The 121,896-nt window shown below is 43.4% G+C and overlaps 3 protein-coding genes across 6 annotated transcripts; all 3 read right to left on the bottom strand.

Moving 5' to 3' along the window:
• Positions 1-17,240: 17,240 nt before the first annotated feature.
• On the bottom strand, positions 17,241-22,793 carry YWHAH (tyrosine 3-monooxygenase/tryptophan 5-monooxygenase activation protein eta). The gene is made up of 2 exons (XM_060248952.1): positions 22,235-22,793; positions 17,241-18,625 (listed from the first exon to the last, which is right to left on the bottom strand). The coding sequence occupies exons 1-2, from the start codon at positions 22,319-22,321 to the stop codon at positions 17,969-17,971; spliced, it is 744 nt and encodes a 247-aa protein (XP_060104935.1). The 5' UTR covers positions 22,322-22,793; the 3' UTR covers positions 17,241-17,968.
• A 14,914-nt stretch (positions 22,794-37,707) lies between these two features.
• Positions 37,708-42,919, bottom strand: ANHX (anomalous homeobox). The gene is made up of 5 exons (XM_060249141.1): positions 42,640-42,919; positions 40,792-40,916; positions 39,487-39,610; positions 38,131-38,350; positions 37,708-37,715 (listed from the first exon to the last, which is right to left on the bottom strand). The coding sequence occupies exons 1-5, from the start codon at positions 42,895-42,897 to the stop codon at positions 37,708-37,710; spliced, it is 735 nt and encodes a 244-aa protein (XP_060105124.1). The 5' UTR covers positions 42,898-42,919.
• Positions 42,920-50,191: 7,272 nt separating this feature from the next.
• DEPDC5 (DEP domain containing 5, GATOR1 subcomplex subunit) lies at positions 50,192-119,470 on the bottom strand. Of its 4 annotated transcripts, none has more exons than XM_060250105.1 (42): positions 119,366-119,470; positions 117,179-117,266; positions 116,279-116,325; positions 115,578-115,663; positions 114,785-114,868; positions 114,265-114,314; positions 113,000-113,069; positions 111,016-111,094; positions 110,247-110,308; positions 109,166-109,235; positions 108,457-108,529; positions 107,341-107,444; positions 106,623-106,697; positions 105,400-105,534; positions 104,737-104,798; positions 103,385-103,458; positions 102,159-102,228; positions 101,715-101,751; positions 100,946-101,066; positions 99,994-100,214; positions 98,874-99,077; positions 98,156-98,291; positions 97,352-97,443; positions 96,064-96,129; positions 88,982-89,138; positions 87,051-87,211; positions 85,575-85,692; positions 85,125-85,292; positions 80,560-80,779; positions 79,746-79,879; positions 77,807-77,909; positions 74,506-74,568; positions 64,488-64,639; positions 63,874-63,951; positions 63,425-63,557; positions 62,797-62,905; positions 62,082-62,306; positions 60,581-60,750; positions 56,563-56,734; positions 54,121-54,181; positions 51,878-51,960; positions 50,192-50,824 (listed from the first exon to the last, which is right to left on the bottom strand). In XM_060250105.1, the coding sequence occupies exons 1-42, from the start codon at positions 119,421-119,423 to the stop codon at positions 50,532-50,534; spliced, it is 4,764 nt and encodes a 1,587-aa protein (XP_060106088.1). In that variant the 5' UTR covers positions 119,424-119,470; the 3' UTR covers positions 50,192-50,531. The 4 variants fall into 4 exon arrangements, with proteins under 4 accessions (XP_060106088.1, XP_060106087.1, XP_060106091.1 ...); XM_060250104.1 differs by having other exon boundaries at positions 88,982-89,165; XM_060250108.1 differs by lacking the exon at positions 74,506-74,568.
• Between the last annotated feature and the right edge of the window lie 2,426 nt (positions 119,471-121,896).

Consider the following 121,896-nt stretch of genomic DNA (forward strand, 5'->3'; position numbering starts at 1 on the left):
GCTGGGCCTGGCGTGGTTCGGCCCCTTGGGAATCCAAGTAGAGGGGGTGGGGCAAATCCTAACACCCAGAGGGTTCGGGGAGATATGTCGTGAGTTCCCCGACGTGTTCGACGGGTCCCTGGGGAGCTACAAAGGGCCGGCCATCTCCCTACCGCTCGACCCGACGGTCAGACCGATCCGGCTCAAGGCCAGGAGGGTCCCGTTCGCCTTAAAGCCCAAGATCGAGGCGGAACTGAACCGCCTCACAGCCCAAGGGGTTCTGGAGCCGGTAGACTATGCCACCTGGGAAACCCCCATAGTAACCCCGGTCAAGGCCAACGGGGAGGTGCGGATATGTGCAGACTACAAGTGCACAATTAATAAGGCCCTACAAGACAACCCCTACCCCGTCCCGGTGGTCAGCCACGTTTTGGCAGCATTGGCCGGGTCTAAGATATTCGGGAAGCTGGATCTGGCACAAGCCTACCAACAGCTGCCTGTAGACACCAAAACGGCCGAAGCCCAGACAATAGTGACCCAGAGGGGGGCCTTCAGGGTGCGGAGGCTTCAGTTTGGGGTCAGCGTAGCTCCGGGGATTTTCCAGAGTATAATGGACTCTCTTCTTAAAGGGATCCCCGGAGTCCAACCCTTTTTCAACGACGTTTTAATCACCGCCCCGGACCCTGAGGAGTTCGGTAACCGCCTGAGAGAGGTGCTCCGCTGGTTCCAAGAGGCGGGGCTTAAGGTCAAGAGGGAGAAATGCTTGCTAGGGGTGCCGCGGGTGGAGTTCCTGGGGTTCGCCGTGGATGCCGCGGGAATCCACCCGACGGAGGACAAGACCCAGGCCATCGTGCAAGCCCCGGCCCCCACATGCAAGGCGGAGCTACAAAGCTTCTTAGGACTGCTGAACTTTTATCATTCGTTCCTCCCCCACAAGGCAGCCATCGCGGAACCACTCCACCGGCTGCTGGACAAACAAGCCCCGTGGGTGTGGGGAAAGTGACAGGCTGCCGCGTTCCAGGCGGTAAAAGACGTCCTAGTCTCGAATGCGGTGCTCCTGGCTTTGATGAGAGCCTCCCGGTAATCCTGGCTTGCGATGCGTCGCCCTATGGGGTGGGCGCAGTCCTGGGGCACCAACTCCCGGACGGGAGGGAAGTACCGGTGGCGTATTACTCCCGCACACTAACCCCGGCTGAGCGCAATTACGCTCAAATAGATAAGGAGGCTCTGGCCATCGTAGCGGGGGTCCACAAGTTCAACGATTATTTGTATGGGCAGAGGTTCACAATAGCCGCAGACCACAAGCCACTCTTGGGTCTGTTAGCCCCAGACCGCCAAACTCCACAAATCCTATCGCAGCGGGTGTTGAGGTGGAACCAATTCCTCAACTCGTACATGTATACCCTGGTCCACCGGCCAGGCAAGGCTATGGGCCACGTGGACGCGCTCAGCCGGTTGCCGCTACCCGCCATGGACCCTGACCCAGCCCCAGCGCACCATGTCATGCTAGTAGATACACTCCCGGAGCAGCCCCTTCACGCGGCTGAGGTTGCCAGAGCCACCGGGAAGAACAAAACACTGGCGAGGGTCCTGGACTGGGTGGTGAGGGGATGGCCCGAGGGGAAGTTGGGGGAAGAGTTTAGGCCATACAATGTAAGGAGAGAGGAGCTAGCAGCCCACAAAGGGTGCCTCTTATGGGGAAGTAGGGTGGTGGTTCCCCCCCCCACTACAGAAGCGAGTCCTTGAGTCACTCCACGAAACACACCCGGGTATGGTAAGAATGAAAGCCTTGGCGCGGAGTTATGTCTGGTGGCCGGGGATGGACGAGGAGATAGAGAACTGGGTTCGGAGGTGCAGTGTGTGCCAGGAGTCGCGGCCCGAACCGCCCAGCGCCCCCGCCACACGATGGGAAACCAACCGGAAACCATGGTCGAGGCTCCATATGGACTTCGCGGGGCCCTTCCAGGGGCAGATCTTCTTGATTATAGTGGACGCCTACACCAAATGGCTGGAGGTTATTCCAGTGGCGTCTACGTCTTCTGCCGCCGCCATCCGAGCGCTGCGCAGGGCCCTCTGCACACACGGCATCCCAGACACAATAGTATCGGACAACGGGGCAGCGTTCACCTCTGGGGAATTCCAGGCATTCCTTCAGAGGTACCTGATCAAACACATACGGTCCGCCCCATTCCACCCAGCCACCAATGGCCAGGCTGAGCGCATGGTGCGCACCACTAAGGAAGCCCTGGGTCGGATCGTGCAGGGCGACTGGGACCACCGGCTGGCCGCCTTCCTGTTTGATAACAGGGTCATCCCCAATCCGGTAACGGGGGTCAGCCCGGCGGAACTCCTCATGGGGTGCAAGCTCACTACTAGATTAGACAGGATGCACCCCGACAGAGCCTCGGACATCCGCGGGTCCCCCGAGGTCAGGAACGCGACCAGGGGATTCTTTGCAGGGGATCCCGTGTTCGCCCGAAACTACGGGAAGGGCCCGGAATGGCTGGCGGGCCGGGTGCTGCGGGTACTCGGGTCCCGCCACTACGAAGTGTCAACCGAGGGGGGCCAGATCCTGAGGCGGCACATCGACCAAATGCGCCGCCGCACCTTGCCGGAAGTACCCACAGAAGCGGGGGAAGCAAGGTCCGGGGAGGAGCCAACGTGGGGTCTGCCCAGGGCGGTCACGCCAGAGCCGGCCTCACCTACACACGAGGCCCCAAGGCCGGCGGAACCAGAGTGACCAGCGGAGATGGAAGCAGCACCTGCACCTACACCACAACCCGCCCCCAGGCGATCGACCCGGGAGCGCCGGGCTCCCGCCTACCTACAGGACTATGTGCACCAACTAGGGGGGGATGTAGTGTATTGCGTTAGCATTCAACAATACACCATTTCGCTGTTACGTTATTACGCAACAGCGTTAGTCTTAACCCTGCGTGGCCAGGAGCGGAGGCGACTGGGGAAGCCCCAGGCGACTCCGCACAGCGCGCAAAGCAACCGCCTATCACCATCTGTGGCGGGAAGCTTAACTGGCCAGGATTGGACTGGCCAGTCTGGGGGGTTGTTCCAGGTAATGTTTATAAGCGGGACCCGGCCCGCGTGCTCCCTCTCTTGTGTGTGATGTACCCACAATAAAGCATGTTGCCCGATCTGCGTCTCCAGTACTGGTACATTACAGGGGAGAAAGCTGTTCAGCTGACAATCTCCACACAGCTCTTCCCCCATTCCTCTGCACCCCTATATCCTTCTTTCTGAACAGCTGCTGCCACCACAGTACATATCAAAGCAATTCCCTCCTGAGTGGTCTGATCTCAGACTCCTTTCTTCTGCTGCCTTCAGAGGCTTCACTTGGGCACTTCCCTGCTCTTTTCTCTAAAGCAATCTTGGAACCTAGTACCTTCACCTGAGTACTAGAGGACTGAGGGATTTAAGTCCTGCCCTCCCCTTTTGGATTTCTCTCCTTTAGTAAATGTGATTGACTTAGGTAAATTGTGAATCAGAGAGTTCAATCTACAGCCTTCAAAATGAAACTAAATTTATTAAACCAAAAGAATGCACACAGTTGCTCAAGTATCAGTCTGAGCAAAGATACAAAGAAAAGGTGAAAATACACAGTCCCCTTACCCTACAACATTTAATCAGGATAGGCTAATAATTCTTGAAGTTGCAGGCTAAGAGCAACTACCTCTTCTTTCTTGTGGTTAGGAAATGTATAATCTCTTTCACCACACCCCCTTGTGGGTCATTAAAATTCCATGTTCCTAAGTGAGACACACTAGCTGCTGTGTGAACTTCTATCTTCCAGGTTGTTTCATTTGCCTGTTTAAGGCACCAAATTGCTTTGTGCCTGTAAGAGGAGTCAAGCTTAAGCTGCTTTTCCCTGGTGTGTCAATTACCTGTGACAGATGTTCACTGCTTTCTCACAACAACCTTGAAGGCTAGTCCAAATTACAGTGAACTCTGAATGGAAATTCTGGGGCGCATGTTATTTCTTCAGAGAGCCAGTTTGGTGTAGTGGTTAAGTGTGCGGACTCTTATCTGGGAGAACCAGGTTTGATTCCCACTCCTCCACTTGCAGCTGCTGGAATGGCCTTGAATCAGCCATAGCTCTGGCAGAGGTTGTCCTTGAAAGGGCAGCTGCTGTGAGAGCACTCTCAGCCCCACTCACCTCACAGAATGTCTGTTGTGGGGGAGGAAGATAAAGGAGATTGTGAGCTGCTCTGAGACTCTGAAATTCGGAGTGGAGGGCGGGATATAAATCCAATATCATCTTCTTCACACTGCTTTTACAACTGTGCACACAAGATTCAGCCAGCAACCTCTACAAGGTGGAGAAATGCTTCACCTGCTGATTTTTGTATATTATGCCTAGTCAAAAAAAGTTAGCACTTCTATTTAAGACTGCAGCATGGAATTTGAATTATTGTTATATGAATTTGTGTTGATTTGGTTACATTAATAGACATAGCATGATATATCATATTTGGCTGGTTTATTCACACATGCACCATCACACTGAGCAAGTTATGGGTTTGGATTCACTGCAGCATTTCTACAATCTGAAGAATATTTGCCAGCAGAACACATCTTCCCCCTTCCTCAGTGATAGCTGGGACTGCAGCAGAAGGGGGGAGAAGAAGAAATGATTATGCACAGGTACAAACACTGTCCATTGAAACATTCCAGTGGATCCAAATTATGGAAAGGTCCATTGTCTCCTCAACCCAGGGAAATGGCTAGATAAATAGCATTTTTCCAGCAAATGACAGCCTCAGGGTGAGGAATACAGAACAATTAATGATGCTATATAACCAGGCTGATGTTGACCCAGAATGTATATGCAGACATGAAAAGAAAATAAGATAATATAATTTTGCCAGGGAAACATAAATTGAATTGCAAACAACTTTCCCACTGTTTTTTAAAAATGCCACAGGGAATGGCAGCATTTACGTGTGTATTGTTTTTTAGGATTTACTGCCTCCAGCAGATTTCTAGGGGAACTGCAACGTGCTTCCCTCTCAGGTGAAAACTTCCTCACACAAATGGCTTTTAAAAATGCAAACTGATATTCACCAGCTCTATATTCAGCAAAACCCCACATTGGCCTGTGCAGAAAGTAGCTGCAACAGAATTAATCCAAGAGCATTGATATGGAGAATACATAGCAGAATCATAACTGTGAGGGGCAGCGCCCCCTCCCAAATCTGCTAGAAATACCCTCTCCCCATCGTTTATGTTTTGCTAATTAAATTAGCATCCTCAGCATCCCCTCCAGAAAAAAAATCCTAGATATGGGCTTGATGCACAGGAACCCAAAGGGGTCAACCAATAAATATAAGTGAGTTACAGCAGACAACACTCACTGCAATACTGTGTCAAACTAAGGCTGGTCTCCACTTTTCTTCCCATCACCACTTCATGCATTTAATTCAGCACCTTTATGCTCATTGCAGGTGTATCAAATGTATGATGTCTGGAGGGATCAGAGCAGGGATCAAAGTCAGCAGAAAAGCCCAGCACCTCATAGGGCAAAGAAAATGATAGAAACTCAAGTCAAGCAGAAAATAACTTTTCTCCTTTGAGTCTTACACCACATCCTCTAATTTTATGATCTTGAAAAAAAAGACTTTGAAACATCAGGTCAAACCCTAAGGCCTGGCAATTACATGGAAGTTGATAGACAGAGTGCCTGAAGAACTATGGACAGAGGTTCGTGACATTGTACAGAAGGCAGCAATCGGCACCATCCCAAAGAAAAGGAAATGCAAGAAAGCAAAGTGGCTGTCTGATGAGGCTTTACAAATAGCTGAGCAAAGAAGGAAAGCGAAAGGCAAAGGTGAAAAGGAAAGATTCACCCAACTGAATGCAGATTTCCAGAGAACAGCAAGGAGAGATAAGGAGGCCTTCCTGAAGGAACAATGCAAAGCAATAGAGGAAAATTATAGAATGGGAAGGACAAGAGATCTCTTCAAGAAAATTGGAGAAATCAGGGGAACGTTTCGGGCAAAGATGGCCATGATAAAGGACAAAAATGGTAGGGACCTAACAGAAGCAGAAGAGATCAGGAAGAGATGGCAAGAATACACAGAAGAATTATACAAGAAGGATCTCAATGTCCTAAACAATCATGACAGTGAAATCGATGACCCTAAGCCAGACATCCTGGAGAGTGAAGTCAAATGGGCTTTAGAAAGCATTACTAACAACAAAGTGAGTGGTGATGATGGTATCCCAGTTGAGCTATTCAAAGTCCTAAAAGATGATGCTGTTAAAGTGATGCACACATTATGTCAACAAATTTGGAAAACACAACAGTGGCCACAGGATTGGAAAAGATCGGTTTATATTCCAATCCCAAAGAAAGGTAATGCCAAGAATTGTTCAAACTATCGCACCATTGCACTCATTTCACATGCCAGCAAGGTCATGTTAAAGATCCTACAAGCTAGGCTTCAGCAGTATGTAGATTGGGAACTACCAGAAGTTCAAGCTGGGTTTCGGAGAGGTAGAGGAACTAGAGATCAAATTGCCAACATTTGATGGATTATGGAGAAAGCACCGGAGTATCAGAAAAATGTCTATTTCTGCTTCATTGACTATGCTAAAGCCTTTGATTGTGTGGATCACAACAAACAGTGGCAAGTCCTTAAAGAGATGGGAGTACAAGACCACCTCACATGTATATTGTCACCCTGCTTATTTAATTTATATGCAGAGTACATCATGCGGAATGCTGGCCTGGAAGAAGCACAAGCCAGAATTAAGATTGCCGGGAAAAACATCAACAACCTCAGATATGCAGATGACACTACTCTAATGGCAGAAAATGAGGAGGACCTAAAGAACCTCTTGTTGAGGGTGAAAGAGGAGAGCACAAAAGTAGGCTTGAAATGCAACATCAAAAAAACTAAGATCATGGCATCCGGTCCCATCAAACCTTGGCAAATAGAAGGGGAAGATATGGAAGTACTGACAGACTTCACATTTCTGGGATCCAATATCACTGCAGATGGTGACTGTAGCCATGAAATTAAAAGATATTTGCTCCTTGGGAGGATAGCTATGGTGAACCTGGGCAGTATAATAACAACTAGAGACATCACCCTGAAAACAAAAGTCCGTATAGTTAAAGCGATGGTATTCCCAGTAGTAATGTATGGCTGTGAGAGCTGGACCATAAGGAAGGCCGACCACAGAAGAATAGATGCTTTTGAGATGTGGTGCTGGAGAAGACTCTTGAGAGTCTCTTGGACTGCAAGAAGATCAAATCAGTCAGTCCTAAGGGAAATCAGCCCAGACTGTTCACTGGGAGGTCAGATGCTGAAGCTAAAGCTCAAATACTTTGTCCACCAAATGAGAAGGGAGCACTCCCTGGAGAAGATCCTGATGCTAGGAAAGACAGAAGGCAAAAGAAGAAGGGGACGGCAAAAGATGAGATGACTGGACAGTGTTACTGATGTAACAAACACGAAACTGAGCAGACTTCGGAGGATGGTGGAAGACAGGAGGGACTGGCGTGACTTTGTCCATGGGGTCACAAAGAGTCAGACTCGACTGTGCGACTGAACAACAACAAAAAAATTATTTGCTTAATTTATACTCTACCTTCTTCCCTGATGGGACACCCAAAACAGTTTACATTGTTCTGTCATAAGAACATAAGAGAAGCCATGTTGGATCAGGCCAACGGCCCATCAAGTCCAACCCTCTGTGTCACACAGTGGCAAAAAATGTTATATACACACATACACTGTGGCTAATAGCCACTGATGGACCTGTGCTCCATATTTTTATCTAAACCCCTCTTGAAGGTGGCTATACTTGTGGCCGCCACCACCTCCTGTGGCAGTGAATTCCACATGTTAATCACCCTTTGGGTGAAGAAGTACTTCCTTTTATCCGTTTTAACCTGTCTGCTCAGCAATTTCATCGAATGCCCACGAGTTCTTGTATTGTGAGAAAGGGAGAAAAGTACTTCTTTCTCTACTTTCTCCATTCCATGCATTATCTTGTAAACCTCTATCATGTCACCCCGCAGTCGACGTTTCTCCAAGCTAAAGAGTCCCAAGCGTTTCAACCTTTCTTCATAGGGAAAGTGCTCCAGCCCTTTAATCATTCTAGTTGCCCTTCTCTGCACCTTCTCTAATGCTATAATATCCTTTTTGAGGTGCGGCGACCAGAACTGCACACAGTTCTCCAAATGAGACCGCACCATCGATTTATACAGGGGCATTATGATACTGGCTGATTTGTTTTCAATTCCCTTCCTAATAATTCCCAGCATGGCGTTGGCCTTTTTTATTGCAAACGCACACTGTCTTGACACTTTCAGTGAGTTATCTATCATGACCCCAAGATCTCTCTCTTGGTCAGTCTCTGCCAGTTCACACCCCATCAACTTGTATTTGTAGCTGGGATTCTTAGCCCCAATGTGCATTACTTTGCACTTGGCCACATTGAACCGCATCTGCCACGTTGACGCCCACTCACCTAGCCTCAACAGATCCCTTTGGAGTTCCTCACAATCCTCTCTGGTTCTCACCACCCTGAACAATTTAGTGTCATCCGCAAACTTGGCCACTTCACTGCTCACTCCCAACTCTAAATCATTTATGAACACGTTAAAGAGCATGGGACCCAGTACCGAGCCCTGCGGCACCCCACTGCTTACCGTCCTCCACTGCGAAGACTGCCCATTTATACTCACTCTCTGCTTCCTATAACTCAGCCAGTTTTTGATCCACAAGAGGACCTGTCCTTTTACTCCATGATTCTCAAGCTTTCTAAGGAGCCTTTGATGAGGAACTTTATCAAAAGCTTTCTGGAAGTCAAGGTAAACAACATCTATTGGGTCTCCTTTGTCCACATGTTTGTTCACCCCCTCAAAGAAATGCAACAAGTTAGTGAGGCAAGATCTTCCCTTGCAGAACCCATGCTGAGTCTTCCTCAATAACCCGTGTTCATCAATGTGCCTACTCATTCTGTCCTTGATAATGGTTTCTACCAACTTTCCCGGTATTGAAGTCAGACTGACTGGCCTGTAATTTCCCGGATCTCCTCTGGAACCTTTTTTAAAGATGGGGGTGACATTTGCTACCTTCCAGTCCTCAGGAACGGAGGCAGATTTCAATGAAAGATTACAGATTTTTGTTAGAAGATCCACAAGTTCAACTTTGAGTTCTTTCAGAACTCTCGGATGTATGCCATCCGGACCCGGTGACTTATTAGTTTTTAATTTGTCTATCAGTTGTAGGACCTCCTCATTTGTCACCTCAATCTGACTCAGGTCTTTCAACACCCCTTCCTTCACTTTATCTTCACAACATGTCTGTGACAGGGCCATAGCCAGGATTTCATGTTTGATGGGCCTCACTGCAGCATTTTTGTTTGGGGGGCCACATGGTTTGGCCCTAAACACTTTCTCCGCTTCTCAAGTAAAGTGACAGCCCCCCATCCCCAAATTTGTCTAACTCAGTAAATCTTCCAGGGAGATCTGGCTGCAAGTAGGCTTCTTCACCCACCCTGCTGACCTGAAGTCCCTCCCTGCTGGTCTCTCTGACCAAGCAAAAATGAAGCCTCCTTCCTGCTCTCCCAGAAGAAACTGCCCCGCCTCAGATTCCAAGGCCTCCACTGCCCCTGGCTGCCAAGGATCCAGCAAGAATTGTTTCTGTTCCAAAGGCTTCCTCCCTCGGCCCCCCAGTAGCAATACTGCACTTGTTCAGAGTGGCAGCAAATGGTGGTGAGCAAAGGGGGCAGATTGGAGACCCTCCAATGAAGCAGCCATACAGATGGAGGGGGGGGGGGTTGAATGGAGAACCAGTGCAGTGATGAGGTTCAGAATGAGATTACTCAGGTTTCTGCTCAGCAATGTAGGACATTTTTATAAAGAGACTAGAGTTCAGGCACAGCAGACCACTTTTTATATTGATAATAAGGTTGTAGTTTCAATTGTCTATTAACATTTCAGGCAGCTGCCCACCCACACCTTTTTTCTGCATTTTTACTGGCTTTATTACACCATCTTCATTGTTCTCTCATTGTGAAATCTAGTTTTTGTTTGAATTATATTGGTCTTTACTGCATTGTTAGAATAATCCTGTAATCCCCCTTGAGTCTCAGAGATGCGTGGATGATACAGGAAGGAAATAAGTTCACTGGATGATGATGAGTCACTCTTTCAGCCAAACCTACCTCACAGGAGTTGTGAGGACAACACATATAGCACTGTACGTGACACTAGTAAAACCATTTATGTCTCCTTACAAGTTTTGTTTAATGCAAATTAATAGCTTTACTTGTATTGGATCACTTGGAACATCTCCCCTTTGCACTTGTCAGCATCATAGAGGGCCCTGTTCTAATAATCTCAAAAGATGAAGCCTAGGGCCATGGCCTCAAGAAGTAGGGCTCCTCCGTGGAATCTTACCATGCACAGCTGCTTCTCCAAGGAGGAACAACAGAAGGCCTTGCTTGAAGAGTCCTCAAGTTAATTCAGTTACTGACCTTATATTTACATTGTATGGTAAGGGCACCTTTAAAGACCTGTTTTCAATTAAGAAGTTTAAATCCACAATAAGGTTATGAAAAAAAATGAGTCCATTTCTTTGAAGTATGTAAATCTCTAAAATACATATTCTTACAGACATGCAGTTGAAAGGAAAAATATTCAATAGGTGTCTTGTGCATTTGAAATTTGGATATAATTAATGAGCATGTGACACAGCTAGAACGTATGTGCTGATGGATTCATAAATAGATATAGCAAGAAAAAAGAAACCCCAGTTCAAGAAGTCACATCTAGCATTCAAAAAACCATTGTATTCTAGTCTCTGCAACTGGAACATAACACCTACACTGGCTAGAATATGTACTAGGTTGAAAAATATTTTGCCTGCTTTCTGTCCTGTCAAAAACATTCATTATAACAAATTACACAGAACTGGTGCAGAGTAGCTCAAAGCTCTTCAAGTCTTTGAGGAGTACATAGTCCCTGGTTCAATCATCACCTCTATCATACATTTGGTGGCTTTTTGAAAACCCCTGTCCTTGCTTCCCATTGGTTAAAAGGATACAAATACTGGGCAACCTTAGAAGGATAATGTGAGAATTATTGACACACGTGAAGCATTTTAGACCTTTGGTAACATGCTTTTTATTGGCCAGCCCATGGCATTTGGATGCCTAAAGCAGAAAATGGCAAATAGCTCCCTCTCCAGACACCAATTAAAATAGGGCCATAATGTACAAGAAAGCCTTCTTGAATAAACCTAATTGAAATGAATGGGAGCTGTGGAATACAGATCATGCTTTATGAGTCATCTGTCTGCCCTCCCCCACACACTATACCCCATGTGAATAGTCATACCTCCCTCTGCAAAGATGGGTGGGCTGTTCACTGCCTCCCCTCTACTGACAAATAACCTATCTCTACTGCAGTTTATTTTGACCCATGCCTTATGCGGAGGCAACCTTTTGACTTTAACCTCCACCAGAATATCTGGCAAGTTTATCTGGTGCCTTTTAAAAAATAAGCACTTTTTACAAAAACTCCTAACCAATGAGCACTGAAACAAGATGACTTGGTTGCTGAGGTTAACTGAGTTTGGATGCTTGTACATAGAAGACAGCAGGCTCACTTCTCAAGTCCATCTACACTCATCTGCCACTTTTACTACCAAACCCAAAAACTTATTGCTTGAGGCATACAATGCTATTATTACTGAGTGGCAAAATGTCTTTAAATATAACGAGTGAAGACACAAAGTTATGCAAAGCTCACCACCATAGGAATGAATATTGAAGACCTTTTTGTTCTGTTTGTCATAATTCTAATAACTGCTACTAGCCTCCTGTCTTGTGCTTGCTTTGGCAGCACATATACTAAAATTGGAATGATACTACTAGCCTCCTCCCTCGTTTTTGGTGCTATGTCCACTCTTTGGGTGGAAAGGTGGCATAGAAATGTTTTAAATATATAAAAACAGTACACTTCAAGTCATTCTTTATAAAGGGGAAAAAGAAAATAGAACCAGACTGCAAAGCTCTCTCCTTTGGAACAGAAGCTGAACTTTGCAGTTTATCCTACCCTTGGGATGGCTGGTGTCTTGGAAACAGACAGTCTGATGGATAGGTACACTGAAACCCAAGCTAATGGAGCCTTGACTGGGAAATCAAAATTTCAGCAGCTCTTTTATTGAATGATTTATTTCTTCTCTTTCCCTGTTGATTAGAAAAATTTCCAGACATCTGTTTGATATCACCGCTTCCTCTCCTACCTCCCAACAAGCCTCATCCAGTCACTTTAGTATCCCTAGCAACACTCTCCAATGCAAAGACGTCACACCATTTCCAAGACAACAGTTCCTACTGCAATTATGTCATAGCATTACCATAGTGATGCTCCATGAAAGGCAAGGGGAGAATACTCTAAAGGAAACAGGGAAGCGAAGAGGTGGAATTGGGAAATGTTACCTTTGAGAGAAAAGCAAAATGTATTAACTGCGCAAGGTCTGTAATGAGGCAGGCAATTATCATGCAAAACTTTCAAACAGAACATGTTTCCATAAGGATGCATAATTTGCTTTGACATAAGTATCCTAATTCTATTTCTACACTTAGCAATTGTATTTTGGAACAGAGTGGTAAAGCAGCAGTACTGTGATCTGAACTCTCTGTTCACGACCTGAGTTCTATCCCAGCGAAAGCTGGTTCAGGTAGCCAGCCCAAGGATAACTCAGCCTTCCATCCTTCCGAGGTCGGTAAAATGAGTACCCAGCTTGCTGGGGGGAAGTGTAAAAGACTGGGGAAGGTAATGGCAAACCACCCCGTAAAAAGTCTGCCGTGAAAACATTGTGAAAGCAATGTCACCCGAGTCAGAAACAACAGGTGCTTGCACAGGGGACCTTTCCTTTCCTTTGCAACACATCCACACTTTTGCCAAGGCTCATAATTAAATGCTGGCTCCTCTCTACAGTGCAGGCTTTGATCATCATTGCAAAAATATGTAATTCTGAATATTGCTAAATCTGTGAATACTTAAGCCAAGAGATGATCCATAGACAGACAAGGCAGATCTTTCTACAAACCTGAAAAAAGCCTCGGTTTGCAGAGAAATCTGAAAAGTCTTTTAAAAAACACAAAATAGAAGCAGAAGCACTTGTACCTTTAAGAAATGAATGCCCTCTAAAGTGGCCATTGCAAGGCTTGTTATGTAACCACAGCATTGCCAACCTTCAAGCCTTGGTCTCTGTCAGTAAAAGGCAAGGGGAGAGGGGCAGAGCCCTTTCCAGGGCTGTTTGTCCTTTGAGGGATGACTCATTGGGCCAGACCTGGCAGTAACCACAGACAACTTGATACCATGCAACTGGGATGACTCACTCAGGCCTGGCTGTTTGCTATTACTCAACAGCAGCCACCCCATGAAAGGCAGTGTGGTGTAAGGTTAGTTTCTTATTACGATCTGGAAGACCCATGTTTAAATCTCCACTCTCATTGAAGGTCATTGGATGACTTTGGACCAGTCACACACACTCAGCCTAACCTAACTCATGGTTGAAAAATGATGTAAGCTGCTTTGGTTCCCCACTGGAAAGGTAAGTATAAATGAAGTAAATAAAAAATAAATTTGATTGAAGGTATTAAAAGGTATGTTTGGTTAATGGGTAGAAAGAAGGAAATGGAGGTAGTTAAGGATATGGAGGAGAGAAATAGTGTGGGAATGGGAATACAGAGGAAAGTAAGCTGTTCCACTCAAGTACTTGCTGCTTCCCCATTGTATAACCACACAACTTGTCCAAACATTTCCCAGGAAGAGACTGCTGAGTCAGGGAAGGAGTAAAATCTGGACAGGTAGGTTGGAATGAAAGAAGGAAGCAGGAAAAGGGGAAGGGCTATGAGTGCTTTCAAGGAGGGGAAAGAGTAAATCATAAAGAGGAAAATGTCATGCCTCCTACTGCAAGTCATTGTGGGTCCCTCATTTGTAACATCTCATGGGAAAGTAACCAACCCTTTTGTAAATGAGGAAAGAAGCAATAAGACATTCTACAATTCTGATACCAAATAACTTCTCTGAACAAATGGTCAAAATTCCCAAGCAAACCAATTTGATGCTTCACTGAAAGAAAAGTTGTCTTATTTAGCAATAGGGGCAAGAACATCAAAGAGATAGTTGACATTCTAGGGCAACCTAACAATACAATATTAGCAATGTTGAAAGAGGCAGTAGCCTGAGATTTTTTTTTAACACTAGTTACCAACCCAAATATCTTAGCCAATCAGAGTAGACACAATCCAATTTAGTAGGCAGAATACAGGCTGTCTAGACTGGGAGTGTCAAACATGCAGCTCTTCTGCCTCTTTCCTTCCTCTCTTGCTTCCTTCTGCATCTCAGCTTGCTTTGCAAGGCTTGCTCAAATGCACAGGAACTATAAAGCAAAACCTCAATTTTCTCCATTGGCTGAGCCTCCTCCCCTCCTGGGTCTCCTGGGGAGGGAGGGAAAGAGCCAAAGCTTCCTTTGCCCAGTTCCCTGGATCCCATGGGAGAAATACAAAGAAAGACCAACAAATACTAATGCTTTAAGCATGTTTTATTTTACGGGTTTTAAAAAAAAATCTTCAGTCATGTTTGTGTGTCCTTTAAAATTTTATCTCTCTGCTACCTAATGTTAAGTACACATGGCCCAGCCAGCCTGATACGGCCTGACAAGGTCCCATTTATGTCAGATCCAGCCCTCGTAACAAATGAGTTCAACACCCGACAGCAAGATTCAGATCTTACCAGCCTCTTCTCTGAACTGTCCTGGCTCAACCCCTGTCCCCCTCTGACTTCCATTTTGCCTAACCAAAGACAACTAGTCTGCAAAAAGGTACCTTGAAGAATATCTCATACAGACAGCCCTGACATGCATTGGTTGACCCAGACAATAACAAAATTCCAGCACACTGCTCCAAGATACCTTTTATAAAAAAACCCCTCTATATTGTGAAAGTGCATATCTCCATGGAATAATCTTGACCACTTGCATGGGTTTTTGTTATTTTCACTCCAGCTTATGTAGTATATGCTCATCATAGGATTGAAACACAGTGGGAGCAAGCCTTCTCAACAATGGCTCCCCAATGGTGGAATCAACTACCAGAGGAGGTGCGAGACCTGCAAGATCTAAATCAGTTTCGCCGGGCTTGCAAAACCGTCCTCTTTCAACTTGCTTTTAAGATGGAACCTGGAAAATGACATCTAGCCATCCTATACATATATTGAACTGTAGCATCTTAATTGATAATCTATAGTGGTTTTAACTGTTTTATTTAACTTAATTTATGAATGCAATTTAACTATATTTTAACTGTCTTTTATAGTAATGATCGTATTTTATTGTAATCATGGTATATACCATGTCCTGTGAGCCGCCCTGAGCCTGCCTTGGCGGGGGAGGGCGGGATATAAAAATAAATGTATTATTATTTGAGCATGCATACTACGATGAGAACATGAATCTCTTCATGTTAATCATGGATGTCATTCACAACTAATAAAGTGAACAGGGAGTTTTGCTCTTGAATATGGACTGATGCTATGAATCCTGATCAAAAGCCTTGCCTATGCACAGCGGTTTCCACTGTCACTTATGGAATCTACAAAGGTATTATTGGTAGCTATGTGCTGGAGAAGACTCTTGCGAGTCCCTGGGACTGCAAGATCAAATCAGTCAGTCCTAAGGGAAATAAACCCAGACTGTTCACTGGGAGGTCAGATGCTGAAGCTGAAGCTCAAATACTTTGTCCACCAAATGAGAAGGGAGCACTCCCTGGAGAAGATCCTGATGCTAGGAAAGACAGAAGGCAAAAGAAGAAGAGGATGGCAAAAGATGAGATGGCTGGACAGTGTTACTGACGTAACAAACACGAATTTGAGCAGACTTCGGAGGACGGTGGAAGACAGGAGGGCCTGGCATGACTTTGTCCATGGGGTTGCAAAGAGTCAGACTCGACTGTGCGACTGAACAACGACGTGCTAAACCAGCAGCACTGGATTTTAGACATATGAAAGGATCTTCTTTGCTGGATATGACAAGGAATTTTCCAAATAAGCTGTCAGTACTTACCACTGTCCTCTTCTGTAATTACTCTCAAACTTGAGTTCATATTGAAAATGCTCTATTTTAAGTAGGTAATTAAACAATTCTTTAATGGCCTGTCAAACCTTGGTAAACACAATGCTTTCTGTTTGAAAAGGTGTTTTCCCCCAGGGAGTTCATCAAGAAGAGAATGGAAAACAGAGTAAATTTAATCAGCTACATCTTGTCCTAATCTGACCATAGATCCATCAGCCTAAAAATAATGAGTTATAGCAATTCATCTGCAGAACAAGGAGGTCTTAAATAAAAAATCATATGTTTGGGCTTTATAAAAAGGCTGCAGAACTACTACAATAAACAAGCTTTATTCTTGACAAATCACTTCTAGATGTAATTATGCATGGTTTGATTTTAAAATTTTAAAGTAGGGGTGGATCATCCTAACCACTTCCCACACACAATCTATCAGTGCATGCCTATTAACCCAGAAATACAGGCTGGTCCTCAACAGATGCCTGCCTTCTTGATCTGATGTGGAAATAAAAGCAAGAATAGTTTAGAGCTACAGCCAGCAAGGCCTCAACTGTATCCTCAAAAAGACCACTTAAAGACCCCTGGCTGAAAAGAACAGAAATTGGTTCTGCCAGATGTGCAGTCCTTGCAACTATACTGAATGTACTTGACCGCATTTTGCCAGATTTTTGGGCAATCTGGCAATACTTCCCTTAGGATCAAAGAGGAGGGGCAGGCACATGACAAAGTAGTCAGGAAATGTCTTCATATCACTGACTCTCTCAGGACAAAGAAAGCAACAGGAATCCACCTCCTTAACTGTTATGCTATCACAAGAAAATAAAAATGTGTCTGGGCAAAACATCCAGGATAGCAGGAAAAGAGAGTGGTTCTACCCACTCAACAAATGATAAGTGAATATGTTTAGAATTGGCTGATCAGTGATCGGTCTTTGGGCTCACAGGACTGGAGATAAATTTGTGTCTTCCACATGTCAGGGATCCATTGCAACTAAAGAACAAATTCACTCTGTCTCACATTGTCATGAGAACCCAACCAACAATAAGGTGCGGTCCCTAGTTCCTTAAAAGTTTATTTAAATCCCTTGATTAGACACCTCGCCACCATCATTTTGTTTAGTAAATAATACAGGACATCTTACAGCCAATATCCCCAAAGCAGCAGTTTATTTTTTTTTTAAATCCAACACACTTAATTTAGAATTCTGGTCTCTCCTCATCATCCATCTTAATATGGGCTAACATTGACACAGAGCTGTCAGAATACACAGGCAACTGAACAGCCAAAGAATTTACCAAAACAAAATGTCATGATTTTTCAAACTTGCAAAAAAAGGTTACAAATATCAAAACCGCTCAAGATGCATTGCCTGAAACCAAAGTCCGTGAACATTATGAGGCAAACACAGATTACAGAACACCACCACTTTAAAACTGATGAAGACAAAATCAGTTCACACCTTCTTATGGTAGTTTCCACTGGCCAACAGGATCAGCATATTCTTCATTTGTTTTGAATGTACAAGTCATACTGCTGAATACACATATAATCCACTTCTTCCAAACAGAAAACTGATCATTTAGATTTCTGATAAATTTTCCTCACTTTTCATTATGTTAACCAATATATTATGAATCAAATGAAACTAAAATGCCTCATTTTCCTTCTACACAATCAATATGCCACTATAGTAAAATGGGGCTGATACACTTTTCAGTCCAGCAATGCACATGAAGAGCTGTCTGATGAGGCATCTGGCAGACCTCGTAGCTGTGCCAACAATACAGATATGCTTAGCACTAGATACATAGTGTGATTGTGGCAAGGAAGTATTGGTGATGGGGGTTCGACGGTAAGCTGTGATGGGGAAAAGCTCTTTAATTGTTGCCCTCCCCTGCTTCCTCATCCTGCTGGTCGCTTGTCCAGAGAGTGAGGTTGTCTCGAAGTAGCTGCATGATAAGAGTGGAGTCCTTGTAGGAATCCTCATTGAGTGTATCCAGCTCTGCTATGGCATCATCAAAGGCTTGTTTGGCTAGAAGGCAGGCTTGCTCAGGGGCATTCTGAATTTCATAATAGAACACTGAGAAGTTGAGTGCCAGCCCCAGCCGGATTGGGTGCGTGGGCTGCATGTGCTCTTTGCTGATCTCAAAGGCTTCTTTGTAGGCAGCTTCTGATGCTTCCACAACACTGTTCTTCTTTTCACCTGTAGCAACTTCTGCTAAATAGCGGTAGTAATCACCTTTCATTTTCAGGTAAAAGACCTTGCTCTCATATTGAATGTCACTGCAGTTCTTGATCAAGAACTTATCAAGGAGGGCCAAAACATCATTGCACACGGTCTCCAGCTCCTTCTCAATCTTCTCCCTGTATGCTTTAACCTTTTCCAGCTTCTTTTCATTCCCATCAGTCATGGTTTTCTGTTCTATGCTGCTGATAACTCGCCAGGAAGATCTCCTAGCACCAACAACATTCTTATAGGCTACAGAAAGCAGGTTTCTGTCTTCATTTGAAAGAGGTTCATTCAACTCAGTCACCTGCAAATGCACAAAGACTTTAAGACAATCTGGTTTCAGAGACAATAACATCTTCTCAACCTCCCCCCCCCCACATAAACCTAATACACACAAGTTTCATCTATTTCTTCTTAATATGCAAGAAGGAAAACCAGCTATTGTCAGTCAGCCAAACCAAAGAGGAAACCAGTTTTAAAGAACCACTTGGGAAAGACTTGAAGGCATCAGCACTAACCACATTTCCTAAATTCTTAATGTGTGAAACTGGTACAGTAACTTAGTTATACAATAATGCAGCAGCATTCAATATAATGTTCACTGATGTCTTACCCAGAGTCCATGAAAACAAATGGGCTACTTTGCACACCTCTACATATCGGGAGACACTGTCTGGCTTGCATGCTTCATTCTCGATTCTTCCTTAGCTCTCTCATAGAATGCCTTTTTACTCTGAATACTGATCCCATTTTCTCTGTAGATAAACATACAGATTCTTGTCTGGTAACATTTGGTTTCTAAAATCTGACTATTAGTTGTGTGTCTGCCCACATCACACCCCCAGGAAAGCCCAGATTAACAAAAAAATTGCAGCAACATTGTAAAGGCTGCAGCCCCATGTTCTACATAAAGACGTTACAAGAGGATAAAGCAGAATTCTGTGAGCTGCTCACAGAATTTGAACAAAAAAGGGAAGAGAAAGTCCTTGCTAGTGCCAAGTCTCTGCAGCTGAAACTATGAAGAAAACAAGTTACCTACTATAGCACAAAGAGATGCTACAGTATCCTCCTTTTGGTTGCATTGTATATACAAATACACCTTTAAAAAAATTCTTTGCTACTCTGAGAGTTGCCTTTCAACATAGCCTACTGGCAAAGATGCTTCTGCTAGGGAAAGACAAATTAGCAACAACCCACTATGGGCACCACTGAAGAAAATCTTTAATAACAAAATAACCTTATCTACTCTGCATTAAGAAAATTAAGGGACATCAGCGAAAGATGGCTGAGACAGCAATGCAAAACAGTCACTGCCCTATTAGCCAGTGAATAAGGTATACTTTTACAGAGCATCAAAATATCACTGTCAAAGCAAGCAAGCAAATATATACGGTTGGGGGAAAAATCCCACGCATTCAATTGCGGAGAATCTGTAAAAGAACTAACTTCTTATCCTTACTCAAGTTTGGCAATTAAAAATATAACCCTGACACCCTGAACTTAGAAGCAGTTCAGTTCCTGCTGTTTTATGTTCCACACTGTATAGAACAGCAACTGCACCATTTAAATGGGCCTCAACTGGATTAAAATGGACATATGAAGCTGCCTTATACTGAATCAGACCCTTGGTCCATTAAAGTCAGTATTGTCTACTCAGACTGGCAGCGGCTCTCCAGGGTCTCAAGCTGAGGTTTTTCACACCTATTTGCCTGGACCCTTTTTTGGAGATGCCAGGGATTGAACCTGGGACCTTCTGCTTACCAAGCAGATGCTCTACCACTGAGCCACTGCCCCTCCCCAAAATGAAACTGCATTATACAGATTCAGGGTCAAGTAGAACATAACTATCAACAACTGCTGGCTTCATAGTGTTGTGCAATCCTATTACAGATATATTTATCATTGCATCACACAAATTAAATAGACAGAATGAGTAAGAGAATCAGTAGTGACAGCTCTCACTTCTGGTCCTCAACTACTACTTCTACTATTTAGAACTGATGCTCAAGGCTGCCATGCACAGTGACTTGCTTTTAGCTCATCTGAAGAGAGCAGTGTTAGGCACACACAAAGCACAAATTATTTGTAGCTTTAAAAGCCTGTGTAAACTATTAAAAGGAATGCAGTTGTAGAATGTGATCTTTAAGTCACAAGATGAAATCTTTTCTTTTTTCAAATATAATCTCTGAGGCAGGACTTCTTAAAAACTTGTAGGCTATGCTCCTACAAGTCATGCCTGCGGCTATGTAAAGGTGGCAAGTAAAGGGCATATACTGAAATCTGTGGTCAGTTAGCATTTGAGAAAAATGTTGATTACCATCCCATTGAATATGTTGCTAATGCAATTAAGTTCTTTTCAAATTATCCTTTTCCACTTTCCTATTTGTGCTTTATGAGCACTTTTGGAGCTTATCTTGAGGACTACTGTGAACATCTCTGAAAGATACATCTCAATATAGTTTGGAAAGCAACACTGGACAAATATTAGCATAATGAGCTTATTTAAAAATAATAATATGGTAGGGGCAGTCTTATTTTATAACACTGGCATATGAATTAAATATGAATTTGAAGTAGCACAGGCAGGTCATGTCAGTTTATGGATTATGGGATGCAGTAGGTATTTGACTGGCCTGAGATGCCATTTTTTTACTGGCTCTGGCTGAAAAAAATCCTGGATTACATTTTTAAGAAATCAGATCTTGCAATCCTGAAATTTGCCTTCAGGCATCGAAATGTGCACTCACCAGCTTGCCAAGAGAAAGTGCCCCAGGCCTTCTGGTGAGGAAGGCAACCAGCAGGGACACATATTCCCTCCTTGAAAGCTTTTATTTGAGCAGCAGTAATGAAGACAGGAGTCTGTCACCATTTCCTACCTCTTCCAAATCTCAGTGCGAGTTTGACACAGGCAAGGCCTACTCCAGTTTGCACTACAGTATGGAAAAAAACGGGAAGACACCAGATGTTTCACTTTAAATACAAGATAAATTGGTCATAGATGCCTCAACAAGGTTCAAGTATTAACGCTATGATTGTTCTAAGAATGCATGTAATAGCCTCCCAATCTGAAATTGTAAATTACAAATCCAAAGTGTAACGACTCCTTCCAATAACACTGACCTGAGTTTAAGAAGAAATATAAATGAGACATGTGTATTTTATTCCTATGTTGCTGCTAAAGTTTTTCGTACAGAGTTTAAAACTCTTACTCATCCTATAATAGTGAAGTGAAGAGAAACATGGCACACCCATTCCTCAATGAGAAACAGTTATTGATTTGGACCCCACCCTGATAGAAACAGCTGGCTGCATCACCAAGCATATTCAGGTCTACTGGAATGCCTTGGTGCAAATCACCTCCCCCACCCTCCGAAAAACCCCAAACCCAGAAGCCACACTGGAATAAGCCAGTTTACATTACTGGAGGGATGAATGTCCCATGTACTGAATGTTCCTGTCCTCTATATCAACATTCACAGGTCTAGCACGACTCTGATTCAGCACTTGAGTACTCCCATTCATTTAAAACCATTTGCTGTGAGCGAGTCTGCCTCAAATCCCCACGAAATAGATGCCACCCAAGTCCACCGCCTCGCTGTGCTCATTCTCTACCACACAGGCGGCCATCACCTGACTGCTGCCGGCGACACAGTTTGGAGGCGGCCAACATCAGCGACAGGACCGTAGACAGGAAAAGAAAATCGAGGCCCACGTTCACCTTCCGGGCTGAAAGACCACCCAGAAGCTTCCACGAAAACAGCCCTTACCTGAAAAGCCTCAGCAGCCCCCTCAGAGACTGGGAGGGGGCGCAGACGAGCCAGGGCGTTGGCTCCCTCGCAGCCAAGCGGAGGAGGCTGCAGCGACGGGCCCCGTGTAGCACGCCCCCCACCCCCCACCCCACCCCGCCACTCACCGATTTCATGGCCGCGGCCATGTCGTCGTATCTCTCCGCCTGCTCGGCGAGGCGGGCTCGCTGCAGCAGCTGCTCCCGGTCGCTCATGGCTGCTCCCTCCGTCGTGGCACTGGCAGGTCGGACCGACGAACAGACCGAGCCTCTCGGCACCCTCCCTCGAGTCCTTGCAGGGCCAAGGGGAGCTGCGCCTCAACGGCGGCTCCCTCCTACCTCAGGCCGGCCACAGAGCGCGCGAGCGAAATCAGCGGGAGCGCGCCGCTGTTCTTCCTCGCATGCGCAAATGCGCCCCTTACAGCACTGACCAGGACCGGGCAGTGGTAGAGGCGCTTCGAAGAGTATGAGCATGCGCGCGGGCTCCTTGCGACCGTTGGCGGCCGCTCCCGCCAAGGCTCTCGAGGACCGAAGGGGGGGGGGGCGCCTATAGTAGGATCACAGCAACTCGCGTTTAGCTGTCCACTAGTGTCCTTTTTTCTCCTCAATGCGCATGCGCACTGTGAGGATAACGAGCGAGTAGATGGGGGTACAGTAACTGACGCGAGAGCCGCCGGTCTTTCGTTCTATTTCTAGGTGACGTCAGCTACTATAAATAGATCCTGCGTTGTAGCGAAGAATTGGGCGGTGCCAGTTCAGCGCACGCGTAATAGAAGTGCTGCATTGCAAAGGGCGGTGGTGCGCGCGTGCGCAGGACGGCATTGCAGAGAGGGGGAGCGAAGGGGTGGTGCATAGGAGGGGGAGATATGCGGGAGGAGCTTTCTTAGTTTTAGTGGGTCTCTTACACATTGGAAAATGGGTTGGGATGTGTTGGTTTTCCTCAGCTTTCGCCGTGACCCCAAGACTACGATCCGTGCACCTTAGTTGAAAATATGCTTAGGACTGCGATGCAACACTAGTAATTGCTGGAAGTTGGCACAGTGAAAGGCAGACAGGCTCTCATAGGGCACGATGTACTGTGATCCTGACTCCTAGAATAAATGTCCCGTTCTTTGAATAGACACTTAATGTGTGGAAATGTGCTGCTGTAGCTTTTCACGGCTTGACATGTGAAATTTCTGGAAATTATGGAGCTGTGGAAACCAACCTTTTAAAAAGTGAAATGCTGGGAGAAGCTGAAATCCACCCCCCACCCCCCACCCCCCAAGCATGAACTCATTTCAAACTCATTGGGGAGGGAGGGTATTTCACAGGAAGTTTTTTTCAGTGCTGATCAAAATAATTGTCTTTCTGAGGGAAAAACGGGGTGAAGAGATCCTCAGACTTTTTGTTTTAAATAAAGTGAATAAAACCTTGTTTTAAAAACGTTTCTATTTCAAAAGCATATGTTGTTTCCAGTGCTCACACAAGTTTGCCAATGTTTTAAAAAGTCCTGGGGGTGGGAAATCACCCCCAATGTGCCTCCCCTCCTTCACATCACTTATTATATAGCATGGAGATAAATTACATCAACTGGTAAATAACATCCTACTAAACCTTCTGAAGGAGCGGACAGTTTTATCTTGCCAACACTACATTTAAAGTGTTACATTTAAATCAGTTTTACTCTTGGGGGGGGGGACTAATCTGAGGTGTGGATATTGTTTGGTGGCAGGAAGTTTTCAAATATGTACTGCATATTTAATGTGGTTGCATATCTGCAACGAACAGAGTTCTGTGGGCACTCTTGGGCACATGCTGGCTCTGCTTCATCTTCCCAGCTAAGTGCCAGGATTTGTTTGAGCACTGGGTAATTCTGGAACCTTCTTCCTCAGTCAGCCTGCTTTCATCCATTTGGTATTTTTCATCAGGTTTTTTGCATATTTTTGCACAATGTGTTACTATCGGAGGTCAAGAACCACAGGTGTAAACTGTATGCCTGCATTTCTGGTGAGGGAGCTACTCCTCTAGCCAGGCAGTCTGGCTTTAACAAAATTTGGAAGAGTCAATCACATATGTTGGCGTGGGAGGGGGGGGGATCCTCTGAAGCCCAATTCATCCTCCCTTTATGTCTCAGAGTGAAAGGAAGCAGGTAGCATTTCTCTTGCTTCTTGTTAGCCTCACCAGCTGAGACTCGCTGTTGTGTGCTGCTCTATGCAGAGCAAGGACAACACAGATGCCCTTGGTCTCAAGATGTTTCAGGGCAGGCAGGAACTTGTTTCGACCAAGTGAGGTTTTCTTGCAGGTCTTAAGGGGGTATTCATTACCCATCACTTAGAGGCCCAATTCTACCTTCTGTTTTAGCCATCCACCCTTGGAGAACTAGCTTTATTAAGATCAGGGATAAGGAGTGATTTATGCCTTTGCCAAATATTAGAGAGATTTGTTGTGGAGGTGGGAGGGAAGCAACTGTACATGAATCTGTGTGTGCGTAGGTTAAAGCCAGGGAACGGCTGGGTTGCCATCTGTTTAAAAATATTGGATTGGCACATAATTAAAGTCTTCAGTGCTGGAGTTGTAAAGCTGGGCATCAATGTGTAGTGAGCCAAGACAGGAAAAGAGAAGCTACTAAAAAGATTAGAAAGACATGGCTGTAACAAATGAGTGTTGATACTGCATAGTAACATGACCTGTTGTGTCTTCTTCCAAAAAAATCCTGAGCACTGAAGGTGCTGAGTGTTCACCCAGTCCATTGGTGTAATGCTTAAGTGAATGGTTTGGTGGAGAGCCAGTTCGGTGTAGTGGTTAAGTGTGTGGACTCTAATCTGGGAGAACTGGGTTTTGATTCCCCACTTCTTCACATGCACCTGCTGAATGACCTTGGGTCAGTCACTGTTCTTGAAAGAGCTCTCTCAGCCTCACCTACATCACAGGGTATCTGTTGTGGGGAGAGGAAGGAAAAAGATTGTAAGCTGCTCTGAGGCTCCAAATGAAGGGCAGGATATAAATCCAATCACCTTTTCTTCTTCATTGCCATCTTCCTAGAATTCCAAGTTCCCAGGGTAGAGTGGTGTAAGCCACATTTAGTATAACTCTAGAGGGAGAAGCCGGGAGAAAGGTCACTGCATTCCATCTGGGTATTCTCTTATCTCCTTGTTCATCATTCTTTCCTGTGTTCTGCCCACCCTAATTTTTTCCTCACTCCCTGCTTCTCCTCTAAAAGTGCATGTTGGCCCAAAGGAATTAAGTCTTCTTGCTTTTGTTTTCCTTGGGAGTCTCCACCCCCTTCTAAGGATGGTCACATAAGAATTTAATATGCTAGACAAAGAAATTGATGGCTTTGTATCTTGTTCCATTAAAATAATAGATGTTAGAATCATGTCATTTTAAGTTTTATGATCAGGACATTCAGTTTTTGTTGCATGGCAATTGAGGAAATGGGTCAGTCTTACACAATTTTAAGAGTAGGAAGAAATGTGTTTCTTAAAGGATGTCCTTGGTGATGCTTGTGGAATTGTTCCAGGTACAGAACAAAGGGCTGGCTAACAATCGCTATGGAATCAGGCATGCAGACACACATATACATTAAGAATGCCCATTTCTAGGATCAAGCTGCTGGGAAAATCTGCATCCACTGATAAGGTTGCCCAAGACACCTCCCCTCCCCCGACCCTGTTCTTTGTGCCAAGTACACAGAAATTAAAAGGGTCATGAAAAAGATGTTTGTTTTTATTAATACAGGTGTAACAGGCCCTTTCCTGAAACTGAGGGGATCAACAGTGCTTCTCTGATGCATTTGGGAAACTCATCTGGTATTGTGATATAAACCATTCTGTTTGTTGCAAGGATGTTTTTAGAGCAGCAAACGGAACGTCTTCAGGTCAGTGTTGTTTTGTATTGAGCCTGAAGAATACAGAGATCATTGAAGCAGGATTAATAAAGTAACAAAGATTTATTATGTAATGATTATACAGAGAATTCTCTTTAAAGCTTGTAATTACCAGGTCTCACAACTCTGTCCTCTTCCGGACCTACTATGGACAGGTATTTTGCCCTGATTTTGCCATTCATGTCCATTGAGTTTTCTTTTTTTGCTCTGCATTGATTTGCCTCTCTTCAGCATTCAGTTTGTTTTCCAGTTACTGTTTTCCTAGGTTTTCTGAGTGTGCTTTTGTGCTGGTTTTTCCCTCGCTTTGTTTTCAAGCTAAGGATAATTCAAAAGCATACAGATTTCCTCAGGTTTCCCACCCCCTGCATTTTCCCCACTCTCAAAGGCCACTCACTGCCCACATTGAGATTGTTCTGTCCCTCTCTGCACCTTCCACCATTCTCCCCCCTTCATTGATGTACAAGCTCCATTTTCCCCTTATTTTAAAATTTTTACTTTTTTAACAAATGGCATGAGACTATCACTAGTCTCAGACTGCTGAATAAAAACATTAAAATGAGGGGGGGGAGTTTAAATGGAGCTGCTCAAGGTTTAGTTCCCTGCTGGTCTTGACTTGAGAGGGGGATTAGAGAGGAGGCAAATGGCAGCATCCCCATGCAAAAAAACAAAACAAAACCACCCCAATTTCAGTGCTGCATGCAAGCAAAAAAAATTTTTGGGGAGGGGGAACCATTTTGGCAATCTCTGGAAGCCTAACATTGAAGTGGTGGCTGAGCCAACATGGACCTTCTGTGAACTGCTGAACTTAATAATCACTTGGGATTGATCCATTTTGAGGAAGAGGGCAATCCGCACAGGACAGGCTTTTAAAAACTGCCAAGATTCCAACCAGTGTGCAGGATCAAATCAGAGAATCACAAAGAGAAATCCATGCAAATTTGCAAGGCACGAAATTAGCATTACTATGCAGCTGTGCTAATGCATTGGTGAAAATACCCTTTTTTAAGAGTATTGAACCAGCTTGCCCTCCACCCTTCCACCATCCCTTGCAAGGCTGTAGTTCTTCCAGGGATATCTGCTTCTCTTCCCTCCCTCCCTCTCTGTGCTTCTGTGTTTTGCATCCCAATATGCCAAGCATTTTCCCCCTGCACTTTCCTGAGCTGAGAAGCCAAAGATATAGGGAAGGAAAAGACTAAAAAAGCTCTCAAGAGCTTCTGCCAGCACTCTCCCATACAAACTGCGGCCCCATGCAAAGTGTGGTGGAGTTCCAGATGACTTTGCATGGGCACATCCACGCACACACATACACATTGGCAATGATCACAGCTTGTAATGCCAGTGTCAGTGGGTTTTTCCATGAATTCTAAACCCCCATATTATGAGATTGTGTGACTTTCCCATTTTTCACAGTGACTGATAACACAGCAGATTATTCCTGTAGTGTTGGATAATATAGAAAATGGGGCTTTGCAGCAGCTTGTCGGTTTCAGAAAAAATCTGGTCAGTTTCGTGGTCCCCCCCCCCCTTGTCTGCCTGTTCCTTTCTGTTCCCTTTCATTCAGGAAACTAAAGCTAAAATGCATGTGCAAAACCTGAACCCCGAGAATTTAAATGCAAGGTGCTTGCTGAATGCTACTGTGCAGCTGTAATAGGACAATCATGTAAATTGAAAAAAAAAATCCTTTGGACCACCCTTCCCTCATGACATTCCACCCTGATTTAGAAAAGTGTGGTTTTTAAATTGTAACTGCAGAATAAATACACTGGAGGAAAAATGATGGTGCATAAGGTGGGCACAGAATCAAAAGTCAAGATTAAAGTCTCTGAAAATCTGCTGTAAGATGTGTGTGCATAATAGTCCTCAGAGTTAAAACAATTTGCCATGCTACCAGACAGAGCTACATGTGATATCATCTGCTCCCTGGCTGATACAGTTCCCTTCTGTCTCCACTCTCTCTCAGGCAGCCTTAAAGACTGGATGCTGGTGCAGCACTCCGATAGGCTCAGCTCTCAGAACAATTGAGTGGCTGAACAAAATAGGAGTCAATTGCACCTTTAAGACCAACTTAGTTTTATTCAGAATGTAAGCTTTTGTGTGCATGTACACTTCTTCAGAGGAGGAATGAAGTTAACTTTCAGGATAGGACAGCCTCCTGTCATAAGAGGTTGCTTTAATCAAAGCTTCTTTTGTATCTGGTAAAACATCTTTGTAGATGTTAGATGAATGCACTCAAACTTCATTTTAATAATCTGTCGTAGAATATTGATCAGCCTTATACACAATTCCTCAAGATATGGATACCACCACCACATGTGGTAAAAGTCAACATGTCCAACATGCAAGGAAATTGACTTTGAATATCTGATTTGCAGGTCATTCCAGTTCAAGCTTTTTGATTACACCATCAGGAAGGCTCACATGCTACCATCATGTCCCAGATTGTGTAAAACAGAACTGTTTAAGAGGGACTGTTTATAAAGGGAATAGGTTTTATTATCTGTGAAAATTCTAGGCATTATGAAATTCAGTTTATGGTATGTATTATACTGTTTTCATTTCATTGTTCTCTAGTTGTATAATTCAGTTTTATTGCATTGTTTACTGTATATATTATAGAATACTGTAATTTGCCTTGAGTCTCAATGAGAAGAACGGATAATAAAAGAATGAATGAATAAATAAATAAATAAATAAATGGACTGCAGGAACTCAGCATAGGATTGCCCTTGCACTTTTGTGGATGTTCCATACTACCTGGTTATCAGCTTATATTGAACGTCTCTAGTAGAATAGAAATTCAAATAGGCACTACGTTAGCCAAGCAGTGAATCTTTTCCTGCCTTTTCTCTGAAGTACCAGAATCTGATAGATATTGCTTCTGGAGCACAAGCTATGAGGGGGTTCTTTCAGTGCACACCCCAGTTATATTACTTCTAAATTCTGTTTTGTTCACCTGCTTCATTTTTATGACTTTTAAAGATTTCAGTCTTCTTGTGGGAATAGTTTTTCTTCCTGTTCAATTCTTAGATGAAGTGCCTCTTAGTTCTTCTATGTCGAGATTTTAGCTCTAGAAAGAATCTTATTTCTCTGTTGCTATGGTTCAACCCAAGATCTAGCCAGTAAGGGAAGAGGTGGGTATATTTGTCTTTCTGTTGCTAAAGGCAGAGGAGGGTTAGTAGCCAATTGTAATGAGGCAGGACTGGGGCTTGCTTTGAAACATCACCTCCCTCAAGGGATCAGACTTTCTCTTTCTGTGCTTGTAATATCTCATGCGTGTATGCAAGGGCCATCTAGTTAAGCTAGATGGGTTAAGATGAGGGACAGATGGGTAAAGTAGGTGGAATGCTAATTCGTTCTTTTTTTTTTTTTTTGCTTGCCAGAAATTGACTTGCTCGAAGTATATGCCTTCATTACCTGAAAATGTCAACACACCTTTTTTGTCTCATTCGTGAATAAGTGTTATCATGCACACATGAACCCTTAGGAAACTGCTTTATACTGAATCAGACCCTGGGTCCATCAAGATCAGTATCATCTAGTCAGAATGGAAGTGGCTCTCCAGGATCTCAGGTGAAGGTCTTTCATATCACCTGCTTCCTGCTCTGTAACTGGAGATACCAGGGATTGAACCCACTAAGCTACAGCCCCTTGCCAAGGTTCCCTCTTTTTGTCTTATAGCCGATTGCACAAAGAAATGCTTCCAACAGGTACTTTGCCATTCTAAGGAAGGGCAATCTATTGTGGTTTTCTTTTGTTTTTTGCTCTACAGAAAAACTGAAGAGAGAGAGAGAGGGATGATAGGAGCAACTTTTATTGGAAACTTTTCAAAAATGGAAAGTCAACTGTAGGAACAAGAGTTTTGCTTTGAAACAGTGAAACAGAAATTTTGCACTGAACTCTTGCTTTAAAAAAGTCAAATCAAATATTTCAGGCTGCCTAACACATGATTCCCCCCCAATTCAAAAGTTGATTTAACTGTGACACTGGGTAAGGCAAAAGCAACATAGGAGTTTTGCCCATGAACAGTATCTCATTTAAACTGGGCACTGTGCACAGGTAGCAACCTAGCTGAAAAGGATACTCTGAGAGAATACAAAGTCTCATGTTCTTTTTCCTCAGCTAGGGTCATATTTAATTAAGACCTAATCCATGGGGCAAGAAGTCACACATTGGAAAGGGAAGCAGACCTGGGGCAGCTGGACTGAGGAAGGACTTCTGGAGTAGCACTGGTATTCTCTCCTCTTGCATGTGTACAGAACACACAATTCCCACTAGCAAGTTTTGCAACAAAACCAGAAGTAACAGTCTTGCTTTTGAACAACATTAGAATGCCACTCTTGTGGTCTTCTGGCAAACACTAAGATATTAGGAACGTGCATGGTTCCAAAATACTGTTGGGAAACAGAAGGGAGTAGGCTTCAGCCAACTCCCATTGACTTTAGAAATAGATAGTCCTTTAATTAAAACAGTACAACCAGGGGCTGCTTCCCAGGGAACTCGGAGTCTCCTTTAGGGCCAAGCCACATGATGTGCTGCCAGCAGCAGCAACCCAGCATCTCTCAGAGGTAGCCACAAGTCCCTTGTAGTATTTTCTTTGGCCCTTAGCCACAAAGGATTCAAGAGTAAATATAAGGGGAGTCACAAACGGCTGCTACAAGCAAATTCACAGAGCAACCAGGCTGCCTGGAGCGTGTCGATATTTGATGGATCCCACCACATCTAGAATTAAAACAGAATGTATTAGTTCAATGGCTACATCTTGTTCTTGGATCAAGAATGTGGGTTTTCCCTCTGAAGAGGAGATTCTGCTTTTTTGTAGCTATGGTTTTTAATTCAGCATAATAGGAGGGAAGAAGTGACAGGTACATGCAGCAAAGCAGGATCCGTAAACAAGAGAAGTAACTACTAGAAAAATGGCAAAATGTTTAAAAGCAATGTTCCCTCTAATTTTTTCCCCTACTGAGTGGAGCAATTCACATCCTACGCAGAATATTATGTGCTGCAATCTTAAAATGGGCAATGAGCTGCCACAGTCTCATTTCTTTCCAAGGTGATGCACCAGTCGGTGGTGAGACAGGAGAGGGAAAACACCCACAAATGCTTTACAGACAATTCTGAGCTGCCCTCCTATGATGCAGACATGAGCAAAGCTGCTGCTGATTCTATCATCCATCTTCAAGATGCAGCATTTGTTCAGTGACAGGCATGCTGGAGCTGCTCATGTTGAAACAAGGGGTTGGTAGCAACAACACAATCCACTGTTCTCTGACTGCACTTTGCAAATGCAAGTAATAAATATTGACTCTTTTAGTCTCTAAAGAATCAGAAAATGAAAACGAGGGAAGTAAATTTTCCTCTCTCTTGTTCTGCTTGGGTATTTCAGCCACAGAACTATTTCGGACTATCCTTCAAAAGGGGATAAATAGATTAGGATTTTTTTTCTAAAGGAGCTGAAGCTCAAACTCCTGCCTCGGGATGTTCGTGTACATTTGTTTCTTTCCATACAATGGAGTTCAGCTGGAGATAAAACACAAGGCTTCCACAGAGATAGCTGGAGCCTCCCATGAGTAAGCATCAGCTGCAGACCTCTCCTGAGTGCCTCCTTGCTTGGGCAGCAGTTGCTTTACTCAGCTGCTAACAGGAAATACATATACTCTTTTTGCCTCAGGTGTTTCTCCTGTTGTGGGGGGGGGAGAGAAATGACACAAACCCCCTCCCCAGCACACACTATCCTGATGGAGAAGCATGGGTTTTCTTTTCCCAGCAACCACTGTGACTGTGAGGCCCTGTGGATTTGTCACATGAATAAAAGGATTGTCAGAAAATCATCCTACAGTTAAACAGGATGAATGGTCATTCCCTCCCACTCACCCCTCTACCACCGGATTGCTCCTGAGAATGATAAAAAGGCATGTCTTTTGTTCAAGTGAACTAATTTGGGATAGACCACCACAACAAAACTGCAGTGGGTTTCCCTCCCAAGAATCCTGGGAGTTGTGATCAGATTTTTCTTTCGCTAATCTACAATGCACCTTGTAGTTTTTCTGCTTGTTTTAATAGAAGCTTGTTCAGCTGTGGAGCAGGTAGGGCATGGACAGAAGGGGCTTTTTTGACACTCAGAGTTGATTCTGATTTTATGAACATTGAATCCACCTGCAGAAAACTCCTGTTCAAAAGTACTCTTGTAAAGTGAGGAGCAACTCCAGGGTGAAACCACTTTTGGTGCCAATTCAAGAAAAGGAGTGTAGACAACTTAAGATAATGCAAAGTAAGACAGAAGTGATGGCAGTATGCAATGTAGATGAACATTTTAAATGTGCACTGAAAGAGGTTCTTTTGTCAAGTGAAGAAACAGCTGTGCCTCCAAGTTGGTGTGGAAGTGAGAGATTTGCATAAGGTGTGCCTGCAGAGCAAGGAGGAAGCAAAACCCAACATAAAGGATCCTCCATTGATGGGGAACTACAAATTCCCCCATGGAGAGGGAATGACTGCTAGCCTAACTTCACATTCCATTTTTCTTGTGTTTGTCTTAGATCCTCACCATCAGATGTGCCTTCTCTCTAGGCTAGACAGAGACACCTGGAACCAAGTGGAGATTCCTGTTCCCTCTTCTTTGCACACTGCCCTCCATTTGGAAGGAACCATGTTAGAAATGACTGTGCAGCTGGTTCTTACCTGCTCAGGTGCCCAGATCTGGCTTTCCTCCGGATAAGGCATGGAAACCACTGGGCACGTAGGAGTGGAACTGAGAAAGGAGAGTTGGTTGCAAGTTAGATGACATGCAAATGCCTTCCCTTCTTGACTCAGATTTTGCAAGCATCCCCACTTCTTCACTGCTGCCCAGAAATCTATTTTGGCATTGTGTCAGTGCATTAAAGGAGAATTAATGCTTAAAGGCCAAACTAGACAAGATGACAGGTTTGATCAGTCCTCCTATATAATCCGAAAGCATTAAAGGGAGCTGTGGGAGTGTCCAATATGACCAGAATCACAGCACCAGAGTGGGATGGTGATAGTTGTTAACCCTGTCCTTCAATATTTCCTGATCCAAATCAAACAGCTCACTGACAATGCCGGGTGTGTGTGTGTGGAGGAATACTAGGGCCCTATGGTAAAATCACACAAGGGGGAGGATTTACAAACTCTCCTACTGCTGGAACATACTAATAGTCTAGGTGACAACTTTGAAGACTGTGAAAGGAACAGAAGCTGTTGTAACATTTTTGTTCCATAGCATGAGGGCCAGTTTCCCCATTAATTACTGGTAGGGAGGGTGCTCATCACCCACTGTAGTGAGCCTGGAGGTAAAATGAGTCAAAATAAATGCCTCTTGCCCTGCTCTAACACCATATGGGCTCATCCTGGAGCACCTTTTTTTGCTGGGTGTAGTTGTATAAACCTTCAAGAAGGGCCCAATTAATTGTGCACCTCAACATCCCACTAGACTAGATAGTTACCTCCAGGGCTTTTTTTGTAGCAGGAACTCCTTTGCATATTAGGCCACACCCTTCTTATGTAGCCAATCCTCCAAGAGTTTACAGGGCCTACTGTAAGCTCTTAGAGGACTGGCTATATCAGGGGTGTGTGGCCTAATATGCAAAGGAGTTCCTGCTACAAAAAAAGTCCTGGTTACCTCAACCCATCCCTCTGGTCTGGAAAAAGGGGGTAGGTCTGAATAAAAACGAGGCAGTAAGCCTTGTAAGTTAATTGTCATATGCCCACCTTGTAGAGTGACTGGGAGGCCTAATCCATGCAAGGATACCTTCCTCCATGGATGGAAAAGGGCACTCTGTCCTACCACAGGTCCAGAAGACTGAGAACATTCTTGGCTAAAGAAATTCAGTGTGCATATGCAGGACATCAATTCATCCATCACACTTCTAACTCCCTTAAGAAAATATCAATTGTTTCTGTAAACTAAAGTAAAATGAAGCCTATCCTGAATTGGATAAAAACAAACAGCCTTGCTCAAAAAATAAGCCAAGTCTGGGTAAAAAACCACAGGGGATGGTTCACTTTACACAGTTGCAATGAGGACAATGAGTCATGAAAGCCAAATTGAACCTCCATTTTCAGAGGCACTATACCTCTGAATGCCAGATGCTAAGAGAGGTAACTAAAAAGGGAAGGGGAACTTTTGACTTGTGTCAGATCTGGTTGGCCACTTAGGGAACCTGGACGCTAGACTAGATGAACCTCTGGTTTGACCCAGCAGGGCTCCTGATGTATCTATGGGAAGTGGTTTCCTGGAGTCCCCTATAACCAAGAACGACCTCAGCGGATGCCATTGGAGACAATCATGAAGGGAGGCCTGGTGCACTGATTTCGCTATTGATGCTTTCTAATAGGGACTGTCTGCATGTTATTCAAAGAGGATTTGATTTGTACAAACCAAGGTAAGCTGAGGATTCACTGGGCATCTTTAAAATATATATTTAAATATAAAATATATTAAAAGTATACATTGTTCTCTTCTTCTCCACTTTATCCCCACAACCACCACCTCATGACTAGATGAGAGATCAGTCTGAGAGATTGCATGGGTTCAGGGTTATCTGACAAGCTTCCATGGCAGAGCGGAGATTCAAATACAGTTGTGCTCCAGGAACCTACACACACTGGCTCTTTTTATTACCTGTGCAGCATAGGTGCTTCCAGGGACTCTAGCTGTCTCTCACTAAGCACAAGGCCTTCATTCTCTGCCTGATCCCTGGCAGTCTCTGCCCTGGCCTCACTTGGAGACATTCTGTAGCAAGCAGATCTCACACCTGCATTGGGAGTAAATGCCCAGATTAAAATACCCTCATTAATAACTTGCTCAACAAAAGATGAGTGGCATCACACAGTATCATAATCAACAAGGCAGAATTCTACCCACAGTCATGTGCTCACGTATCTCCCAATTCCTTTCAGGTGGCCTGGGCAGAATGGATTTGCAGTGCTTTCAACTGGCTCTTTCCCATTCTGCTGTTGCCCACACCACCCACTATCCCAGGACCCAAGATTTGTTGGACTCACAAGATGCATCCAAGTTACAAAGAGTACACTGGTCTGCTTTGGAAGTGGCCTCCAATGCTATTCTAGAAACTGACAGTCTTTCAGCCCACTGCTGTACTGGGTGTAAAACGTAAGAATTGTAGCTGGGGTTCTCCATCCAGAGACTGGTGGCAGTGCTACTGGGTTCCCATCTAGATTCCACAGTACTGGTGCCAAGGCTTCTTCCATGCTCCTCCTCAGCTTGGAAATAGAACGCTGTAGATTCTTTGGTTCTGATGGGGCTCATGAATTCAGGGCTCGAGCCAAAGCCTTCCAAGTGGCTACTTTGTAAAATGCTGTAATGGTTCCATGAACAAAAACACAGTTCAGAAAAAAAATGCACAACTATAGCTTAATTAAACAACCGTTTGTATAATCATAGTATTGTAGGCCACGCTATTCATTATGATTAACTAAGGTCCATCAAACCAGAATTTGAAAATCATGTTCTGAAATTATTTATTATCTAAATTACGCCTTAATTATTGGGGGCATCCTGGTTTGCACCCTAACATCTCATGCATTCCCCAGCTACAGAAAAGCTTGATTGGAGCAAAGGCAATGAAATCAGTATTTACTAGGCAAACCAGTATTTTATTTTTCATCTGCAATCCAAATAAGCGGGATTGCAGAGCCCGCTTCGGTGGGGTAGGGCGGGATATAAATCGAAATAAATAAATAAATAAATAAATAATAGTTTAAGAAACTATGTTTAAAATAAATAATCATTTCAAGTTATGTCTGAATAATTATTTATTCATGGGGGGGGGAGGGGGAAAGGATGGCTTTTGACAGCAAAATACTAAAAGCAGCAATCCAGAAAGGACCCCAAGAAAACACTGCCGTCCATCACCTTCCAGGCAACAGAAAGGTCCCATTGCTGGAGCAGACCTGACCTCTGTCTACCTGCTCCCAGCCTGGATTACTGGTCACAAGAGGCATCTCCATTTGCTCCAAGACAGTGCCTTCATGAAGTTCATCTGAAACAAAATGAGAAAAAGTGGATAAAAAATACTCCCAAGGATTTCATGCAGAAATTACAAAAATGCAAATATTATGTTAATACTTGGGGCATGTGAGAGAAAATCCTCTTTACACATAATGACAACTGTCAGTGCCTAGAAATGGAATGCCACAGATTTATTTCTCTTCACAAGGGATAATAAAAGCCATCTTTGGTGTGGAAAAAGACAGAGGCACATTTTTAGGTCATCTTTCCCATGTCCCACTATGCTTCAAGTGGGCTTTTATTTAGGAAGTGCTGCATTTTTCAAGCAAATGTAAGTGGAATTACACCTTCTCAAGCCCACTGATTTAAATGGTTTTGGAAGGCAATAACTCTGTTTAGGATCGCATTGATATTCAAGCAAAATGCATTCATTGTCAGTTTTTTAAATCTGCAAAACTGTCCCAGACAGACAGACTGTTATGATGCTGCAACATGCTGATTTTGTAAAAGCCTTTAAGTGGCAGGAACAGTAACCAGGAAGACTTGGCAGAGAAAATGGTGTCAGTGTGGATGGGACTTGGAAGATCTGGACTTGCCCATCCCCATGACTGCCACCCTGGCTCTGTTGCAATCTCTTCTAAAACACCAAATGAAAGTAGGCTTGGGAAAGACTGCAGAAAATAAAGCGAAACCTGAAAGGTGCACAGGAGCATCAGGATTCTATTTCCAACAGTATTTAAGCCAGGACAAGCAACCTGCATGTAAGTGACTACAGAGGGGAGAGTTATGTCCCAGGGATGGCCAGTCAGTGCTGTGCATAGCTAATTTCTGCTACAAATAGCAAAATTTGGCTATGGGAAAGAAATGGTTTGTTTGACAGGCATCTGCTAAGTACATTTCTGGAACACAACTGCTACTTGAATGAATGCGGGTACACAGATCAAATTATTTTTTTAATTATTACATGTCTACTGGCTCCATGTAGAAGTAAATAGGTTTTCCATCTAGATAGTCTGCTTTATTCTACCTGATTTGTTCCAATAAAGAAGAAGATATTGGATTTATATCCCACCCTCCACTCCGAAGAGTCTCAGAGCAGCTCACAACAGACACCCTGTGAGGTGGGTGGGGCTGGAGCGAGCTCTCACAGCAGCTGCCCTTTCAAGGACAACCTCTGCCAGGGCTATGGCTGACCCAAGGCCATGCTAAAGCTCCCGTAGCTGGTGTTCTAGGACCAGGTCCCATCCCACAACCTTAATTTTTGCAATGATACCAAAAGGTTGAAGTGGAAAGCATTTAGAAGGAAAGGTAGTGTTCTGCTAGAACCAGCATTGTCCCTGTTCAGAATAAATCATCTGCTACCACAGGTAACAGATTTTTAAGTAGGATCAGAAACAGACTGGTTTGACCCAAAGAGCACCATTCACCAGGCAGTTCTCTGCACAAACCCCATTGAAACAAACTGGAACTATGTACAAGCACAGCAGCAAGAGGGTCACTTCCCAACCCACCCATCCACCCATGCATACATGCATCCATTTGTCTTTCTGCCCTTCCATAGGCCACCAAAACAGTTAACAATTTAAAACATACATAGAATTACATTTTAAAACTATTATCAACCCCCCCAAAAGCCACATAATTAAAATAATTTTTAAAACCTGAAAAATACATTCAAAACATTTTTAAAAAAATAAAATAAAACATTGGTTAGGAAAGAGAGACCATTGAAGAAATGCAAAAAAGTATTCACTCAACTGCAGAAGACAGCAACAGAAGGGGAGAGATGAGTTCCAGAGGCTTAGATTATGAGAGATAAACAGTGCTCTTTCACGCTATTTTGTGATGTGAAAATAATAATTTTATGTGACGCATCTTTAGCAATCATTAGCACAAGAATAAGTTGCTAGTTTGTGCTAATGACTGGAAAGGGGATGGCAAGAAATCCTAAAGGGCTAAAAAGAAGGAAAAGAGCTTTGTAAAGTTTCTCAGCTAGCCACATTCCATCCCCTGTCTAAGCACAAACTCACTGTATGGGAACCAAATGCAACATTCATCCAAGGCACAAGAGGGTGAAAATGGCAAGTGTGTTTCAGTGTGTTTATGTTTTGCAAGTGCATCTCGATCCCAGAATTTGCTCCCTCTCTCTACAGTGTAAACTATAATGTTTACCTTGGTAACAAAACGAAGGCTGACCTGTGTTCTGTGTAGGGCCTTTCTGTCCTTCTGTCCTTTCTGCTTGAGATTTCTCTGGGTGAGCTATATCTTTGAGACCCACCAACTGGGCAGGTTGTTTGGGTTGATTGGACCTGGATTTCTGACGACGGCGATAATTAGCAAACCAGTTATAGATGTGTTGGGGTTTCCGGTTTGTTGCACGGGCCAAACCTTCCTGTGGTGAACAAAAGACATGACATAAATCACATCCAGACTGCCTCATCTTTATAAAGGACCTTTTAGTTTAAGTCATATTACTTATTCTTAGCCAACAAGGTTATCTTTCTGAGTTGATCCACATCACCATGATGGATCAACTCTGCACTATTTGGGCCTTTGAATGACCTGTGCCAGCATTTCAGATCTGTTATCCCACAAGGAGGAAGAGAGAACTGCAAATGAAGGCGATGCTCAGATAACCAACACATATACACACCAACAGAACATAATAATGTTCTATTCAAGTTGTTTACACTTTCTCCCTATTCAAATCCCAAATAAAGCACATATTGTGAACAGGTATAAAGCAGCTTGCTAAAGGTAAAGTGCTGAGAATGCTTCTTTTTATGCTTGTGTCTGCCCCATGGCACAGAGTGGTAAAGCAGCAGTACTGCAGTACTGTGGTCTGAACTCTCTGTTCACGACCTGAGTTCTATCCCAGCAAAAGCTGGTTCAGGTAGCCGGCCCAAGATTGACTCAGCCTTCCATCCTTCCGAGGTCGGTAAAATGAGTACCCAGCTTGCTGGGGGGAAAGTGTAAAAGACTGGGGAAGGAAATGGCGAACCACCCCATAAAAAGTCTGCCGTGAAAACGTTGTGAAAACGTCACCCCAGAGTTGGAAACGACTGGTGCTTGCACAGGGGATCTTTCCTTCCAACTAACCATGCAACTAGTGACATTAAGAGGACTGTGGGAAGTCTCCAGAATTATGAGGCGGCATATGGAAGAAAAACTATCTCTACATATAAGAGCACAAGAAGAGCCCTGCTGTGGTCCATCTAGTCCAGCATCTTGCCTCACAAAGTCACCAACCAGTTCCAGGTATGTTGGGCCTAAGCTGCTAAAGGCTTCATAGCTGAGTTATATGACGGGTATCATTCCTTCTATAAGGGCACATTTGATCGGAACCTAGTTTTTGAAGTAAGCCAGAGAGTTGATTCACAGCCATAATAGATTAATCTAGCTCTTAGTTCAGCCTTAATCCACTGAACCATGTCCCTTTGCCCACAACCATCTACCATAGACTAGCTACTGACAGCCACAGATTGATGATCTTTGTTTACATGATGAACAACATTCAGAGTTATTTACCCTTTGCTCTCTGCTTGGTTTACTTGTCATCTCCACTGCAAACCTCTGCAGTATTTGGCGTACCTCCTTTGGGTAATTCCGGTTTTTCACTCCCTCAGGACAGAAAGAGGCTGGTGGAGGATTCCTGTGCACAAAGGACAGAAAAACTGAAGCCCTCTTCCAGCTCCAGGAAGTACACCAAACAATAATGCACATGATTTAAGCACCTATGAGCTGCTGATAAACCCAGCCCTCTGTTCATATCATGAAACGTGGTGGTGGCAAACAGGGATTTTGTATTGCTGTAGACCCATGTCTATTTCTAAGCCAATCTAACAATGGTGATGCCAGGCAAGGTCAACAACAGCTCAGGTTGTGCCAACCTGGCTATGGCAGCTTCGTAGTCCTAGGCAAAACCTGATCTTCAGTATCACCCCCTGGCCATCCACAGGGGTAAACTCTTTCCATGGGCAAACTGCCACAGTGGCATGGAAAGCAACACATCTGATCCTGGTGCTAGAGTCCCCTGAGTCTTATGCCACCAAAAACTGTGTTTTGACCCGGAGGGGACAGGCAAATACTGAAGGCCAAGCCAATGTAGTACAATAGTGATTGAAGTTACAGAAGCATATCTTCTCCAGGGTAATTTATTTAGTGGTTAATTGGGCACATATTAGATATTGTTAAAAGAGGATCTCTCTCTCTCTAAAATGGGTAATAAAAAAATATTGGCACGGACACTGGGTCAAACACAAAATGTTGGGAAGGCAGCAAACCATACATCTTGTTACAAAGAAGGTGGTTATTTCTGAATGGATGGTTCCTGCACAGCTAATGGTGATGCCTCCTTCTAAACCATCTTCTACTCAAATTAGGTGGGGGAAAGCCACAAGTGGCTCTTTGCTTTGGAGTGCAAAACTCTGTCAAAGAAGGAAATGGGTTCCATCAGTGGGTTCTGGGGGATTCACTGCCATCACACTGGGAATCACTGGCCTGCAGACTCCCTTATGTGGTCTTTGCAGTTCCAGCCATGTACACACACATCCTCCATGTTTTCTGGCCCTGTGTGTGCTTAGAAATGGTTTTGTAGATCTTCTCAAGACAGCCCTCAAGACTCAACAGCAGTTCAGGAAAGGAGTTCCAGGTTGTCTTGAGTTTTGGCATTGGAAAATAAGTATCTGCTCTGGAATCCTCCAGCAGAAGGTAGAAAGGAGGCAGTGGAGAAATTTGATTAGCAAGCTTAACAGAACCTGAGTTTTAACCAGCAAAAAACACATCAGTCAGTCCCTCCCAGCAGTTACTTCTTTTGGCCTTCCCACCAAGTACCTTTGCCTACACCGGAATTTCTGGACAGGTGTCAAAGACTGTTTGTGCCATTTCTCCATAGCTTTGTGATAGTGGATCTCATTCCAAAGCTGGACCAGTTCCTCTTTCTCTATTGCTCTGCAGCCCTGAGACAACAGAGGGTGGATAGTTTACTTTTCATGAAGTGTAGTACCAATCCCACTTTTCTCAAGCTTCCTGCTTTCTTTGAGGTATAGGCTGGACTCTGAAATTGTCAGAAGTGGAGGAGTGTACACTGTCTCCTGCCTCATCTTCAGAGGCAGTATAGATTTAGATAGACGGGGTCATGACACAGGGCATCCTTTCCTTCCTGTTCTCTTATACTGTCCTTTAAGTAGAATGCTATTCTTAGGGACAAGGCTTCCTTCCTTCCATCTTAACACTTCTCTCTCCTGCACACACAAAGAAGGAGCACATTCTCCATCTTTGACACCATGGATGCAATATCCATCTCTGGTCAGATCCAGTGTTCCCTCAAAGTTGAGTTACCATGAGCTAGCTCATAGATTTTTAGCTTCCAGCTCACACATTTTTGTCTTAGCTCAGGAAGGATGACCCCAGAGCACACTAATTTATGCAACAGGTCACAACTTTAATGCCAGTAGCTCACAAAGTAGTATTTTTGCTCACAAGTATTTTTTGGAGATTATATAGAGCTCCATGCAGAGTACCAATGGTCACCATCGAACTTTCAGAACCGCTATACTGTACTGTATTAATATAGCACCATGAAATGTTTTAAATAATTTAAATATGTAATTATGTTTTATATGTTTTATTGGTTTTAATGGAAGTAATGTGATGTTGTGAGCCGCCCTGAGTCCACTTGCGAAGAGGGCGGGATATAAGCTTAACGTAAGAAATAAATAAATAATAAACAAGACTCTGCAGCTTAGAGGGAACATTGGTCAGATCCTATCCCTAGCTCTCATCTATACTATCTAGAATGGAGTTCCCTAATAAAGAACTATTTTGTTTAAACTTGACAGTTGGCTCAGTATAACTTTGTATTACTGCTAGCACATGCACCGTACCAAGTTACCAGTGTGTGACAACTTAATGCTACATGAGAGAGATTCCTGGCTGCAGTATACCAGTGAATCTAACAGCAATAGCAGTGGAAACTATTCTCTCTGGCCTTAACTAGTCTATCTTCCTATCCCCACAGCAGTTTCTCCACAAAAAGGTCTACCTTTCAGAACTGCAGGAAGGATTTCACTTTATGGTCCCTGGATTTCATGGTCCCTTAACTCTGCAATCTGAGCATTCCCCTCCCCCCAGTCATTAAATGAACGCAAATTGAAAATCCAATAATAGAATCTGGATAAATGGGCTCTAGTTTGGGGGGGGTGTTGGAGGTATTTTAGTCTTGTAAGGCACCACAAAACTGCTGTTCATTTTTTTCTTCAACAAGTTCACATTGATGTCCCTCTGTGATAATGTACATGAAGCACTTTGGATATGGAAAGTGCTATAAAAATGTACAGAGCCCTGTGGCACAGAGTGGTAAGCTGCAGTATTGCAGTCCAAGCTCTGTTCACGACCTGAGTTCGATCCCGGCGAAAGCTGGGTTCAGGTGGCCGGCTCAAGGTTGACTCAGTCTTGCATCCTTCTGAGGTTGGTAATATAAGTACCCAGCTTGCTGGGGGTAAAGTGCAGATGACTGGGGAAAGCAATGGCAAATCACCCTGTAAAAAGTCTTCTGTGGAAATGTCGTGATGCAACGTCATCCCAGAGTTAGAAACAACTGGTGCTTGCACAAGGGACTACCTTTAAAAAAAATTAAAATCTTAAGAGTATTACTGCAAGAAATCAAGAGTGTATTTCTACCTCTAGAAGTTTGCAAGCCAAATTGTACTGACTGCTGTGGATGTGAACAAGTACAGAAGCCCGGACTACATGGATATTAGTGAGGAGGAATTCCCAATGTCTTCCCTGTTTCATAGCCTTCACCAGCTTCTCCAGATGGACTATCCTGCGAGAAGAGTGCTGGAAGTTCTGACATAGCCTTCCTGCTTCATCCAGCAGCTTGGTCTGGGGAGAATCTTCACAGTCATTCCTCTTAAGCAGAGCCAAGAACCGCTTCATCTTTTTAGCCCAGGAGTTGCCTCTTCTGTGTAATATAAATAACATTTCAGATAGGATTTTCCAGTTAAAATGGAGGCAAAAGACATGTTATTGAATGTATGAATATGCTTTATACTGAACCAAACTGGTATTATCTATTCTGACTGGTGGTAGCTCTCCAGGGTCTCAGGTAGAGAGGTCATTCCTCAACATCTACTACCTAAAGATCAAAGTGAATTAGAACTGGATGTGGTTGGAATTCTGAAGGGTTTTTTTGGGGTGGGGGTGTAAATGATTACCATGTGAAGGCTCTAATTTTCTTGAACATAAATGGCCCTAGAAATCAGTGCATTGCCTTTGGGGCAAACTATATAAAGGGGAAAATGCATTTGGTGAAATGCTCCCTTCTACACAACACAGTTTTAAAACATTTTCTTAGGGCTTGAGTCTGTCAAGCCTTCCCTAGAAGCCCTGCCACATAATCTCAGGCACATGGGCAATGGTTATATTGACTCAGAAGTTTTGGAAATACAGAGAGAGATAGAAGGTGACAGAGCTGGCCCTTATTTCTTTTCCATGTTCCAGAGTTGAGTCCTGTTGAAGAGAAGGGGCACAGAGGGTTGCCAGGGGACCTAGCTGCTTTGTGTCTCGTCCTCAAACTGGCACAGAGGTCTGGTCCGTTAATCAGAATTCTGGACCAGATCAGAAGTGGGGAGATATGTGGCATGTCACAAGCCCTGTTCTTTCTAAGTGCCTTGGTCCTAGGCATACCCAAATCTTCTGAAGGTGTATTAGACTCAGCTGTAACCAGCAAAAGTAGCTCCTTAGGATACCAGGTGGGGAAATTCTATTAAGCAGATCAGGTCCCTGTGGAACTGAACAGGCAAATAAATGGACAGACCAACAGATGAGAGAGATGACTTAGGTGCAGGCAGGGCCAAGTCCAGTGGGCAGTGAGGTCAGGCACTTGCTAGAGCCCCAAAACCAGCAAAGAGGCTACTGCTCCAACAGCAACGCTGCTTCCAGTATGTACAAAGCAACCATGGAAGGCAGGGGCTCTAGGAGAGAATTCATCATTGTTGCTGATTATTAGAGTGACTGCCATACTATGTGTATAAAAACAAACACTGACTGAAGCTTAATCTTTTGCACCCTATTTCACTAAGTGAAAAGTACTACACATGCATGTATCTTTCATTTCTCCCTTTGTTTCCTTCCTCTGGTTATTGTTCAATGTGTTGGTTTTAAGATATTTTTATTTTTTCCCTTGTCTCCTGATCTTTATTTGCTGCATAACTTCTTAGGCGTCTATATTATTTTTGACTGATGGGGGTTCTTCGCTTTTTAATGTTTGTTCATATTTGTCACTTCAGCAGTCACCATGTAGCTGGGAAAGTAGGTATAACTACTGAAAACAACCACATATTTGCATCTACTTTTCTGGGCAAAATCTAGAGCCTATGAAAAGGAGGCTTGAATCCTTGCACAGCTGCAGACTGTTGTGTTGTCAAATTTTCAGTGTTGAGTTCCTATCAGCATGGAGAGCAGCCAGGGGAAAATATGTCAAATTCCCCAGGGCCCTAAAAGAATATTTCAGTTCCCTATGGATCAACTTCTCGTTTTGTAACAGTGAGAATTTTCTCAGGCTTGAAAAGACAAGCAAGATATTGATTAAAAGTGACTAATTATAATAACCATTTTTATAGTGCAATCCTTAAAGGGATGCAAATCAATTTAGGACTGAATTGTTAATATGCTTCTCAAAAATTGACATGATTTTTATTCTCTTATTCTGAAGTACACATTCTGCACCCAAAACTGAAAAGTTTCTGCTGTGTAACTCCACAAGGAAATACTTTATGGAAGTATCTTAGTAACATTTTTTCCCTCCCTAACCAGTGGTTTTGGCAATTATGTAACTCCAATTTGGCAATTATGTAACTCAATAGGCAGTAAGTGCTGGGAATCTAGCTTTCTCTGCTTTCTAAACAATAGATGCACACTTTTTGGCTTTGAACAAGGTTCTCAGTCTTTATAATCACCCATCATAAGTCTCCAAACTGTTTCCCGAGGCACTTTCAGATGGACTATCCTGAGTTTTGGGGAACTTCAAGCTCATTAGCCATCTGAGCATATCCTCTCATTTTACAAGGAGCTTAGACTACTATCTTTTGCACACTTACTTGTAAATAAAACTCAGTGAAATTTTCTTCCAGCAAAGAGGCACAGAATCAGGCTGCAATCTGGTGACAGTGAAGGCTACTCTGAATGCACTTATTGCTGCTGAACCCAGAAAGTATCCATTGAACTAGGGCTTGAATGTGGCAGATCATTCTGGAATATTTGATTTCTGATTAATATTCCAAATTTAAGCTACTAAAATTATGCAATTGTGGCATTATTTTGGTTTCTTTTATTCCAATTGCATGCAAATAAAAATCAATTAAAATGTGCACAAGATGACTTTGAAAACAAATTAATACAATAAGCAGATCTTAAGATATAGTACTTAATTCCGTCCAAGCCCATGTCTTGGAAGACATTTCCTATTCTAAACAAATTAATCTAATATGCCTTCATTTCAATCTTTAAAAAAGAAACAATGAATAAAACTACATTTTGAGTGCAATCTAAAGGAGGAGTTTCTTGGGAGTAAGCCCCACTAAATAACATGGGACACTTCTAAGTAGATCATTTTCACCTGACTTTGTTGCAATTTTTCTTAAGAATCTAGTTTGCTAGATATATTTTAACATTTGCAAGGATATAAATTTTAAAACTTTTTAAATTATTTAAATATTGCAACTGTAGCAATCTGGTAGTAAATGTACATTTTAAAACTTGCAGATTTTTTAAAAAGGTCCAAGTAGTTTGACCGCATCACCTTATGCCTCATTATGCTGCTAACTATATGCGTCTTTTACTGTTAGCTTTAGTGGTGGTTTTAATGCTGCAGGTGTAGCGAACTGCGGGTAAAGGCCTTCCTTTAGTTCGCCATACACCAGGTAGCTAACAATTTCTCGGTGTATTATAAAAAAAGGAGAAAAATATTCTCTCCTTTTACGCCGTGCACAATTTTACGTGTTATTTGTCGATAGGTTCTGCATAGGAGCGTCTTACTCCTGAGGAGTACCCAAACCTGCTTTAGGAGCAACCTTTCGGGTATGGCCGCCGCAAGCTCTGCCAAGAGGTACTTCCAGCCGGAGAGCTCTGGGGAACTTCAAGATCTCCGGGTGTCCCGCAACTAGCTTTCACCTGCGAGCCATGCGGTCATTACCTGCCCATTTTTGGTCAAGACGTCTTTCAAGCCTGCCTGCACAAACTGCCCCGAAAATGAACCCAGCATGGGGCGACCACGCACTACCTCGAGTCGCGGGAAACCACGAGGGGAAAAGTTCACCCCCCCCCTTTTCAGCCCCGCCTTCCGAACGAAGCCCTCACGTTTAATCAGGGCCGCCTTAGCCTAAACTCCCTGCGGGCACCTAGCACAGTAAAGCGGAGAGCGAAAGGCACTTGACTGGGACTGGGAAGCGTTTCTCATCAGCGCGGCCTGCCACAGTTGGTTTGTGCTTCGTCCCTTCTTCGCCAGCATGGCCCATGGCCGGAATAACTGCGCTGCAGGCCAGGAGCCCCCAGCCCAACGTGGGCGCCTAGCACAAACCAACTGTGGCAGGGGTCGGTCTCCCCCACTCCTGTGTTCAAAGTTCCAGTGGGGCTGAGCCCGGAGCAGGGCGTTTATATGCTTGGAGATCCTAGGTAGATAACGGTCCAACTCTTAGGCATGCTCACACATCACTGCTAGACTTTCTTCAACCCCGCCCCCCGCCCAAAAAAAGTGTACTTCCTCCATAAAAACTGTAGTGGTTGCCACTTGTTGAATCTAAAGTGGAGTCCAGTCCTCAATTCTGTTAATTAAGGTGCTACCTGCTTTATTTTTTACACATCCTTAGATGCTTTAAACATTATTGTGATGTTGGCATTTTCTGTTATGCTATGTAAGCTGCCCTGAGCCTGCTTGGGCGGGGAGGGCGGGATATAAATTAAATTAAATATTATTAAAATTCACTTCAAAAAGCTCCACAGAGCTCGTTTTGATACAGCAGCCACCTCCAGTACACCTCATGAAAATCTAGGTTACAACTGATTGGTTCCCTAGCTGCAGAGAACAAAAAGGTGCTCTGAGCCATTGGGGGTGGGCGGGTAGGGAATTCTATGGGTGAATCTCATACACACACACACAAAATGGGGCTGTAAAGTATGGGGTGCTTTTGAGAAATAGGCTGCATTTTCTTTATATGCTCTTTCCTATCCAGACATTAAGCTGCTGCATGGTTATTTAAGGAGGCGCAGACAGGTGCATCTTCACAATCTAGAGTTGCCAGCTCCAGGTTGTGAAATTTCTGGATATTTGAGGATGGAGCCTGGGGAGGCAGGGCTGACCCTGCCACTAGACAAACTAGGCATTTCTGGGGGTGTGGAATTGGGCACTCCCCCCCTCCCATGCAACATGGTGTATCAGTGCAAGGGGAGGCAAGTTAGCCTTGCCTAGGGTACCTGACAGTCTAGGCCCAGCTCTGTGGGGAGGACAGGGACCTCAGTAGGGTATAATGCCATAGAGTCCATCCTCCAAAGCAGTGTTTCCCATTTGCAGGGTCGTGACCCAGTACTGGGCCACGGAAGCCTCACTACTGGGTCACAAGAAAAAGCAAAGCTAGCCCCGCCCCCAGCAAAGCTAGCCCTGCCCCATCTCTGTGTTGTGCAGAGAGCCAGTTTGGTGTGGAGAGCCAGTTTGATGTAGTGGTTAAGTGTGCAGTCTCTTATCTGGGAGAACCGGGTTTGATTCCCCACTCCTCCACTTGCACCTGCTGGCATGGCCTTGGGTCAGCCATAGCTCTGGCAGAGGTTGTCCTTGAAAGGGCAGCTGCTGTGAGAGCCCTCTCCAGCCCCACCCACCTCACAGGGTGTCTGTTGTGGGGGAGGAAGGTAAAGGAGATTGTGAGCCGCTCTGAGACTCTTCGGAGCGGAAGGCCGAATATAAATCCAATATCATCTTCTTCTTCCTTCTCCCCCGCTGCCAGTGTTGAGAGAAAAGCTAGCATCCACTGGCACTTTAGACCCATGAAGTGTTCTTCAAAGTATGAGCTTTCATGTGCCTTGCAGTATGCTCTTTTGGGGAGATTTCCCCGGGAGGTCTGGACAGCAAAGAAGGAGGTGTGTTTTGTTTTCCAGCCAGGAAGGGTGGGGAGTGGGCATTCCAGTAGCTATTTTTTTTTTTAACCAAACGACCCCTGGGCATAATTTTTGCTGACTGGGGTCATCTGATGGTGAGGCTTTTTTTTTCTTTGCCCCTCCCCTTTCTTTCTTTCCCTGTAAGTGATGCTCTGTCCATATTCTTGGTGCTGGGAGGGGGGGAAGCAACAGTGGGAGGGCTTCTAGTGCCCTGGCCCCACTGGTGGACATTCTGGTGCCTTTCGGGCATTGTATGAGGGAATTTTGGACTGCATAGTCCACTGGCCTGATCCAACATGGCTCCTCTTATGTTTATGTTCTTCCATGTCTTTCTTTTCCTTTCCTTCCATTTAATTTTCTTTCTTCCTTCCATTTTTACTGGATGAAACCTTTCTGTTCATTATACTGTTGTTGCAGACATAGGAGCTCTGCCAATGAAAAGTTGGCACCCCCAGTTGTAGCCAGGTGGCCTTCTATGAGATTTCTGTGTGAGTGAGTGAGAGTAAGAGGTGTGGGGCAGAAAGAGATTATTGGAGATTACGGCAGTATCTCTCAACAGCACTGGAAGCGATGGTACTATGAACCTGGCACCATTTTACTGGTCCTGCTTTTAACAGCTGTCTGACACCAAAATTAAACTCCTCCTGTAGATATTAAAAAGGATGAAAGTAGTTCACTGGCTAAGTAACTGCACAACAGGTTGCAAAGGCATGGGAAACACAGCCAGTAAAAAGCTGCAAGCCCCTCATAAATATCCTTTTTGGGATAACTGCAGAAAAGCTTGTATGAACTTCATATAACTTGAAATTAATTCATTAATTGCAGTACAATTCTCTGCTACCTTTCACAGCAATTTCCCCATGTTTCAACCAAAGAAATGTATGAAAAATAGCTGTTGAAAGGTTTTCTTGAAACCAAGCAAGCTTGGTTGTAAGCTTGAGGCAGGGTTCCAGTAGTAGCAGTTGAAGGAAGGGCCTACTAAATGTGTCATCATATTTTGGGGTAGAGCAGCTGCCAGTGCCCAGTGTGGGTGGTACACAGTGCTGGCATTTCTGTTGGTAATGGCAACAGCACTCCCAACTGCATACACTGGCCAGTGCTGTTGAGGAAGGGATGTGTAGGTGGTGCAGGCAATTGAACATGGGCATAAGCCTTGCAAGCTGGAGAAGAATACACAAACAGATAGGTGCATGCAGATGTGGGGGTGAAAAGAGAGGACCGCCCACTTTACACCCCCATTTTGGCTCAGCATGAGTTTCAGAGAGATTTTTCTGAAAATGAATTTACTTTCAAAGAAGAGGCAGGTTTGGGGAAGTGCCCTGGAAGTGACATCACAGGAAAAAGTGGAGTTTTGGTTCAGTGTGCCCCGGAAGTGACATCACTTGGTCCTTGACACCACAGGAAATGACATAATTCCTGTCTCCCAGCTCCACCTCCAAAGTCTCCTGTCTCCACCCCCAAGTTTTAGTGAGCCACGAAGGAGAAGTGTAAAAATAACCAGGCCACGAGAAAGAAAAGTTTGAGAAACCCTGCTCCAAAGCATCCATTTTCTCCAGGGAGACTGCTCTCTTTTGTCTGGAGATGAGCTGTAATCTGGGAGATCCCCAGGTTCCACTTGGAGGCTGGCATCCCTATGATACACACACCCATACATGGTGCAGATGTAGTCCAGTAAATGTTGACAATACTGGTGATAAGATTTTGAAATACTATATGTTGAAGATGTTATTTCTCCACTTTCCAGACATACAAAAATGAATGCTGACAGAAATATTTAGATAGTGATATATCAAGTTTCAACCATGTAGCTATCTCTTAATATTGTAGATATTCAGAGAATTTATTTGGGGTTATCCACATTTTCAAGCAACTGTCAACATCCACCAGATTTCAAGCATTTGGTCTGCAGCTATCAAACGAGTGTTGAATACAATTTTTTTTTTAAAAAATCTTGAAATAAACCTAGTCTCGTCCTGTCTTTTCAATTTAACACTTCACTGTATGCAAGAACTCTCTTTTTTCCTCTCTTTTTTGTACATTATTTAGATGTACAATATACATAACATTATTAATAAAAGGAAAACCATTATTTTGTGTATTTTTATTTTGCACATTTACATACAGAGAATAAGAAGTATCTTACATATGCACACAAAACCATGAACACTGCAGAGGGCTGGAAGCATTTTAATCATGATTTTGAAACAGCTACCAGTTTTCTTCTATCCCAGACTGCCACTTTTCTCCTCTCCATTTGATGGGAGTCATGACAAGCAAGGAGCCTGTCTGAGCATCTGTGTAATAATAAGACACCAACTCCACTGGCCACGGCATCCTGATATCTCTTATTTCCAATATCCCGATCAGGCTTCTCAAGATGCTCTTTAATCTTTCACTACTCTTGGTCCTAATTCAAGTTCTGTCCTTCAGGGTGCACTGGCGTGCATCTTCTCTAGACAGCTTGTCCAAAAGGAGACAAGTCGGTTGTCCTTGTTCCCGCAGAAGTCTGTGAAATCCTTCAGCAGCCGATCAGCAAATTTCTCATCCCCTGTGGCACTGGACCTCCATGTCTTGGTCAGCATGGTATTGTATGCCCAGTTGTAGCCAATGTGCTCTTCACAGAAGACATTTTGATTGGTGGAGCTGGTAGAATTGCGCCGTCGTCTCTGCTGTCCAGAGAACTTCCGCTTCGAGTATGGCAATTGAAGAAACACAGTCCCTGAATGAAATGGAACAAGGTTTTAATGAGTGTCAGTCATCTCACGGTGCAGTTATATAGCCATGAGTTTTGTTACGTTTCCTAACAGGAAAAGAAAGTGAAAACTGACTTAGCATTCTCGCTAAAGTTAGTTTTTTATTTCCTACAAAGCTTAATTATGAAGAGGAGCTGAATTGCTCCAAACAGTTCTAATGTTACCTAGCAGTGCACTCCTGCATTGCTTGCTTCTCTTTATTGCCAGTAGAACTTATATAGGAACCCCTCCCCCCAAAAGGAAAAAAAAATCCTTTGCAATGCTTTTGAATGAAAGAGTCTTGGTACAGTAAGTCAGTTCTGTAGGAAAATGTGGAAAGTGGTCAAAATGTACCAAGACTGGTGCTGATTTGTAGCAACATCAGACATAGCCAAAGTGCTTCCATTACCTGAATACTGGCGTTATCAGAAACACTGGGGCATGCATCCTCCAGAAGTTCAGGAAAAGATAAGGGGTGGGGGAGAGGAGAATTGCAGGAAAAATGGCTGAGAACTCTGCCTCAACTAAGGACTTTATCATCTTTGTCCTTCCTCCTGATGGGCAAAAGAGGATAGCAACACAGACCTCTTACCTGGACCTTAAAAGTACTGGCATTAGGCATCTGCCAGTCCCTGGCTGGAGTCTCTCTCCTCCTGGTTAACTGATGGGAAATTACTCAAATACCCAGAATGCTTTGGATCTTAATCAACTCATATGGATCCTGTACCAAGTTCCTGCAGGCTGCTTAGCTTGTCGTCATTCGCTACTCTATTTCCTGTCTCTTACATGCGCTTTTATCCTCCTCAGAGATGGAATGGGAGCTGCTAATGCAGTCTCCCTAGATGAAATTACCCAGATCAGCAGCCTATCTTAAATCCATCCCTCAAATAGCAAGATTATTGCTGTGTGCTGGTGGCCTTTTGCTTACTCTGCTTCCAATAATGCAATTGCCTGCCAGATGACTGGCAACTGTAACAGAGACTGGAGAAAGCCAGCTGTTCCCTAAACACAAAGCCACACACCACGAAAAGTATGCTCACCAGTGACATGGATATATTGGGGCTTGTTTTCTGCAGGGAAGTTGAATGCAGAAGCAGAATACTTATCTTGTACAAATCCAAATCTGCAGAAAACAAAACATTTCAGAAGAATTAGATTACGATGAGAACAACAAACAGAAGGAACCCTGAGTTTTATTTTAAAACCAGATGATGAATGGCTAAGCAAGGTCATAGGAATTCTTTAATTACAGGGAGAAGGCTGTTGAGATTCAAAGTAAGCCTGCTGCAATCCTCTCTACACAGGACTGCCCCTGAAGACTGGTCAAATGTTTCAGTTGGTGCAAAATATGTGGGCAAGACTGCTGACTGGCATAAGTTATAGGGATCTTGCCAATGTTAAGAAATCCTAAATTGTGCTTCTGGACACAATGTAAAATGCTGGTTAGTGGTTATTATATTTAAAGCTCAGCATAACACATACCTAGGTCACTCAGAAGACTTGACTGCTTCCGCACACAACTGTCTACTTAACTACAATCTCTCAGAGACCCCTCTCTTTATGCCCTCACTTACTAAAGTAAGATGGGTTGTTGTTACTACAGATAGGGCCTTTCTCTGGTTGCACCTCTGCTGGGTGAAAAGCCTCCTATATTTTCAGCACCAGTTCTGTTTACCTAAGTTTATGTTGAGATTGGTCTTTTGGCTGGTTTCTGTTTTGGCCAGACTTTTTAATACCCTCTGAATATTTAGATTGCTGTTGTTTACAGGTATAACAGCACCCGCCTCACGGTCCCACTGGATCGCTTCTATGTGCTGTTTATGGCTACCCCAGTCCCTTTTCCTCAGCAGTTCTTCCTTTTAAAACTTTCCCCTCAGGACTATAGAATTCAAGGGGTGGGTATGATATGGATTTTGCTTTTCTAGTCTCTTCGGGGTATTTGTTCTCAGATGGATATAGAATGCACTTCGTAGGGGACCACAGAAGTTTTGACAGTTTTCCCAAATTATAGGCACCAGAGAACTTTAAACTAAACCACAGATATTTATTTCAACACAAAGTCTTAAACTGGGGATATGGGAGATATTTACACGGGCTATAATGTATCTCACACAATTGACAAGCTGCTCAGTTGTTTCAGGCGTTCTAATATAACTTTTTCTTTCTCCTTAGGTCTCTCAGGTTCACAGTTCCTATATAATATACTCTCCACCACTAGTATAGGCTGGCCTCTTGGGTGTAATGTGCCAAGTCTCTCAAGTCGACTGGAGCCTCTACTCCCAGCCCTTCAGACTTCTAGACCCACATCTGTTCCCTCAACCACCTCTCTAGTTCTTAAGAGATGTAAATAAGTGTCTGTGACCACTCAGGTCTTCACGTGACTCTCCTTCTTAGTCACACACACAGCCTCTTGGCTGTTTTATAGAGCTAGCAGTCAGCTTTGCTTCTCATGAAGACTCTCCTTAGCTACTGTCTCAGCTCCCTCAAAGACCAACTCTCTCAAACTCTGTCAGCCACTAACTGACTCAGACTCTGTCAGGCAACTAACTCACTCAGACTCTGACAGGCACTATCTGACTCTCCTCAGCCGTTAGCTGTCAATCTCACACTCTGAGAGTTCCGAGCACTTTGGCCCCCACCCTCAGGTCACCTGACGCAGGCTCTGTGCGTCCTTGGTTTTATGTTTAACCCATTCCTTACCGTCACAACAGGCTACCCTATATTTTCATTGGTATGTTCATCTGCTGCTGTTTCTTTTTATTACTTTTAGCCTATTTTAATGCTGCTTTTTTAACAGATTATTTCTTCAATTTATTATTAATGCTGGTAGCTTTTGTTTTGATAATGTTTTTAAGTATTGCAAAGCTGCTCTGAAAACTATCCAACTGAGTATATGGGCCAAAAATAACTCAAATAAAAAGATGCCATGGATCTGCAGTGCTCCAGTCACCTGTCTGTCCACCTCCCATTTGCTGCTGGCGTGGCATCTCACACTCTACTGTGGATCAGTTATAGAACAGAAGCTAAACCTACTGGTTTGGTCCTCTCTTCTGAGAAAGAGATTGGTCATCCCAGACACACCATTATGAGATAGTTGGATAAACTCTCATTCAGAACCCTAGCTAAATATGAATTGCTTTGTAAACAGTTCCTAGCTCCATCCCAAGATATAGCTTACAGTTCATACCCCACTTGCTCTCTATCTCTGAATAAGAAATAGCATCTCTAGATGGTTCTCCCAGCCTTCCCAGTGCTGTGGACACTCCTCTATGATTCTGCTTACCTATATGCAATTGCCTCTTGGAGAAGGTGCATGCGATCCCAGTAAGTCTCTGGTTCAAAGCCTGAAAAAGAATAATCACATTAAAGAAAGATTTTCTAAAGGGACTGCATTTATTATTTTCTATGTGTCATGTGATAGTGGTGTGAACAGTTGTACATCTTCATTGTGAAGGTCTTCTTGCAGTTGGCTCTGCTCCCTCAGTCAATTCTGCTTTCCCATATTGGCTTTGTCAGATCTTGCCCTGCTTGGCTCAGCTGGTTCAATTGGAGCTCTCAGCTTGTATAAGCCTCTGCATGACATTTTGAGATCCCTGCTTAAGAATTATGCATAGGAGCAATGGAATAGCAATACCAATGACAGACAACTTACTGAATTGTTTTCATTACATATGCCTTGAAAGGAGCATTCCTTTCTGGTCCTTATGTACTTGCTGTGAGGAAATATCATATCAAAACAGCATCTCTGGAAACTGAGATGCTTCTACAGAAAAAAAGATGGCAATTTTGTAAATACTGTATATCCTACTGCGCTGACTTGCTGCACTGTCCAGCTGCACCATCTCATCAAAACTGCTCTGCCGAGCTATTTGTTCATGGAATAATTGTAATTGTTTTTATTAATATATGATTTTAATGTGATTTTATTATGTTGTGCTCTGCCCTGAGCCCCCACGGGGGAATGGGCGGAATATAAATAAACTATTAATAATAATAAATAATTTTCTTCCCTCTGCATGATCTTGTGAGTTTGAAGGATAACCATGGCAACAGAAAATGCCTTTCCTAGAGAATCTTGGACTGGAAGAAGGGATGAGGACAGCAGAATGAGGCATGCAGCCACAGAGCAGCCAAAAGGAAAACAGGGGATACCAGCTGGAATTTAAAAATGTTAACAAATTGTGGCAAAATGGGTTCTGCTTTACACTGCTTAAGGGAGATTCCCTGCACTTGGGCTTGCTTGTTTCAGTTAGGAGATGCACCTGGATCAGTGATACATGCAGAAACACAGAAGTAGTGCAGTAAAGTAAATCTTACTCTTATCCAGTGTAAAAAGTAGGATTTTATGGCTGGAAGAGTGAACTAGGCATTTCGTTTTAATTCAGAAGGGGGCAAAGGGTCTAAGATGACAGCCACATTTACAACAAAGGAAGAAGTGTGGAGAAATGACACATCATTCCATCAGGTAAATCTGTGCAAAGCTTATTATTTATTACTTTCTGTTTCTATCCTGTTCTTCCCTACACAGCAGATCTATGCAGCAAATCACATTCTCACATGGCGAACCCTAGTAAAGCCTAGAATTTTCCACTAGGTAGGTGGGGTAGGGCCTGATGCTCATAAAAAAGAAGTATGCTGTAGCTGAAGTCAAGGGAAGGGTGGGGCTCAGATACTGGGGGGAGATTACCAGCTGGAAGAGGCAGAAGCCATGTGGTCAAGCTGCAGAAAATATGGCTTTAAGGAAGAGACTGGCCATGATGGCTACTTATTTTTTTTATTTATAATATCTCTGTTCTAGCCCCTCCGCTTGGAGCTAAGATTATTTTCTCAATTCACTATTGGAGAGAGAGAGAGAAAAGTTTTAAACCTAGGGGGAGAGAGACTCTTTCACTAACTCCTTCCTGTGTAGTTGTTAAAACACTGTATAGGTCAAACATCCTGCCCCACCCCCCCAACTCTGGTTTTATATGTAAATTACTTTTTTTTTTTACACAAAACTGATGTCTCATAATAATTATCACCACCTCTTGTATAAGTGCCTAAAGTGGGAGCACGCTTACCAAGTTACACAGTGAAGAGGGGAAATTCCTGGATGGATCGGAATGATTTAATAGGCATGACCACTAGGCTTTCCTCTTACATTTAGGACAAACTGGTGGAGATTGCCTGGAAAAGCCTGTGGTTGTTTAATTGAAGAAATCTTCCAAGAGTCCAGAGGAGACGGTTTAGTTTCCCCGAAGAACTAACCTGATACAACTATACAAGCTTCTGATCTGGCAAGAGATAAGGGATTATTATTTCACCTGGGGTGGTGGCAGAATGTGGCTGAAGAGGATAAACTTCTCATTATGGTCAATAAATTGGAGAACTGGCCCAGCAAGGTAAGTTCTCCACACAGAACTTCCCATAGAACAGGAATTCCCAGGAGTGGGGGGGGGGGAGCAAATTCTACCAAAACAAGAAATGTCTAACCTTTGGCTCACCTCCTCTTCAAATTTCAGTGTTTAGCCTTCTGAAAATGAACTTCCCTAACAAAGATAACCCCTTTACTAGCTTGCTTTCTTATGTTTCTAAAAGTCAGGCAGTGCATGTCTCTAATCTTTGCTCTTTCAACACTGTGGTTGGCAATCATCTCTTCCAATGCAGCCAGTTCCAGATTCTTCAGGCACAGAATCACATGCACAGATGCAAACAAGACTTTCAGCACAAAGGATAGGAACCTTACCATCAAAGAGGTGCTCAGTGCCCTCCTTCAGCAGTGAGCTGACGTTGAGTGGGATGAACAGTTGTGCTCGAAGGGGGTCCCCATACAAGTAACTGGGCAGTGCAAATGGACCTTCCAGGACTGGAACTAGTAAGAAACCACAGGACGTGGCTTTGCGATGCCAGCCCTGAACCTGTGTGGAGATTGAAAGGATGAACTTTGACCACATGGTGGGGCAGGGAAAAAGAACACAAAAGGCAAAAACTACATTGTACTCTTTAAGCAACATAGACAGGCAATGCTCTCTCACTGAACAGCTTATTAGCACAACACTGCCATGGCGATGGGGAAGAACAGCAACCATGGCTGAATCAGCAGAAGGCCTGGGAGAAGATGAGAGTTGAATATTTCAGGCTGGGGATGGGAGTGAAGGCGGCCTCCTTTAATCAGCTCTTCCCTGTTTTCCCTAATCGACATCTTCTCTTCTGGGCTGGCAAAGCTTCTCTTCTCTCCAAAAGTAAATGCTGCTGCTTGATCTGTAGGAGTTTTGCAAACTGCTCAATGGCAACAGCTATTGCTCTTATTTGAATTGTATGCTGTTGTGGATTTTAATTGCAATCTACTTTGGTAGCCAATGTGGCCGAATAGGGGACAGGCTTAATAATTGAACCTAATCAATAATAGCATGAATAAGCAACAAATGTATAAATATTGCCAGGATTCAAGCATCAATGACAAAGTCCTTCATGGCCTTGGGCCCTCACATCTGCAAGATGGTCTCTCTGCCCCAACAGCTTCACTCATCTGAGCAGAGCCTTCTGCAGGTGCCACCCTGCAAGTGGGAAAGATCAGCAGCCACCCACGCACGTGCCTTCTCTGTTGTGCCCCCATCTTATAGAAAGGCCTGCCTGAAGAGGCCCACATGCTTCTGTTATTCCACAAACTATATAAAACAGAATTGTTCAGGAGGGCATTTTTATAAAGGTGATAGGTCTATATTATAATGGGATGGTTGAGGAAGGGAATGGGACTGTGGACTACTATTGTGCACTGTATGTATGTATTATCTGTTTTCCGGATGTGTTATCTTGCTCTCACTGCCTTGTTCTATACTTATGTAATACCATTTTCTGCACTGTTTAATGTATCGTGTCCAACAGTTATGCTTTGTTTCAGATTTCTGTAATCCTACTCCTACTGAAATGCTTATTTGATGTCTCATCCTATTGATTGCATTGACTTGCACTGTGCAATCTGCCTTGAGTCTCAGTGAAAAAAGGCAGACTATAAATAATGTAAATAAACTACACTTCAAACTATCCTACAGGAGAAAATCAAAACTAAAAATGCAGCCCTCCCATTTAAAAAAATGTCCTGCTTCATGGAGTGGGAGCACACAGGAGTGGAGCTCCACCTGGGCTGGTCAGGGCTCCAGCTGGCACACTGGGGAAGGCATGGGGAGGCATCTTTAAATGCCTCTCTGATGGCTTCAGCTTTCACCAGTATGCTCGCTGCAGCATATGCACTAGGGAAGGCATGGGGGAGCTCCTGCTGGGATATTTCTACCAAAAAAAGTCCTGTATCTAACTAACACGGATCTGCAGTTGATTTTAAGAAAAGGGAGTTACTCAGAAAGATGAATTAATTGAGACTAGAAGGAAGGTATCCTCCCCTACCAATGGAGAACAAAGACTTTAATCAGCAAAGAACTGCATAAAAACACCACCGCTAATAACCAAATTATAATCAGCTTGGAGCTCTGACCTGGAGCTCATCAAAAGCCAAGCTACCCTCAGAAACTGAACTTGGGGGGATTTCTGATGATGCAATGATAGCAGAGAAGTACTGCTTCTTTTCTTTACCACTGTCACTGCCACTTTGTCTAGCAATGGGACCCGCCCTGGATTTGCTCACCCTGGCTGAGGCGAGCCAAGCTGTAAATGGCTACATCAGCCTGTCCAGGCCATGCCCCAAACAAACAGGGCATGGCAGCAGACTCTGAGTTAAACAACAGAGTTTGGCAGTTGAGTGGAGCCCATCACGTCATCAAACCCTGCCTTGGAGGGCAGAGGGAACGACCCAGGAGGTGCTGAATCTGAGAGGGGGCTCTAGAACACTTCCTGGTTTGGTGGAAAGGTGGAGGGGAGGGCTGCCCTGGTCAGGGATTGGAAGAGTGTCCTGTTCAAGAAGGAGGAAGAGGAAGAAGAGGAAGAGGAAGAGGAAGAAGAGGAAGAGGAAGAAGAGGAAGAGGAAGAGGAAGAAGAGGAAGAAGAGGAAGAGGAAGAGGAAGAAGAAGAAGAGGAAGAGGAAGAAGAGGAAGAGGAAGAGGAAGAAGAAGAGGAAGAAGAAGAGGAAGAAGAAGAGGAAGAAGAAGAGGAAGAAGAAGAGGAAGAAGAAGAGGAAGAAGAAGAGGAAGAAGAGGAAGAAGAGGAAGAAGAGGAAGAAGAGGAAGAAGAGGAAGAAGATGATGATGATGATGATGATGATGATGATGATGATGATGATGATATTGATATTGGATTTATATCCCGCCCTCCACTCCGACGAGTCTCAGAGCGGCTCACAATCTCCTTTATCTTCCTCCCCCACAACAGACACCCTGTGAGGTGGGTGGGGCTGGAGAGGGTTCTCACAGCAGCTGCCCTTTCAAGGACAACCTCTGCCAGAGCTATGGCTGACCCAAGGTGCAAGTGGAGGAGTGGGGAATCAAACCCGGTTCTCCCAGATAAGAGTCTGCACACTTAACCACTACACCAAACTGGCTCTCCAAGGAGAATCTACAGCAAGCCAGGAAGAAAGGAGTATACCTGTTCAGGCAGCCTGTGAACACAAAGGGTATGGAAAGGAAGAGGAATCAGGGGTGCAACACCCTCCTCTCTCAGATCTGAGGCCTTACAGATCAACTGCTGTGGGCTAAGTCATGGTGGAACAAGGGCAACATGGCTTTGGTGAGGGGCAGTGATATGCACATCACAGGCTTTCCAATACAATCTATAGTAAATTCTATCTAATTTGGCATGAGTATTCTGCTCTGGACATCACCTGACTCTTTTCACTTCTTTCAGTTCTGTATTAAAAACATGAAGCTGGGCACCTACACAGGGACACCAGGTACTGAATATCTAAAGCCCCAATAGCCTAGCATTTAGGCCTTCATTAAGGCTCTTGTAGAACTGCTATTAAGATTTTCAAAATTCTCCAGAACACTGTGGAATCCAATCAAAACTATCAGTCTAAAATGAACATAAAATAAATAAAACTGGTCTGCCACCACTGCACGTAAGGCAACGTCACAACCTTGCCTTCAACAGACAATGCTCTAACTATGACATAAATTGTGTCACTAATCTTTTCCCAAAAACCCTAAATCCAACACATGACCCTTTTGACTCTTGATAACCTGGGATAGGTTCATAATTGCCATCGATAGCCATAAAAGTCCTGCTCTTGACCACACAAAGGAAGCCTCCAAAAGCATACTGAAATCCCTCAAGAACTATTATTCTGGGAGTATCCAAGACCAGGTCAGAGACTACCTCTGCCAGCTTGGATGGAACATTCACCAATGAGTTAGGGGGAGTTTTCTAGCAGAACACTCAATCTATGTCTGGAACCCAACACAAATTTCACACAATAAACAAAGGCAATAATTTGCACCAAGAAGCCACTGAAAGAACAACTCACAGAGAACAGTAACCCCTTGCCCGCAAACCCCAAGTATAATCTGAGAATGAATGACTTTGTCAGCATCTTCCAGCCAAGTTTTCATTACAAATGCAATGGATGGCAGAGAGATTAGCTGTTCAATAAGCCCTAAACAGCTTTCTCTGATCTTTTCTCCAATAGATCACTCTTCCCAGTGTCAAAACTTTTCTAATCACGCACCATCTCGATGTTACTATAGGTCATGCAAAACAATACTCCCATCTGCTGAAAATAAATCCTAGTCAAACAAAATTAAAAACAATGCTGTATCTCCTACTGATACTTGCTCCACAAAGAAATATTTGTCAGACATGCATCCCTCTTGAGGTCTTACCATCTCAAAGAGAACTGCGGCCGTTACAGCCATCCAGTGCAGTTTGATCTCAAAGGCGGCATTGGGGGAGAAACTACCATGGTAGTAGCAGCTGCACCACTCCAGGCGGTCCGTTCGGTTGTTGATGTCCACATCCAGTGTCACTGTCCGCTGTTCAGGTACTGTGGCAGCTGCCGTAGGGCAGGGAACCAGCACAAATAGGGTAAATGGGACAGAGAAATTGCCTGGCATTTATTGACTACATGTGGGATCAAGGCAAGCATCTGCTAGCTTGGATATGCATTATTATAATAATGAATTATCAATCCAAAGAAACCAACAACTTTGACTCTGGAGTTCAAATCAGAAAATTTCAGCTAAAAGAGGAGAGGTAGTACCAGAGCTAAATGTATGTCTGACTGTAGCTAGTTTGAAAACCAAATGATTAAAAATATTTTTAAAAGGAGAGGATGTGAAGGAACTTCTCAACCACATTCTTACCTGCCCTCATTAACTCTGACACAAGTCAGTTAAATTATGCTTTAGCTGCCCCTCCCCCCTGGTGTCAATTTTCCAGACACTGTAATCAACCTAATTTGTTCAACAAGGAATTGTCTTATCTTATGAAAGAAAACTACATTTTACTAGCATGGAAGACAGCTTACTTTCAGGGATAAACTGAACAACCTCCCCTGCTAGAATAACACTGGAGGCAGAGCAGATGCTGGGTTACTTTTTGCTTGGCTCCCAAGACATTAAAGCTCTCCAGTTTTGGGGAGAGGAGACTGGGGTGCTCAGCATTCAAGCAGCTACCATTTATAGACATTAACAGGGGCTGGGAACATGGGTAGCAGATGAAGGTATAAATACTGTACTGTAGAAATGTAAGCAAGATTTGAAAAAATTCTGGTCCAAAAACTAGGACACATCTGTTACTACACAGGGATCTTTTTGGCACCCCCTCCCCCACTGAATCACTACCACCACCCCAGATTCAAAGCAATTTTGAACAAAAGAACTGAACAGGAACAAGTTTCTCTTCTTCTGCATAAATAAATATCTCTGTTGCAAGGAAATCTCCTTCTCTGTGAACCTTGCCAGATTTCCACCAGTAGGGCAGAGAGATGGTGTCATTAAAACCATGCTGGGGTAGGGACAATCCACACAAAGTCTGCCGTACCTGAAATCCACTGAAATAATGATTATAAAACCCCCCACGCTTAATGAAGTTTTTTTAATTCAACTGACTTTCAATGGGACTAAGGAGCAATCACCTTTTTTCCAAATTGCTGTTAGATTTGGGTCCAATTTCTTTGTGTGCACCACACAACATTCCTCTAAACAGCAAAGAAGAAGGAACAACCTAGGCATAAATACGACTGCAGCTTGAGGTAGAGCAACTATTTAGCTCTCCTCCCCTTCTCATGCGTACACAAGCTTTGTTTTTACTGGACTGGATGAACTCATACACCCTTGGGCTCCTGCTAGCCTTCCTTCAACCCACCCTCTCAGAGGCAGTTACCTAACAGTGCAGCTGCCTGGCTGCGTCCTCCAAAGCTGCGGCTGAAGGAGCTGTGTCTGCTGGCATATGAGGCTGGGCGGCTGGGCAGCCAAGGAAGAAGAAAGGCTGGGATTTCTGAGTGCAAGTGCTCCTCGGTTACAAAGGCCACTTCAAACCATTTCCGTTGGAAAGCAGAAAAATCATCCATTGCTGGCGTGTGCCACATGGTGGGCTGCTGCATTCCCACTGGGGAGAGAGTACAAAAAAAAAAAGGAAAAAGAAGACCTTTGGAAGCACAAGCTGGTATTTTTTAGCTATGTGACCAATATAGGTTAGGAGTTAACTATGAAGCCACTGAGGACTCTTGGAAGACACATCAGATGATGCCTTCCTTCCTCCAGTTAAGGAACACAACCCAGAAGGATGCTCTGCAAAACTTCCCAGTGTTTACCCTTGAAATGAATGGGAGCTGCATCTAAAATGATACTGTGTTTTTGTGAAGCTGCTCTTATTTCAGTGGGTTTGCCTCCCATTTGCTGCTCTAAAAATTCTGTTGGAAGAGCCCATGAAAATAAGGCTCACTCATCTGGTAGATGGGGGGGGGGTGTCATGATCTAAAATACAGCCCCCACTGGGCAGATCCTCTGTTTGAGTCAAATTGCATGGGGAGCATCCCTGAAAAAGGGGGTTGAATCCAAGCTCCTATTTAAGTGTCTTTCGATGCTCAGAGCCTGACCTCGTTCTGGCTCCTTGTCTGCTACAATCTTGTAGAAGTAAAACCCATAGATGAAGGTGCGCAGAGCCTCTCCAGAGGCATGGGTGATCAGCTGCTCTTCCAGCATCTTCTAAAAATAAGTAAGAAAAAGAAGTAGTATTTCGATAGTATTGTGAGGACGACATTCAGCTCAACTCTAAGTGCTTTTAAAAGTGATGGTTAAATTGTCTGTGAAGTCATTTATGCTACTTGCTACAAGTCATTTCCCAACATTTTGTCGCACTGTAACAAGATTAAGCAACTGAACACAGGAGGGGCAATGCAGACAGGAGCAGGTTTGAGTTCTCTGTTGTTCCTAGGATGACATCTTCAGGTCAGGGAGCAGGTTCCCCACTCTATGGAGTCCCTAAGTGTTGTGCCCTGAAGATGCTGTTATGGAAAGGACAAAATTTGCCACCCAATTCTTGGTGGCCTGACACTTACCAACAGGGATCTCTCCATACAAACCTGCCCATCAGAACAAACTGTTAATGAACTTGCATGAAATCTGTAGAGCAAGTGAGTGTTCTGATTGATGCTGTGACAAACTGACCGAAACAAGAACTATAGTCATGATGCAAACCTCCTTCTCAATATAAATAAAAATCACCTGCATGATGTCGATGGCCATAGCCTGGGTCTGCACTCCTTCCACTGTGTTCACCAGCCAGTGAACTGCCTCGGCACTGATGAAGCTAAAGGGTGAGAGACCTTTCTGTTCTGACAGCAACTGGATCCCAGTACTAAAGGCCAAGAGGACAATGGATGGGTTAATACAGACTTTAAAAAATTATCTCCTGCCCCCATAGAAGAATCCCCAGTGTGTTCTTCCAGACTCCCTGAATGAACAGGACGTGCCAGATGCACCTAAACTCCAATTCTTGCAACCTCCTCAGAAGATGGCAGGAAGCCAAAGAATGCTCTGTAAAGAGAGGCCCTGGTACTGCTTCTGAAACAGGGGAAATTTACAATCTGCAGTACTGTTTTACAGAAAGGGAACTATTCGAAAGGCAAAGGGAGTGGGGGACACAAAGAGAGCGAGAGAGATATGACACTCACGTGGGGTGTTTCATGGCTTCAAGGATCTCTATCAAAGTAGATGATGATGTTAGGGAGCCTGCAGAAAATTGCTGAGAGCTGAAAAATTTAAAATAAAAAAATATTTTGCTGCTGGTCTGGTTAATTTTGGGGAAATGTTTCTTCTTCTTCAGTATTAATAATAGATGAATATCTTCTTAGCTCATCTATTCAAAAGGAAGAAGAGATTGCCTGTCTCCCTTCCCTTAGAAAGGGTTCCCCAGAGCAGAAGACAGCAAAGTCAGGGAGGGTTCCAGGTAGGGCCTTGAAATAGAGCCCTTCCTAACCCATCAAAATCATGCAGCCCAGTTGTTCAGTATTATTTATTTACTTTTTTTATATCCCACCATTCTCTCCAAGGGGGACCCAAAGTGGCTTACATAATTCTCTTTTCCTCCAGTTTATTCTCACAACAACCTTGTGAGGTAGGTTAGGCTAAGAGAGTGCGACTGGCCCAAGATCACCCAGCAAGTTTCCATGGCAGAGTGGAAATCTGAACCTAGGTCTCCCAGACCCCAGCACTCTTCTAGCCCTGTCACAGTGGTTTAAATGCCATCACCAAACAGGAAAAGCATAGTTTTCTCTCCTTTTCATACCTGTTCTCAATGGAACCAGATGCAGAAGATCCCTGGTCACCTACTATCTGGGAGCTGGCAAAGGCTTGAGTGTTGCTCCGGTCTGTGGACTGTCCTGAGTTGATCAACATGATGCCTTCTAGGACTGGAGGAGCAATCTGATCAATGGAGACCTTGAGAAAGGCAAGATATTAACACCACCAAGCAATTCATTAGAATTCCCCCTACACATCAGATTTAAAGACTGACCCATGAATAGAATACATGTTATTGCAGGCACCAACCTGAGAGTTCTGTTGACTAAGTACAAAGGAAAAATATGCAGGGAAACATTTAAAGAGCTCAAACTACTTGGAGGGCTGTATTAATGCCCCACAGCCTAGACATGTTGTCTTCTTTAGTCTGCACTTGCCTGTGCCCACAAGTTAACCACCTAACCTGGTTTAATAATGATGACAACTGACAAAATACAACAGAAAGTGTAGTTAAAATGAGGGTGTTCAAAACTGTGTGTGTATGTTTTTTAATGTGGATCCTTCACTCTCTGGGGCCTTACAGTTCCTTGTGTTGACAGTTAAAGTGCCTAAAGGTTGTAGTCTAGATCAGAGATTCCCAACCTTGTTGAACCTGAGGACATTATTGAAATTCTGAAACAAGCAGTAGCCTTCTTCACAAAATGGCTGTTGGGGAGGCAACCACAAAACACTGGAAAGTTCACAAAATGGTAGGAGGTTCTAAGCCAAGCGCTGCCTGCAGACAGAAAGGTGATACTTGCTAGGTTCTTCTGAAGCACCTCCTGCTCTGGTGAAGCAGAGGAAAACAAGGATTTCCTCTTTGGGGATGCGATGCTTTGGGGAAGTAGCAGGTGGGTGCCAGGAACCACTTTGTCCTGAAGGCTCATTTGAATGTCCCAGCCCTTTCCTGCTTGGGTGGCAAGCTGATTTATAAACTAGCCCCCAGTGTACCATGGAGCTACAAAGGATGAAACAGGAACTGACACAACTAGAGTGACATAGCCACAAGAACATCTTATAGGATGCTTACGAAAGTCTATGAGATGGCAGCAAAAGTTGCAAAGAAGGAATTCTATGTGATGTCCATTGCATCGGCTAGCTCCCACCCAGCTCAATTATTCAGGATAATTAGATAATTAATGTTCCTTTCACAGGAAACCCAAAGAGATAGTAATGTGGCAATTAGCTGTGAGGCTTTCGAGAGCTATTTTGCAAATAAAATCCTGCAGCTCTGCCAAGACCTGTAGGGCAATATTGATTCACTGGGTGAACTGGAAGCCCCTTGGCCATCTTCAGGCCCAGTAATGGACCATTTCAGCTGACTCTCTCAGGATGAGGTTGACAGAGCCCTGGGTGCTGTGAAGCCCACCACTTGCCCCCCTGGACCTGTGTCCGTCCTGGCTAGTGAACGTTAATGCTGACGGAATACGCACCCCCCCAGTAGATATTGGCAACATGTCCCTGAGTTCAGGGACTCTTCTGGGGACTTTAAAGGAGGCAGTGGTGAGACCACTCTTTAAAAAACCTACTGATCCAGTCAACTACTGCCCAGTTTAGAATCTTCCATTTTTGGATAAGGTAGTTGAGAGAGCAGCAGTGGAACAGTTCCAGGCACTCCTGGAAAATTCCTTTGCCCTGGATCTGTGCCAGTCTAGCTTCCACCTTGGCTATGGAACAGAGACAGCTCTGGTCACCTTCATGGATGATCTCTGGAGATACTTGGATTGAGGCAGGTCAGTGCTGTTATGTTATTTGACAGCAGCATTCAACACAGTCAACCACGATTGCCTCGCCAATGTGGGGATATATGGGACAGCTTTGCAGTGGCTGGTCTTATTACTCCACTACTGAGGATAGAGAGTAGCATTTGGGGAGAGGGTTTCATTATGTTACCCTATAGTATATGGCATACTCCTGTGGGTGATCCTCTCTCCTATACTATTTAACATGAAGAATTTGAAGAGCATGTTGCAAAAAACATGAAGACCAACAATAAACATTTCTTCAAATACATCAGAAGCAGGAAACCAGCCAGGGAGGCAGTGGGCCCCTTGGATGACCAAGGGGTAAAAGAATTACTGAAGGACAATAGGGAAATGGTCGAGAAGCTGAATGCGTTTTTTGCCTCTGTCTTCACTGTGGAAGATGAAAAGTGCTTGTCCACTCCAGAACAGCTGATTTCAGGAGAGGTATTGAAAGACCTGAGTCAGATTGAAGTGACGAGAGAGGAGGTCCTACAACTGATAGACAACTTAAAAACTGATAAATCACCAGGCCTGGACGGCATACATCCAAGAGTTCTGAAGAACTCAAGTGTGAACTTGTGGTTCTCCTGACAAAAATATGTCATCTCTCACTAAAATCTGTCTCCATTCCTGAGGACTGGAAGGTAGCTAATGTCACCCCCATCTTTTAAAAGGGTTCCAGAGGAGATCTGGGAAATTACAGGCTAGTCAGTCTGACTTACTGGGTAAGTTGATGGAAACCATTATTAAAGAGAGAATTAGTAGGCACATTGAGGAAGACTAAGCATGGGTTCTGTAAGCAGTACCAGCCCAAGGGTGCGTGATGCCCCAGGCAGGCTCCCCCCTCCTCTCTTTGCAGCGCTGCAAGGCAGTGCCACGCTCCATCACTCCCCCTGCACGCCGCGCCTGATCCTTACCGCTTTGATGTGGCTGGCGCAGCATCTTATCCTTTGAAGAGCCCACAGAAGGAGACTTTGCTCCCCCTCCTTCCCAAAACCAGAAGTGAGGGTCAGCAAAGTCTCCTCTCACGAGCTCTTCAAAGGATTAAAGCGTCACCAGCTGCATTGAAGCTGGTAAGGACCAGCCTTAGCGTGCTCCTCTGATTGCGCCAGGGAGGGGGGGCGGGCGAAGCACAAGGGGGGAGACAGGTTGGGGGGGAGGGAGGCAGTCAAACTAGGCATTTGCCATGGGCTCCGGGGGAGCCCAATTTGGCGCCCTAGGCAACTGCCTAGTTTGCCTAGTGGGCGAGCCAGCCCTGTCTGTAAAGGAAGATAGACAGTGACAGTGTGTGCCAAATTCGCACCTCCTCTCCGGAGGCCCCAAGGACGTTGCCTCTGGGAATTGTAACCACCAACTGAAAAGATAAGGGGGGGATGCGTTGGGAAAAATTTCACATGCAAAGTAACCTCTTGTTTTGGGAATTAGGGGGTAGAAACAATTGCTTTGATGTAGAAGGTTAAATGCCAATAGTTCGAACTGATCTCCATCAGTTCCAATACCTGCCTTGCTGGAGTAACTCTGAAGTATCCAATAAAGACAACTTTGTTTCAAAATACTAAGTCTGCTTACTTGCGAGCTTCAATGAACCCACGCCTGACACTGATACAGAATGAATTTGTTCAGATTCCGAAGATCCATAATTGGTCTTAAGCCCCCGTCCCTCTTGGGGACCAGGAAGTAGCGAGAGTAAAAACCTCCCGTCCTGGCCTCCATCGGAATTCTCTCTATGGCTTGTTTCTGTAGGAGGTTGTTCACCTCCGCCAGCAGAGGTGGGGAAGGGGGAGTGGTGATCACCACGGATTGGTTCGGAATCTGCACAAACTCTATTTTGTAGCCCTCTTGTATAACGGACAAGGCCCACCTGTCTGAAGAGATCAACTCTCAGGCAGGTAGGAAAGGGCAGAGGCGGATAGATGTTGAAGTTGGGGCGATGACGCTTGCCATGAGAAAGTCAAAGGCCCTGCTTTTGAGAGCAAGCACCCTTGGATTTGCCGGTGGTCTGAGAACCGTAGTGGTTCCTGTTGTTTCTTGAGTACGATGGTCTGTCAGGCTGGGCGGAGCGAGGTCGCCATTGCTGTTCAGGCGAAAATTTTTGGAAAGGCTTCTTGGCCCATGGTTTGTGTCACTGCTTCACCTTAGGAGCCCTGGAGGTGGCCTGCACACCCAGGTTCCTAGAGGTCTTCAGGCTCTTGTCTATCTCCTGCAGCGCACTATCTGTGGTGGTGCTAAACAGGCCATCCCCCTCAAAGGGCAAGTCCTCGACAAAAGCCTTAGTGTCCTGCTGCAGGGCTATTGATCGTAGTCAGGAATGCCGACGAATGCACACAGCGGACGTGATTGCCTTTGCCGACACGTCCACCATGTGCTTTGCTGCAGCCAATTGCTGCTTGGCCACAGCAAAGCCTTCTTTCTGCAGCTTCCTGGCAGCAGCCTTTTTGTCCTCGCTGAGGGAAGAGAGGAGAGGGGTGAGTTGTTCCCATACGGAACAAGCTGCATAGTTAGATACAAGCTGCATAGTTAGATACTTTTACTCCTAGGGCCCCTGCAAAGTAAACCTTTCTTCCCATATTGTCCAACTTCTTTCCCTCCTTGTCGGGTGGGGATGAGTGGACCTTTCATGCCTTGGAGGAAGAAGAGACGACCACTGAGTTCGGTTTCGGATGGGTGAAAAGGAACTCAGCCCTCGTCTCCTGGACCCTGTGCATATGGTCCAGCCTTCTGGATGACACTGGAGTCGAAGATGGTCTCTTCCAGGGCTCCTTCACTGCCTGCAGAATCACTTTGGTGACCAGCAAAGCGATTGCTGTGGATGTGTCCCTCTGCATAATGTCAAAGACATTATCATCCACGATGGGTTGTGGTTGCGTCACAGGCAGGGAGAGGGAGGTTGCCATCCTCTTCACTAGGTCGCCATGGGACTTCAGATCCTCTGATGGCGAAATCGGGAGATCTTCGGTCGTCTGGGACCTTGGCGAAGGCTCCAAAGCACCTTCCTGGGTGTCGGCACCGCTCTCAGAGTCTGATGAAGAAGACTCCCGATGCTCAGAAAGGATCTGCATCGATTCCCGGATCGGCGAGCGGATCGACGTCGATGGTCGCCGACAAGTCTCAGCCGCTGATGTAGTGCGCCTCTCCAGAGGGATCGATGCCGATGGTCTTCGGGAATGGTGCAACAGCCTCGACATGCAGGACGCCTTGGACTGTTGATCCCATTCCGCAAACTCCCTCGGTGGATACCACTGATAAGGAGGGTATGGATAGGAGGGCGGCCATTGACGCTGCTCCCACGATGGTAGCGGTGGGAAACAGCGTGGTGCCATGGAGGGCTCTAGCTCCTGTCTGCCTCTGGGTTCCATCGGGGGAGACGGATCCATGGGTGCCGAAGCCTCCACTTCTGAGATCTACCCGCTCCTACTGCGACGCCGTGACCCGGATGACGAGGATCACTGGGTGAGGTCGATCTCCTGCTCGGACATTGAGAGACAGTGTTGTTGAGTACTGCCTCTCGATGCCGATGGGCTGTGGCACGGGGACGCCAGGATCTTCCTCGGCGGGACAATCAGTGCTGAAACGTCACGTGATGGTGATGAAGTGCGGGGCCTCTTCTGCTTCTCCTTGGCCTTCTTCGGGGTGGATGCTCGAGTCCCCGAGTTATCCCGATGCTTCTTAGCGGGCATTTCCACTGATCCGTCATGGGATCGTTTTGTGGAGGAGCCTTGCTCGATCGGCATTTCGGTCACGACCAGGGTCACATCAGCCGATGTGACCGTTGGGGCCGGGGTGTCTGCCATGGTCGATGCCGACGGGCCTGATACCGATTTTTGAGGGTGGAGTGCCGATTCGGTTAAAGCTGCCGAAAGCCGCGCCGCCCGGTTCTTCCTCGTTTGCTTGGAGAAGCGGAGGCAATGTGGGCAGGACTCCACACGGTGCGCTTCACCCAAGCGGAGAAGACGCAGAGAATGGCCGTCTGGGGGGGGGGGCAATCTTCTTCCCGCAGGAACGGCAGCTTTTGAAAAAAACCCAGCGACTTTCCATAGACTCCAGTCGCTAAAAACCCGCTCAGAGTCCTCTGAGGGGAAAAAAACTTTGGGGGAAAACAAACGGGGGGGGGGGGAAGGCCCCAGAGGGCAGTCCGACAGACACACACACAAACTTTTTTATATATATATATATCTAACTAACTAACTATCTATCTATGCTAAGAAAAACAACAAATGGGCTATTTACAACGATAAAGGCAAAAACCCAATATCTCACTGACCGGGGACACGAAAGCCAAACCTCTCCGCGCAGCGGTCAGAAAGGAACTGGTGGGATCCCCACGCTGGCGCCGGTGGGCATGTGTACTGAGATACCTGCGCATGCCCATTGGCACCGAATGCGGAAAAATCCCGGGCTTTTCAGATACCGATTCGGGGATCGGTGCAGGCACTCTATCCCATGGGTGTGAAGCACAGAGACTACGAAGAAGATCAGATAGTGAGTATAAATGGGCAATTTTCACAGTGGAGGGTGGTAAGCAGTGGGTTACCGCAGGGCTCAGTACCGGGTCTGTTGCTTTTTAATTTGTTCATTGATGATTTGGAGTTGGGAATAAGCAGTGAAGTGGCTAGGTTTGTGGATGACACAATATTGTTCATGGTGGTAAGAACTAGGAAGGATTGTGAGGCGCTCCAAAGGGATATTTTGAGGATGGGTGAGTGGGTGTCAACTTGACAAATGAGGTTTAACGCAGCCAAATGCAAAGTAATCCACACTAATTATAAATATACTTTGATGGAGTCCAAGCTGGTGGCGATTGACCAAAAGATCTTGGAGTCATGGTAGATAACTCACAGAAAATGTTGAGATAGTGTGCGACTACAATAAAAAAGGCCAACGCTATGCTGCGGATTATTAGGAAGAGAATAGAAAACAAATCAGTCAATATCATAATGCCCCTGTATAAATCGATGGTGCGGCCTCATCTGGAATACTGTGTACAATTCTGGTCAACACACCTTAAAAAAGATATTATAACATTGGGAAAAGTGCAGAAAAGGGGAACTAGAATGATTAAAGGGTTTGAACACTTTCCCTGTTAAGAAAGGTTAAAGCACTTGGGGCACTTTAGCTCAGAGAAATGATGACTGAAAGGTGACATGATAAAGGTTTATAAAATTATACATGGGATAGAGAAGGTAGAGAAAGAAGTACTTTTCTCCGTTTCTCACAATACAAGAACTTGTGGGCACTCAATGAAATTGCTGAGCAGTTGGATTAGAACAGATAAAACAAAGTACTTTGTCACCCAAAGTGTGATTAACACATGGAAGTCACTTCCACAGGAGGTGGAGGCAACTACAAACATAGATAGCTTCAAGAGGGGAATAGAGCATAAGGAGCAGAGGTCCATCAGTGGCTATTAGCCACAAGGTATAGATGGAACTCTGTCTGGGGCAAATGATGCTCTGTATTCTTGGTGCTTGGGGAGGCAGTGGGAATTGCCTTCTAGTATCCCGGCCCCACTGGTGGACCTCCTGATGGCACCTGGGTTTTTGGCCATTGTGTGACAGAGTGTTGGACTGGATGGGCCATTGGCTGGTCCAACATGGCTTCTCTTATGTTCTTAACATCTGTATGTGCCTCCTGGCCCAGTTGGTCCTTTGGGCTTGGTTGTTACCAGAATGCTAATGACACCCAGCTGTATCTGCTGATGGAAGGATGCATACCACCCCAAATATTTTGGCCAAAGGTCTGGAAGCCACGGCTGGTTGGTTGAAGTGGAATCAACTGAAGCTAAATCTATCAAAGATGGAATTTTGTGTGTGGGTTGTGGGATGACTGGGTCAGGGATCTAACTCCCAACTCCTGATGGGGCATTAATAATACCAACGCCAATGATCAAGAGTCTGGGTGTGATTTTGGATGCCTCGCTCTCAATAGAGTCCCAAATCACAAGTATTGCTACATCAGCATTTTTCCATCTTCAGCTGGTCAAGCAACTGGTCCCTTACCTCTCTTCCTATGACCTAGCTACAGTGATCCATGCAACAGCAACCTTTAGTGTAATTCATTTTATCCAGGGCTACCCATGAGAGTGACCTGGAAACTTCAGCTGATCCCAAATGCAGCAGCGCATGTCCTCACTGGGTCACCAGTAAGAGTCCATATTCAACCAGTGTTCTGCTAGCTGCACTGGCTTCCAGTTGACTACCAGTTCAAGTTCAAGGTTCCAGTTTTAACTTCTAAAGCCCTTTGCAGTCTGGGACCAACGTATCTGCAGGACTGTCTCTCTCAGTATGTCCCTCAAAGAGCTTTACACTCTAAGGACCAACACCTTTTGATGATCCCCTAGTCCAAAAGATATCTGCTTAGCCTCAATCAGAGCTGTGAGGTAGATGAGGCGGAGAGAGCTCTCAGAGAGCTGCTCTTGAGATAACAGCTCTGCTGAGAACTTGTAGCTGATCCAAAGTCATACCAGCAGCTGTATGTGGAGCAGTGGGGAATCAAACTTGGTTCTCTCACATTAGAGTCCGTGCAGTTAACCACTCCACCAAACTGGATTAACTGATTTATATAGGCTAAATGTTTATATGCATTGTTGTAAGCTGCCCTGAGCTTTGCTGTGCACGGGAGGGAGGGCTAGAAATCAAATCAATAAATAAAGGAAACATGCAGGCGAGTGCCATGATGCCAATAGGCAACCCAATGAGGATGACTGGTTCACACATTCCCTCAGGCAGAGGGACCAGAGTGCACTAAATACCCAGCATAGAACATTTCCACAGCTGAAGATAGGAGTGCTTTGAGGAGTGAGGTAGTGTATGTATGACTACATGTATGCACAAGCCATTTGTATTCCATCAAAGCCAAGCCTGGAAAAACTCCGACTACAAAGTTACAACAAATTATCTCTTTTGTTTAAGACACACACATTTTTCTTAAAGTTTTCAGGGAACCATTGACAATCTGACATAAACCTTCTCTTCCCCTTCCCGGCTCTGCCACTTGAGTGACATATTACAGAACGCTTTCCTCCCATATTGTGCAACATTCTGTAGTATACTCAGAAGTTGCAGCAGACGGAACAATAAAAAAAAGCCTTCTGAAAAGAACATGAGCCCCTAAAGCCTCCACATTAAAAAGAGACAGGTTGCAGTTGCCAGCTCCCATCCACCATCAGCAGCACATTATGTTAAAGCTTTGTGAGAGGAGGCACAGAGGAGAGAAGGAAGCAAGCCCAGCAGCAACAGCAGAGATAGGGCTGAGGGAAGGCAAGTCACCACAGCAAATCCTGCAACTGAAAAGAGTCTAGTACTGTTACCTTGAGCATCTGCAACCCAAATTCAGCATTGACTGACCTTGACTCATTTTAAATGTAAATTATTAATTCTTACAAGTATGCTTAGTTCCTAAAAGTATTTTGCTTTGTCATGTCAGCCATCTTTTAACTCTTAATTTGTGGGAAATTGCCTGTCTTCCCCCCACCCCCCGCCAGCTATAAGCTATTTCATGACAGTCAAAATATTATTAAAATTCTACATCATCTTCTTGCACAGAAAATCTTTCCGATACCTAAGCACTGGCACAAACTGTGTGGGTGGTTAAATCTATAAAATGATGATGATGAATGACCAGGGCTCGTCTGACAAGTGTGCTGTGGAATCTAGGGACACAACTAAACTGGTGGAAACTATACAGCTCACTGTACTCTCTTTGTCTGCCTGGTTTGGGACACAGCCCTTTCAAAACACAATCTGGGGCACAGTGTGAGCAAACACTACATTCCAGTAGTCTAATTTGGTCTAACCAAAGTTAAAGATACAAGAGATAATTGTAATAATCAAGTAAGTGCCCAAACCCTGCAAAATATCTGAATGACTCTGTATGTATTGGCCAGAACAACAGAAGGCAAAAGCAGGTTTCTTTCTTACTGTGCAACTGCATAAAATCCTGCCTGGCTATCTGTTTTTTCTGCAGGGCCAAAGATTTTTTTCTTTAAAAGATGGGAAGTAAATATTCATAAAATAGTCTACCTATATTGCCCAGTAATTAACTCACAATCAAACTCAGACCTCAGAAAGAAGTTTCAAACTTTCAAGCTCATTTTACAGCTTTGCCAGATATAAAACAAAGCTCCAGTGGCACTGTAATGACTAGCAATATTTTAGCATGCATTTGTCTGTGAGTCAAAGCTGATGTTACAACGAGGAAAACATTATGACAATTGTTTTAAGAATGTTTATAGAGAAAATTACAGAAGGGGGGAGGAAGACATACCCTGATCTAAAAACTGACCTGAGAGTGGAAGGTAGTTGCCGTACGTGGGCTCCGAACAAAATCCATAAAGAAGGTCCCATCCTGAAGGCATTGGAAGCAGCAGCGGCAGCAGGAACGAGAGGATAAAAGACACAAAGTTCTGCAGATCTGCTACCACAAGGAAGGAGGAAGGACACAAGATTCCCAAGACAGAGGTTTCTATTCAAACAAGACCCCCAGAATGCAAAGTGCCAGCATCGCCTGTCCTTCTGCTGGAGGGCCACAAATAGAAAGCTTAAGGTTGTACACCAAGAAAAGCACAATTAGGCAAGAGCAGCATGAGCAAAAGGACATTCTTTTCATCATGCCTCTTATTTTGTATCATTTATTCTCATTTGTTGGGCACAGAAAGGACAAGAACATTGCTCCATCGCCACTGAAAAGCCTTGTTGGCTGCCTCTCTCCAGCTTCAGGTATTTCAGTAGTTGTCTTCCACATGTTTGTATCTTAATTTATTTGGTTTCATTGTACTTTTAACATTATTGTAAACTGTCTCAGGAAGCCTAACGAGGTAGTAGGCAAAGTCCAACTATTTTTTAAAAGCAAATGTAGTTTCCATAGCTATAAGGGTTTGATTTTTTTTTAACTGAAAGCTGAGAATCTTGGGAAACTGTATTTGGTGCCCATTCCCACATTCTACATTTCCCACCCCCCCACCATGTTCCTAAGAATCACAGCCATGACTATAGAACACATCTCAGGCCAAGATCTACCAGGAGCAATGTGAAGCCCTTCATGTTAAGAAAACTGCATAGCAACAGAGAGCCCCGCAAAACACCAGCAAGAGTAACAGCCGTTCAAAGGCCAGAAAGCAGCTACAGGAGAAAGGGAGCAAAATGTTGCTAATATGTTCAAGCAGGCACAATGAGAATGAGATACACACTTCCCTTCCTGGGTTGTTGCATTGCTTTTGCTATGTTTAAGTGAGCAAACTGAAATAGGTCTACTCAGAATCCTTCTCTTGTCTATGCAGAGACATTTACTCATAAGGAAAGTGTTCTTAGGATTGCACTGTACTTGCCTTAGAAGGCTTCTCAACATATATGAAAATGCCTTACGCTGAGCCACACCATCGGTCCACTATTGATATGCAAAAGAAAGACTGTCCCTTTTGCTGTCTAATTGCTTGATGGGATAATGGAGCTTTCTGAGATTTTCATTTCCCTGAGTCATCACTTGTTCATCATACATCTAATTTCTTGCCTGGTGCAACACCAAAAAGTGATTAGCAACGTGTGTCCATTAAGTACAGAGCTGTGTAACATTAGTGGCTAAAACTGCACTAGGAAGTTCCCTGGTTCAAGTCTCTCATCTGCCACTCACTAGGTAGTGTGAGGCAAGTAACTGTTCTTACCTCAGCCCGAAGTCTGGTATGTTTAACCCCCTAGTACAATCTTATGGGTTGTTAGATTTATTGCTGAACTAATGTACACAACACACTTTTAAGCACTATACACAGATATTCTAATTAAAAGTATGCCATTACTATTGTATTTCAAGCTAGATAGGCTTCTGAGAAAATAACCTTTTATAGCATTCCATTCCTCACAGCTGGCAATATTATGTCATGGTAGGGGCCTGGAGATCTCTCACTTTTACAACTGATCTTCAGCTGAAGAAAATGGCTGCTTTGAAGGATAGACTCTATGGCATTGTACCATGTTGAGGTCCCTCCCCTCCCCAAACTCCGCCCTCTCTTGGATCCACCCCCAGAGACTCCTGGCATTTTTCAACACAGACCTGGCAATCCTATTGTGCCCCTCACCAGGATATTAAACTCCAGAGCAGTTGTGGGTTTCCCTCAGCATTAAAATTAGAACAGAATTTGAGTCCACTGGCACCTTTAAAACCAACAAATTTTAATTCTGGGTATAACCTTTTGTGGGCATGCACACTTCATCAGAAGCATACATGCACACAAAAGCTTATACCAAGAATTAAATTTTGTTAGTCTTAAATGTGCCACTGTATGCAAACTTTGTTCTATTGCTTCAGACCAACACGGTTACCCACTAAAAATTAATTAGTCTGCTGTTTTTAAAAGCCCTTACTACAGAAAGACATAGCTAATTATAGCCTAACATTAGGGTTTGTAGAATCTCAATGCACAGCAGCTCAATGCACTCAATGCACAGCAGCCAAGAAGGTCTGAGCACCTGCTCCGGCTGCAACGCCACTGAGGATGTTCTCCGCAGCTGAGAACGAAACGTCTGGAAGGAAAACTTTCTCCAGTAGAACACGGCACTTGATCCCGAAAGATTCTACAAACCCTAATGATTTTACCAGCCGTGAAAACCTGAAATCTTTGATATAGCCTAACAGTTAACCAGTTTTGTTCTTTCGTCCATAACACTTCCAATAGTCTTTGTTGGTGCCATCACATGAAAACTAGTGTGATATGTCCTGGGAGACCTGGGTTCAAAATTCCATAAAGCTTGCTAGTTGATCTTGGGCGAGCTGTTTTCTCCCTGGCTCAGAGGATTGTTTTGAGGATAAAATGAGGAAATGGAAACACGTATGTCATTAAGAGCTCCTTGAAGGAAGGCTGAGATAAAACGCATTAGACAGACAAATGCAACATATAATCTGTAGCCTGGTTATGGGCTTTTTGACCATCAGTTCTCTGGAATGAGTGCTCATTGAAGATAAAGAACAAAAGCACCTTCTGCCCTGATTCTTAGAAATATAGCTGTTTTGGGGAGCTTTTTGTTGCCTTGCTTGAGAGTAAAGGGGAATAATGGGCATCTTCTGCTGACAAGATGATGAACTGTAGTTGCAGATCCTTTTCTGTTTTTTAAATTTGTCATTCTGTACATTTTTTATGTTTGGAGGCTGCCTTGAGCCCCCATTTTTTCAGGAAGAAAGGTGGGGCACACAGTTTTTAAAGAAACCAATGCTGTATCAGCCTTTTTGATCAACCTGAATTGGGAAAACACTTAAGTGCCTGAGAACAGAAGATGACAGGAGCTGCTACGGTTACAATGAACAAGCCTCATGAAGGCTAAACTGTACTGCAAATATTTTTCTAAAAGCCCAGCATGATGGATCCTCATTTATAAACTACTGCTCTTCTTGTTTCATCAGGAACGATGCTGAATCTGAATGCCAATCACCCTGAAGTGTGGGCAGACAAAATGGACAACACACTGCCATGCCTGCTAGTGACAAGTTATGTCGGAAACATTCCACAATATTTATTTTATGGGCCCATGCTAGTCACATGCATCAGGCCAACTATCAGTACCTCCCTCCCTGTCTAAGTGGTCCAGTAGTTCTTTACCTTGCGTGGACTATCCACATAGGTGGGTGTAATGGCTACGCTGCCACTCTCTGATTGCTGGACACAGCCTTTTCCAGCCACTGCGGCCTGTTCACCCAGAGTCCTGGAAAACAAGGGACAGGCAGTGAGAACATAAAGACAATCCTCTTTCTGGATCAGAGCTTAACAAAATCCCTAATATTAACCTACAATCTGAGTCTGCTGCTAGCATGTGAATTCCAACTACTGAATGGTAAATGCGCAATATGAATAATAAATGAAATACACAAAGAATGGGTTCTTATATTGCTCTGGAGGGCAAACACGGAAACAGTACAGAATACACAGACTCCAGAACTTAACTGAGACAAATAAAGCCATTTATTAAAACACAACTATAAAAAAGAAAATATTACAAACAAAAACGAAGAATAAAAAGGAACTAGAAGTATAATGGATGGGTGAACTGAATACTCTGCAAACACAGAAAATGAAAAACAGGACAGAAGCAGCAAAAGAATAAATTCATATGGTTATATGCTAACTAAATATACAACACTGCAGCCTTTAGCTTCTTTTCAAATGCACTCCTGTCCATTCTAATCTAATAATAATAATAATTTAAACCGAAGCTCCCTAATAAATTATTTGACACCTAAAAAGGCAGTGTTACCTATCAGAAGTTCAGGATGACTTCCAAGGGTCTTCAGCCAAAGCTGGTTGGAAAGCTGAGATTGGAATTCAGATACTAGGAGCAGGGTACATGCACTTTTCTAGATTAAAAATGTAGCCCTTTTTACCTGAATGACCTTTAGAAGGTCCACACTAGGGATGGGTAGGAACTGAATTATGAACCAAAATTTGTCACGAACTATGCTTGGTTCATGGTTCAAAAACCTCAGTTTGTGCCATCCCATCCCACAAACCTCTCACAAAACTTTCAGGCAGCTTTGGGAGGTTCACATTGGCAGACATGCTGGTGCAGGTGGAAGAACTTGGAGAAGACTATGACTCTTAATGGATACTACAGACTGTTGCTATAAAAGAACCACCCTAGCACCTCTTCATTTACAGCCCAGAACAGCACTACTTTCTCATGGAAAAGTAATGCAATAAAAATATTAGGACCAATGTGGAAATGACATTTCCAACTTGCTAGGAAATGACGAGTGTAACATGGGCACAAGTTGTTGCTTGTGCCTCCTGCACATTTTTTTCTTCCTTTTCTTTGAAAGTTAACCCTGATGTAGTATTATTTTTATGCAAGTGTTTGCTATACTTAGTTTTTGCCAGAGTTGTAAACCTGCAAAACATGGCTAAAGGCTAGCTACAGTAAGTGTTGTCACAGACACTATGCCTTGGATCACACTGGCAGGGAAGAGGATAGAGCTGCAGAAATCTTGATTTGTTCTGGGTCCCTTAAGTCTGCACTCTGCACCAGTGCCATGCAGTCTGGCATCCACAGATTTGGCTGGTATATGTGGGGACTGTTGACTGGAGTCCACAATAGTAGGCAGAAAGTCCCATGTTCAACTGCTAATATCTCTAGTTAAAGGGCCACAGGCAGCAGGTTTGGAGGAAAGATCTTTCTCTGCCTGAGACTCTGCCGAGCTGCTACCATTTAGAGAAGATGATACTGAACTAGATGGCACAATGATTTGACGGTATAAGTCAGTGTCACATGTTCATATAACCTTGCTAACAATATCGTATGCTATATCGTGTACAATTCAAAAAAGCTTTCAAGACAGAAAGCAAATGGGTGTGGTCACAAAACGAGATTGCTAAAAAAAGAACAACTACATGTTTTCCCTCACAAGAATGCCATAATCAAGGAACATGGAACAGAGAATAGGAACTATCAAGGAGAAATCTCTGCAGAGTTCAGTTTTGTGGTTAAAAAAAGGGAGGGGATATGTTCCTCTAGACTGTCCTAATTTGGCTGATTGATCAGACTCACTTCTGACTAGCTTCCATTTCCAAGAGAGCTGAAAGGGCAGAGGTTCCTTTCTTGCCAACAGGAGGAGGTCCAGATGGTTCCAGTGAATGAGTGGAGAGTGGACCCACCATTTGTAAGCCTTTCACTGCATTTTTCTAAATGAAAAAGGAGAGGAGAGGGGGCAAAGTAATTAAATACTTAAGAAGCTAAATGTTCATCAGGAGACTATTATGGTGACTACATTTTATGACACACATAGTCTGGCCTAGCAAGGTCTCATTTATGTCAGGCCCAACCCTCGTAACAAATGAGTTCAACACCCCTGGTATATGGCTATTGTTCCTCCAATGAGATTGTTAGGCTATAAATAATTCCATGTACTCTCTGTTGTCGTAAATCAGGGCCATGTACACACTCCTCAGCTTCAGTAGCTGAACTTTATCATGTGGCTTAGGAGCATTCACTACTTCATTGTGGTTTTAAAGAAAGATTTCCAGAAGGCCTATGAATTCTTGTGTGCTATATTTGTGTTTGTGGTGTCAACTTCCTTTATGACTTCTATCCTTACATGCACAATTAAGGTGTTTTGAATAACCAGGAGTAAGTATACATGTTTTTATTCTAGCATAAGCTTTTACAGCATGGAGCCCATTCTATCAGATGCAAGTAGCCACAAGATGGAAATTGGACAGAGACATGCATAGTACACGTACATCTGTCAGAGAACCAGGATTGGGTGGGGCTCTTTGTCAAGTGTATGTCCAGTGGCAAATCTGAGTTTGACCGGCATAATGTGTGAAATGGCTTTGAAAATCACACCACGTTATTGGCTCACCCGGATCATCCTGTCTGATCGGTGACGCCTGCGAATACGGTTCAACCCCTCCACGAAGCGGATGAAGCCATCCAAAAGCTGCCATTCCTCCTCATCTGAGCGGGGCTTGCCACCATATACATCACAATGGGCTTCACCCTCTGTAATGCGCTTTGTGGCACTGACGCAGGCTGGCAATAGAAGGAAGCGGGTACGCCAGAATTTCAGCGATTCAATGAGACTGTACAGAGGAAAAACAGAAGGACTAAGAGAAAAAATATATCAAGCAGAACACTTTATACCCTATACAATTTTTATGAGCATCTAATGGCTAAACATGAGTTTCTCCTAAGGTATTCAAATGCAATAAAGGACAGTAAATCAACTGCAAACAGGTGAACGGCATGACTAGCTCACAGAACATTTTACTAACTTGCTGATCTAAAAGAAAAGCAAGAAGCCACTTCTGTGACTCTTCGGATTCTTGTTTACCATAGACAAGTGGGCTGTTGGCAAACAAAGAGACTAATAATCTCTCTACACGACTCTCTTTTCCTTTCTACGCAAGAGTTTCTTTCCAAGTTACTCACAACTTCCCAAGAATTCCACTATGATCCTGTTTGTACATGTATGGAAATTTTCACGCACCCCGGGGAGGAATATCACAGCCAGAACATTTGCAGAATCTTTTATCTAGAGATGAGACTGATCAAAATGGTAACATTAAAACTAAGAAGAAGACTGCAGATTTATACCCTGCCCTTCTCTCTGAATCAGAGACTCAGAGCAGCTTACAATCTTCTATATCTTCTCCCCTCACAATAGACACCCTGTGAGGTGGGTGGGGCTGAGAGGGCTCTCACAGCAGCTGCCCTTTCAAGGACAACTCCTGAGATGGCTATGGCTGACCCAAGGCCATTCCAGCAGCTGCAAGTGGAGGAGTGAGGAATCAAACTCGGTTCTCCCAGATAAGAGTCCGCACACTTAACCACTTCACCAAACTGGCTGAAGTACATGTTTGGTTTTTTAATGAGTTGGGTCCAGGTTCTCTGCAGCTCCACTGCAACTATGGAGAATAGCTTCTAAAAAACAAAGAGCCTGAGTGGGTCTGGAATGCTGCCATGGGGAAAGGAAAAGCTTCTCCCACCCCATTCCAAGCTGTTTTCCTGCATGGTAACACCACTGAGGAGGTTACCTGTTTTTGCTGCTCCCTGCGCCTGGAATACTTTACATGGAGCAGCAAAAGCAGGAAAATGACTCCTCCCCCGGCGTTGCTTTCCTGCAAGAGCCCTTCCTCCCCCTGTGATGGCATTCCAAGCCCATTTGGGCTCACCTTGTTTTTGTGTGTGTTTTTTTAAAGCCATTCCCTGTGGCTACTGTTTGGCTGAAGGAACCCAGAGCCAACTCATTAAAAACCTGAACATGTTATTTGGCCTGAAGAACATAACCCATACTAGAACCAACCAAAAGATGTGTAACAGTGTGTAAGCCTTTGAGTTACCCAAAACTCCTCCTTAGTTTATGTTGTAAAAAATAAATCACAAGGGATTGGGGGGAAAGTCCTCAGAACATGATATTAAGTTTTGTTTGCGCCTGCATTGCAGACTCAAAGGGTGATGATTTCAAGTTATACCAAATACTTCTGAGACCACAAGGCAACGAATCGATTACATTCTATAAACAAGACACATTAAGTACAACAAATGTCTCCAACATCTCACTAAATTAAGTATTATATAAATTGTGTTCATGGTTTTGGATTTTGCTTTCGGAACAAGCATGGCTGTAAACAAATTATCTCAACAATAATTTCAACAATAAAACAGGACTCTTACAGTTCCAGAAACATACCAATCTTCAATAAAAGAACTACAAAGCAACACTCTAGCACGAAACTGCTCAGTGACAGTGTATCCACAGGTTCATCTGTATTAGCCAGGCATTAAACTGAGCTGGCATCTTTCTTAACCGCTTTTCCTGATGCCTGACGAGTGTTTTTAGAAAGTGAGTGGGGCTAACTAGGGGCTCTTGCCTAGCAGGGCTCCTGATTGGCCACTGGAGATTTCACTGGCCGTACAAATTAAGATAACATTGTTTTGGTGTCAGCTGCCACCATGCTGTTGATTCTGTTCTCTCACTTTTAAAAATTACTCCTTGTTCTCTGCACTTGTGTTTCATCTGTCTGTGTGAGGGGGAGGGGGGACTCCATCTCCCATGGCAGCCATTTTGTGGTTGCGCCCACCACCCTGTGCCAGAATTCCAAAACTGCCTACAAGCTTGGAAATGTTGAGAACTGCTGAGGTAGACCATACCATCACTAATTACAGCTGCTGTGAACAGCTGGTGTGCTATCTTGTATACACTGAAGTTTTACACAGATATGCCTCAAATGACACTTCTTTCTTCTTATGACCTTTTAACCCACTGTTAAAAATTTATCCCTGTGTATGTGTGTGTACATGAGCCCACTATTCACTTCATTCATAAGGTTGAAGTAGTCTCTAGCCCACAAAAACTTATGCTTCAATAAATCTATTAGTGCTTACAGTGCCTCAAGACTCTTTCTACTTTTAAAGTTCCAGAAGCAACTTCAGTCAATTCCATCTCAACAATTAAGTGTACTGCAGTAAAGAAATATTTTTATATTGCTCTGGGACCTCATCCCATTCATCTGGAGAAAATCAATACAGGAGAAGAAGGCAAACCAAGTCATCAGAAAAAAATGACGGCAGCTCAGATCTGACAAGTTCATTTATATACGAGTCACACTCTCTCCAATCCTGATGAAATGGAGCTCTGGACTGCCTCTGTGTTCCTGCCCAGGAAATCTCTGCCCATAAAAACTCTGTGTGGCAAAAAACTTTCCAAACTTTGAATAATTCAATAATATTTCATAATTCTACGAATAATTAAAAACAAGTACATTCTCAAAGGCAAACATTTACTCAGGGTGTGTAGATAAACAGTCAGGTAGCTAGTCAGATAAAAATAATTAGAGAGTTTCTCAACTCAAATCTATTTGGAGTCTCATGTGGGTATCATTTCTCACTGAGATCAATCCATAAGGATACAATGTCCCACTGACTATAAACAAAAAGGGAGTGTCTCCATGTTGCGTAAAAATCTCAGTCTGTTCCTTAAGATTGAATCTGTAGAAAAACACTTCTCTCTCCTCCTCTTCTCAACGGGTTGGTCAACTATACTGAAATGCACTGTTTCGGGGCCACACAGAGCAAGCCAAGCTTTATCAAGAGCCATGTGGAACAATAGCCTTATCTCTTCAGCCAACAGTACATTGTCATCTTTGAAGAATGGCCAGAGGGAGTGGCAGGGCAGCAAGTCTGTTCCATTCCATACCCAGGAGAGAGGTGTGGAATAGAACGGGCTTGCTGCCCTGCCACTCCCTCTGGCCATTCTTCAAAGATGACAATGTGCCATCTGGCTGAAGAGATAAGGCTATCGGATCTTGATAAAGCTTGGGTTATTATGGGTGTCCCCAAAACGCACATTTAAGTATAGTTGACCAACGCGTTGAGAAGAGGAGGAGAGAGGAGTGTTTTTCAACGGATTCAATCTTATCTTAAGGAATGGACTGAGATTTCTGTGCAACACGGAGACACTCCCTTTTTGTTTACAGTCAGCGGGGTATTGTATCCTTATGGATTGATTTCAGTGAGAAATGATACTTACCCACATGGGACTCCAAATGGATTTGAGTTGAGAGTCTCTCTAATTCATTACTTTGGAACTTATCTGGCTAGCTACCTGTTTATCTACACACCTTGAGGAAATGTTGTTTGCCAATGTACTTGTTTTTAATTATTATTAGAATTATAAAATATCATTGAATTATTCGAAGTTTGGAAAGATTTTTGCCACACAGGTTTTTTGGGCACTGATTCTACTGTTGTATATACTTCAGGAAATCTCTGCAGCAAATAGCAGGCAGTAGAGAAGTAAAGCAAGATGGAAAAGGAACACCTGGTTTAACAGAATGCAGCAAGACCAATGTAAGATCTTCTCATTCTGCATGATTCATGATTTTGCCATGTTCATGAAAATACCAGTCCAGGAGCTTTCACTCTGCAGAGCATACCTGCCAAGCATGAACACAGTCCCTACTTATCTACACTTTCCCCAACATTTTGGATTTCACATTCTACTAATTCCACACCAACAGCTCATGAATTTATATTGCATTTCACGCATATCTCTGCAGACTGTTGTCTTAAAAGTATTACATCCCACACAAACTTTCTTTGATCCTCTTCCCCCAAATATTCTTCCCGTACTTGGAGATTGTAATTTCATACATTCAGGAAAGCAGATTCTTAGAACAAATGGATAAGCCTTAATTGAAGGCTGGAGTATGAGCAAAATCTCCGACGAGCTGTGCTTTGAGATTGCAGTTTAGCAAAAACTGTTATCAGCAGCATCACCAAACTCTACATTTTTTCCTCTGTGTTAGGTGGCTTTCCTACTGTTGTTCAAAAAGCCACAAGTTCCTCAACCATTTACTAACTAAGAGCTGGACAATCTGGAAAAACAATGGGGCATGGGACAGACACAACTGTGGCTCTGCCTACCTGAAATCCTCTGAACCTGCAGAGCAGATATACTGGTCCAAGTAATTCCACTTATATTCTTCCAGCCTCTCATGGGAGAACTCCACCCAGCAGGAGACAAATTCGGAGTCAGAGTGGGAAGGGCACAAACTGTAGGTGTAGTTGATCTGAGCAGATTCATAAGGATACCTGAAAAGATTGAAGGAAATTTCAGTAACTCTGGTACTTTTTAAAAGTAAAGTTGCTAGTCTATATGGGGTACTGGAGTTCCATTGTCTAAGGTCCCTACTTTCGCTGAATGTAAGAGAATGAGGCAGAACTCTTTTAAACCCAGATCACTCCTGCTCACTGATGGGCTGCTGCTGCTGCTTCTCTGTGGAATATAAAGTCAAGAATCCCATGGGAAGGAGGGTCCATTCACAAGTGTTTGGAGAGCAACCAGTCCACATGATGACTGGAATGGATACTCACTTTGGTAGATAGCGAGTGACAGTAATGATTTTGTCCTTCAGGATCACCTTATGGAAGGTCCGGCCCATGCTCAGCCAGTACTGATCTTCCTCCTCAGGCCGATTTCGTGACACAAGTCCTAGTTGCAGACCAGGGTGGGAAGGGGGAGTGGGGAGAGAGACAGAATACTCATCTTCTGAGTCTGCGTAACAGAACTCTGCTATATTTCCAGCCATTGAAGAATTTAAATCTTCCCCAAGCACCTTCTCTGAACTTGTTGGCAAGATCCTCAGTTTTTGCTAAACACCTTGAAACAAGTAGACTGTGGCATAACAGGTGGGTGACAGACAGATGGTCTGATCCATGGGAAATGAACCACCTGTCAGTCCTCCTGCATAAGCACCACTGAAACTAGTTTCAAAAGAGCACAGTCCCGACAATGCAAACTCCACCTCAGTATCGGGCTCCAAGATGTCTAAATTATAACCTGCCTGTGTGATAGCAGTCAGTACTTATCTCTAAAAGTTAGCCTGGTCTATGCATGCAGCAGCAGGAGGGAATGGACTATATCGTTCAGAGCAGCCCCGTAGGGGTTGGGGTGGGGGGCATTAATTAAATTCACACAGTAAGACAAGTATCACCCCTCACTCACTACCTGCCAGTGCTTGGAGGGAGAGAGGGAGCCCTCTCCTCTTCTTCTCTGCTGTTGTCTCTCTCCTCAGCCCGGCTGCACATCCAACTACACATTTCCCCTGTTCCTGCCCTGCTCCTCACAGTAAATGAGAGGCCAGCCTGGTCCTCTTCACCTTTAAAAAGCCATTCACAAGTAGTTCTTCTGAATGTGAAAACAATAGGTGAGCACTGTTCTTTCCTCCACATGCTCCCACCCAGCAGCGTTTTGTTTTCTACTAAGTTTTGCTGTGTGCACCCCAGCAGCCATGCCTGGCTAGGACTTCCAGCTCAACATGGTTTTCTTTTTTAATACTTTATAACTTAAAAAAAAAAAAAAAAAAAGGAAAATGCTTCCTGTCCTTTCCAAACCAAGATGGTTTTTAGCCCAGCTGCCCTCAGTGACATTGTATGCAGCTCAACAGGGCTGCTCTGGAGTAACTAGCCCCATAGCCAGCTCTCACAGAGCTCTCAGAAAGCAACTTGCTGGCTGACAGTGGAGCTTTGGGGACTCACCCCTAATCAATAGGGGGTGGAGCCCCTAAAGCCCCACCACTGGCTATGACCCTGCTACACAGAGTAAGCAGGGGATGCCATTTTTGAATGCATCTATATTTTAAAAAAGAAAACAGCAAGAAGAAATCTTGCTTTCACTTTTCAATGGCAGAAGAGTTCGTTTCAACCCATGGAGCATTCCAAAACATAACCCCTCATCCACAATCAGAAGTTCTGTAGTCCATCCTACCATTTTACTGTTCTGCACTAGTAGACTGAAGAATGTTCCTTTCTATACAGGGGAGAGAGAACTAGGAAGTCTAAGTGGCTCACCTCTGCTATACAAAGGGCTGCTGCTGAGAGGGGGCTGGACAGCTGCAGCTGGCTTCTGTGGTTTGCTTTGCACAATCAGTTGGTAACCTTGCATGAGACGCTGGCAGATGAATTCCTCAAACACCTGGTGGGCAGTCATCTGAACACCTTCCTCGTCCCTCCTGAGTGGAAGAGATTCATTACAGGGTACCAGGCAGTTCATCACCTTGTTCTTGCATTCAGTAATCTAAAAGGTGCTGCCATAAAATCTGGGTTGGGACAATTCTGAGGAGCACTTGCCATTAAGAACTGGACCTTAAGCTGCTATGATCTTATGTCTTGAACAAATCGGGAACCAAAATGCTTGTGAGCACCCCATGATTTTTTTTTCCGCAAGGGGCATTAAGTTGCAGCCAAGTTATGGTGATCCCACAGGGTTTCCAAGACCAGAGATGCTTAGGAGTGCTTATCCACTACCTGCCTCTTTGTAGCAACCCTGGACTTCCTTGGTGGATTCCCGTTCACATAACAACCAGGTACTAATCCTGCTTAGCTTCCATGATCTGATGAAACAGGGCTAGCCTGGGCCATCCAGGTCAGTCCTCTAAACAGACCTGCCAAGACAGGCACTAAAATTCCAGGCAGTGCCAAGCCAGCTGTCTGATGGCTACAGCACCAGCTCCCAACTTAGCTCACTACCTGTTCCAAAGATGGCTGGAACAGTCATCAAATCCACAGTCAATCCTGCAGGTGACCTAGAACACCATAAATGTTCAAATAGAAAACTGCAAACTAATACACTTAGATGAAATTTATATATCTTTTTATATGCAATTTTCAAAATATATAAGCATTAATAATAACTAGAGTTGTTGTCAGGTCTGACTCAGGAAATATCTGGGGACTTTGGGGGTGGAGCCAGGAGCAACACTGTGACAAGCACAATTGAACTGTGAGGAGTTCTAGCCATCACATTTAAAGAGACCATGCTCCTTTTAAGCATCTTCCTTTCATTGGAAATAATGGATAATTGGGGCACCTTTTGGGGAGGCTCACAGAATTGGAACCCCTGGTCCAGTCTTTTTGAAACTTGAGAGATTTGTTGAGGAGAGGCACCAGATGCTATGCTGAAAATCTGGTGCCTCTACCTCTAGTGCCCCTCCCCAGAGCCTCACAGTTCAATTCTCCATTATACCCTATGTAAACCAGTCTCCATAGGGTATAATGGAATGCCCAGTGGACATTCAACCCCTCCCTTTTGATAACCCTGAAGGAGGGGGGAGGGCCTCCAAACCAGGGGATCCCCTGCCCCCAACTGGGGACTGTGAAAACCAGCCTCCGAAGACAATAATAAACAACAATAAGCAAAATACTTCAATAAATATCTAAAGAGATTGTTTCAATAAATTTACAAAGACTATATAAAGGACCCGCAAACCCAAACCCGAGGTCACTCAAAACAAATAAATGTCCAGAAATTCTTGGCAAGGTGTTTTTGAGTGACCTTGGGTGTGGGCTTGTGGGTCCTTTATATATTATTCTTTGTAATATTTATTGAAACAAACTCTTTAGATATTTATTGAAGTATTTTGTTTATTGTTGTTTATTATTGTCTTCGGAAGCTTGTTTTCGTGGAGGTTTTCTTTACCTGTTTTTCTGCTCCATTATCCGCATAGCTGTTTGTTGGTTACCCAGCTGGGGAATGGCAACCCTACCAAGTAGTATCAAATACAAAACTATTGTAAAAAGTGAGCATGGACACTTTTTAAGGGCAGAAGAAACACACAGCTCTGCCTATGAGTGGATAGGGAATCATGGAGGAAATTCAACTGCCTGCTGCAGCACTTGCCACTTTCCAACTGCTAGAGACTTTAACTCTGATCTGGATGCCCTGAGAGGCAGTGCAGCTTTAATGTCATTGGCACACAGCCACAGAGCAAGGACACACATACCTGTCAAGATCAGCCTCAGGAAGTAGGTCATAACAACCTTCGGTGTAGTCATTCTGTAGACTTTGACGATCTGGGAAGTAATCGGTGGTGAGGGGGAGGCATGCTGGAGTGGTGAGAGACTTCCAGTCCACCCCGACTGTACAACAGAAGCCTGGCACTACAGGGGGAGCAGACAGTGTCAGAACTGCCTCGTTTCGTCATATGGTGGAAGGCAATCGGGGCATCAATGTGGGGGAAATATATCAGGAGCAAGAATCGGAAAGAGGGGGAAAAAAGAGGAAGAAGGTGCCACAGAAGCAAATGGGAGAGGCATGAAAAGATGCATGTTGGGTGGGTGGGGGGGGGGGGGATGAAAATCATCAAGGACAGGGAAGAGGGGAGGGAGAGAGGGAAAGAAAGACAGAGATTGTTAAACAATGCAGCGCCCATGCCAATTCATTCCCATCATGCAACTGGGACTCAAAAGTTAATAAATTGTCTGTTGATTATATACTCAAGCCAATACAGCTGCAGCAGAATTAACACCATTATTAAGCATACCAAGAAAAACAAAAACACAAGACAACACCAATATTTCAAGCCCAGACCAGAGAATTAAGACCGGCCTCCCCTCCTGGATGAGTGCCAGAGACACAAGGGAAGGGAGGAGAGACAACAAAAAGGACCACATTTGGCAGGAGGGCACAGTGGCAACAGAGAAAAGGAATAGGGACATTCTTCAAGATGTCAACAACAAAACAAAAATATAGAGCAGAGAAAGGCAGAAATGAACAGAGAAATTAACAGAAGTTCTTACCTGATGAACTTCTAATTCTTATGTTCATTTTCACTTGGGTTAGGCCCTGCTTTCTAAGACCAGGAGGCAGGGCAAAGCAACTTTGACTAGGAGGAGAAATTTCCCACAAGCTCCCAGACTTCAAGGAAGCCCATGAACTAAACCTGAGTCATAACTACATAATCCAAAAGGGGACACCCTGTAGAGATGAGACAGAGCTCTCCCACAACAAAGCAACCGACAAACTGAAATCATACTGAGAAAACAAGGATACTCTCAAGAATTGAACCAGAATGGCTGAATAAACTCCAGTCAAAGAGGAAATGATCAGAAAGTGAGGACTTAACTTTTCTCTACTTGTGAACAGACAGGAGAGTTTAAAAAAACCCCACTAAAACACAATATATCTCTGGATGGAAGAAGAAGAGGAGGAGGAAATTGGATTTATATCCTACCCTTCACTGCCCAAAGGAGACTCAGAGCAGTTTACAATCTCCTTTCCCTTTCCCACAACAAACACCCTGTGAGGTAGCTGGACCTGAGAGAGCTCTGATAAAGACTGCTCTTGAGAGGAACATCTCTGTGAGAACTTGTGACTCAAGGTCACATCAGCAGGTGCATGTGGAGGAGTGCGGAATCAAACTCAGTTATCCCAGATAAGAGTCCATGGACTTAACCACTACACCAAACTGGCTCTAGAAAAAGAACTCCCTGCTTGTGAAATCACCTGACACCTGTCAACCATTCTTGGTTTAAAGACCCTTCATCTAAAGGTTGCCTGTGGAGAGGAGATTTGTAGAGGTAAAAGTGTTGCTTGTTTAGTGATGAGTGAAGGAATAGATGGAAGATCACAAATCTCCTCTAAGGAGTCCTTCTCTCATTTGCTGTTGCAGACACTGTCCTTTTTGTGAGTGAGCAATAATACTTTCAGGAATTGCCAAATTGGAAAACACCACCAGGACTATGCCGTCAGCTATATGGACAGACAGGAAGACAATACGTTGTTATCCAAGAATGGACACTGAGACAGCCATGTTTCTCTAAGTATGTCTGAAGTGCCATCAAGTTGTTTCTGACTAAGGCAACTCTGTATGATTGAATGATGTCCAAAATGTTAATGGCCTTGCTCAGGTCCTATAAACTGAGGGTTGTGACTTCTTTGATTGAGTCAATCATCTTCTATTCCTCCTTTCCTGCTGTCTTCAACTTTTCCTATCATAATTGCCTTTTCCAGTGACTCTTGTCTTCTCATAATGTGACTATTTAGGCATTTTAGCTTCTATAGAGAACTGAGGCTTGAATGGATCTAGAACCCACTTATTTGTCTTTTTGCTAGTCCACGATATCCATAAAACTCTTGGTCTAATCTGTGTGAAACTTGAGGGCTCTCCAGACATCAAAGAAGTGCTGCTCCTTTGAAGCGGTATATTATGAGCAGGAAGAGGTCAGAATAAGCTCCTGAAAACAGTATTGTTCCTTGGGATAAACGCAGGACTCAGCCTCAAGATTGCTCAGGGGGTCCCCATATGGAATTTTTTCTGGATCAAGAATCTGCTTGTTTTATTGAGATTGAGGATAGCTTTGGACTCTTTGGAAACAGTAAAAAAACCATAACGTATTTCTAGTATTCTCTGTTGGGACTGAGTCAACTGCTTGAATGCCTAGATGTTGCATGGTTTAGACAACATGTTCATGTTTCAGTGGGTTGTGATGAGGGAAAAGGAGATGAGTCTGTCTGGAGGTAAGTTCCAAGATAACGAGATAAGGTCTAGGAGATGTTTCTCTTTCAGAAGGTGCAGTGCTTATTCTTTTGATATATACAAGCACAAACCTCTATGAACTCCATCAGCCTGGAGCGCATAGGAATATTCTACTGTTCTTCGTGGGGAGATGGAGGCCATCTTCTTGTCCTTTCTCCACCAACACTGCCTCCACAAGGCTTCTGTCCCAAGAAAGGGACAACAGTAAAGTTTGCTTTAGAACTCAGATCTACTCCTTAGTTGTTTACCAAGCACCTTGTTTTTACATTAGAGGCTGAGGAGTTAAATTCCATTTGCTTGGCATCTAGGGAAGCATCAGCTAGGCAAGCAATTTACTAGACATTTTCTTTAAGGTGTCCTTTGCTGATCTGGGGTTTGTCTTCAGATGAGACTGAATTGTTCAAGGAAGATGGCTGAAGCATGCATAACTACTGCTTCGCTCAAACTCTTGAATGATCCTCTAGGAATAGGTGTTTGGGAAAAACCAGCCTAACTTTTTGCCAGAAGGGGAGTGCTGAGGAAGTGTTCATCTTTGTCTCTGAACTGTCAAGCTCACACTTTTGACCTGAATGAAATGCAGTCACTGGGTAGGTTCCTGCAGCTACAGGAGAGCATAAGTTATACTCCTCTCCATGTTCACTTTCAGGTTTTAAAACTGTATTTATTGTAACACTTTAAAGATTCTGCTAAACTCTTCCCAACTATACCTAGACTTGAGAAATGACTGGAAGCTTGAAGGGAATGCCCTCTTCCTAGGCAAAGTTGCTTTGCTCTGATTGTTGGTCCCAGGAGGCTGAATGTATCCCATGCAAGAATAAATTCCTATCCTCAAGGAGGGAGAGGAAAAACAGAATCTTGCAAAAATTGTCCCTGGTTTGGTTAAGCCTTGGCTCTGAAACACTGGAGAAGAACCTTCAAAGAGAAATTCACTACATCAAAGCCACATTTGTTCCAGGATTAGAGTACATTTGTACAACTAGAGGCACTGGTCTAAACCCTGCTTGGAATCAAGGCAATTCCCTCTAAAATGGAGGCCCCCTTTTTAATCTTAGATGCTTGATGCAGAAGGGAAGATAACCTGCTTCAAACCAGTCAGTACTCATGGAAACCCAGGAGGAGCATATGGAAACCAGGTTCTAAGGCAGTACATCACTGCAGAAGCACAACTCGGTTTGGGGGGCTGTAAACACATTCTGAGGCAAAGCCTCAATGTCACCTTGGTGTTCTAGGACACCATACTCCTCCAGTGTGGCTGCAATCTGCTTTGACCAAGACCACATTTTCTTTGTGAGCTTATCTTAGAAATTTCAGCAGTGAGGGCAAGAAAAAAAAAATGAGGAATGTTGGTTTCCTCTTCAGAACAGAAACCTATTTATAGTTCTTCAATCTGTATTAGTAAAATAAAAGTGACAGGAGGTGATGTTCTATAGCTAATTAATAAACTACAATTTAATAAATCAGAAGGTCCACATAATACACATGTGAGAATTCTTTAAAGAAACACACACAAGTAAAATGTTTCTTCTTCGAACACTACGATTTTTTATTAATACAAACTACCAGAGAAACTGAAGATAGCTGAGCTAAAGCCTTTTTAAAGAGGAGGGGGAGTAAATTACTGAACGTACGAAGCTGCCTTATACTGAATCAGACCCTTGGTCCATCAAAATCAGTATTGTCTTCTCAGACTGGCAGCGGCTCTCCAGGGTCTCAAGCTGAGGATTTTCACGCCTACTTGCCTGGACCCTTTTTGAAGATGCCAGGGATTGAACCTGGACCTTCTGCTTACCAAGCAGATGCTCTACCACTGAGCCACCGTCCCTCCCCGAGTGGTGCTAGTTTAAACCTTCTTTCAAGTAAATGAGCAGAAAACATTACTGAAGCTACAGTTATTGAAATATATCTGCCTTCTAAAAGAAGAAACCACATGGCTTCTGCTTCATGAACTATTCAGAATTATCTGAGAGTGTCAACAAACTTCTAAATATGGAAATCCAGTAAATGATTATATACAGACTTCCCATAAGCTTTTGATAAAATTTCTCGTCAAAGGTCCTGAGCAATGTTCCCTCTAAGTTGCAGAGTCCTGTGAGCAAATAGTCTACTTTGTGAGCTACTGGCATTAAAGTTGTGAGCTACTGCATCAATTACTGTGCTCTGGGGCTATTTTTTCTGAGCTAAAACAAAAATGTGTGAGCTGAAGGCTAAAAATCTGTGAGCTAGCTCACGCTAACTCAGCTTAGAGAGAACACTGGTCCTGAGTATACTTATAAGTTCTGGGTTAAAAGAGTGAGACCACTCAAAGATGTATAGAAAAGCAGCAAACGGAAGGAATAAATGGATAATTCATTTCCTAGCACAACAGCCAATATTGTAATGCTTTTTATAAATCTACGGTGCAGCTACATATGAAATTCTCAAAAGGGCAGAAAACACCAACCAGAACGATCAAGGGGCTTGAGTACCTTTCCCTATGGAAAAAGGCTAGGGTGTTGGGAGCTTTTGAGTTTCAATAAAAGCTAAGATGTGTTCGTTTACAAAATTATGAATGGAGTGAAGCAAGTGGGGAAAGAGAACTTTTTTTACTCCTTCTTTCAAGATACAGGATCTCAGGGGCACCCCCTGAAATTGATGGTGAGAAGACTGAAAACAAACGGAAGTGCTACTTCACACACCAAATAATTCAGTGCAATGGCACATGAAGAAGATAAGAGAGATTGGATTTATACACCACCCGTTATTTAGAGTTTCAGAGTGGCTTACCCTTCCTCAACCCTCAACAGACACCCTTTGGTGGAGCTGAAAGAGCTCTTTCAAGAACTGCTCTTGAGAGAACAGCTCTGAAAGAACTTGTGACTGACTCAAGGTCACACCAGCAGGTACATGTGAAGGAATGGGGAATCAAACTCGATTTACCCTCTTATTCAGCAAGGCCCTGCTGCTGTCCTTACACTCAATTTATGATGTTGTGACAGCTGGTAAGTTGTAGTGGGGTCATGGTAAAATTTGTAAGTCTTTGCCAAAGTTAAGAAGGTGCATGTAAGATACTGGGGCAACAGGGACAAACGACTCCATACAGAGAAATAGAAGACGGACATAGAATAGAAGAAACTGATGAGGTCATGGGTGCTTCTTTAGCTTTTTGAAGACACTTCTTCACTATTGCAAGCCCTTGCTTCTCCTAGGGTAGCTTCATACTAGGAATGCCAATCAATTAAAGATATTGAATTAATTAACTAACTGACTAAATCTGCATAATTGGGCATATTGCTTTGGGGAGACAGCATTCTCTGATCTTAGCAGATGCATGTTTGTAGCAGGCACCATCTAAGAGGCGTTCTGTCCTGAACAGGAGTGAAGGAGAAATGCCTCTTTTAAGATGGTTGTCTATCCTCTGCAGTTTCAACTAAAACATACTTTAAAAAAAAATCAGAATTTTTTTAAAAAGCCTGTTCCCTTGAAATTCACTATAAGTTCCTCCACATCCTCACTAAAGTTGATTTAACCCACACTCAGTTAAAGGCAATATTAAAACCTACATACACAATAAGCATATATATTGTCAGCCCACTTGTATTTTGCCTGGCAACTGCTGACCTTTTCAGAAGGGGGTAAAGGTTTTTGCAAGAAAGGACTTAATGAAGAATTGTCTACAGATTCAACAGCAGCCGCAGCCTCTGGAGGATCAGGAAGACTAGCAAGTATCCAGATCTCTGGTTTCATTCAACCTACAGACTTTCCTTCTTTTTATTCCCCCTTCTCTTTCTCCTTTCCTCCTCCCACGGACTTTCATTTGTTCTTTTTTATTCCCCTTTTACAATTCTTCTTGAAAAGGGAGGAGGAAGGTAGAGCATTTGGTTCCATCTCCCAAAGCTGCCATTTTGGGTTTAGTTCCACCTCCTGCAAAAGCCATTTTGGGATGGTGCTTACCACCCTCTCCCAAAATCCCAAAGTTGGGAACTCCTCAACTACAGTATGCCTTATCAAATTTTCTAATTTGCATAATATAATCTGCCTCCACTTTTCCCTGCATCCACTGAAAATTCAGAGTAGAATCTTTTAAAACGAGGAGCCGAGTCAAACACCCACTCTAGCTCTTCATAAGAAAATATTCTACTAACAAGAGCATTTAGTTAAATGGAGCTATTGGCATCAATTACTGAAGCTCACAAACTGGAAAAAGCATGACAATGCATTAGATAATTGTGTATATTCTGCAATTTTATGCCATCTAGGAACCAAATATCACAATTTCTAAGGGTTCATTTTTACAACAATTGCTTACTCCCAGACAAACATTTCAGACAGGCAGAAATTTGTTGGCAGATCTCCTCAACTCTCCTCAAAGAACTATACCATGTTGGCTTTTGCAAAGGAAGATCTGGAAGCTCCCAAATATATAACATTAAAGCTTGCCATCTCTGGGAGGAAAAAAAGAAGACTGTTCACACCTCAGTTCCTGAACATTTGACTTGACCTTTCACTTGACTTTTCCCTTCATCTACACAAACCAACCACCTCCCTGATCCCACCACCACTCTGCTTACTTGGATCAGCAGCATTCGAAACTGTGTCTTTCATGGAATCCTTGTTTTGGTTTCGGACAGTCATTCCTGTAAGAAATGAAAACATACTTTTACTTTAAGGGAAGCAGTTCTTTCCTTCATCCATTTCCCCAGGGCTTTTTTGGTAACTGGAACCCTTTTGCATATTAGGCCACACCTCTTGAGGTAGTCTTTTGTTACTGTCCATGGGGTTTTCTTGGCAAGGATACTGGAGTGGGTTGCCATTTCCTTCTCCAGTGGCCACTAAATGAGAAGGGAGCACTCACTGGAGAAGACTCTGATGCTGGGAAAGACAGAAGGCAAAAGAAGAAGGGGACGGCAAAAGATGAGATGGCTGGACAGTGTTACTGATGTAACTAACATGAATTTGAGCAGACCGGTAGAAGACAGGAAGGCCTGGCGTAACTTTGTCCATGGGGTCGCAAAGAGTTGGACTCGACTGTGCGACTGAACAACAAAAACCTTGATGTAGCCAATCCTCCAAGAGCTTACAGGGCAGTTAGTTAGGGCCTTCTGAAAGCTCCAGGAGAAATGGCTACATCAGGGGTATGTGGCCTAATATGCAAAGGAGTTCCTGCTACAAAAAAGCCCTGCATTTCCCAAACTAAAATGAGCTGTCAGAATGAAGTTATTGCATCAGAAGGCTGGCTAAGCACTGCCAGGGCTATGGGCTAAGGAAGGGCGAGCCCAAGACACTTTGGTGGCCAAAGGAGAAAATTCCCATAGTCCTCCCAGTTATGAAACTGGAGCATACAATCAATGGGAATGCTAATACTGGTTTGTTTTAAAATGGATGCAGTAATGTTTTATATATCATAATATTGCCCGAAATTACATTCCGCAACCTGATCAACAAGTAGATTGCAGATCTCTAAAATATACTTCTCTTGTGCAAGCCTCACTGTCATAAATTGGAAATGTGCAAAAAAATCTGATTGCAGTAGGTACCATTTCCCAAAATCAGTGGCCAAATTTTTAGAGGATGGCTAAGAAGATTCACTTGGAGTCTGGAAGCAGAAAAAAGAGCCCAGGCAAAGTTTCACTTTGCAATCAACAATCCTAATATCACCTGCCATTTAATATGGGATGGCCAAGAGAATCTCACTGTAGGTACATGAATATGTAAGGGATCATATTATAACATGCCAGAAGAAGCTTCTATTGTTTTGTGGATGAGGCCAGGTCTGCTTGGAAAGAGACATCTGTCATCACATACAACCATTCCCAACTCTGACAGTATTTCCTGTAACAGTGATCCAAGCTGTGTTACCATTGCTGCTGATCATCTGGTTGGAATAATCTTCCATTCCACTGAAGCTCAGGAAAGAATTGCTGTCATCTGGATGTCGAGAAACTACATGCCTGGAGAGAAGAAAGAAAGCTGTTACTAAGTGGTTGAACGACAACAAACCATTCCTCTGCCCCATGGGCTCTTAGCTCAAAGCACTAAAGTAGAATACTGAGGCAGAAACTCTTGCCAAGTACATGAAGAAAGAGAGAAATAATTTACTGGAAATTGCTTTCATTTCTGTTCATGGGCTTTGCAAGGTTCACTCTAAGCATTCCCTCACTGCCACATCAGGATCCAACATAATGTGGCACAGAGGTTCAAGTGTTGGATGATGATGTAGGAGAGCTGGGTTAATCTCCACTCAGCCATGACGTTCAAGGTCAGTCATGAAGCTTTGTTAGTAATTTTCACTCAGCCAAACCTCCTCAAAGGGCTGTTGTGAGGATAAAATGAGGGAAGGGAGAACCATGTAACTGCTCCTTAGAGGAAAGACAACATTAAAATATATAAACAGATCACTCTTTTAATGGCTCCTCAAAGATCACAAGGTAGTAACAAGAACTTCACCGAGTGCCAAGCTTTAGTGTGTCAAAAATGTAAAACTACCAACAAACAAAAAGTGACTAGGGGGAAAATCCTGGATGTTGCATAGATTAAGCATGGGGGAGAAGGATCTTCACACTCTTCCTGCAGTTGGCAAAAGGAGCTTAAGTGAGGGTGTTTTTGTTTGCATTTGGGTGAAATTAGGGAAAGTTCTTGCATGTTCCTTTTGGCTGGCTTCACCTTCCAGCTGCCTCATGATAGGCTAGCTCCAACAGCTCGGCCGAGGAGTGTGTCCAATCTCTCTGCCCGCTGCCCTGCATCTCTGCCATATTCTGACGAGTCTGGTGATGGATCTGGATGGCTTCTCCAGAGGGACCTGCCCAATCACAAACTTTCATCATCCTTTGCTCTTTCCCTCTTGCTTTCTCAGGTTGTTTCCCCCACTCCTTGAGAAAACACTCCCACACAAATCTTTACATCATAGCACTGCTTCCAACCCGGCCTTTTAACACAATCTCATACTGGAAGCATGCAGGAGGTGTGGTCTGCACTGCCTCCACATAAGAAACCCCCACTGCTTTTGTCTGACATGTCATTACTAGACATTTCACAAGAAGGCACCCCAAAGGTTTTCCCACCATCTGTCTGACCAAAATACTGTATTAGCCCCCTTTCTGGCACTCCCCCCCTCACTCTTCCTCCCCCTCATCAGCTAAAAATTCTTAATTTCTACCATTGTACTCAGATTACTTGGATGCAACTTACTAACTTCTTAAATTAGTTTGGAACTAAGCATGGCTGCTTTACAATCCCACCTCAAGATTCCTTTCCAACATTTCTGTAGCACACAAAAATGCTGTTTGGGGGATTTTGGGGAGAAATTATGGTCATGATAGACTGTACTGAGGCCAATCTTCAGTATCCTGAGTCATTTGAAGACAAAGAAAAAAAATCTTACCCATGGGGAAAGTATGCATCCAGCGCCTTCGATTGGATGTGAGCTTCATGGGCATGCGAGATGGTGCAAAGGGGTTTATAAGTGCCCGCTGTTGAGCATATCCACCAGGACGGATGTGCAACATGGATTCAGCACTGCCTACATGAAACCTGCCAGGTGCACTGGAATCACGCTGCTGAGCCTCCAACATATTCTCCAGGGCATCTGTAATACAAAGCCATGTACTAATGGGAGATCCCTTGGGTCCATGCAGATGCAGTCCGGTCATGAGATGAAGGCAGAGAATTGTCTCAGGCATCAGTGGGAAATTTATTTAGTTATTTACAAAATTTATACCCTGCCTTTCTGCTGTCATCAGGGCAACCAAGTTGGCTAACAGATTAGAAACATACATATTTAAACATCTTAAAAAACCATTAAAACAAAAAAAACCCCATTAAAACCAAAGCTAAAATATGCATACAAAGACATAAAATGCCAATTACAACATCCCTCTGATTTGGTTCCTTAGAGATAAAGAAATGCCCTCACCCCACATTAATCAGTAGTTGAGGACTGCCAGGTGAATTTTCTGCCTCCAGCATCACAACACCGTTGCCCATACTGAGGAAACAAATTAATGGCCTGCCTAGCACTGAGGCTAGAAGTACAAGTTCTTAGCGCACAAGGAAAAGATAACTTCAACAGCATATTGAAGTACTTCATAGTTTTTGTGCATGTTGTCCTCTGATCTGCCTCTTAGGACATCAGATGTAACACAAGAGTCTTGTGCACCATAAAGACTCATAGATTTGCTGAAACATACAAGTTTAATGAGACATGAAGAGGCCTTGAAAACCCTTACAGAATTTCATATACCATAACACTTTGAGAAAACAGTGGAGGAACATTTCAATTTCCTTGGATATTCTATTATAAGCTTACATTCTGAATAAAACTTTGTTGATCTTTAAGGTGCAACTTGACTCTTGCTTTGTTCTACTGATCAGACCAACACAGCTGCCCACCTGAATCTATCTTAAATGTTGAAATACTTCAGCAGCTGAGTTTCAAAATCATTCCCTGGAAACTCAACAGGCACCACTGCTATTGCCACCCCGATTCCCCACCTCAGTCTGACCTCGGGTGCTGGTGTAGCCCAAAGAGCTGCTGACTTCATACTGGTGCAAGTGAGGCCGTGGGATCATCAGGATGTTGGATATCTTGCCCAGGGAGCTGTCATCAGAAGCCTGGCTCCTCACTTCTTCTGGGGGCAGGGGACGGCTCTGCATGGAAGGGCTAGATGAGACATCAAAGGAGCTGGAGCTTTTCCGGGTACGGCTCTCCCTCTCTCGCACAGACCTGTTGGAGGACCAGCAGACAGAGGCTTACTGAGTGACTTTGTGCCAAGAAGCCAGCTGCATTCCACTGCCTAGTTGCCACTGAAGAAGGTGCTCTGATGACCAGTGTAATTTTGAGGGCCATATAAGGTTGGCTCATCTGGCCTGCAAAATGGCTTCTGGAATCCAAAAACTTCTGTTCTATCACCCATGCTGTTCGCATGAAGATAAAAAACTTCCACCTGCTGATACGGTAGTTAAAGAACAAACAATGCACTCTGTTTCGCTGTGATAATATTCATTTGCCCCCAGTGTATTTTGAATGAACCTATGTGAACAAGTTAATGTGCAACATCCAACAAGGGTCACAACCCAGTAGTTTGTGTGTAATGCTAACCTTATCTTAAGTGCTACCAAGGCAGAGATGGTTGTACCATACAGCATCTAGGTGTCTGGAAAGTTAGAAAGCTGCCCAACAGTCTTTCAAAACTAGCCTTCATGGTTATAAAGAAAAGCTTGAATTAGACAGGGGGCTCATAAATCCCATCGCCCCTCTTTGCCCATCATCCCAACTGCACTCTTTCTCCATGACCATGGTTCGTTTCAGCATGTGGAAGCGTACAAACAGGTTATACTGAAGAGTAGCTTGCCATAAATATACTCACTGCCTTGTAAAAGCTATTTAGCATCTAGGACTGTGGAAACAAGCCTGTACCACAATACCTGGCTTATTTCCTACACAACTTTGTTTACCTGAAGGTGATACAACGCTGGGCTCTGGATGGGCCAGGGAGGCGGAAAACTTGGGCATCATAACCGTCATAATCCACTTGAATGGGAAGAGCATTCTCTGTGTCTTTAGGTGCTCCTAAAGCTGGAAGAAAATGCTATGTTACTACTGGAGCACCTTTTGCGAATTAGATCAAGCCCCAAGACCTAAAAGTAAATTAGAAGTTTCCAGCTCCCACCTTAGAGATCAGGACAAGAGGCTTATGACTAAAAAGGCTAGCTGCACATCTAATGAGTCTCTACTTTATTGACTTAGGCTTGCCAGCAGAGCAGGTGGGAAGAGAAGCCAGGGCAGAAGGCCAGCCTTCTTCACTGAAGGAGGAACATCTTTTCTACCTATCAGCAGAAAACACTCTATACACCTTGCGTGTAGCTTGCAATGCCATCCTAGCACCCACATCCACACCCATTCTTCTTTTGCAGCTTTTTGACACACTTTACTGCTTTGACCTGGTTCACAAATGTGCTTTCTTTCAGTATAGCTACTGAATAAGATGGCCTAGGCTAGCCTGAATATGTCAGTTCTTGGAAGCAAAGCAGGGTTGGCCCTAGTTAGTACTGGGAGGTTGCTATGCAGAGGCAAGCAATGGCAAACCATCTCTGCTCAGCTCTTGCCTTGAAAACTCTTGCAGGATCAGCTGCAACTTGATAGCACTTTCCCTACCACAAAATAATATCAAATTTCCCCCTGCCCTGTGGCCAATGGAGTAAAAAGTGTGGGATGATTACTCACAAGAATCCCTGCTGCTTTTCACCTTTTCACTCTGCGGCTGGAATCCAACACAAAAAAGTGGCAATGGAGAAAAGGCAATAGAAAGTAATGTCAAATTGTACCACAAAACATTATTTCATTGCGAATGCCAGTCTCTGACTTCAACAAAGGAGTAACTTTGGCAAGAGTGACTTTAATAATTCATCCAATAGCTAACCTGCTAGCACAGTTACAAACCCATATGTTATTATTAATAGGATGCTGTTTTGATGACTGTATTTTTATGAAGAAGTTCCTGAATTGCACACACTTTACCCAAAGTAAATAAACAAAAATGAATCCTTATGGAGTCCTTCATATCAAGTCTGAAGTTATGAAGCTGTTCACTATGACCACATAGTTAAGGACCAATGGAGAGGCGCACAGAGGGAAGTCAAGGAAAATCCTCTTTAACAGTCAACTTACTTTCCTGGCTGCCAGTTTTATCCGTGGAGTAAAGCTGTTACACTGAAGTTGGCTTTTGGAGGTGTAGAAACTAAAAAAAGGAAGGAAAAGCAGCAAGACAGTAACTTTTAAGAGGACGACCTTCTGTTGGTGGTTAGAAAAGTAAAATCTTCTTAAAAGCAAAGGTCACAGACTGAATTTGGAAGAGGGAGTATTTTGAGTAAAACTGCGGAAGAAAAAAGGATGCCACTACTAGTAGGGGAGAGCTGAGCATTTTTTTTTTTACTATCCCTTGCATGTTCTCAATTAAAATATATGTTCTGTTTAACAGGAACTCCCCTAGGATGCTAGTGTATTTTGCTTCAATGGGAGGATCAGAGAGCAAGCCCTGGCACAACAGTGCCAACTGCTGCTGCACAGATATGGAGACCAGGCACCAACTGAGCTGTTCCCACTGGCATTGGGACATAGTGGTGATGTCAAAGGCATCTTATTTTACCAAGTGTGAAAGGGACATATCAGTGAAGACTCTCTTATCTAGAAATCAGTATTTCTACAGCTGATCCCACATGATATTCAGCTTCTACGTGAAGCTCTAGAGAAAAATCATTTGCGGTTTCCAAATAGAGTGCCATTAATATGCTGCTGTTACCCAGCTCTACATTTCTCTATCCAAATCCTATCTGAACCAATGGCTGACTACTGCAGTTGAATGGCTAATGGTAAACCAATGGTACTTTTTTGGAACCAACTTTGTTGAATTGTGGGTGCCAAGTGAAAATATTTTTTATCTTTTCAAACCTGTTGAGAGTTTAATATTTTTTTTAAAACACTACCATTATTTACTGTGCCGCTATATATTCTTTTGTTGTTTTAATTCTCTGTAATTTTTTAATAGTCTGAGATGCTATTTTATTTGCTGTTGCTTGAATATGTAGCTATCCTATCTGATGCTTTTGATTTATTTATCTTTATTATTGCTGGTTTGCAGGGCTTTTTTTTGAGCAGGAACGCACAGGAACGCAGTTCCAGCTGGCTTGGTGTCAGGGGTGTAGCCTAATATGCAAATGTTTTCAGTGGTAGAATAAAATGACAAGTCATAGAAAATGCCACAAGGATTATCCAGAAGGTTTTTTGCCTTATTTTGTGTGTTAGTAGCAAAGCTGAAGGATGCACACAAAATAAATCCCCAAATGGAAGTAAATGCAAAAGCTTCAACTGCAACTATTCCTACTTCATATATGTACCTGTGGTTTATCCAGTGCGGTATGTTATAATCATCTCCCAAGCGAGAATCTCCAGGACTGCAGCGATTGTGCAGCTATGAAAAAATAGGAAAGGGTGCAACTATAAATAACAAAGCTGTGTTTTGGGAATCAATGAGTACATCTTGCAAGTGAGGGAATCTAGTGCCAGACACCAAACTCAAAACCTAGTAGCAGTAGCAGCTAAGAATCAGAGAGTCCCTAGCATGTGTTTCATTTCTGCAGAGAACCTGACATGCCACATTCAACACAGCCCTGGACCCCCCCCCCCCCAACTTCGCAACATAGAGATGATACAGGGTTGTTTTAAAGATTACAATGAGTATACATGTGAAGTACTCTGAACACTCAGAATGTTCTATATGAATTCCAGGTATTTTTATTAATAATAAACCTTAGAGCAGGGGTGGCAAACTTGCTTGACCTAAGAGTCACACAGAATAAATGTCAGATGTTTGAAAGCCACAAGTCATGAACAAGTCATGAACACATCTTTATTAAAACTCGTAATGCTTTATTTGCACAGAAAGATAAAATATGTATGTATGTGCTTTACAACATGACCATGCTAGAAGACTTTTTTAAAAACAAAAGCTGGGAATAACAGTCCCCATAAGACCAGCATAGAGAAAGGTTAAGGAATTATTTTTGGCACCAGTGGGAGAAGGAAACACACATGTACCATATAAATCACTGACCACCTTTTGCATCATTATGCATCTCTCTTTGTCTTGACACCAAGGTTAATAAATACAACTCCTACAAGAGCTATGAAACTAAGGTGGAACCCTGCACCTCCCTAATTTATTATTTTTGTTTTATAGCTCGCCCTTTCCCAAATGGGCTCTGAGCAGGTAACAACAAAAGAGTTTTACAAATACCATGGACTGCCAAATGATACAAATAAGTGGGTCCTAGACCAAATCAACTCTCCCTAGAAGCTAGAATGGCTAAACTAAGGCTATTATATCTTGATCACATTATGAGAAGACAAGAGTCACTGGAAAAGACAATAATGCTAGGAAGGCAGCAGGAAAAGAGGAAAACCCAATATGAGAGGGATTCTCAGTAAAAGCCACAGCCCTCAATTTGCAAGAACTGAGAATGGCTGCTAAGGATAGGATGTTTTGGAGAACATTAATTCATATGGTCACCATTAGTTGGAAGTTGACTTTATGTTGTTAAACACACACATATTCTGGTGCAGATGTTAGACTGGGAAAAGGAGGTACCAAAAACACAGAGCCCTGTACTTAGCATTGGCTGGTGAGTATTTAAGTAAGGTAGATGTGAGGGTGGGGAGTGGGGAAGAGAACCAGAAAAATGTACCTTACCTTAAAGAGTGGCACAGCATGGAGTGGCTGCTCTCCCATGCATACCAAATCTACCCCAATTCCTATAAAGACAAGCAAATCCCCCTCCCCCAGGGGGTGGGAGACAAAGTATTAGCCGCATGCAGCTCAGTTGTTAATGCCAGTTGCTAATTCTGACCCAAAACCCTACAGAATTAAGATACATTAACGTGCAGAACTAAGGCAGAACACCCAGTACTCTTTCTAGCTTGATGAATCACTTAAATACTATTACTGCAGGAGAGAATTTGGAAGGAAAACATTAAGTTGTACAGCAGAAAATATAGGCTTTACTTCCATTCACATTAGAAGCCAATATGAGGCCTGCCCTCTTGGCATTTAGGAAGTCTTATGTCTGAGAGTCCTCAACATGGGCATGTGTTTATGATTTCTAACACTTTATTGGGATGTTACATGCAGTCATGCTCCTTATGTTTTTTATGGAATTCTTTCCACCCACAAGATCTTGAAGAAATCTTTACTTCTTTACTTTTGGTGGCTGGGAAAATCACTGCAACTTCTGCAAAAAGCAGATGTTGGCTGTATCCCAGTCCAACACAATGAGAGGTACAGGCAGAGAAAAAGCCAAGTCTTGCACATGTCTTAGGTTCTGATTTACACAAGATTGTCGCACAACCATCTTACCATTGTCTATCATGCGCTGTTTGGTCAAAATCATGAGGAGCCGGTCCACTTCAAAGACTGCCACTCCAGGCGTGATGACTACAGACATTTGCCCAGTTCGGTCAAAATTTCGGTTTATGTAATGTTTGTCGAACACTATTTTTAAAAATCAAAATCAAAAGAACACAGTGTTTACAAAAGCCAATTATCCTATTTTTAATGGCTGATTTTTCCCAACGAGGCCTGCCACAATTATCTGTCTGCTTAATACAATATTAACAATATAAAAGGATCTATATTATTGGTAGCTTTTCCACATTCTCATCTACCTTCTATAGGTCTAATGTCTGTTAATGGGATCATACTGGTAATGTCCCATATTCTTTTATAGGATGTTGTTATTTTTAGAGCTCTTTTTTCCCACTGAGACCTATTCCAGGTAAATACAACTGTCATCTTGCAGCCAAAGAAACATGCACTTTTCCACTTGGAATGAAGGGCTGAGAAAGGACAACTGGTATGGCAAAAACAGACTTCATTCTGCTACTTAGAATGTAAAAGAAAGAGGCAACTGGCTCACTGTATGTTTTTTTAAAAAACATTTCCTTCATATAATTGTATTCTGGATAGCCCAGGAGTTCCTCTGAAGTTTCTTGAAGACAAAACAGGTAGTGGTGGTCAGGCTTCTCTGAAAGATGCTGCATCACCACTTGGCTTTCAGTTGTGTCAATCAAAGCTCACTCAGGGCAATAGACTTGGCCACAACCATCAAATGTGCGTACCTCAAATTCTGCGCGCAATACAGAAGGTTTCATGGCAAGTGCAGTGCAACCAATATATTGGTCAGTGGAGGATTAATTCTGGGGTGATGCAAGTTCAAGTCTTCACATTATCATATGGCTTCCTGGGGGATGCGGGCTAGTCATTATCTCTAAGCCAAATCTACCCAGCAGGATTGTTATGAGGATAAAACAGAGGAGGGGAAAACCCTGAGCAAGAGGAAAATGTTATAACAAACACAGGTTTATGGGGTTCCTCAGCAGACAAATCAATACCAAAAAAAGGCTTTCTGATGGTAGGAACATTTGAAAACCACTGACACCTCTCATAAATTTGAAGTATGAGAATAATCTCAAGTCTAACTGTCTTGTAACATTTTGAGTGGGAAAGCAACACTGTAAGAGAATGCCACAAAGGGGAAACAATCTCCTATGCTGCTGTATGTCAGTTTGCCACATACTTACCGTTAAAAGAGATATTTATGGCCTCCAAATAATTTCCTTGAGCAGAGGTAGAATTATAGCCTGGAGGAAAGCCCTCTGGATGTTAATTACAAAGAAAGCGAGAGTTAACTTTAATGTTAAAAGGAAAGTGTTTTCTATTAGCATAGATCACTTCAACAAGAGATCATACATATTCCTAGACATTAAAACAAAATTTAATAAGTCACAAGAGAGCTTGAGCTGTGGCTATGTTCTCATCAGGTAGAGACAGCAGCTGCACGGGGACTCACCAGCCCCACCGGCATTCCATATTTCCCAAGTGTCAACAAACCAGGAGGTCAATTCCTGTCTGTTTTCATACAGAGATTTTAAGTGGGGGCGGGGGGGGGGACAATAATCCTGCCTTGGAAGGACTTCCAGAAGAAAGTGAGAATATCGGTTTCCTTCCAGATGACAAGTAGTACAAAACCCTCAAATTGATTCAGCAGAGCTAATGGCAGATGGGCAGCCATCTCCTTTCTGCAAGTTTTGTGCTGCCCCACGGAAATTCTAAGCATGTTGCAAACTAATCTGGCCACATATAACATTGTGCATTGCCAAACAAGCCCCTCTACTGGCACAGCTCAGAAAAAAACTGTTAAAAAGGTTTGCTGCTTGAGATCAAAAAGCTGGAGCAGTGCTAAGTAATGCCTGATTTAATTACACTTTTACAGCTTTTATAATAATAAAGCAACCTCACCTGCCTGCTCTAATCGCACCAGAACAGGATACTGAATGAAAAGTTTTTTAATGGTTACAAGCAACGATGTCCATTCCTCTCGTCTTTCATTCTGAACCACAACCCTGTAAAAATGCATAACTGGGTAACACAGAAATGAAACCAGCATAGACCTTTACAGAGAAAAGGATGAGGAGGGTCAGGCAAACTACAGCTAATACAAAAAACTGTAAGAGGCAGCCACAATTTATGTAAAAACTGCTTCAAAGATAAGGCATTTAATAAATAATCCAATTGCCAAGATTTTAAAATACAGAATATGGCAGTAGACAGAACAATCAGATGTCTGTTCTGGAATCATGTCTCTTATGTTTATAGATAGAAGCAGTTTTCTAGCCCTGATGTTTATTAAACAGATGTCGACAATGTGCCAGCATTTCTACTGAATTCAGAAACCAAAAGGGACAGAAGTAGATCTTTTTTGTGAGAATGTTTGTACTTCTTCCAGGCCTTTGTCCATTCCCTCCATACCATTCCCGGAAATACTCCAAAATTGTGCAAAATTATCAAATTTGGATCCAAAGTATATAAAATAAAACTAATTGTATTCAATTTGCATAATCCAGATTTCTTAGCACCTCTGCAGAATCACCAATCCCAGTATACTTTGAAGGATGACAGTTAATCCCTGTATAAATTTATACTGGATTTAAGGGTTACAAGTATGAGGTTTTTAATCCAGGATCCTGAGGAATAGAAAAGTGTTCATTTAAAAGTATCTTACATTCTTATCATATCCTGGCAACTATTAGGTTCTCTGCAGATTCCTGGATTCATAATTATATATGCATGAACATACGAAGCTGTCTTCTACTGAATCAGACCCTCGGTCCATTAAAGTCAGTATTGTCTACTCAAACTGGCACCAGTTTTCCAGGGTCTCAAACTGAGGTTTTTCACGCCTATTTGCCTGGACCCTTTTTAGTTGGAGATGCCAGGGATTGAACCTGGGACCTTCTGCTTACCAAGCAGATGCTCTTCCACTGAGCCACCGTCCTTCCTCTAATTTGCATAATCCCCTAATTTGCATGGGGAAGGAGTCATGAGTCCATGGAAGATAGCACACAGAAAACCTACTTGTAAAAGTCTTCATAGAATCTTCCTTCATGATCCTCCCGAATTGAGGAACGCTGGGCCTCTGGAAAGTCATCTAAAATGAACAAAATGAAGACTTAAAAGAGCTCCTGTGACTTCCAAAGCATGCAAACTTCTCTGTACAGCAAAGGATGAAGCAACCTCTCCCTTTTCAAGCTCAAAATTCCCTCAAGGTCCCTTAAATTTTTAGTAGGCAGGGATTTGGGTGTCTTGCTGGAAAACACCAATCCTTGCACTGACCCAGCAAACAGAATCGCTTCTTCACCTCCCTGCCCATCTTTCTTCATTCCAGTGCTCTCTTTCTAGAGCTTGCACTATCAATGCAAGGGAATAGAGAATATTTTGATTTCACATGGCATGCTACAATAAAAGGAAGAGCAAGGAGGAAAAACTGTTATGTGTGTCAATTGGGTGCCTGAAAGGAAGGCTTCTCTGGGGAAGTCTGGTATCATCAAGTATTGATTGGAAGAAGAATGCTAATTTCTTGTCTTTCCTTTCTCATCTACTACTGATTAAACTGCATGAAATCTAAGAGAACTGTCTTCCCCAAGTGACACAGAATGAGAGCAAGAGATATGATATTAAGCCCATGAAAAGCTCAATATGGTAGATAAATTAAGCACAATATCCTGGGGGGGGAGAAAGAGGGCCACCTACAAGCAGGAGCAATGTTTGAATTATGGCTACTTACTTATGGACTTGGCATCATAGAATGTTCTAGAAAAGAGAACTACTGTCACTTCATGGCTGCAGTTCTTCTCCTGCCCAACAGGAATGAAAGCTGATGAGTCAGAGAATATTGAGCAGCACTATGCCAACCTTCATATACAGCAGGTGTGCCCACATGCACACACACAACATTCCATTAACACACCTGGCTGTTTCCATTTAATGAACTCTTTACTGTCATTGAAAACAACAGAAACAGGAACTTACACTCAGCTTTAGATGAGGGCAATGGTCACTCTGCAATACTTTATTAATGAGAACATTACCAGCGAGGGCTTTCCCCAACTTTACTATGGCAACGCTGGGCAAAGTACTCAAAATTATTTCTCTTCTAGGATGCTGAATTTTAGGATACTTTCAAGACTTCAATGAGAAAAGGTGGGTGGAGATGAACTCTTGTGAGTGCAGAACATAAATGCATAACCCCTACAGAACAACCCTACATAGTTGTGGTCAAGTCTCACAACTAGTCAGGGAAACACATCCTGTCCCTTTAACAGAGGCTTAATGTGTCAAAATGGCAGCTGAAACATCACCTGGTATTTGCTGCAGATCAAGCTGATATTCAAGGGGGCAACTAAAGGGACCACTTTGAAAGTTCAAAATCCTAGTTGCAGGTGACACTGCAGCTGTCAAGAAACAAGCACGAACAAGCAATCTCTCTCTTAAGTAGGAATTGCCCAGTCTTGCAACTGTCAATATAGGACTAGATACCATTTTACTATCTATCTTAATGTTCCAACATATTCTTAAAACTAACTCTTTATTGGGATATCACATATAGTCATGCTCCTTATGATTTTGTTGGGCTACAACAAACTGTAATCTTAAAGCATCCCGATATCTCCTATGCATTTTCTCTGAATCCTGCTGTCCTGGACTAACTCCCAAATTGTTATGTTTACTTGAGAAAGCTTGGACAGCTGTTTGGAAGAGTGGTGTGAGTAAGAAGGCTCAATGATAAGGCATATTCTGCACAAAACATCACACAAGATACCCATACAAAGAAGTGGCATGCTGTTCATTCAGTTGCACAAAGTTACCTTCCACTTGGTGAAGAGATCAGCAAGGAAGCCATTCACTGCTTTCTCAAAGTAAAGGTCCCCTGCAAAGGAAGGAGTAGCAAAGAGGGACAAAATGGGATTTCTGTTGCAGGAAGCCTCATGACCTGTTGCTAACCTTCCAGGTCTGTTCCACAGGGAATGGCCCATAGCTCAACAGGACAGTATTTAAGTTGCAGGCCGACAAGCAAGATCAGCACACAGAGGAGTTACGAGCCCAGAAAATTGCTAAAAACAGGAAAAATGATAGGATTCCCCTTACAGGTACACTTATGTACAAGCAATGAAGTTATTTTTACTACCTTTCTGAAGATCACTTAAGGTGTTTAACAATCTCCTCCCCATGATTAGCAACCCCCCCCCCCTTTCTTCTACATCAGTGATATCTAGTGGATGGGAAGTAAAATGTAGCTCTTTGACACATCACCTCTGGCTCTTCTGAGCACTGTTCCCCACCTGTCCTATGTTTCATGAAAATGGGCAATGCCATTCCGCAGTGGGGCTTGTAATCAGCAGGTGGTTTCCATCAGAGAACAACCACCACAAGAGCTGCCCGTATCCCTGGGATGCAGGCCTCATACTTCAAATGGAAGTAAACACGGCTGTTTGGTTGATAGTAGCTGCAAATATGGTTCTATGCAAGCTGCAGACCGAATACCGCTGCTCTAGATTAGGGTTGGGTTGCTTTACTGATCCTGCAAGACAATGCTAAAAAAAGAACAATCATGGGCAGCTGTTCTCTTATTCGTACCATAGATGTCAAAATCCCACATTTCAGAGCTCATCTGAATCAAGATGTAAACCATGGCAGAGGTTGAACGAAATACCACCTGCAAAACAAAAACACACCATTCCAAGCTGGAAGGCAGGAACTGGAGGGGTCAAATCCCAGTATTATTTATTTCATTGGATTTGTAACCTGCTCTCCCAGAACCAGCTCACAGAGAGTAACATCAGTTTATGAAATATATAGCAATTCTAAAATGTTAGGGACTATAGTAAATACACTAAAATTTATATTAATTATGATAAATACAATAAGATCCATAAAATATTTCCACTATGCAGCTAAAAGATGGTGTTCCTCTGCAGGAGCAATATATAACTGTCTGATGAGAAGGAAAGGGGGAAAGCAGAAAGGAGAAGCAGGGGGAGACTAATAATAGATGAAACCCATCAGAGAGGAGCCTGTCACTGCCCTCAACCACAGACCCAGAGGAACAACTCTATTTTACAGGCCCTGCAGAATTGTTAACAAGCCCCACAGGGCCCTTATTTCTCCTGGAAGAGTGTTCTGCCAGGCTGGTTGAGGACAGCTGGATGTTATTTGGGTCAGGGACCACCAGCAGATTTTGATCACTAGAGCGTAACTCTCTTTGGGGGACATACCAGGAAAGCTATTAGCTAATTAAGATATCATCAGCTGTTTCAGGATTGTTGTTCTGAATCACACATCCTTGTTCACACAGAAAAGAGAGCCTTAGGAGGATACTTCAGCTAACTATGGTTACTGCTTGCTAGCAATGAATCCATTGCCAGCATGCACAGCTACCTTTCTGGGCCTAAATAACAACCGGTCAACATTTAAACTGGTGATGTGAAAAGTGTCAGGCAACTATTCATCCTTCATGCTATTGCCCAGCTCAGGCAGTAGGAGAACATGGCTGGGAGACCAGGCACCTCCTTGAATCAGTAGGCCATAGCAGGACAACCTGAACCCTCTAAAACTTTTCTGATCAGGCTCAACTGTTTTTCTCTATTCTCAGGGCCTCTACTGTTGTTAACTATAGACCACCACCCCTCCCCTTCAGCTGCACAGGATCTGGCTCTGACACAACTGTAGTATTGCTTACATGAAGAATGACTGCCTATACTTAGTACAGTCTAGAAGGGCAGCAAATCAAGAAATGGCTTGAAATTAATCTTGCTACATGTCTTCATAGAATATTTAATAGCCAATACTATGAAGTAGGCTAGAATGAGGGAAAAGTGTCCTGACGAAGCTACCCAGGACTGGGCAGTACAGATGCCAAGACATAGCCTGGCACCCTCTTGAGCTTGGGAGATAGGGCAAGGCACAGAAACGATATTGCAAAATGTGTTACTGTCACTTCTGAAAGAAACCTCAGTTGTGATGTCAATACTTCTGACAAAATCCTGGGGAGTTTTGGAGGAAGTCAAGAGCATTACCTGATACATTGACATCTCAGCCACAGTTTCACCTAGAGGTAATGGTGGTATGTTGTGCAATATCTTTTCTATCCATTTAAATTTTGCCCACTAGTTAAGCAAAGGCAAGTGCGATGGCCCATCTGCTCGGAGGATGCCTGCCCAAGAAGGCAAATGACAGACCTACTGGGCAGAGATCTGAACTTGAGATTCTTATATCCAAATCTAGTGCTTTCCAAGCTACAATTTGGAAAATCCAAGCATTCTCCAAAAGTCTACTGAGGGCTCCTCAATAAGATCAGTACTGGCAGACAAACTTCTTTTGAGGGCTTTCTTCTCCTGCCAACACTCAGGTCCAGCAGGGAACTGGTGAGACACAACAGACCTTGTTAGCATTCCTTGTGAACTGAGCATGCTCCCAACAACACCCCTCTATCCCCAGAATCCTCTGCTATATGCAGATGTTTCATAGCAAGAAGTGGACCAGGAGAGGGATCCCTGCTGTAGCTCTTAATGGATAGCAAAGGCCAAAAATCAGATTTTGAAAATGAGAGAAGTTTTCTTACCCGTGTATCCTCAGTGATGTAGCCACATGTGACCTTCTCACTTTTAACCCACAGTTCGCCTGCCTGAGCCCTAGGAATGACACCAAGGAAAATAATTTGACACACACACAAGGGTGAGTTATTTAGGCTAGACCTAGAGACTAGAGTTCTGCTGGGAGGCTTGGAGAACAATCCAAACAGACCTGAGATGTGCCAAAGTACATTTTTGGTGGGAAGGGGAGAATGCTTTTTAGTATACCTCAAGCCCTCTCTCAAATGCATCTTTAAAGACCAATCCTAAATAGAGTTACTAATTTTTAATGGATCATCATTTTTCTTTAAAAATCCAGGACTTCAATGCATCAATTATACATAATTTTATATTTTAAAATGAAAGCTACTTGAAGGATCTTTTGGTCAAAAAGCAAAATAGATATCTAATAAACAAATCCATATATTAAAGGTAAATTGATACATGTATTATCTAAATTACTGGTTTGCAAAAAATAATCTCAATATTATGAATGTTAAAAATTGGGGCAATGTTTAAAAATCCGCCGAGCCATTTTACCTTGGTGTTATAATGGTATAACAGTGAGACAGCGTTTTGCCTCAGCTTTATGGATGTTCTTGTTTAACATTTTCATTTTAACACCAAATTGCAGTAAGAGGCAAAACAGCTTCCATAAATAAACAAATGTGCTTAACCTGGCAATTCATAGGAGTTAATCATACTTCCTCTATGGTCCTAGACCAGTGTCACACAGTCTGAGGCTCTCTGAAATGCCACTTGTGGCTCTACTCAACAGTTCCCCTATGTTGCACCTGCCCCATGGTTCAGGAAGGAAGGCAAGGTCCCTGACTGATGGGGCCTGTGACTGGTAGTTAGTTCCCACCTTGAAATGGCCACCAGCAGAGGAACTGGTAAACTGTGAGCCCCCCTTTGGCCCAGGCCTTACACCAGGGATGGAAATGTGGTTCTTTCAGTTCAGAGTAACTGCAAATATGGCTCTGCATGAGCTGTGGAGTGAGCACCACTGCCCTATGAAGCACTCCCTAGACCCTGTTCTACCTCAGGCTGCCAGCGAACCTCTCAGTAGACTCTGGATTATGACCTCAGACTCTCCATTAAATGACACTTTAAAGGAAAGCTCTCTTTCATCCATTCCTTTAGCAGAGGGACAACTCTGGACAGCTAACTACTGGTAAGGTTAGTCACAAATATGGTCATTTGTGTGATCATATGAACTTAACATCAAAAAAAGACATTGTGGTTGGATACTTACCGGATACCTGCAAATTCCACTTTCTGAGTAACGTAAGCACATGTACCAACCTATAGAATATTCCGTTTAAAAAACACAAAGAGAGAACAATTAACACTCAAGGCAGTGAGAATCCGCAAGGTACAGACTGGACCTCCTGGCTCCAGCCTGAGCAGTTCAGATAAAGAAAGAAATTTTCTATCTTCATGGCTAACCTTGGAAAAACTAACCATTTTTGTGGAAGGCCCAGAAACCAGAGCTTCCAAGAAGCAGGTCCCAAACATAATCTAGCATGGCTCCTTCTCCCAGCCCCATGCCATCTACATGTGTCAGTTAATCCAGTTCCCTCTTTTTTTAGCATTTCAAAACCTAAATAGAAACATCCCCAATGCAACATGAACCTACATACACTTTTCTGATAATGCATTCTAATATCAAAATCTGTTTCTTCAATGTTAAGATTTCCTGCAGAGAGCTGTAAGAAACGCCCTGCTGTCCAATAGCAAGAACAAATAAGGACCATTAGAAGCAATGCACTCACCAAGCTCTTTTTTAGCCGCCACATATCCCCACGCCCAATGTATTGATCCTTGAATGTCAGCTCCACTAAATCAAGGGTCACATCCTAGCAAACAAGGTGGAAAAGTTCAGAGTGTTTGCCTCTATGCAGAAAATTCTTATATCTGGGTTTTGCAGAGGCCATCAATGCACACTCAAAGCATCCATCAGCAACTTCTATTGTGTCCTTCTTATCCATCTACATTTAAATTTATTTTCAGAAACAAGCTTAGAGATTTAAAAAAGTATGCAAGTAAAATTCTCATTTTAATCTTACCAAAAATGTTGTTTATTTCAGTTTAGAATCACTTGCCTGTTCCCTTAAATGCTATTTTTAAAGGGTTTTCCCATTAAAGGTTTTTCAGCCATTTCTACACTGAAGGAGATTTTGCTAGTTTCTACGATGTAGCTAAATAATCTTTACTGCAAGTAAAAAATAAAGAGCTATCAGAAAAAAATGAGCATTCCCTCCTTTGACCCACCTGTCTATGCCTTACGTCACAGCTCTTACCCTAGGAAAAGCCAAATATGTGGTATGCAACTCAAGACGCAATCCTAAGCTGGTCTACTCAAAGTAAGTCCCATTTTCTTCAATAGGCTTTGCTACCAAGAAAGCATCCATAGGATTGCATCCTTAAATCAGTATAATTGCTAGCCTAAAGCTGAAAGAATTTCCGCAAACATCCTCACAACACTAACAAATTTGACAGGAAGAATTTTTTTTTCTCATCTTAGCAGTGGGCCCCAATGAACAGTCCTCCAGCTGCCATAAATACCTTTGGATCAACAACGTTCACATGCACATCCTGGTAGGGTCGCAATCGGAACACCTGAGCAACGGTCTGATCAACACTTATAGTTTCTGTGAAAGGGGGGAAATATAAGCTAATAAGGAAAGTGATCATTTTAAATAGAGACTGTGATGGTTCACTGGCAAAGTCCCAGGCAAAACTATTGATCCAGATAGGTTACCATGGCTATAATGTAGCTAATATTATTAACTAACAGACCAATTGTATTTATTAACTACCTCGCTACTGTAAAAGACTCAAAGTGGTACAGAACAGAAAAAGAAGAAATGAAAAGTTATCAATTTAAAATAAGCCACAATAAACCATATTGCAATGTCTAAACTTAGTGGTAGAATACATGCTTTAATGTATGAGGCTCAAGGCTGAAGATCAGTACATGTCATTACTCACATGGTCATAAATAAACATATAATATTTCATCTATATTTCAGTGCACGCAGCGCTTAACAAATACTGGACTGAATATATCTAACATGAAAGCATTCAACTGAACAACTTAGGTGAAAAAAAAGCACAGGGAAGATCTGTACATGAGAAGACTCATTAGCCATGAGTCTGATTAAGCAATGATTATAAGCTAGAGTATATCAAATTGGTTACTGCTCTTGATCTCATCATCCCTGCTACAGACCCATAAGTTATGAAAGCCAACAGGAGGCTCCTACCTTTCTGTAAATCTTCCTTTAGAGACTTGACTTGCAAAAGCAGAGGGCTGGAATGATGTAGAGGAAAGAGTACAATAGTCACATCAATCAAGCTCCCATGGCATACTATAATAAGTATTTTTTTAAATCACAGAAAGTGCTAAAAAATGATAAGAAGTCCAAGAAAAGTGTTAAAGTGGTCTTTTCCCTCTGAAAGGGTCACATATATATATAAATGTCTTTCAAAAACTACACTGTGTGACAACAAGTTACATGGTGGGGGGAACCAAAATCAGTAAGCAGCAACTATGTTAGAAGCAGGGTAATATTCCAGCCTATCACCTTTTCTTCTGGTGACCCTAAACGAGAGGCAGCACATTCCAACACCACACAGCATAATGTGACACTCATGGATTTTTCTCCCCTCCCATGCCCTGTCCTTCAAGCAGAAACCTGCAGTTCCTTAGTGAAACAGGCCATGCTTTCAAAGTTCTGCCCTCTAGCTGGCTCTCAGGATTTGGAGATATGGTCAAATCCTGTGTGAGGCTAGAGTGTCAAATGGAAGAGTGCCCAGCTTCTCCGGGAGGTTACAAAGAATATCATCACTGCATGTAGTGGCCCCTTTATAGTCCAGCTGACCGACCCAAAGCAAACGTGGCCAATGACCCTCGAGCAGCAAGCTGTTTCTCTGCCTTTTCTTAAAAGCCAAAAGCAAGTATATCAGCCTGCCCGATTTTGTTCTAGTTTCCTGTAATGTCACTAGGACACACCAGGGAGACAAGATGATAACAGAGAGGATCTGTGACAATCTTTATCAAAATACATATCAGAATTTTCAAACTCGGAACCAAAGATATTTTTATTATGCACGTGGTTTGAAAAGGCCTGAAGAGACATTAGTCACAGGATAATTGGATTCACCTGTATTCATCGTTGGGGTGTGCAATTTCCACAATATCTCCCAACTTGATTTGAAGGAACACTTTGGGATTAACCACAAGCTCATCATCTGAAAAAAAAAATCTGTATCAGTGGGAGAAATATTTACATGGAGAATCAAAACTGTGTGCATTACCTTGTCTTTTAGAGTAATTCTCAAGACACCTTTTGTTTCAACAAAAAGAAAAAATTCTATCTTGGCTATTACAAAGATATATACCTTTAAATACTTGGAAGTTGCCATTAAAGGTTCAGAAACCAGAAAGGGTTTGGAAGTACCTCTTTATCAAGCAGAGAACATAAATAAAATAAATTATCATCCAGCACAGCAGCTGAGAGAGAGCGTCACAAAAAGCTCCTGGTTCAAATTTTGTTTCAGTCTTGAACTCAGAAGACTAGCTACCACCTGTCAGCCTTAGTCCCTTTCACATCCAGTGTATAGGGATATTACAGCCCTATCTTGCAGAGCTGATACAAGGATGACAAAAATAGTATGGGGAAAACTCTGAATGTTTGATATGCGAATGAAGCAATTTCTTCTTCTTCAGCTGGCATTCTCAGGAATTGCACAAGGCTGCACAAAAGTACCTCATGGACTATATACAGCTTATACACATATGAGCTGAGTTTTCTTCTACCACAGCTGTAACTGTTTTTTCTACACTACTCTATAATGCATGATAATTCTACTCTATAGAATTAAGCCAACTCTATAGAATTCTATAACTCTATAGAATTCCACCCTTGTGGAATTTTATATTGTCCTCAACAAAGAACAGTTTTAAAAGTTCTAAGGAGATGCAGAACTCCCATTTCTACACAATTATGTCATACCATCAGTTCCTCCTTTCAAAAATTCAAGGCTTCTCTTCGTTACTGACTGGTGAAAATTCACTGTGCATTCATAGTTATGAGATTTCAAGGTCCCTTTTTAAATTGAAGGGTAAAATCGGTTTATATTAAAAGTGTCAAGACAGAGATGCTGTTAATTGAGGCTTTGGTTGATCTGGAAAGTCAAGTTTTGCACAATATTGTATTCCCTCACAAAATCACCTTCATGTTTGGGCTTTGCTCCTCTATGTCCTGGTAATGGTTGTGTCCAGAAGAGCAGGCTGGTATACCAACTCCAATAATTTCTAGAGAAAGCTCACCTGGCCATATTTGCCCATGCCCTGATGACTTTCATACTGAATCACACTTATGTGGTCTATACAGACCTGATTCTGAAAAGTTATCAAAAATTTCAAATGCAGCTGGAGTTACTTATGGCTGACTAGCCTCCAACTTGTTAAAAGATCTAATTCAAAGTTCTGGGTAAAACCTTAAAAGTCCTCCAAAGTTTGGGGCTGGAGTATCTCAGCCTTCTTCAATATGAAGGTACCAGCATATGCAGGTCAGCTAGAGGACCCCATGTGACCTTGGCTGGCACATGTGAAAAAGCCTTCTTGGTGGTGGTACTAAGACTCTAGAATTGTTTCTCCCAGATATCTGTCTCCTTCCTCTTAAGTTTTTAGAAAGCTTGTTAAAACCATTCTCTTTCAGCAGGTATTCACATTGACCTGATATAATGGTGACTGCTCAGCTTTTCATTCTACTTGTATTCTGTCTTTTGTTATTGGATCCTGATTGGTTAATAAATGGTTGTGATTTTACCAGTACTTGGCTTAGCTGTATGAGATTTTAGTATTTCATTGTTTTTACTGTCTGTTTTGTATTATTGTGAGACATCTTTGTAGTTTTTACTGAAAAAGTGGCACATACATCTTTATAAACAGCAAACAAATTATGCTAGATCAGGAAGTCTTCAATACTGGCACCGCATATATGGGGAGAAGGGAAACAGCACAAGACCCTGAGGATTTCAGGCTTGTTCTCATAATAAATGACTTGAGGCTTTTTATGTCTGAATGCAACGAAAAGAAAAGTTTGGCACACCAAAGCTGAGTTGTAAGCTAGCACATGTGAGAGGCTGTAGAATGATTATTTTCATGTCTAAAAAGTTAAGCCAAACTTTTAAATTTACAGCTTTAATACTTTCTGATTCAAACATAACTTTGTAAAAGCCTCAACCTTTTTCTTAAACCTAAAGAATTTTGATCCTAAAATTACAACAGCAGATTTCTAATACCAATAGCCACCTTGGGCAAATCCATCTCCATAGCTACTGACCGCTATTTCCAAAGCCCTTCTTATGTATTACAAGCTTGTAGACTTTGTTGGTTCTCATCTTGAATCTTCTTATCAGCTTCTAGAAACCAGATGAATAGCCAACATGTTTTTCTTCTGCTGTAGGCAAGAAAGGCAAGGGGGGAAAAAGAGGTTTTTACAGTTTCAACACATTTTCCATTCAGCGTTATAGTGTGGGAAAGCCCAGTCTCTCAAAGTCATGGAATCATAGAGCTGGAAGGGATCTCCAGAGTCATCTAGTCCAACCCCATGCACAATGCAGGAAATTCACAAATACCTCTCCCCACACACACATGCCAGCTCCATGCTCAGAAGATGGCAACCCCCACAAAAAAGTTAGCACTGATGCAACCTTCCTGCCCTCCCTCTCATGATCTACCTAAGTTCACAGAATCTGTCAGATGGCCATCTAGCATTGCTATCAGATGGCCATCTAGCCTCTGTTTGAAACCTCCAGAGAAGAAGAGCCCACATGTCATGTGTCTTGTTTCAGACATATATATTATATATCCAATAATAACATTCTACCTTTAATTTTCATCCCTTGAAACTGGATAGGTGAGGATTTTGACTGGTGCAGCTTAATGGGTAGGGAAAAGGAACCTTTTCTCCCAAGCGTTCTTTTCTGGCACTCTTCCAACCAGACAATATTTAGCTAATGCTTTAGACATTTTTACTATCTGTTTTGACAGCCAGTGTGATATAGTGGTTCCTGTGTCAAAGAAAGATTTGGGAAGACCCATTTTCAAAAGCACTCTGCCATGAAGCTCACTGCAGTCCATGCTCCCTCAGCTTCCCATGATTGTTGTGCGGATATAATGCAAAAAGATCAACATGTATGTTGAGCTGAATTCCTTGAAGGAAAAGCAAGATAAAAAATACTATTATTTAGGACATATTTACGTTACCTCTTCAGAGTCCTGTTCAATGTGGCTTACAATTAAAACCACATCAAAGTACAAAAAATGAACCATTAGACAAAAGCAGAGGGAAGCTATCTATAAAACAGAAGCAGACAAGTAAATGGAGTCGAGTCCGTGTGATGTTGTATTAGGCATGGATTAGGTCACTTTGGGTTTAAATTTCTGTTATGTCATAAAGTTAACCAACTTTCTCAGCTGTTTGGGGGTGGAGGGAGAATTCTTCATATAGCTACCAACTTATAGGAGGCAGGGGACAAGCCTAAGACCCGATAACAAATATTTGCTGTCCCTTCGCACTCACGCTCACAGTGATGCAAGTCGGCACTCATTCCCCGCCTCCCCTATTTCTTATAATCGGACAGCTCATAGCATAGCCTGTTAACAAATGGCCTCCCCATGGTCCTAACGACAGCTTGCAGAGCGCCAGGAGACCACAAGGAGGAAAGCACGGAGGAGGTAATGAAGGGACTTCAAGTTGGCTGATGAGAGCTCAACGGACAGAGAAAAAAAAATCAAAATCCGACGTGGGGGAGGGACACACTGCGCCGCTGTCCAACGACAAGGAAAAGGCACTCTGAGCATCCGCAGAGGCACTCTCACCTCATCTAGGCAAAGTGCACCTCTCCTACTTGCCGCGAACCTGCTTCCATAGAATCACATTCAGGCACGCCTCATTAGTTGACTTCCTCATCCGGGCCTCGCCGTCGGAAACCCAGGCGCGTCGCTCAGTCATGTGCCCGCCCACCCCGTCGCCATGGAAACTAAGGCCGAAGCGAGCTTTCCAGGACCAGCGCGGTGTTTTTGCCGGCGCAAGGAGCTCGGTTGAACGCAACGCGTAGCGACTTCGGCTGAGCTCAAAGGGAGCTCAGGAAAGGACCCTGTTCAGCTCCTCATTCAGCCAGTAAGCTGACTGACCCAGTCTCTTAGCATCGCCGGTCTGTTGCCAGGATAAATAAAAAGAGAGCTACAGTATACGAATTAGAGAAAATGTGAAGGTTTTACTTTTCCAGGCTTGTGTTAGTGGGGTTTTCCCCTCCTTCTTTTCTGTATTGAACTTTTATCCCACTCTTCCTTCAGATAGGAGAGGGTGGCCTTCATAGTTCTTCTCCATCATTTCCACAACAACCTTATGAGGTAGGTAAGGTTGAAGGTGACTAGCCCAAAACCATTCATCTCAGTGTGTGTGTTAAGTGCTGTCAAGTTGCTTCCAATTGATGGCAGCCTTATGAATTAATGACCTCCAAAATATCAAGCATTTGAGCAGAGGTCTCCCAAGTCATAACACAGTAATTTGCTATGGCCAGTTTGGGTCCCACCTGTTGGAAAAGACAATGTCTGGTGTACAAAGAAGAGAAGAAGACCCTGCAGGGGGCAGCAAGATGACAATTAGATAGGATAATGAGTGTCATTCCTTGTCTGTCTCCAGACTGCTGCTTTGGGGGCAATTTCCCTTCTTCTCAGAAGTACCACACTCAGTGTTACTCTCTCTCTCAGCTGGAGATGTAGTTACTTAGGAAGTCTATCTCTCATGCGCTTCTTTCCTATCAAGTATGTTAATTCTTAAATAAACCTTTAGCTACTATTCAATCA

This window comes from Heteronotia binoei, chromosome 11, assembly GCF_032191835.1.
Source record: "Heteronotia binoei isolate CCM8104 ecotype False Entrance Well chromosome 11, APGP_CSIRO_Hbin_v1, whole genome shotgun sequence".
Taxonomy (NCBI): Eukaryota; Metazoa; Chordata; class Lepidosauria; order Squamata; family Gekkonidae; genus Heteronotia; species Heteronotia binoei.

Excerpts from the sequence above, each read along its gene's own strand:
- YWHAH (XM_060248952.1), bottom strand. The coding sequence starts at position 22,321 with ATGAGCGACCGGGAGCAGCTGCTGCAGCGAGCCCGCCTCGCCGAGCAG. Across the intron at positions 18,626-22,234 it reads TGGCCGCGGCCATGAAATCG|GTGACTGAGTTGAATGAACC; the intron begins GTGAGTGGCGGG and ends GTGCATTTGCAG.
- ANHX (XM_060249141.1), bottom strand. The coding sequence starts at position 42,897 with ATGAAGCGGTTCTTGGCTCTGCTTAAGAGGAATGACTGTGAAGATTCT. Across the intron at positions 40,917-42,639 it reads TGGCTTGCAAACTTCTAGAG|GGCTGCAGAGCAATAGAGAA; the intron begins GTAGAAATACAC and ends CTGTTGTCTCAG. Across the intron at positions 39,611-40,791 it reads AAATTCCGGTGTAGGCAAAG|GAATCCTCCACCAGCCTCTT; the intron begins GTACTTGGTGGG and ends CTTTGTGCACAG.
- DEPDC5 (XM_060250104.1), bottom strand. The coding sequence starts at position 119,423 with ATGAGAACCAACAAAGTCTACAAGCTTGTAATACATAAGAAGGGCTTT. Across the intron at positions 108,530-109,165 it reads CTATGATGCCAAGTCCATAA|ATGACTTTCCAGAGGCCCAG; the intron begins GTAAGTAGCCAT and ends TGTTCATTTTAG. Across the intron at positions 60,751-62,081 it reads CCAGGCAGCTGCACTGTTAG|CTGCCACAGTACCTGAACAG; the intron begins GTAACTGCCTCT and ends GCCCTACGGCAG.